This window comes from Hydractinia symbiolongicarpus, chromosome 14, assembly GCF_029227915.1.
Source record: "Hydractinia symbiolongicarpus strain clone_291-10 chromosome 14, HSymV2.1, whole genome shotgun sequence".
In the NCBI taxonomy this organism is placed as follows: Eukaryota; Metazoa; Cnidaria; class Hydrozoa; order Anthoathecata; family Hydractiniidae; genus Hydractinia; species Hydractinia symbiolongicarpus.
In genome coordinates, this window is record NC_079888.1 from 8,237,303 (window position 1) to 8,351,852 (window position 114,550).

At 33.4% G+C, this 114,550-nt stretch overlaps 6 protein-coding genes across 7 annotated transcripts; 2 read left to right on the plus strand and 4 right to left on the minus strand.

Moving 5' to 3' along the window:
* Window positions 1-12,340: 12,340 nt before the first annotated feature.
* Window positions 12,341-31,143, minus strand: LOC130625511 (glutamate receptor-interacting protein 1-like). The gene is made up of 22 exons (XM_057440615.1): window positions 31,061-31,143; window positions 30,924-30,978; window positions 30,231-30,262; window positions 29,805-29,867; window positions 29,008-29,071; window positions 26,408-26,553; window positions 25,427-25,504; window positions 24,920-24,995; window positions 24,374-24,519; window positions 23,849-23,932; window positions 23,044-23,116; window positions 21,525-22,220; window positions 20,992-21,131; window positions 20,487-20,564; window positions 19,994-20,063; window positions 19,565-19,710; window positions 18,692-18,815; window positions 17,707-17,852; window positions 17,063-17,124; window positions 15,482-16,500; window positions 14,332-14,509; window positions 12,341-13,573 (listed from the first exon to the last, which is right to left on the minus strand). Exons 1-22 carry the CDS (start codon window positions 31,092-31,094, stop codon window positions 13,451-13,453), a joined length of 3,633 nt encoding a protein of 1,210 aa, XP_057296598.1. The 5' UTR covers window positions 31,095-31,143; the 3' UTR covers window positions 12,341-13,450.
* A 10,897-nt stretch (window positions 31,144-42,040) lies between these two features.
* On the minus strand, window positions 42,041-46,542 carry LOC130625897 (coadhesin-like). Its single transcript, XM_057441023.1, has 5 exons — window positions 45,402-46,542; window positions 44,373-44,423; window positions 43,808-43,987; window positions 42,731-42,846; window positions 42,041-42,651 (listed from the first exon to the last, which is right to left on the minus strand). The coding sequence occupies exons 1-5, from the start codon at window positions 45,559-45,561 to the stop codon at window positions 42,157-42,159; spliced, it is 1,002 nt and encodes a 333-aa protein (XP_057297006.1). The 5' UTR covers window positions 45,562-46,542; the 3' UTR covers window positions 42,041-42,156.
* A 4,395-nt stretch (window positions 46,543-50,937) lies between these two features.
* LOC130625969 (pancreatic lipase-related protein 2-like) lies at window positions 50,938-57,805 on the minus strand. The gene is made up of 9 exons (XM_057441091.1): window positions 57,709-57,805; window positions 55,388-55,618; window positions 54,838-54,975; window positions 54,070-54,225; window positions 53,754-53,957; window positions 52,818-53,054; window positions 52,139-52,256; window positions 51,196-51,348; window positions 50,938-51,057 (listed from the first exon to the last, which is right to left on the minus strand). The coding sequence occupies exons 1-9, from the start codon at window positions 57,749-57,751 to the stop codon at window positions 50,973-50,975; spliced, it is 1,365 nt and encodes a 454-aa protein (XP_057297074.1). The 5' UTR covers window positions 57,752-57,805; the 3' UTR covers window positions 50,938-50,972.
* Window positions 57,806-79,598: 21,793 nt separating this feature from the next.
* LOC130625120 (uncharacterized) lies at window positions 79,599-80,784 on the plus strand. The gene has a single exon (XM_057440192.1). The coding sequence runs from the start codon at window positions 79,669-79,671 to the stop codon at window positions 80,782-80,784; it is 1,116 nt and encodes a 371-aa protein (XP_057296175.1). The 5' UTR covers window positions 79,599-79,668.
* A 4,324-nt stretch (window positions 80,785-85,108) lies between these two features.
* LOC130625927 (penicillin acylase-like) lies at window positions 85,109-89,607 on the minus strand. Its single transcript, XM_057441050.1, has 5 exons — window positions 89,465-89,607; window positions 87,640-87,928; window positions 86,958-87,068; window positions 86,243-86,704; window positions 85,109-85,694 (listed from the first exon to the last, which is right to left on the minus strand). Exons 1-5 carry the CDS (start codon window positions 89,465-89,467, stop codon window positions 85,471-85,473), a joined length of 1,089 nt encoding a protein of 362 aa, XP_057297033.1. The 5' UTR covers window positions 89,468-89,607; the 3' UTR covers window positions 85,109-85,470.
* A 5,760-nt stretch (window positions 89,608-95,367) lies between these two features.
* On the plus strand, window positions 95,368-99,141 carry LOC130625589 (uncharacterized). 2 transcript variants are annotated; one of them, XM_057440691.1, is made up of 4 exons: window positions 95,368-95,610; window positions 96,567-96,773; window positions 96,860-97,245; window positions 97,428-99,141. In XM_057440691.1, the coding sequence occupies exons 1-4, from the start codon at window positions 95,577-95,579 to the stop codon at window positions 97,692-97,694; spliced, it is 894 nt and encodes a 297-aa protein (XP_057296674.1). In that variant the 5' UTR covers window positions 95,368-95,576; the 3' UTR covers window positions 97,695-99,141. The 2 variants fall into 2 exon arrangements, with proteins under 2 accessions (XP_057296674.1, XP_057296675.1); XM_057440692.1 differs by having other exon boundaries at window positions 95,371-95,610; window positions 96,567-96,767; window positions 97,428-99,139.
* Window positions 99,142-114,550: the final 15,409 nt, after the last annotated feature.

The following is a 114,550-nucleotide window of genomic DNA, read 5'->3' on the forward strand; positions in this document are numbered from 1 at the left end:
GCATACATTGATTCTGGAAATAAATTTGAAAAATTTGACGTAAGTTGAAACTCTATTGAAGGCATCTTATTGTGATAATTATAAGAAGAGTCCTAAATATTGTGTGACGGCAAAGATAGCTAACATGCAAAAAAATTCTATTCTTGCCGCTGTAAAATTTCTGAAGTCATATATAGATTGTAGAAAAAATTGTTAATAGAGTTCTCTAAAGAACATTCAGGACACATGCATATGTTGCAAGGCTTATAAATTTGTACTGATGTTCTATGCTGTTACATGATGTTCTATGTTCTATGTTACATGTTTACTTACATTGTCAGATTGTCCAGCGTCTTGACTTCAACCAAAAAGTCATTACGCAATACATCAACACTCTCGAAAGTGTAAAACGGGAAGAAGAGAAGAAGAGTCACAAAGCTTTGTTTCTCAGCGACCTCAATCAACTATTGAACAGAATGCGTACTGACAAGCTGCATTTAATAACAAGACGAAAGGTCAGTAACAAACATTGTCTTGTTGTGATCGAGAAAGCGTAAGCTATTTTTGTTACAAAGGGAAAAACGTTTATATATTTTGTTGCAACATGTGAACTTACTATTCCTTATTCTTCATCTCTGTCATTTAAGGCTTATTTTAAAATCGCTTAAAACAGCATCTTGGATCATCACTCAGTGCTAATTAAGTAAAAACTTTGCTAGGAATATGGTAAGCAAACAATTATAAAAAGTTAGTGATCCACGGGGCACCCGTCCTTTATATATCGCATTTTGTGTTTTCGTAGCAGACAGACGGTAGCCCGTAGGAAATTGAACGGGGTCTTTAAATACCTTGCGCACAAGCAGACAGACGTATATCTAAGACGTACTTTCAGAAGTAGGTGGGTATTACTAGAATTACAGCAGTGTATTGGAGCTAGGTGGGTGGTGAAAGTGGGCTGATTTGGGGTGTTAAGTAACGTGGCTAGCTTTTTACACAGACATTAAAGAGCATAATTTGTATTATTTTTTGCAGTTCTTGACAGAAAATTGCGGTTATGCAATTTTATATATTTAAAATAGCACTTTAGGGAAACATTTTTTTACCCTTTTTTGCAGAAATTATTTCTCAGGACAAAAAATTATTAGAAAAATAGTATCATAAAGCTATGGTGTAATAAAAGAATAGTAATCGCATTTGACATAATGACCGTTAATTTTTGTTTGTTGTAATTTTTTTACAAAGGATATTTTTATAAGTTCAACAAGTTTTGAACCAACTGTCCAAAGAAAGATTTAACGATTAACTCCGAGCATTCAGCAACGGATGAGATTTGTTTTCAGCACAATCCTATAAATCAAGCTAAAGTTATTATGCACCTACAAACTTCCTTTGCTCGAAAGCAGGTTGACCTCTAAATATTAACGTGCTATCTTCCTAACAATTTTTCTAATTACCTTATCGGGAAAAAAATCGGGGAAAAGTGACTAAATTTTTTGCAAGTAACCTAATTTTTCCCCGACTAGTATTTTCTCCGGATTTTTTATACTCGGCTAAGTATGTACCCCGATTTATTTTCTTTTAATCCCAAACTTTTTTTTCCCATTGTTACCGCCTTAATAAATTGCAAGGAAGATTACAAAAAAGATTCGGGGACATAAAAAAACATAATGGAAACAAAAAAGAAATAACATTTTCTGTTTAAACACAATCATACAATTATGAAAAACATACATAGAGAAATAAAAAAATTGATTCGGATTCCCTTGTGAGGATATCTACAGGAATATCAAAAATTAGGCGGGGAAAAGTGACTTATTTTTCAAAAGTGACTTGATATTTTTCCGACTAAATTTTAACCTGACGAAATTTTCCCCGACTTTTTTTCCCCGATAAGGTATTTCCCTGATTTTCCATATATTATCGGCCTAAATTTCACCTCAAATTACCTTAAATAAAAATTTAATTACAAATAATGCAGACTATAAAAAAACTTTAAGGAAGAATGCTAAAATTCAATCCTCGCCAATATAGAAATTATAAAAAAAATTATGAAAAAATTTTTTAACAATTTAAACCTAACATTTCTAAACTTTTCCTGTTAAAGATAATGCTGACTGAATTCCTGACTTTTTCTTGATAATGTGATAACATTTTGGAAATCCCTAATAGTTCTACACTTTCTTGACTAAGTTCACACCCTTGGAAAGATTTGTTGCTTTAGTCATCATACTTAGCAGATCAGGAAACTATTTCTTCTTCTTTAGGTATTAATTACGAATCCTTGCCTTCGAAGTAACGTAACAAAGGGAAGTGTCTTTCATAAGGAACTCAAAGCTTCTTCAAAATGCGATATTTTTTATTTATCAGTATATCAAATTCTTAATGGGTTATGTACTCACTACAACTGACTATCCCGCTTAATAATGATCATTAGTTTAAGGTCATAATAAAGAGTACCACTGTTTAAGAACATACATCAATCGTTTTAATTAACGCGTTCACATGTTCAAGCAAATCAATTTCTTCGCCTTTCAACACTTAAAATCTGCAACTTCAAATTGTCAATGAATTTTAGTGCAGTGAAATTATAAAAGCGTAATTTGCAAATATAAACTTATTGATTTTATTTCAAAAAAATTTTATTTATTATATCTGCTTGCTATTTAGATGTTAATTACAAATCCTTGCCTTGGTACTGATCTCAAGATAAAGTTATGGCGACGTTTCTCACCTGTTTATCCAAATCCGAATCCAGATCCGTGCAACAGAAATAAAATTGATGAAATTCTAACAATTGTTCAAGATATAAAAACCATTTACCAAATTAACAGAGCGTGGTTATATAAGGAAGCACATTTGATTAACAAGTATAAACCAAGCGTTCTTCTAGTTTGAGATACTGTTCTCTCCTCTTGAACACCTTTAAAGGAAGAATGATCCACATTGAATAAATTCACATAATTAGTCTTTAGACGTAAATGTTAGGACCAATTGATCTTCTGCATTTTTATTCGAAAATTAACCCCAAATACATAGTGCCAATAAACAAAGAGATGAGGATGAACTCAAATTAACTAAAGCCACGAGGTATCGATCAACATTTTACACGCACAAGCAACAAGATTTTTGCAACAAAACTTATCAGTGCCGCACTGTTTTCTATTTTTGTATGTATCTTGTAGCTAAAAGTGTTATTCACAAACAAGATTTGATGATGTTAAAAAGGGTAAAATGATGCAGTAATGGTGTTGAATGGTAGGGGCCGCGAGTACATTTTGTTGCAAATTTATAACGCATGCTAAAGATGCGAATATTCTGCAGCAGAATCAAATCGATTTTGATTCTATGCTGCAAAAGTGTAGTTGGTTTTGGGCCATGACCACATGTTTTTACTGCAACGTTTTGTTGGGTCGTGCGCCTGAAAAATGTTGATCGTGGCCTTGCTCATAGAAAAGAGATGTAATATTTTGTAAATTATTATTGTAAAGTTTAAAATTTGTAGACATAATTATGGTGGTTTAATTTGCCCCTCGATAATTCGACTTCCTATTATTCAAACATCTCCTTACTTTAGGAGCACAAAGTTTCGCGTTTATTACTAAAGTTTATACTATTGAAAAAAAACGCGAAAGTTTTTTCCGCGAAATTAAAGTTTTTTTTCAAAACGCGAAAGTTTTTTCAGTTCAAAAAATTTATTTTTAACCGCAAAAAACAGATTTTAAGACAATTCAAATTAGTTGAAGCACCTTAAAGTACAATTTTTATGTATTTTCTTTAATCATTCCTCAAGTGCAATAATTTTGGTGTCTTCTCTTTCTTTCCCGAGTTGAACATTTCCCTGATGTCACAATTTTTTCTCCCTTCTGCTGTTTTTTTCTTTCTCTTTTTGATAACTGTTTCAGGCGTTTCTACTATCGGTGGTTAACTCATCATTAATTTTAAATAAGCTACCAACTGCCCTATCTTCCACAGGTTCAGTGTAATGATCTTTTTCTAAATGTAAATAACGGGTTGACAGCTTTAACTGGAGGATGGTCGATCGTGATGTGAAGGTGACTTTACGTTTAATCTCTAATAATCCTTTTACCAGAGGTGAACCTCTATAATGGTCCGAAGTTAGTTTGCAGCTCATTGTAATACCGCGATCTAAAAGGTAATTTGTTACTCTTAAACATGTTTTATTTATCCACCAGTTTGTTTATTTTTTATAAAAAGTGTTTTTAAAAAAGTTTGACGCCAAGTTTGATGAGAAGTTTGTCACAGCGAAAACGCGCGTTTTTAAATGCGCACTTACATCCATTTTTCACAATTTCTATTGAAACTTCAAGAGAAATTTAATTAGTTTTACATTTTTTTAAGGTGCAAATTTGGAAATACATAAAGAGATTTTTCGTTCGTTTGTTCTCCTCCTCCTGATACCGCATGTTTTAAAAATATTTTTAAGTTTTTTAAGAACTGAAGAATAAAATAATAATTTTATATTTTTTATTATTCACAAATAATCTATATTATAATGACCGCATACGTCTGTCTGTCTGTCTGTCTGTCACGCAAAATGGTAGCTTAGCTGCGACGGGCGAACCCGTGGATATTAATAAAAATATTTGCATGTTATTTAATCTACTCAGTGTGCTATTTTACTTTAGTGAATGAAAAATCTGGTTATGAATGTTCTAGTTCAGTTTAATTGTATGCTTTTGCAATAAAAGCTTTAATCCTTTTAAGAACATCAATTCGTAAAAGAGGCAAATATTTCGCGAATTTACCTATTCGAAAAACTTCTGTTCGCAAAAGTTTCTGCGCTCAAAGAAGTCATGAAATGCAAAATAATGAAAATAATTTTTTAAAAGTAAAAATGCATGTAACGAATACTACAATCTTTTTGTTTTGAAGTAAAACTCAGAAAAATCGGAATATTGATGAATTTTCGAACATGCGACAAAAGAACATAGTTTTTTGAGCAATTCTTTAAACTATAATTGGCAGAAATCTATTATTTCCCCAAACTGTACTTAGTCATGTGTAAAGTTTGGGGAAGAAAATAGGTGATTTTATTTTTTTTTCTTCATAACAAGAAGAGACTTTAAGTTGAAGATATTCATAAATTATATATCACATTTTTTTCGGACTTTTATTTTCACCGTTAGATATTGTATGATGAACTAGTTATCACCATTTTTTTGAAAAAGGTCAATAACTAGTTTATCATATAAACCAATACAAGAAACCATTGTATTTGGTATACAATAACTTATATATATATATATATATATATATATATATATATTGTATATAAGTTATTGTAAGACAATGTGCGAACAAAGAGAATACTTAAACTGTTAATATTAGTTATCAATAATTATATTTGTTAGTTTCATAAAATTATTTTTAACTTAAGGAAAAAATTTTTGAAACAAATTTCAACAAGTTCACGATTTTCAACAAAACAATGGCATTGCTCTTGTAGCATTCGTTTCTCGGTAGAAAATAAAAAAAGAGCCAATCAAAATTCGAGGAAATATCCAAACATATGATAATAACGATAAAAATAAAATAATAATAGAAATTAAAACTTTAAATAAAACTAGTGCAGTGTAAAACACGTGGGTAGAAAAACCGCCAGCGGGTTGTACCCGAAATTTTGAATATGTGGATTTATCATATGCGAGAATTTTCTAGCGCGAAATATTCAAACCCCGAAAATTCGCGAAAGTTATTTCCGCGAAACCGCGTAGGAATTGTCTACCTGACAAGTTTCAACTTTCGCAGTAACAAATTTTTCGCCTGATAATCTTGGACAACGAAAAGCCTCAGAGAAGAGGATGGAATAACTTTGGTTTTCTGGTGCTAAATTGGTGGATATTGACATTGGTTTCACATCATGAGCAGTACTACAAAAATTTCCAATATTTCAATCTCTTCCCCAGGGCTTATCACTTTTTGTGATTTCTGCCAGCGAAGGCGGAACCTTTAAAATCGCCCAAGGAGATGGATAGATAGATAGAGACAGCGCATCTAGGCTGGACGCTTCTAACTTTGTGCCGAGGCTAAAACCTCGGAAAATTTCTTTTTGAAATTTTTTGAAAGTCAAAGAAGATTCTTTATTTTAATCTTTGCCAATTTAATCACCAACCTGAACAGAAATTGTGTACTCGTCATGAGGGCGTGCATGGCCATGACTAAAAGTGCTAACATTTTGTTGTTTGTCCCTTGGTCTGGTTGTTCGTTGTAGTTTTATTGATGTAGCTGGGAAGCTAGGCAGCATATATTCTTTAAATTCATGTATTTTATCAGGTAAGAATTACTTTATATATAAGTAAGAAAAGTGTGCTGGCTAGCTAGCTATCTCAATTTTTGGTGCTGACTTGAGTCTCTTTTTGATTGGTGATGACATACCCCTTTTTATAGCCCTAAAGTTACTTAGCTTTCGAGCTAGTTAGCTACGTAAAATACTGCTTTGATCAGAGTGCCTTTTTCATAAAAAGCCAGCAATAAAAACCTTTGTTCATTCTTTGCGTAATCTTTCCATGGCTGGACACCCAACTCCTGTTCTTATGGAAAAGTGGGGATACTTCTATCAGATTAAAAGATATATATGTTCATGGTGAATTGATGATTAGCCTGTAAATAGAATATATAGTTAGCGATGCAGGGTTATTAGACCCTACACTAGTATATTTAGCTGTTAAAAGCTTCTTTGCGTAAGATTATTAACTTTTTTGCACAATCGTTTCTTGTTCCTTTTTTTTGGTTTTAATTGAAGCACGATTTTATGTGAATCTATAAATATAGATGGCTATGGGATAAGGAATAAAAGTGTGGAAATTTAGGTAAAAAAATATCTGTCGTATAAGTAGTTGTATGCGCGGCTAATTGTACAGTACACACTGTATATACAACTATTCTGCATGGAGAATGAGATGATCTGTATATTTTATATGGCTAGCCTCACAAAAGGGAGGGCCCATGGCTTAGATGAGGAGTCCCAGAGTATTTAATGCTCATTTTTAGGCTACGGCGCCCCCATTAGGGTCTGTGCTCTACCATAAAACTCCCTGCAACATCGATTTATCAAATCTGAAAATTTATTATTTGTGTGTTTACCCTTTTTTGTTTCATCTTGTTAAATTTAATTTGTCAATTTAAAATTTTAGAAGTTAGATATCTTTTTTGATTTGTCAAACAAAACAAAGACCAATCAGTTTTCTTAAAATGAAAAATTACAACTAATCCGACTCCGAATTTAGAATTTGAATCAAAAAAGGAAAACAAACGATCAAATTTGTTAAATTCAATAAATCCATTTTAACAAAATAAATCCTATAGTATTGTCCACAGGTTTCAAAATCATTTATCACCTGCTTAATATGTTACTTGTTTTAACAAAGATATCAAAAACCAACTTGATTAACTTATCTATATTATAATACGTTTGTCTGTCTGGGTTTTCCACGGGCTAACGACTAGTATACATATATTTATATATACATACACCTTGTGCATCATATGGAATTGGTTTGTATCCTTTTAATAAATTTCCTTTTCAAATCAAAGAAACAAAGAGAGGTTAGGGGACAATATTTAAACAACCTGGTTTTAATGCAGTTTATGGTAGAATTGCGTTCTTGTTTCTCAAAAATACTTTTTTTTTCAGATCAGCTGTTATTAAATCATGCACCATCATCATTTTCGAAAAATTTTCAACAAGAGAGTAAATTTTGAAGGCCTAAATGTAATTTAATTTGTAATTTAAAATTTTAAAAATTTTATCAGTTTTATAAATATCCAGTTAAAGTTTTAACTGTTATTTTAGAATACTTAATATAGCTATAATTCTCCATTTTCAAGGTCTACTTTAAAATTTAAAATCTTTCAGGCTAAGGGCGGTAATCTTCAATCCCCTGGCCTTCTTGTTTCTTATTTGGACTCCGTCTTATATCAAAAGAAGTCCTTGTGTGCGAGTGTCGAAAGAAGGTCGAACATGGCAACATATCCTAGCATATTTTATTTTAAAATCCACATTCAGGAGTATCGATTGGTAAGGATCCCAACTGCCACTTTTCACGAGCGCCCTTGATACGTTTCATCTCGTATGTTACACTTGAGCAAGAAACTGCATGACAATTGGGTATCATCTCATAAATTGGCGTTGGTGAAAAAGACAAATCTAAAAAATATGTGAAGTTAAACTAAGGACATTTATTTAGTAGGATTAAATTCCCCAAATATAAAAAGGAAAATCCCAGAAAAGCGGCATTAAGGGTCATCCAAAACACACTAACAAAACACCAAAATTCAATAATTTTAACACCCATCGTAACCGTCATAACAAAATGAGACTTCTGCCAAGTCACAAAAAAACGTTAGGGACATGATCCAAATAAACCATAAAAATGATTCACCGTCTCTCTTTTTTCACAAAGTAAATTAAGTTTACTACGTACCGGTAACATTTTTCTTTTCGGAAAAATTTTCATACTTTTCTTTGTGAACTGGAACTGCAGTATATTATAAGGTGGTTGAAGCTCTTCATACGAATTAACAAAAAGTTGAGATCCATCGATACCTATACCAAAAAAAAAATTACCAATCAACCTCGGTCCCAGTGTCTGTACCGTTTTTTAATATGAGGATGAAACGCGTGTGTAAGCAATAACACTCAAGTTTAAAAAAAATATAAAGAAAGTTGTCCCTGCTGTTTACTCTAAAGTGCTTTCTTTTAGGAACGAGAGGTGGGAGAATTCTTGTGCCCTACCACACCTTTTTATTCCTTTTTTGTAAATAAAATTCCTGTAAATGAAGTGGAAGTAGAAATTTAACCCTGCAAACACCTTCGTTCCAGTTGAATTTTTGATTCGAGAGGAAAAAATCTCTGGGAACGAGGGTGGTCTGCAAGAAAAACAAAACTATGATCGCATTTTCTATACATCACGAGATCTTGAGCTGTTTAGTCCTTTGCATAAATTCAATTGTTTTTTATTTTTTAAATACAACTTCGTCCCCAGGGCTCCCCCCTGCCTTTCTAAGAATCTGTACAACGCGAATACGCACTGGGTTGATAATTTTACCTGTAAATTTCATTCCTTTCATATTTTCAATGACTGCAGTTCCATTTGTTATGCTGTCATATTTTTCTATTGTTTTGTTCATAGCAAGCGCGCACACCATTATTGCGTTGTATAATCTCTCCGCTTGCACTGGTGGCTAAAAAACAATACTGGAAATATACAGAAGAATGGAGACGTTTATTTTATTAAAATGAATATTAAAATATTTGTTAGTATACTCTTCTATATAGTATTCTTTTGCTGAGCCAAAAGTAGAAGTCATTATAAAATGGTGGTTCTGACATTCTATCTATCACTTGTTGATTAAATCTGCTGTACTTCTCTTCTTGCTATTTCGTCAATCATTGAATCTAGCAAAAAGAAAAACATTTTCGCGTAAACCTTATATATATTTAAATTAAATATAGCCCTCTTTTCCCGCCCGCATTTCTCAGAGACGATTTTTTTAGGAAACAACAAGGCCTTCTTTGATGATTGAAACCATGTGCAAATGCAGGTCGCTATGTATATAAGGCCTCATAGCTATCGCGCCCGTCTCAGCATTAGTTAGAGGTGATAGATCCGGCCTGTGATGATCTACAAATAAAGGCATTTCCTTCAGATATTGAAGATATAAATATTAGAACGAGTTAAAGAAAACGTATTTGGATTCGCAAATCTAGAAAAATTGCCAAGCATTTGCCTTGCATTTACAATTTTAGGGTATTCAAATCCCCCCTCTCCTGTGGTTTTCTTGTTCGACTTAAAACAGAGCTACATCATATTTCTTTTGGCTGCCATGTTTTGTTACTTTCCCTATGACTTACCTAGGTTATAAACCAGGGCATACACATTATCTTGACTAATCTGCCTTGTTTTTACCAACTTGTACCTAGGACTTCTTATCTTTATACTGGGGACCAGGTTGTTCTTTTTTTAACCTTATTTAATTTTCAGCTTTTATAGGACACAAAATTTAAATAAGTACATGAGAAAATGCTTACTTTCGGTTGGATCACAAAAAGAGATTGATACGCCTTAACTAACAGTAACTTTTCAGGTTCATAATTTTGCAACGGTCCTCTCCATGGAAGGGACCAAACAAGATTGGAGATATTTAAATCTCTAGGACTCGAAATAAACGGATGAATCGTAATATAGACGTAATCTCCTTTGTCCAATCCTTGTTTTGCAACGCTGATCATAAACTGGCGGAAGTAACCTTTCTTATCCCAGTACAACTAAATATTAAATAAAGTGCTGGTAGAAAATGAAGGCAAAAATGACTTAAATTTCATTATTCTCGTCCCCAGAGCTCTTTGAGATAAACCTACTTTCATGATTTATCCTGAAGACCTCTCTGGACGAGAATGCAAAATTTTCCTCATTGACTATTTTTCAACGAGCAAGCATTTTTATCCACTTTATTTTTTGACCGATTAAGCTTTATAAGTTTTATAAACTCAACAAAAATTAGTCGACAGAGAAAATTTAGTTTGTAAAAAAACAAGTTTTGTGTAAGTAACATTTTTTATCAACCTTTTTTCGCCGACTTTCTTTCCCACTAATTATTAAAAATAACATGAAATATATAAAATAGGGAAAAATAAAAATAAAAGATGAAAAGTTACCTCTTGCCTTTGACGGAAGCTTATTCAGATATGGCGTTTGCCTACATAGCTTATAATTTGGTGAATTTTCACTCGTTTGTTCTGCATCTTCTATTTTTGATTCTGTTGTAGTCTCTTGTATGATATCATCCAATAAATTCACGTCATTACTCTTAATAAATATAAAGCACTGTGTTTTATTTTTTAATGTGCTCAATTCAGGTGAAACAAAAACGTACCTTCAGTGTAGGCACTATTACAATATACGTCGCTTTTGTTGTTCCTGTATGCATATATTGCTCTGTTTTTACAGGTTTTTGTTCTGCCACATTTTCAATTGTCATGACAGAACTGAGCAGCAGATTTACATAGGCATCCTTTCACTGATGACTTGTGTTTTTTTCTTTGTGATGCACTGCGACAACAATTCCAGCAAACTGTACTATTTAAGTGGGCAGAACCTGACATATCCGTATTTTCTAGCATTGCGCTATTATCAGGATCAAAAATCGCTGAGGCATAACACTTGGTAGTCATATGTCTGACTTTTTTTTACACGTGGTGAGGCTTGTGATATCAAACAGAGAAAAAAAAATGTTCGATTTCTTAGATAAGTCACTATTAATTAACCTGTTCTCCCACAGTTTTTTACTTTAATCGATACAGCGATAAACGCTATGAACTCTGGTGACTAGTTTGCAAAAAACAATAAAAAACGCTTCAATTGTTCTATTTATTGTGATTGCCATGCGTAAATGAGCACATACCATATTAGGAACATGTTGCATCAGCCTACCAAAACTTTGCGGGCATAGTAATATGGCGAACCGTTATTTTCCTTTAGTTTTTTTTAACTAGATTCCCTAGAAACATTTAGAAAAAAGCTAAATATTACCTTCTCCAGATTGCAGTGCGTACGATTTCACAGATTCCGGTCTGTAAAATTATGACTTTTACCGCTATTTCATCACAACAAACCTCATCTTTTGACGAAGGATGCATGTTGTGGAAGAACGAATAAAATCAAGAGAAAAATATTGTTTTTGTTCGCTAAAAATATTTTAAAAGAGCCAAGAAGCATTAACGAAGACTAAAAAAAAAATATATTACTGTGATACTATGTAAAAGAATTGTAATTAAATTCAGGGAACGATCTAAATATATGCATTTGTTTTTGCTAAAATTTGTTTTTTTGGACACGCGAAACTTTCTGCTCCTAAAGTAATTTGAACAATTTCTTTAAGACCGTAAAAATTTCGTAAAAAACATTTAAAGTTCATTATTATTCGAACATCGTTATAAATAGTTAATTGTGTATCGAGTAGAATGTTTTGAACACAGATTCGAATGTTGAATTTCAATAGACATTCCCTTTATTTACTTTAAAGGTTTTATTTGAAATAGATGTTTAAAGTTTAAGTACAGCAGAAGAGTGTATTTTCATTTGTTTAAAGTCTTCCCTTTTTAAATTTATATAAAACACTTCCTACTTTTTGAACTCTTAGTAATTCGAACGATTTTTAGCCCCCCCCCCCCCTGCGTGTTCGAATTAGAGAGTCTACCGTATACAAAGACTATACAGAAAATTAAATCGTAGAAGTTGCTTTTTGCTTTAATCAAAAAACAAGTTTTGCGCCAAAATTTTGCCTATTTTGTACCTTGGTTAAACTTGGTTTTTAGGGTAATTGACCAAAAATTCTAGAAAAAGTACATACATAATATATTTATATAGAATGTAACCAAAACATGTAACAAAATATTAGTAAAATTGTTGAATATATAAATATATCAAAAATAAATATTTTCCTTCCCAAATTATAAACTTTAAAAATTCCTTCTTCTAATATAAAATATACTAATCTATACAGCAACACCTTAAAAATACCTCAAGGATTTCTTGTCAGCACTTCGATGATTTATTAATTAAATTTCAATTCCAGATCCAGCTTACAACAAATATCTATACCGAGTTGATTTTTCAACACAATTTTCTTGTATATGCGAGGGTTTAAATTTCCATGAGAATAATTTAAAATAAACTCGAAAGTCTGAAAACTCTGACTCTACATCTCTGTAGATAGAGTAATTTTCAAGTCCCTAAATTTAAGTAGTTATTTTTATAAAAATATGTGGGTTATATATACTATACGTATAAACTTGTATATACGAAACCAACAAGTGTTTCACTGGATAAATATTACAAAATACGGTCAACAAACAACGTTCTGAAAATACAATTGAAGATACTTAAAAACAAAGAAGTCAGACAAAAATATTTTTATAAATACAAATTTTTAATTTTTTTAAACAAATACACAATGATACAGAAAAAGTCAATTTCATAAAAAAAAAACGCCTATAAGGGCTATAAAGCCTAAAAAAGTAAAAAAGTAAAATTAAATAAATAAAACGAAAAAAAAAGGCTAATAATTTGAACTTACTGCAGTGAGCAAAAGATTTGGTAAACAGTTATCGTGCAAAAGACATTGACCTTTGCGAGTCAATTTTTTTGCGGATACTACTTTTTCAGGTCGTACTTTATAGAAAGAGACAAAGTTTCGCGAGACAAAGTTTCACGCCATCTTTGTCCTAAATCGCAGAAGTTAGGCTCAGCAGTAATTTTGATTTCTATAAATCGCGAAACCAGCGAAAAATTTTATTCTATTTTAGCGAAATATTTGTTTTTTACTTCAGTTGCACTTGCACATATTTTCTTGAAAAATGTGAAATTATACCCATAAAATTCGCGAAAGTTAATTCTCGCGAAAATATACTTACACTCAACTAATATAATATTTACCCAAAAGATTTTAATTACAAAACAGACACATGCACCATGGTTTTCCGTTCCAGCACAAGATCCAACTTAGTACCACCTTGTTGAAGTAAGGGCACAACATGGTCGTACGACAAGTCACGTGTGCAAACACCGTTAACCTTAAAATAAACCAATCAAAAACGTTTAGTGATAAGAACGGCAAATGAAAGTTATGCAAGGGAAGGGTTGCCGCCTTTTTTAAGAGGAGTGATGAGAACATGCCTCAAAGCTACGTCGTATGTTTATCATGTTTATGAGTTTTTTATGATAGACTTACACGCCAGTGATGGGGACATCTATATTATAATACCCGTATACGTCTGTCCGTCTGTCTGTCTGTCACGCAAAATGGTAGCTTAGGTAGAGACGCACACAATGCGGCATAAAAAGGAGGGGCGAACCCGTGGATTTTTCCACGAGCTAACGCCTAGTACACAAGTAATGGCCTAAAACACAGGTGACGACCATATACAAGGATAAGGAGCTTATACAAGGGTGATTAATCAACATCTAGCTACCCATTTAAGCTCGACATATATCTGAATTTCAATATCATTTCTTGCTTTAAATAATTTTAAACAGTTCTCTGCAGGGTATCAGATTCCAGTTGTTTTATTTCAATAAGCCTATACAGGGGAAAGCTGATAATTAAAAAGTTTTCGCCAGTAAAATAATAGGCTTAACTTTCTTGCCCAATTAAATTTTTGAAAAATTGAAGGAATTCTAAAAATTATTAGAAGAGATTTGAAAGTTTTCTTAAGAGATGTTACAACACTCAACGACGTGTATAATAAATTGAGTAATACTTCAAAATGTAACAACATCAACAACATGATTAAGACACATCTTTGGTTATTCTACTATCATCAGTACATACCTTTAAGATTCTGTCGTATTTCTTAATAGCTTTGGACATGTCAGCTGGCGATCCTTTTTGTATTGTCTTTATATAAACTCCGCTTCCTAATGAGCTCTCCGAAACGCTAAAACCGAATTCATCGGATTCACGTGGCTTTTGAAGTTCCACGAGATACAGAACAACATCAGAGTCCAATCTAGATAAGAAAATAAAAATTCTGTCGTAACTTTATTTACCGCATAAGTTAGGACATTTACTGATATAAGACGCCTAAATTCACCTAGATTCTTTCCTGACATTCAAGGCAATATTCTAAAAATACTTGATAATTTCTAATTTGTTTGAAATTCCTGAGAGAGTGAATGCCCTGAGGAAATATCTCGGGTTTATTTCGGGTCTTTTTAAAAACAAACGACGAAAAAGTTATACAGAATTAGTTTCAAAATACGCTTCATGTGTAATTTTTAATATCAATTGAATCTTTTTTTAATCTTCACTTGCAACAACAGAGCAAATTAAAATTTGTTTTTCCATGCAGAAAATAAAATACTTCTTACCCTCTCACTTCGGCATATTTTATTTGCACCTGATATTTTAGAGCAAACAAAATATAACATAGCATAACATAAAAGCATAGAGTATTAAACTATTATGTTTGTCCACTCACATTTGAAATCATTACAAACACAGCAATCTAACCTATTTCAATTACATAAATGTAATTTTTTCTGTCGCGAAATCAAGTTCTATGGTTCTGTTACAAATCATATTTTTGACTCGGTTCAAATCACGGTACAAATTAATTAAACACCACTATCACAAACTCTGATGAGAGGTGGACAGAAAACATCTCTTTTTTTTTATACTAATAGATGTATTGACATTAGGGTTAACTCCAGCTAGATATGTTTTTTTTTTAAATAAATCAGAATCTTAAATCACAAATGAACCGCAAAGCTTGTATCATAGTAAATGTTTTCGCACTGTATTTTGCAAGCAATTTTAACAATATATGTTGACACGGTTATGTAAGAACATTGAGCTTGTTTTAACCTCTTCGACAGCATTTAATCCACCATATACCTTCACTCTAAGTTTCTCTTACAATAGTTTTTCTACAGACATTCACAGTGACCACAAAAACAAAAAAATGATCAGATCTACAAACCTTGTGCGATTTTTATTGCTGTTTTCCTGTTTGTCAATGCCTTGATCCTTTTCGGATTGGTTTCTTTGAACTGCGTCATCGGCAATTTTGCTTTTAAACACAAAAGGCATTTGAGCAGGGTTAAATAACACGGAATCGTCTTTTAATTGGCCAGCATTATTTTCTTGACTGTTTTTTAATTTTAAATTATTATCTAAGGGTTGTTTCTTGTACCGTATTGACCTTCTGAAGGGCGTGGTGGATGATTTCAAGGTCAAAACTTCAGTGTCAAAGGAATGAGGATTAAAAGTTCTTTGCGTATGCTTATTTTTATCTCCCTCTGTTTCTGCAGAAACAAAATAATTTTTATCAGTCATTCGCGAATAATTCTGCGCCACTACAGCAGGCCTTTCGATAATGTTACTATTCTTTACAGTGTTATCACTACGTGACGTTGACAGCGATACTCTTATATCATCACTACATAACGTTAGAGGTAATATCCTCGTATCATCACTACGTAGAGGTGATACCCTCACAACACTACTGGGTAACTTTGCAGGTGATGCCCTCGCATAATCACTACATAACGTTGGAGATGATACCCTCGTATCATTATTACGTAACATTGCAGCTGATACCCTCGTATCATTATTACGTGATATTGCAGGTGATACCTTCGTATCATCACTACACAACGTTGGAGTTGACACCCTTGTATCATCACTAAATAATACTGGAGGTGACACTGTGGTATCAACACTACGTATCGTTGTAGAAATTACCCTCGCATCATCACCAGGTAAATTTAGGGGGGATACACTCTTCGAGGATGATACAGGTACCGTTGAGTTGCTGTCAAATGACGTTGCTTTCTTTTTAGCTACATTCCCTACCGCTTCTTTCAGTAAGGAGGATGAGAGTGGTTCTGTTGAGTTTGATTCTGATTCATCCCTTATCGGAATCTGGTTCGACGTAGAGGTGACATTTTGTCTGTAACTGTCAACTTCACAACTGTAAGCAGAAACTAGATTTTTTACCTAAGAGACAAAACATGGCATTCTTAATATGTACTGGCACACCTAGAAGATGTCGGCTTTTTTTAAAAGGAATACCAAATGCAAGAATAAAAAATGCAGCAATTTTCTTGTGTTGTTGTTTTTCAGCTTACACATATATCTTCGTACGTAGTTGCAATTTTTTGCTTAGCCAACACGACCTGTTAAAATCTGTTGTTCAAATTAGTCCCAGTCAGAAAAACAGAAGAAAAATTATATTATCAAACAGAAATGTAAAATCACTGTGTAAAATGCAAGTAACAAATGACCCAATTGACTACGTTAAAACCATTTGTTAAAGAGACTTACTTAATTATTACTAAATCTAAGTAAATTCCCTCACTGAGCATGCTAAGACATATTACTAAGTCACAAAAGAGTGTCGTATCGACTCCAGGACTTAATTATGGAACCAACCTAGCTATGAGATGGTACAACAATACTAATCATCCATAATAAATTGACCTTTAAGAACTTGCACAAAATCCACTATAAAATAGCACACTTTCAGGGTTAAGAAAGACATTACAGTAATCAATATTACCTCAGATACGGACGCAGTAGAGTCAGCTACGTGCTTAGTATGTGACTCTACACCAGACTTGACTGAAAGAAAAAATAAATACCTTTACTGAAAAATTCTTGGTACAATACTTTGATTTGGTCAGAGACTGCACTTGAGTAAATTAAAAAAAAAACAAAAAAACCTTTCGAAACCCAGATATTCCCATCACATCAACAAGCATAAAATTTATTACGAAATGTACTTATTACGAATCGTTATCGTCACCATCACCATGACCGTCATTTTTAGCTTAACGTCCATTTTTAGCTTAACGTTCTAATATATACTGTGTTTGTTCTGAAATCAAATTTCTCCACATCAAGTCCCTATTACCTCCCACCAAGTCTTTCTTCATGTACCCTGAGCTTTGCCAAAGGAACTATCAAGTCTCTACCCCTATCGATTCATTGCTAGGAATTATTCTTACAACCCGTGTCCGGAGGCCTAAAGAGATGTTTTCGAGTGAAACAGGTGCAAATAATTGCTTCGTGACTTATTGGGAGCTTTGAAAAATCTGAATTAAAAAATCTCAAGACTTAACAGAAAATAGAAAATCTGTTTTCACGATACAATAAAATTAAATTATCACTTTTTGTCACTGGTATACATGCTACAATCATTACCTTTCCGTACAGGTTTTCTTTTAATTAAAAATTTCACTTTATTTCCCGAAGACTTTAAAAGTTCGTCGGCTTGTGACAAAGTCTTTCCACGCAGTGTGCATTCATTGATAGCTAGGATTTGATCACCTATGTTGATAGCGTTACTTCTAAGAAAAAACAGATAAAATTTCTGGATTTTGTATTGATATTACCCAAAGAGGTACAGCCTTGGTGGCAATACTATCCGGGTCTAAAACGCTCCTAATTATAATTTTCGGTTTTTCCAACAATTTTTCATAATACACCACCAGTTTAAACACAGACAAACAAACGGTGACAAAAAAATTTTTACTTGCGAAATTTTAGCTTTAGGCGTGCATTTCAAATACCTTCTATCTACCTTGTGTCACAAATTGAGAAAAAACTGCCACACATCAAGGAAAATATATAATAAAGGTGCACCAGCAGAAAGAGTAATTACGTTAATACTGTCAATAGGATTTGGCGTTAAAATGAAAAATGAAACCACAAATGAAACTGATCATTGACATGTTTTTTTATAAGGCTCAATTTTTTCAAAAAATGAAGCAACTGCAAAGCAAAAACTTAGCGTGTAGTGGGTTAAGAAAAAAAAATGAAAAAGGGAAAAAACAGGAAAATAACAAGAAATTTAGCAGACATATGTTATAAAAAATATGTGAGTTTCACACACAAAAAACGTGACTTTCATACAAAAAGCGTGATTACTACTGCAGTTTCATTTGATTGGCGCACTAGCCTAATCGATTTAGCAAACACATGAATTTAGACAAGTAGACAGTCAACAAGTAAGAAACAGTCGAGCCTGTAAGAGATAAAAATTAAGTAACGTCGAACCTTAGCCAAGACTCTGTGCTGCTTTTAAAAAAGCGTGTATTTTTTGTTGGGGTTATTATAATAAGTCTTAAAAAAACCGTTCAGATTTCATCCTCAAAAAGAGTGCGTTAATTAAATGAGATATTATTACCTATATGCGAGTCCGTCCTCTGATACATGACTGATGATAATCGGTTCAAATGGCTGCTCTGAACCTGATAATGACATTCCAAGCGATTCACCGTTTCTTGTAAGTTCCACAGAGAAAGTCGGACCTTAAAGTAAAAATAGGTCAAAATACTGCATTATACAAAAATATTTTCAGGGTCTCAGTTCGACAAAATCCATAGGCGTACAGGATTATTGCTTTATCATCCTTGTCAATGCTGTCACTTGTTCACTAGTACTTAAGTTTGCGATTTGACAAAAAACATTAAATCGCGACATTTAATTTTTTAGCGTTCTTCTACGATGAGTTTGATATATTACAAATGAAACATGGAATGCTTGCTTAAAACCTTGTACAGCTTTTTCTGTTAGAAAACAAACACCTTGAACATTCGAGAAATTTTAAATTTTTACTTTAGCGTAAATTAGAATTGCAAACAAAACTATATCCAAAAACTTAAAATGGTTCATTGGCAAAAAAAATAAATATCTAAAAACGACTGATTGGTAAAATGCTTTCTTTTTGGACCTCCTGGAATTAGTCCTCACGTTTTTCGAGATGTTACTGAAACCCTTACAATATTCATTCACAGGTTTAAAATCATAACAATAGATACTATCGACAATTTCTGTAGAACCAACATAACATAATATTTTACGCAGAACAATTTAAAGTCAAATTCAATTTCTGGGTGCTTATAGATTCTTTCTGATTTTTAACACGGGCGATTTCAAAGGAAAGGGAGGGAAGTCATTTGTGTAATTTCGAAGAAACTTAAATAACAAAGGGTGGTTGGTTGGAACCTTAAATGTTATCAGCACAAGTTCCGCTAATAGAAAATATAAATTCGTTTACCAGCGACTTCTTCATCTTTCTTAATGGTGACTTCGATAGGATCATTTGATTTTTCAATAAGTTGATAAACATATTCAGGAGTGTAATGATTCACACACTCGCCATTCAGTGACAACAACTGATCACCTGCAGCTAGCACGCCTAACCTGTGTTAAAAAAAACATCAAATTTAAAAAAAACCACACCCAGAAAGTAAAAGCTTCAAAGTGGAACACAAAAGCTCTCAGGGTTCTAAGATTGGCACCTGCAAAAGTGACTGTTAGCTAGCTTGCGTCATACGCACATTGAGTGCTGGCAGCCAGCTGTTTTCAACATTGTGTCTAGTCAGCTACTCGATTAGGTTATCAACAAAATGACTGATGCCTAAACTTATCAAAACAGTCATGGATCTGAAGTAAACAACAACAACAAACAACAAAAAACACAAACCTGTAAGCTGGACTACCTTTCTTTATATCATGTATACGTAACTGTTCCTCCTTGTCATTAGAAATTGTACCTAAAGATCGTGAAAAAGTATCGTTTGAAAAAAAGTTCACGCCTTCTAGAATTGCTAATGTTTTGTTTCGACAACATTCAGTGCTCCTAGAAATGCTCAAAAGTACGAGACCGCAGAAGGTTTGAGCTTTTTATATTACTGGTGCAGCTTTTACACACCAATAAAAGATTTAAAAGGATTTGAATGTAAACTTTTCCCCTTGGACATTACACATTACAAATTTCTAAAAAATTTCAGCTGCAAAGCACGAGAATAATTCCAAAAAATAGTAATATAAAAAACATGTAATTTTAACGGGAAATTAAGTTGAGAGATATTTAAAAATAATCAAATCCGCCAAATTTTCTATCGACCAAAATTTTTAACACATTCGAACTGAGCAGGAAATGCATGACATTATTTCAATCCAAACATACAACTTACTTGTGAGCAGCAATCCGGTGGAATTGTTATTTTTGCGACTTTTTATGGTAAATGTTCCTTGATTGGGAACAATGGAATCTAAGCATGAAAGTAAAAACGCGTATTACTGTGTTATTCGGAGTAAAACTCAAAAATTCATCTGCTGTAAAATCTTATTCCAGCCTTAGGAAGCAAAATAATTTGCGGGGTGGGGCGGGGCGGGGTGGGGAGGCAGTTTAAATGGCAAAACAATACAAATTATGTATTATAAAATCTCATTGTTCCATTTTACCATTAACGGATTTAAAATGGACTGTTCAACTGTCCCCCACCTCTTGGTTGCCAGGGGCCTGCATTTACATTATTTCAGATTGATTTTTTCATGCAAAGGAAATTTTTATTGCAAAATGGTCTCCAGCCAGGTGATATTTTTTAATTCAAAGATTAAAATCACTAGAACTTAAATCACTGTATCAACAAAACGATTTTTATGCCACTTGACAAACGACTGAAAAAGTTCACCCACCTGATACGTCGAATTCAACAGTTAGAGTAAGCGGAAGCTCTATATTTTCAATTGCATGATAAAAATCAATATCTATCATATTTTCTGTTGATGTTCCATTGATACTTAATATTCGATCACCAGGACTTACTACACCAGTTCTAAGATAAAAAATGTACAGGTCAGCATGGCAGAAAAAGCGTTAAGAAAGAAAAAGATGATAATTCTGTGTTGGTAAAATCTGCGCATTGTTATTTTGGTAGAGCAAGTTTTAGAGAGATTGAAATTAATTGTTGCAATTTTATTCCTATTGATACATTTAGTATTTTATATTAAACGTTTAAGAATTTAGAATAATTGTGAACATGCCAAGCTGTGTGTTGGCAAAAGCTTAGTGAGAATGAGAATATATTTTGGATATGTCGTAGACTTTGTCGTTTTATTTTTCTGATATCTTTCTATTGACTGGTAAAAAAAAATAAAGAGTTTCTGCAGATTTCTTGACAGGCATTTAACAGTTCAAAATTACAACAATAAAAATCTTTTAAACTTACTTTAACAAGGATTTTTGTGGGATTAGGTTGACAATGACTAAACCATACCCAACATCTTGCACCTCGACGCCTAAATCTTTATCAAATAGGACCACTTCGCACACCTCGTACCGACACAACACATTCACATGTGCACTGCTCACAAAACTGGGACTAAAAGACTGAACTGAACCATTACGGAGAGTTCTTGATTGACCATAACTGTTACACAAACTACTAGAATGCTGTGAAGATCTACGTGAGCGCAGTGACATTCTGTTTAACGTAGCAGATCGATTGCAACTATTCATTTGACTGGGAAAGCCTCTGATGCTACCATTTGGTACAGCATTGGAATGCCTTTGAAGATAGGGATAAGGTCGTGCAGGCAATGTATTAAAGCAGAAACTATTATTTTGATTCATAGTTCTAACAAAAGATCTTGTCGAAGTATTAGTGACGCCTTCATGGAGATTACCATAGTCATTACCATAGGTGGTATTAGGAGAATCCACGTGATGTCTATAATCTGAAGGTTTTACCATTAAATCCGCTTCAACTCCCGTATAGATATCGCATGGTGCATCACCCATCACCTCAATAAGCACAGTATCAGGTGAATTCCACAACATTTGGTTGGCTTGTGGTAAAGATATGCCATCCAATGAGATGTTGTTTATGGATAGTATTAGATGACCAACTGCAAGAAGATCAGTTCTAGAAGAAATTAATCGTGGAAAACAAAAAAAAAAGATTGCTAGAGATAAATATTGTAAAAATAAAACAAATGTATTTTAATAGAAGAATCGGGAAACATTTGATACACAAAGATAAATGATTTCTACAAATCACGCCCAATTGCACTCTTTATGGAACGTTAAATCGTCAAAATAACGTTCCCATGTGCTTACATTCACTTCCTGGTGTGTATTGACATATATAACTTTAATATGGGCGTTTAACGAGTTCATATGACATTAACGCATAATCTAATCAAATGACTCAATTTTAACTACTTTTAACTTGTCTGCTGTTCTAATTTTTGCGGTTGTTTTTACTTTCGAATAAAACTGGCAAATAGCAATCGTGAATGAAATTAACATATATAAATTGACAAAAGCAACGTATAACAATGTGAATACAGCTGTAAATTTACAGGCCCGAAACACCCGAGAAAATCAAAAACATTTTTTTAAAAAAAAACGAGGTATAAAAAATCTTTATTGATATAAATATTGCTGTTATTTGATTGGTTAAAAAAACCTAACCACAAATTTCCATTTTAAAGGGCATATCAGTTAAAATATTTTATTAGCTCTTAATGATGTAGCGTAAAGGGCAATTGACGACTCTTAATTTTTGATTCGTAGTTCACGTAAGCGGAATTTTCTTCGTTCTGCAGATTTGAATAAATTTTTTTTATAAACTTTTTAAAAATTAAATCGAAAATTAATTGCAATTCTGCACCAATTACTACTAAAGAAATTCCGTTTACAGTAAGTTAAAAATTTAAAAATATGTCCATGTTAATCACACATACCTGTCAGCGAGACTACCTTCCCGTATCTCGGAAATAACAAGGATGCTGCCATCACATTCATATTCAAATGAAACTAAAGAACATACAATATTTGTTGGTAAAATACTAACAACAATTATAAAGAGTCATGACATGTTTCCAAAAAAAACAGGCATGGTTTCACCAACTGTAGTTTCAACTTTTATAATCTACAGCCAAATTGTTTTTACTCACGAAGAGACAAGGAGAAAAAACTAAAGCACTTCTTGCACAGTAAAATATAACAACTATAAAATGCAATATTTTTATTTAAAACATAAAAGCCTGAAGTGTTATTATAATACTAGTATACTCAGATAGTATACTCAGGTATACTCAGATACCCTTCTAACATAAAAGTAGTTGTCTAAGTCCCTGCACCCTCTGCATCTTAAAATGAGGATAAAATACCCTTAAATGAGGATACGGGATCCCATTTTTTCAAACAGGTTTTATTCAAAAAAAGAGTGGAATTATTTGGTCATTTCAAGTGCAAAAAACTATAAAATACAGTTAAAATGCAAACAAATAATTAAGGGATTTAAATTTCGACAAATTGTGCTTTTAAAGTTTGACAAATATATTAAACTTATAATCTCTTTTTTGTTTCTTCAATATCTGATACAAAAACTGACACTTTATTCTGTACTAAGCAACTTGTATGAAATAAATATCGATGTTTAAAACATTAATTTTTAAAACAAACAGCATAAAGTAATTAACAAAACAGACAACATTGACATGCATATAAAAGCATTAACATGGAAATGAAAATAAATTATGTTACCACTTAATGTAATGCCAATGTCGATTCGATTATTTTCACGATTGATTTGTACAACAAAACTATTTCCAGAGGTTATTTGACATTCTAAAAGTGAGTATATTATTAAAATTAAACCAATATTAAGCTAATGGTCATAAATACATTTTTGGCATGAAAAATTCTCATAGCTAGGACACATCAGCATTTATTGCATCTTGTTTTGGCAAAATGAAATGGAGTTATAAAAAAAAGATACCAAGTCATTAGGATAAAAAATTATGTAATGTCATCTTGGTATGCAACTAGAGTGATACTTAAAAATAATTGATAACATGTGTATAACACGCGTGAACACGATCACTTGTGTATAACACGCGTGAACACGATAAACTCTATTTTAGAAGAAATGATGTTTTACTCTAATTCATTCCTCTCTAGTGCACTTTAACATGATACTAAAAGAATTCATTTACAATACATTTACAGCTTCAGCATAATTTTTTTAAGACTTTCTTCACTATCAAATAAAGCTTTTTACAATCATACCTTTTTGACCGGTTGGATATTTAACTTCCAATTCAAGCTCCTGACCTGATTGGTTGATTAGTTGCTTTATTTTTGAAGAATGTAAGTCATTGACAGATTGTCCATTAATGGAGAGGATTTCATCGCCAGCGAATATAATCCCTAAACTTAAGAAAGAGGAAACATACAAATTTGTATATGTTGATATAGTTGATGCATAGAAAGAAGGATCGCAAGAGAAAACTGATAGTTTAGTTATGCTAATAACAAAATTTATGCAACTGAGGTCATGGGCTGTAGCAATCACATAAAAAATTGCACCGAATAAGAATTCCTCACGGAAGAGAACTGAAATAACAAGTTATGCTACTGGGTTTATGGGTTCATTAGGAGTGCTTGTAGCAATGAAAATAAAAAAAGTGCATGGTATGAGATTCCCGCATGGAAAAGAACTGAAGCAACTGCACTAAGTATACTACTGGCTTCTACTACTTGAAATCATAACAAAAGAACTGCACAACTGTGGAGTTGCAATTACTATACAGTCAATGTAATGGCATTTCTTACTTTTCAAGATTACTGTCTACTGCAATATTTGAGACAATCACTGGACGGTGTAATAATTTATCTTTAGTGACTCCACCTATAAAATATGAAGATTAAATTAGGTAGTAAACAACCGATATAAACCTGTCAGAATATAATTCCACCTGCCAGTAGGCAAAGATTAAGGCAACCCGACTATAAGACTATGCAGGGTAAAATATAAGATGTATAAATTTTCTATCTTTATTTTATCTTTAGTCCTTAATAACTTCCTTTAATAACTTCTTTACTTTATGTCCAAATGAGAAATGACAACCTGGAAATTGCAATCCTCCTACAAGAACCTAAGTGTATATTATTTTTCTAGATTGCCAACAGTGCACATAATCCCATAAAAGAGAAAGTGAAACAAACAAAGATATGACTATCTGTGATTTAAAAAATATAACATAGCCAATAAATATATACCAGAAAATCACACAGCACAAATAAATTGAGAACTTGTAAACAGATTTAAAAGTTAATTACCTTTAACATCAAAACAAAAACCGTTCCTTTCTCTATGCAAAAAAAAATTGGAATTCTTCCATTTCCATCTATCTCCAACTAAAAAATACATACATTTAGTTTTTATATTCGCTTTTTGGTTTTAGATTGATTCAGAGTATTAATATTTTTATTTTTTATATTTGCTTTTTTGGTTTTAGATTGATTCAGAGTATTATTAATAAACAAAAGTTTTTGTGTGGGTAAAGGGATGACCCAACAAACCAGGGCATCACCACACGAACAGACCTTATTTCTTTTACCGCTTTTTGTTTAAGTAGCGAAAATGATCCATGAAGAAATTAAAGTACCTGACCAGGTGTTGGTGGTCCATCATTATAATGACAAATAGATTAATACTTCTTTAGTCATAATTAACAGATTCGCTTACCAGAATTAACAAAATAACATACGGTGGTGACTAGGCAGGTTAATACACAAAAATGAAAACACTTTTTCACTGCTGAAGGAGAAATATGACATGTGACAACTGTATGTATAATTATATTGGTTTAGAGAACCACTGTGCCCTGGTTAAGTGACGTAATGTACAACTTGTGAGTAGCGAATATCAAAAGACTGTGATACATATGCGGAACACGCATACCTACGGGGGATCTAGATGAATCTAAAACTAGACTGACAACAAAGCCAGCATGCGTGGAAAGTGGAAACACTGGTTAGAACATATATAAAGAAAAGGGCTGTAATGTCTAAAGTTACAGGCTGACCCTGTAACTTTAGACATTGTTAAAGGTACTTCGAAACACTGCCTTATGGTTATTAAGTTTTCGAGGTTGGCAAGATTTTAAAGGTGCACCAGACAACTTGTCGTGACATAATTAGGGACCCAAACTTTACTTGTAAACAAGGTTGTCATTAATAATGCTTTTTGGCTATCCATGTATTTTCAGTATGAGCTGATAAGCATTTAAACTCTCATTTTTTCAGTCATGTACATACCTTTCTTCGAAACCTTGTACTGGATCTCTAACTTTAAAGATAACCCTGTGTCATGAACGATTTTAATGATTTCATCATGATTTAGATTAGAAATATCATTATCACTAATTGCAATGATTTTGTCATCTACACAAAACAATTCTGATCTGTAAAAAAGAAATAAAAACGTACATAAAAAATACAAACACTTACTAAATTACCTTAAGATTCATAGCTGATAAAGTTTTTTTTTATAAGAAACCCATTTATAAAAACATTTCAAGAAGATACATCTTATTTAAGAAAAGAATTTAAAAAATTTTTAAGGGCGCTTGGCCCTTGCTTGGTTTTTACTTTAGATAAAAATTTAAAGTTCTTCAGGTGTCACCCAAGTTAGCATAAATAATTTTAAGATCTTCATTTGTGGATCAAAAAAAGGGGATAATACATTCTCCAAAACACTTAATCTTTTCATTTCAATCTACAAAGTAAATTTATAATAATATCTTCCCACTTGTTTGATTGTTTTTTACTTTTTTAAGTTTGCAACTGAAATCAATGACTGTACTTTTACTATATCATTTACTAAAAAAATAAAATTCTTAGGACAATTCGGATACACTGATTTTGTGCACCTTATTATGTTTAGCCTTTAGAAATATTATAACTTGAAATTTGAGTTTTCCAATCATCAATTTCAAATGCTGATACCTGAATTTTAAAGCATGCATATACACATTTCAACGAAAAAGGAAACATGAATAAATTTAGAACAATTCTATTCTCCTCAAATCAATTTTTAGATACTTATTCAGGATAGCCATGTGGGTCATGTGTTCATGAGATGAAGAGAGATTATGACAGCATTGCCTGCCCAATATTATACATAGCATTATATTCCAACACTACACAGATACAGGTATTAGAAGCACCAAGCACTCCAAAGTTACTATTTATGAAAAAACGCTATTTCATAGCTACTACACTTGCTCCAATTGATCCACTTCCAAAGCGTGTTTATACACATCAAGTGGTAATAAATTGGAAAATGGAAATGTAATAACGCTTGGTGTTTCAAAAGAATGTGATAAAAAAAGCTACGAGCCAGTTAAGTAATGTATTAAAAAATTCCAACTGGTGGCAGGGCCAAAAAAAACGTTGTTGTGGACATGTGCTTTTATCAAACTAAAGGGTGACTATTCTAAAGTTCCTACGGTTGTCTTAACCACATAGTAATCAAAACTCACTGTTAAACTGAACATTAACTTGCTGTCACTCATGAGAAATTTTTTTTAATTGGAATCAGCAAGACTATCTGAAATGAAAATTTCTTGAAATTTTATTGCTTGGGGGAGTTGATGGCAGTCAAATATTGACATGTGTTTGCGACATTTTTGAACCCAAGCAAACAAAGTGGGGTGTATGTGTGTCTCTTTTGTGTTAAAAAAATCACAATGTTAAAGTTATCTTAACACCCAAGAGAAAATTCAGTATTGATGTATATTCATTGTGCTGTATAAAAGTAGATCCCATTAAGCAGAAGAACACCAAGGGCAAGGTTTGGCATAGAAATATTAGTTGAAATCAAATGATCTCCTCATTAACAACAGAAACAGTTTGCGCATAATTATACGAACTAACAACTGAAATAATCTTGTCTGTTTTGATTCAGTCAATTTCGTGTGCTTTATAAAAATCATTTCTATATTAGCCCAACCCTTGTTTTTGTAGATAATAATTGTGTGGAACAGCAAGAAGTAACTGATCCAAAAGAGTTGTTAAAAAACGTTATGCTGATTTTTTTATCAATATATCCAAATCATTGATACCCTACAAGTACTGCGCTGAACTAGACAGAGCTTTTCATGATCTCTTTAGTTCACCAGCCTTGCATTATTTGGTGGCTGCTGCCACAAACAGTAAAGCAATAAATCAACCTATGGGCTCTAATGTTGCAAAAACTTTCTACCAATTCACTTTTACTTTTTTTAACTTTTGTTTTGATATATGGGATTCAGCACCTAGGCACTAGATCTTTTTATAATAGGTTTTTATCGGGAAAAAAATGTGAAGCAGTTTTCCAAATTTTAGACATTTTTAGAAAAAAGTAGCCATTTTAATTATTGTTACACCAGCAATATATTTTCTTAAATCGCATAATTGTTTATATAAGTATAAAGATAATTTGCCCATCAAATTCGGACAAAATGCAGGGAAGTAAATGGTTGAGTTTTTTTTAACTTCACAGAACTACCTGGAAAATTTTTGTGCACACATTTTTTAGGAGGATAGAGGTGGTTTTTCCACTTTAAGGAAAAAAAATTAAAAAAATTCTGCTGAAAGGAACAAGCAGGAAAATATTTAAAAGAATTATGTTGGCAATTTTCGACCTTAATTTAATGTGCACTTAAAACAGAAAATAAAGTACCGTGATACAATTGTTACAAAAGAGATTGGTTAATAATTTTTCATCTATTGTTAGAACTAGAAGAAAAAGTTTAAAAGTACTCAACTTTTTAAGTACACATGCTGAAAAACATTTCCACTCATTTCTGTACTATCTTGAAAAATTTTTAAAGTGGAAACTACAGATGGAAGAAACAGTTTCAAATTTTCCATACCTGTCTGCCAGGCCATTAGCTTTTAGATTTGAAATATATGGATGTCTGCTTTTGTCATTCCCACCTATAATTTTAAACATTTTCTGGTTAAATTGATACACACATGTATTAGGGCCACATTCTGTGTCTATGGAAATCTATTCAATTTTTCTATTATGCACAATATATATGAAACACTTGTAAAAGTCCTTTTTTAAAAATATTGACTTAAGTCTGACTTTTCCCAACCATCAGAAATCATAGTTTACTAGTGAGAAAGCTTGTGGAGCATGCCTTATTGCAACATGAAATGTGTTTATCACGTTGAAATGTCGTTTAAATACCCATTGATTTGTTATTGAAAACCAATCATTTTATGTCATTCTAATTTTCACATAATTTACTCATTAAATCGTAAATTTAAAAATTGTCTTGAATATTTAACTATTGCAGGGTTTGAATTAAAAATATAAAGTCAGATTGCAAAAATGTGCTGGTTGTAGTGAAAACCTCCTTGCAGGTGTGGTCGAGAAGGACTGTAGGCCACTTGCTATTGATCCATTGTTAATGGTTATTTTGTAGAAATAACCAATACAGAAATATAGGTCATGCAAGCAATTGATGGAGAAAATAGATTCAAAATTTTAGCATTTTTTTCATAAAATGATTCACAAAGGCAGCATTTTGATTCGCAAATTGCGAAAAGCAACCTGCTAATTCAAACCCTCCATTGTAGCACGCTTTAATACAATAGACTCAAAAGAGTTTTGTCTCCTTCCAACTTTCTTTTTTCTGAGGTTTAAATGATATTATCGCACCTGATATAGTGAGTCCAAAGGTTTTGTCTTGCTTAGTTTTGACAAGAATTACCACAAATGTACCTTAAATAAAATAATAACATGCAAGTGCAACAAATACTTATTAACAGAATTAACGAAATATTACTGTTCCCCTGGCAACCATTTCTATGATTATCCCAAATAACTTTATCAGAAGCACATTTATTCTGTAAAATATACTACTGCATCAGACAAAGTTGATATTCCTGTTTTTTTTTTCAGTTTCCAAAGAGGACGTTTATAGAGAATAAACAGATTTTCATTGTCAATATCCTAAGCCTGGACCATCAACAATAATTGTAAGGTTTACAAACACTATTTTAAATGCAATTCAATGTGTTGTGTGTAACAAAGTTATGTTGCGCACAGTACAGTTCATCTTAATTTTAATAAACCAAAACAAACCTTTATCAGGATCAACATCTATTAAATTCCAACTAGAATAAAAAAAAACAAATGCAAAGTGATATCGTAAAAAAGCTGAATAGAAGAGATTTAAAGATTCTATTCTAAGGGCTGGTTTTTCCTCTCCTGATTGTAACTATACGTCACATTCCCACCAGATATATGCATAGCATTGCTCTACCTTGCCTGCCTGGTTCAATAACAGCCATATACATTAAAAGTGGAGTAGCAGCTGATGCATAATAATTACATCAAAAGATAATTGTTTATCTGGACGTGTTCAAATTGAAGTTGAAGTTGAGAAGATGTACTAATTGCCCCAGTGTTACAGAAAATATACCATGGAAACGTCTCTTCAAATTTTGCATACATTTGTCCCTTTAAATTTTGCATACATTTTTTCCTTTAAATTGGGATAGGCCAAATGCTTATGCAGAAAGCAACATAGCAAGAGGAGGGTTTCCTGAATAGTCTTACAACTATTTATTTTCATATTGGTATCAGTAATACTGCACATTATCTTCCCAAGTGCTGCAAAGATGTATGTATATATGTATTTATTTTCCTTTTTAAACAATAGTTTTGTAATAATTTCACATATTTTCACCCGCATCAGTAGACTATTAGATAAAACAGGAAAAGACATTGGTAAAGTTACATAATTTATATTGACAATTAAAATAATTTGCATACCCATTTAAAGAAGCTTTTCTCACATCTTCTTCGCTTATTCCCTTTGGAATACAACCTAAAATAAATAAAAGTGAAACATGAAATTACATAGTACGTTGTCTCAAAATTGAGACAAAACAAAAATATAAACATAATACCTGGAGGAACCCATTTTTTAACCATTCCTCTCATAGTCAAATGTTATCGTCATTCACAAAAAATATTGTACATGTTTAGCTCTAGAAAGTAATAAAACACAACAATCTTTTTGCTATTGACAATCCTTTTTAACAATATAAAGCAACCTTTTTCATTTATATTTTGTGACGAAGAATGCAGATATTTACATATTTGATAGTTAGGTCTTTAAAAACGGTATGTGTGATAAACATTTAGAAACAATTTGAACGAAAACGAATTTAACGAAGTGTTGAAATAAATTAATTTTAATTTTTTGAAAACAATTGGGAAAAGAATGAGAAATAATTACAAAACAATTATTAATTCAATGAAGTAATTTAAAACTATACAAATAAATTATTGTAGGCATAGATGAATTCCGTTAATGTCAAACGGGGAAATTAAGGGACAAAAATTACATATCTTTCCATATCTCCAAAAACGCAAGCGTAATGAAACATCCAACCGTCATTCTAGTTTGTTTATACCATTGGCAAAAGAAGGCGAAAGTAGTTTTATGACATGGCCTATAGTTTTTGAGATATTTAAAAAATTATCTGTCCCGTAATTACCTTTTCTTTTGGGAAATTATGGGCTGCATATTGGGTAATTACGGGACATGTCCTGTATTGACCCTGAGCCTATTCCAAGTGCCTAGAGGTAATAATGGGACATATGTGCTTAACATACAACAGATGTTGCCAATTGATTTCTTTTTACTTATTTACTTCCTGATTGTAACCTCGTCTCACGGGCTCGTCCTAGCACATATCATGTGTAACGAAAATATCTAAAGAAAGGGGGGGGGGGGGAGAATAACTAAGTGTATTATAATGGATGATATCCTTTTTTGTTTTTAGATAATATATATTTACATTGGAAGTCACAACTCATACAAGTGTCTTTAGGCCTCTTCCCTTTCCAGTTTAGACACAACGGCAGTAGTTTAAACAAACTTGCGCATACCACGATTATCCCCATGTTCGCTATCAGAAGAAAAGTACTCTTCTTCTGACAAGTCTTCCTCCAACACTTCGTCACTGTCGCTTGGCTCTGTGCTTTTCTTCGCAGTTGGTGGGGCTAAGAGTTTTGGCTTTCTCGATTTTGCCTCCTTTTCTAGCGTTTTTGCTTTAATTGATATAAACATTTCATCAGATGTAACTATTTCACCGCGTTTTAAGTGCTGACACGAGTTTTAGATGATGGAGCTGTCAGGGAGTCCAATTTCTTTAAAAACACAGACTGGAAACAAGCGTTGCTTGTTGTTGACGTGTTTGGACTTGAATTTGACAAAGCGGGTGTGGTTGGCATGCGAATTAAGTTGTCTAGTTCATCATCTGGAATAAAATAAGATTCTCCCATTGCGACCATTATACACGAATGTGTTGCCATCACTGTTCTCAGCATTGGATGGTGTGACTGATTTAAGTGTAGGCGTTTTGGTCGACTTGGCTGAAGCTTCTGTGTCGATAACGTCAAGTTCTGGAGCGGAAAGTTCTGGTTTTTCATTTGCTATTCACACATCATATCTGAAAAAATTCGTTTTTACATTTTAGGCTTAATCAACTTACGTTAATATGGTCCACACCGAAAATAAGTAAGTAAAGCTTGGTTCCACTGTGGTTTAACTTCGGTTTAAATCTAAAATCTAAAAGGTTTTAAATGTGTTATAAAAATTAAAATAAAACCTGAGCATTCCCACTGTATTTTAAAAGCAAAAACATGTCTCTCTCTAGGTAGCCTTTGTGTGATTTATCAAAATACACTGGATATTGGCAAATAAGTACGCTAAGATTCTCTTCCTCTTAGTTTTTTTTCTGCTATATTTTATTCTCTTTTCTGTCGTAATGTGAAAATGCGCAAAATGTGCCCTAAAATTGTTGAAAACTCCTTCGGCATTTGTCGGCGCCTTTGAACTTTAAACGACAATATCAAAATTTTTTGATCTAAGGTTTTATTTAATCTGTGGTTTAAACAGGTTTTATGCCGAAAATTTTAAAACACAAACGCATTCACATTATGGTTTAATTTTAAAATCTTATTTAAAACATACTTAAACACACTTAAATCGCAGTGGGAACCAAGCTTAAATAAACACTATTGTTGCTTACCTTTTTTTCAGGTTGGTGTCGAACCTGTATTCAGGATACATTGTTTTATCAAGCGGATAGATACCACATCTCCTACACCCGTGACAGGCTTTGTCATTTAAGGCGTAAGATCGCACGTGCACGCCTCCGCACACACCTGGTTTACTTTAGACGTGCGAAATATCACACTACTAAAGTGTTCATTTTTATTGTAGACGAAAGAAATAAAGCATGCCTGAGTTAATGATTTTATTTCTCTTGAAATGTTCTGGGTCAAATATTATTTTTTTAAATATTATTTTTTGTAAATGATTAAATTTGATTCACCAATAAAAAAAACTGCAGTAACATGAACCACAACTTACTACACCCAGTAACACTTATACACCTCATTGGGTTTAAGGTTGCGCTGATTGTGATGCACAGGTTACGTTAATTTGTGAATTATATACAGCTAATAATAATAGATGACTTGCTGTAAGCTTTGTTTACATTTCTTTTGGCAGGCAAATAGTTTTTTTAACCAGTGAGATCTTCTAAAAAGAATTTTTACCCAATTATTATGCTTTTTTTTGCGAGGAAAGATCCTATACTACTGACAAGAACCACAAAACATTTAAAAGCCTAGCCAAATCGAATTGGCATATTATAGTACAAGCATTACATGATTGCTGTATACAAAGATGGAAAAACAAAAAACGGTGCATCACATAATCTCTGATTGGTAGTTTAAGTAGTAGACTAGTCAGGAGATCATTTGTGGCGCTGTAGATTAGTTTTGTGGCGCCGTAGATTAGTGGTTATAGCTTTCGTACTCTGTGCGGGAGACCGGGGTTCGATTCCTCTTGACGGCGATTCAACATGGGCAAGTGAATGTTACCATAGCCCCGGGTTAACCCAAGCCATGTCAGGGAAATTGGGGAGATGGCACACTGTGTGGGCCGTTGGATGTTGCCGGGAGTTGTCTAGTAGAGCGTGGGCCCTACTAATTGGGTCTGCGTAGCTCAAAATGAGCATTAAATACTCTAGGACTCTCCATCTAAGCCATGGCCCCTCCTGGAAATAATAGACAGGGTATATCCCTCGATATTTGTGAGGCTAGCCATGTAAAATATGCACATCTATCTATCTATCTATCTATCTATCTATCTATCTATCTATCTATCTATCTATCTATCTATCTATCTATCTATCTATCTATCATCTCCTATTAAGGAAATTCGTTTTCTTTCTTAAAACGGAAAATTGAAAGAGTTGTTTTAGCATCTGGGCAATTCATCTTCATTGAATTTTATGACGAAGAACGGGCAGGCTCAAATTAAAATTTTTAATACATCCCAATATAAAAAAATTGTTTAAAATCAAAAACTATATTAGCTTAAAAAATTCACATCTTACGAAAAGCACAACAGACCTTCGTCACCCCGCCATTTTGTAATGTTAACTTTCCGGTAGCCGACTGATGTAAATAAAACAAAGTCATCATGCATGGATAGGCAACATCTGCGCTCTACGTGAAGCTTTTTGGGCGCAAGCAAAAATTGTAACTGGGTCCTACGAATTTCTAATTTACATGTTGAAAACCCGCCCAAAATAAAACAAGGAGCCTTAGGGGCGCCAACAACGAAGGCGGAAAATTAAACTAAATGATTCGTTGAAATCTGAGATATTTTTGCTTAAGGCATTATGCAAAATATTGTAAGTTAATAACAACATTTATGATATATACTATAAGCACCAAAAGTTAAAAACAAAAATAACGTAAAATTATCTTGAGATCGTAAAATTATCTTAAAATAATAAAATTATCTCACTATAATAAAATTATCTTAAGATCGTAGAATTATTTTGAGATCGTAAAATTATCTTAAGATCGTAAAATTATCTTCAAATCAAATTTAAAGAGTTTTCTATATTTTTAAATGTTAGGTAATTCCAATAATTTTATTATAATTCGTGAACACGTAAATTCAGAAAATTAAAAATAAAAATACGAAGAATATCTGGATCTAATTTTTCTTAGAAATGTTCCCAGTGGTTACTCTACTAAGATCAGTGTTCACAATATCGAATTTAACCTATCATTCAGCTTATCAATACGCCTCCATGGCTTCTCTACTAAGCTACAACTTTGACTCCGGTAACAGTTAGAATTATTAAATTTCAATCAAAATAATTCTAACTGTTACCGGTTATACGACACAACAGTCTTAATGTTCGTAAACGTACAACAACTCCCACTTTTCTCACAAGTTGATTAACCATCAAAACCTGAAAACCCACCTGACTTTTTACAATTTTACAAACGGACGGGCACTGCTTGCTCGTTTGAAGTGCTTACTCAAAATTGAAGTTACAATTTGTATCTTATGTGCAAAGATCGAGCGCAATTAATTATAGAGCAACAGAATGGTAGATTGCTTGTTAACTTGTGTTATTTTATCGTTGTATTGAGGGAAGTTAAACTCGGATTCCGCCCCCCTGACGGTTTTTTTTTTAATAACTCCTGATTGCTTTGTTATATGGCTATGATACTTACTGAGTTTCAACATTTATCTATTAGACACCTGCATGCTAATTTTTTAGGTCCCATACCTTTCAGAGGCTTTGATATTGGCCATTACTCGAAACTACCCCTAAAAATCTCTATGAAATCCTTATAATGGGGAAAATATAATAACTCCTGTTAGGATTATCCTTAGAACTTGAAACTTGCAACACAACTTTGTTTCATCAAGAAGAATCATTTTGAACACGTGACTAATCCGATTTCCCGATTTTGTCGGATTTTACCCGAAAATCGAAAAAAAACGGATTTTCGGGCAATTTTTGGCAATTTTTCTTCCGATCCATGTAAAAACCGGAAAATATGTTAAATGACTTTTATTTAGCTTTCAGAAACTTCAAACAGAATGTAAAAATTCGCTCTAGAACAAAAGTAATTATATTTTAAGCAGATAGTGGCATTTTTAACAATTTTCAAGCTTTTGATGACGTCACAGAAAATGTGCTGACGCAAGCAAGTTTTTCTTGGCGCCATTTTGTTCCTTTCATGACGTACTATAAGTGTGCCAAGTTTGATTCAATTTGAACAACCCTATGAAAAGTTATTGAGGGGGGGGCGGAATCCGCCCCCCCCCCCCCCCCCCCCCCCGGTCATAGTATGTTTGAAAAACCCCAGACCGAATAGGGTTAACACGCAAATATAAACTCGCAAAACCCTTAAGGGATTTAATTATAACAAAAGACAAACGACTGCCGTCCTCCACGCAAAGATGTGATATTAGCATGTACGCGGTAGATTATATTCAGACTGTACTGTATTGTTTTATACGGAATTACTAATAAATTTTACATTGATTCACCAATAAAAAAACTGCAGTAACATGAACCACAACTTACTACACCCAGTAACACTTATACACCTCATTGGGTTAAGGTTGCGCTGATTGTGATGCACAGGTTACGTTAATTTGTGAATTATATATGGCTAATAATAATAGATGACTTGCTGTAAGCTTTATTTACATTTCTTTTGGCAGGCAAATAGTTTTTTAACCAGTGAGATCTTCTAAAAAGAATTTTTAGCCAATTATTATGCTTTATTTTGCAAGGAAAGATCCTATACTACTGACAAGAACCACAAAACAATTGAAAGCCTAGACAAATCGAATTGGTATATTATAGTACAAGCATTACATGATTGCTGTATACAAAGATGGAAAAACAAAAAACGGTGCATCACATAATCTCTGATTGGTAGTTTAAGTAGTAGACTAGGAGATCATCAGGAAATTCGTTTTCTTTCTTAAAACGGAAAACTTAGCATCTGGGCAATTCATCTTCATTGGATTTTATGACGAAGAACGGGAAGGCTCAAATTAAAATTTTTAATACATCCCAATATAATAAAATTGTTTAAAATCAAAAACTATAGCTATTAGCTTAAAAAATTCACATCTTACGAAAAGCACAACAGACCTTCGTCACCCTGCCATTATGTAATGTTAACTTTCCGGTAGCCGACTGATGTAAATAAAACAAAGTCATGCATGGATGGGCAACATCTGCGCTCCACGTGAAGCTTTCTGTGCGCCAGCGAAAATTGTAACTGGGTCCTACGAATTTCTAATTTACATGTTGACAACCCGCCCAAAATAAAACAAGGAGCCTTAGGGGCGCCAACAACGAAGGCGGAAAATTAAACTAAATGATTCGATGAAATCTGAGATATTTTTGCTTAAGGCATTATGCAAAATATTGTAAGTTGATAACAACATTTATGATATATACTATAAGCACCAAAAGTTAAAAACAAAAATAACGTAAAATTATCATGAGATCGTAAAATTATCTTAAAATAATAAAATTATCTCACTATAATAAAATTATCTTAAGATCGTAGAATTATTTTGAGATCGTAAAATTATCTTAAGATCGTAAAATTATCTTCAAATCAAATTTAAAGAGTTTTCTATATTTTTAAATGTTAGGTAATTCCAATAATTTTATTATAATTCGTGAACACGTAAATTCAGAAAATTAAAAATAAAAATACGAAGAATATCTGGATCTAATTTTTCTTAGAAATGTTCCCAGTGGTTACTCTACTAAGATCAGTGTTCACAATATCGAATTTAACCTATCATTCAGCTTATCAATACGCCTCCATGGCTTCTCTACTAAGCTACAACTTTGACTCCGGTAACAGTTAGAATTATTAAATTTCAATCAAAATAATTCTAACTGTTACCGGTTATACGACACAACAGTCTTAATGTTCGTAAACGTACAACAACTCCCACTTTTCTCACAAGTTGATTAACCATCAAAACCTGAAAACCCACCTGACTTTTTACAATTTTGCAGACTGACGGGCACTGCTTGCTCCTTTGAAGTGCTTACTCAAAATTGAAGTTACAATTTGTATCTTATGTGCAAAGATCGAGCGCAATTAATTATAGAGCAACAGAATGGTAGATTGCTTGTTAACTTGTGTTATTTTATCGTTGTATTGAAGAAAGTTAAATCAAAGTTGCAAAATTGATAATCAGAATTTTTTTATAAAAAGTTCAACATTGCTCTTATAAAGATTTTATGACCATGGTTCACACATGCCGTATTTGCAAACGTACATTTGACAGCCTCAAGGGACTTAATATTCATATGTACTCTTGTAAACAAAAACAAAGTTATTATAACAGACGTGTTAATAACCGTTTGAACGTTAATGTCGCATGTGATTATGATGAAGATGTGGAAACCATCAACTGGGCTGAAACTTTATGTGCAGAGGAAGAAATGTCAACTAGGATTAACAGACAAGAAATTTTATTAAACTTTCCAAAATTCACAGAGCGAGAGCATTTAACATCCAATTCTATTGTAAACAATCTTACAGGCGATGTGTTTACCAGCCTTGTGAACAATGCTTACAATGAAACGATATTTTGGATGAAAAATTTATTTTGAGAGCAAATCAAAAGAACACAATTCAAAGTTAGCTGAACGGTTTCAACTATGGAAAGACGGTAAGATTGAATTATTACTAAAAGAAGGACGCACAATTTAAAAACGAATGCGTGTTAGCAAAAAACGACACAAACAAGACACACCAAAAACCTTCGCAAAGCTAATGATGCAAGGAAAGGTCTCTGCTGCATTGAAAATATTATATAATGATGATAATCAGAGAGTTTTACCTCCAACAGATGAAACGATTCACGAGTTGAAGAATAAACATTCAGAGCCAGCATCTGTTCAAGAAGAAACATTGCTTCAAGGTCCAGTACCAGAAGTTCACAATTTATATTTTGATAACAAAAATGCTGACAAGATTAGGAAAGCTGCTCCAGGTCCATGAAAAGTCGACGCAGAACAATTTAGAAACATTCTATGTACCAATAAATACAAGCATGAAGGGCGGCAATTATGCGAACACATTGCTTCTGTGGCAAAAAAGTTATTCCGTTGGACAAAAATCCCGGTATTCGACCGATAGAGATCGGAGAAATATTACGTAGAATTATTGTTAAAGTGTTAAGCTGGGTATTAAAAAGTGATATCCAAACAACTGCTGGTCCGTTACAAATAGCAACTGGACTAGAAAGTGATGCCGAAGCAGCCATACACTCTATGTGTGAAATCTTTGAACATCATAAATGCGATGCCGTTATTTTAGTTAACGCAAAAAATGTCTTTAACTCTTTGAATAGACAAGTTGCACTACATAACATACAACATATTTGTCCGCAATTCGCAACTGTGCTTATCAATACATGCCGCAGTCCTTCGCGTCTTATTATCGACGATGGGAAGGAGATTTTGTCGCTAAAAGGGACAACTCAAGGTGATAACCTTGCCATGTCCTTCTATGCCTTAAGTACTGTGTTATCCCAAGAACGTCTAAAATCTGCTGCAGGTGTGAAACAGGTATGACTGGCAGATGACTGGTGCCGGTAATATTATTGGCCTGAAAAAGTGGTGGGACGGTGTGATTAAAGAGGGAAAAAACTACGGTTTTTACGTCAACGAGAGTAAATCATGGATGATTTGTAAAAGTGAAGTGATTGAACTTGAAGCCAGAAAAAATTTTAACGACTCGTCAATACAATTTACGACAACAGAAAAACGACATCTTGGAGCTTCAATTGGAAGCAAAGAGTTTTTTGATGAATATGCAAATAATAAAACTAGTTAATGGTGTGAAGAAATGAAAAAACTTTCAACAATAGCGTTGAGAGAACCGTAAGCAGCCTTTGCAGCTTTTACACATGGCGAGTTAAACAAATTTACATATTTCATGCGTACAATACCTGGTATGGAAGAATATTTAGTACCTCTAGATACGATCATATCCGATATTTTTTTACCATCTCTTTAGGGCAACACAACTTCGGAAAGTGAAAGAGCTCTTTACAAAAGATCGATAAAAACTGGCGGCCTTGGAATACCAATACTAACAAAAAGTGCCGCCGTCGATTACGAGTCTTCCATCAAAATGTGCGTGCAGAGATGATTTCAATACCACCCATGCCATGTGCTGTAAATAAGGCGGTTTTGTGACCATGTGTCATAACAACGTACGTGATTTCGAAGCGAATTTGTTGCAAAAAGGTTTGTAATGATGTGGAAATCGAGCCAAAGCTTTCACCAGTCAACAACGATGAAGTAAGGCTTGATGTAAGAGCCAGGGGTTTTTGGCGTCCAGGACAGTCTGCTTACTTCGATGTACGTTTGACCAATGTAAATGCCCCATCCCAAATTCAAACGTCAATTAATAAGATAAGTAAGAGGCATGAAGCTGAAAAGAAAGGTAAATACAATCAGCGTGTATTAGATAACAAACATGGCACATTCACCCCACTTGTCTTTTCCATAAACGTGGGAATGAGCAAAGAATGTTCTGAATTTCAGAAAAATTTGTTGCAGAAAAAATTTGGCGAACAATACGATAAAATAATGACTTGGATGAGATGCAAACTCTCCTTCGTAATAATGAAATCTGTTTGCTTTGCCTTAGAGGTTCAAGATCCTTGAGTACCAAGTTATTCTTGAATACCAAGTTGCACACATAGGTGGTTAATGATTTGATCATGCCTGTATAGATGTCAGAATATAAAGTTTTTATTTTATTTAGTCACCAATGCGCACTTCTCTTCTATTCAGTCAAACACTCGTGTGGCTCATAGCCTTAACAATAAAGTTTTACTTTAACCTTAGGCTATTTATGTTTTAATTAAATTGTAATTATTTTTAATGAATAAATATATTTAAAAAAAATAAAAAAAATAACCATCAAAACTGTATAAAGTTAAAGACAAATTTAATTATTGTTTCTTATATATCAAAGTCACAATGAAAATAAGTTACATTAGAATACCCGAAGATAACGCTTCTGCTATACAGTAAACAGGTGGTAAGTGCATTTGTTCACCTTGATTTCCCCCATTTCTTAACAAGTCACTGTGACATCTCACTTCACCCTCAAAATTCTGAGAATAATTTATGAAATAACCCTTCTCCCCAACAAGGGAGACTTACCTCACGTGGAAATTTGTTGATAATTTCATGATTAAATTATTCTCAAAAATAAATGAGAGTTAAGTTTCCGTCTGAATACGGTATTCCGTCCAGTGAGTAGGCTGCCATCGCTACGAAGCCTGTTTTGGGGTTAGCGGTCCTTTTCACTTCTCACTTAATCCACTTAATTCTAAAAAGGCATGTCGCATGGAGATGGTCAAATTATTACTTTTTCATTTATTTTGAAGCATATAAAACTAAATAAACAGTTCAGTAATCTGTAATCTATTGCAAAAACTCAAATAACAAAGTTTTAAATAACAAACATATAATTTTTCTTAGGTTCAAAACAGTTTGTAGTAATACAAGTAATATAACTATCTTAGAAGCAAATTTGAACGAACAAAGAAAAAACTGAAGTTAATTAACAACGAATATTAAATAAATATGTAAATGTATTCATTAAATAATCTAAATATAAACCTCTCTTTAAATACTATGGGGGGGTCACACTAGAATAAAGCATGCTTAGTATAAAAATGAAGCATCCTTTGACTAAAGCAAGTTGCCGGTAACATCAAAGGGAGATTTATAAACAAAATTTGAAACAAAACGTTCGTGTTGTTGTTTTTCTCACATACAAATGAACTTTCACTTTCATAATACCCGCTCAAAATCCTCACTTTTAATACTCAAATATTTGTGCATAATTTTCATTCTATTGTTTTATGCACTTATAGCAGCTAAAGCAAAAATAAAGAGTGCCTCGAAGCACTCTTTATTTTTGCTTCATTTAAAGCATGTTTAAAGCAAGTAAACATAATTTGAAAGGCGTTTTAATAAAGCAAAAATGCGTTCACATTTTTAAGCATGCTTTAAACCATGCTTTAAATTTATAGCATGCTTTTAAAATTCTAGTGTGAACCCCCCCTATAACCTATTACTAAATCTTGGTCTTGTATCTAACAACTTTGTGTGTTGCATTCATCAGCTTCGATGCTTGCTCCAAGGTGCTGTTCTTTACACGTTTTACCTTTTCCTAATGGTTTCGGGTTGTCACAATGCCTCACCCTCTCTGTTCTTCCTCCTCCGCATGTCTTCGAGCATTCTGACCATTTCCCCCATGCGCTATAACCACCATTTTTGTTACAAGCCTCTGTATGACACGGCTTTGTGTCTTCTGCATTTCCGTAGCCCATCTCCAGGCATGTTTTTCCATTTCCGCTAGGTGAAGGAAAGTCACAAGCGCGCGTTCGCGTGTGAAAACCTCCTCCACAATCAACTGTACATTTATCCCAGTGTGTCCATTCACCGTATCCTCCGTTTACTGGGCATTCGATTATACATTCTGGGTTCTCCTTATCAGGACCAAGATTACTACAATCCTTTCCTCCGAAAGATGGTGCTGGATCTGTGCAAGAGCGCAACCGAGATTTTGTACCTTGACCGCACGATACCTGAAAATAATAGAAGAAAATATTCTTTAAATCTTAATAATATTAAATCTTGTGGATCTTAACTAGAGTAACCACGTACTGAACATTCTGTCCATTCAGACCATTCGGTGTATCCGCCATCGACAGAGCATGGTTGCTCGTTACAACTTCTCTCCTCTTCGTAGTCACCAAGTTTCTGTTGCTTACAATCTAATCCTAGTGTTAAAAAAGAATAAAATTTAATCAAATCTGTTGCCAGTTCATTTTTTTGGCAGTTTGATACGCCAGCTTGACATAGGGGCAGATAAAAACACGGCGACAAGTATATATGTATAAATGATATCCTCGCCTCCAGAGCTATTCTATGCCTATATTATGCTGACCGCCTTCAGTAGGCGTAGAAAAACTCTGGGAACAATCTGGGTACAAATTACTCTGTTTTATATACTACTTTATGTATAGCTAGTTATATAAATACCGCTAAAAATCGAAAAATTACTTAGATATATGTAGATATATACAAATACTCTAACTGTTCTGCATATTTGACTCACGCGCACTTTTAGAGTGCTGAACTTGTCCGCAACGCTTCTTAGGATTTTTCTCGATATTAAAGAAAACCCTAAAAAAGAGGTTGCATAATATTATAAGTAACTAGACTCTACTACTAAGTTTTTCTTTATTTTTCTTTATTTTTGTCATCGCGATGACTCACAGATTAAGAAGTTCACGCAAAATTTTGGTCCAGCGGATTTCGCCAATCCCATTTTTTATAGAATTTCATTTAAGATAATGTATACTAAATTTTCATATTTTGTTATTAGACAACTGCTTGTCAATTTTTTATATTATAACTAAGAACCATACCTCTCTTTTATCAAGAGGAATCATTGTACCAGCTTTTGACAAGTGACCGATCTGATTTCTTGACTTTTTCTGATTAAACTTAAAATCGAAAGAAAATCGGATATTTGGGTGATTTTCGATAAATGAAATATGTAAAAGCCTCAAAACATTAAAATAACTTTCATTTAGCTATCAGTAATTTCAAAGAGAAAGTTCACCCTATAAATAAATGCCGCGCTGCACCTGAAAAGTTAATTTTACCGGTGTGAATTCGCGTTTTCTGATTTTCACCAGTTAAAAAGAATTTAAAAAGAAAAATTATAAAATTTACCTCCAAATTTAGGCACCGGATTAATACAGTACCTGACTCGTTTTTGTGTCCCTTCTCCGCAGCTTGAACTGCATTCACCGAATCTGCTCCATCGTTCGAAACCACCATTCACTGGACAGTTACGTTCGTTGCATCGCAGCACTTCTTGAGACGGTCCCAGTCTACTGCAGGTTTGACCACCTGGAAGAAATGTAAAACTTAGGTAAACTTGTTTTAAGTTTAATTTGTACCCTGCTATGTCGGTCGTTTACAAACATACTAGAAATACTCGAATGCATCTTATTTTGTCTTTGCAAGAGAATAATGTTGTGCTACGGATGCATAAAATTTTTTTACATAGGGACGAATTAGTCGTACTACGGGTAAAGAAAATATCTCAAAGATGCACCAAATATCGACGCCGGAGATTTTTGTCTAATTCCTGTCGATTTTTTTTTTCGGATAACGACAAGTCTGTTATACTAATACCCATATTTTTTGATCCGTTAAGAATAGCTATGCGCAGCTTTATTCAAATTTATCGCAAACCGGCCTTTAAGTAACGTCAAAACAAATTGTATCTTACCTAGCGAAGGTTCTGGATCAGTACAATCTCTTTTACGATGCCTAAATCCGCCTGAAAATAAAGCAAAGGGTGAGTAAATAATACATTGGACATTATTTCTTTAAAGCGTGCAGCATTTTCGGAAAATAGATCTATACCTTAAAATGTAGAAAGGTTTTAAGTTACAATAACTCTTTTATTACTGCTCCAAATAAGCTCCGTTTTCTGCAGGATAAATGGTAAACCAGCTACAGTCCCCCCCTGCACATATTCGTGTGACTTTATTTTTAGTGTCCTTCGCTGACACATTTTATGGACAGGAGATAATGTGTATTTGATGGAAAAAATATTGTTTAATCATGTACAATGGGGAATATTGTGTAGTCCTGAACAGGGAGAGAAAATGGCGTACTTCGGGCAAATATCGTGCACTTATGAACAGAGGAAGAATCGAGATAAAAGTGGTTAAAGAAGAATCGTCATATGCTTACGGGCGGGGGAGAAACATTGCGCGAGGTTAACGTGTCAAACGTAATATAATCAATTATGCGATAGATGATTCTGATAATCAAAATAGTGTATTGTTGAACTTGTTACGAATTTTGGGAATAATTATACAATTAATCAGTTTTGGCAGGATTACATACCGTAGCTACAACAATTTTTTATGTCAACGTTGTTGTTCTTCAGAACATTAGTTTAATAATGCATGTAAGATCAAAATAGGTGAAAATTAAAAGCTGCTTTATTGATGATATTATTCTCATCCATAAATATTTTTCGTTCCGTACAGCAATAAGTTTGTCAAAGTTTAGGGAATAACCAATGGGAAGAAAGAGTACAAACAAAGAAAGATATTAGGCGAAAATGAACAACTCTCTATTGCTTTTAAATTAACATATAGCTATGTCCAATGTCATTAATCTCTTTTTTTCGCCATTATCTTAATCGTGCATCTTAGAAAAATCCTAGACGTGGAAACAGACGTATGAAGAACAAAACAAACAAAGTCGTCACAAAACAAAAACACGGAACAAAAAATAGCTTTACCTCCACAACTAACGGTACACTTTGTAAATTTTGACCATTCTGTGTAACCACCATCACGAAATATAATAACCCCATAAAACTCGGTCAAGATCATAGAAATGACAAACAACAGTGTAATGTTCAAAATAACAACAAGAAGGCGACCAAACTTGAAATACATAGCATTTACCTGGAGGCGTCTGCCATCTTTCGAAATATTAATAACACCATATTTATTGTGTATGATATATCGTGGTGGTGTATTAAGACTTTGAATCCGGGCTTTCTCGAAATGCTGTCGAGTAGATACGTCGTCCTAGCCACGTCTTAATAAATACATTTCTATTTGTCACTTTCATATGTATTAGTTACCTCAATTAAATTAATAAATGTATGAACAGAAAGCACCAACGGTCTCCACCTCAGGTGATTTAAGCTAATTATGGATTATATATATCACAAATCACACATAGACTCAAGCATAAGGGTAATCAACTTTAATTTAATAGAAAACTTAAAATTAATTAAAATGTTTACCACGAGTTTCGAACGAAGTTGCGCTTCCTATATAATTAAGCTTCATTAAAAAGACAATGATTTTTTATCTGTACAAGATAGCGATTATTTCTGCAACCTCGTTAGCTAGTAAGTTTCTTAGCTTTAGGTATCGGACATGACGCGACGCTCTGGAACCAAGGTTTATCATGACACAAATAATATTGAAAACTAGACGGTGGCCCGTGAATAAATCCACGGGATTGCCTGTCCGTTATTTACCGTATTTCGCTACTTGTAGTATTATTTTGCGCAGATACAGACAAAATACGGCTATTATTATAGGGACTAGTCGTTAGCCCGTGGAAAAATCCACGGGTCCGTCCTTTAAATTTACCCGTGGCAACAAAGTGGATAAAAATATATCACATTTGATATTCGTGTTTCCGTAGCACGATTTTCTAACTCAGCAGGGGTCCGCTCAGAACCAGACAAAATACGGCTATTATTAAAGAGAAGTAAATATTGGAGGAGGGGGTGATTTAATTCGAAATCACCATATTATAATACACACTTTATTTTTATGAAGCCTTACGAATTCTAAGGCTGGTCATTTATCTTCCTATTGTTCTAGACAATAGGCCTATTATTTTAAATTTAAAATATATACCAGCCTGATATTCCCATTAAGTATATTGTTTTAAAAGAAAGTAGACGCCATTGTAAAACAAAGTCCCGTACGCTTCGTGGGCTTTAACACATGTACACATGTACTAAGTGCTCATTTTTTCACTCTGTGCTATGTCACCTACAATCATCGTCACAATATGTTGGTACAAGACAACAAATTTCGAAGTTCGCGACCACAAGTAATTGCGTAGCCTTATTCTATATTATATTGCACTTGTCAAAGTTCATCTTGCACTTGTCAAAGTTCATTTATCAATGTTCATAGTGGAGTTATGACTTGGTAAATTCGAATTTCTTAAAATAAGCTAATTGTTGCTGACGTTAGCAAGGCCATTAATCACGAATTTCGGGACCTTCGTGGTCCCCGACGTGAATTATTTCAGTGTGCAGGGCGTGTTAGAGAATGTGACTAACAACTTTTCAACCCTCTCTGCCTGGCCTACTTGTGTGCTAAAGTAGCGACTTTGCTGCCTGCCGGCTGCAGAGCATTGACTGTTTGACTGTTTTGCTCATATTTAGATAATGAGTAAAAACTGCCTTAGTCTCAATATGTTTGTCCCTGATTGTAGCTAGTCTACATATGAAGCTCGGCAAGCCTCTCTCTTGGAGAATAAATGGTAGCTGCGCGTAGACACATGAGAATGAGTTCACGTGAATTCTTTGCGAACAACGACTAGTTACGTTAGAGTATGAGGGCGAAATGTGGCAAAAAAATCCAAATGGTTTGTTTAAAGCATAGTACACAGAAGGATTTCTTTATAATCAAAAATGTCAGCTTTCACGTTTCCGCCAAAAATAGCAATAGCGATATAATACCGATATAGATTTGAGTGCAGTTGACTCTCGATAACTCGAACTCTCACGAGACTGAAAATAAATATCGACCTATTAAGAGTTCAAGATTTTTAAAATTTTGCTAAAGAGAGAAAAAAACTGAGACAGGTGAATTTTGGAAACTTCTTACTTTTCATTATTTCCTGTGGAAAAAATTCATCACAAAGCTTGGTTCAAGGTTTTTTAACCCGCTCCCGGGCTAAGAAGCTTTTCATTTTCAATACATAAAAGTGAATTTTGTTTCCATGTGTACTGAAAATGGATATATCTTGCATCGATATTGCACACGCACATAATTTTAAGTAAAATCAACATGATATCAATTGTTTGAAAAACTTGTAACTGACTTCATCGTTTGGAATTGGATAATGGGAAAGTGACTTTTATTTATTCCTAAGGTGATCCTTGGAAATAAAAGAAACGATTGTGCTTCAAATGCAGATTGTAACAATGCTCCATTGTTACGTGATTGCAGATACAGCTGCTCCGTTTGTGGACCTTGTAAGGATTCATACACTGATTGTGATGGATGGGCTCGACGTGGTGATTGCGAGAGTAACCCTAGATGGATGATTCGATATTGTTCTATTAGTTGTGGTGTATGCTGAATGTTTTTACTACAATTTGAAGCAAAAGAATAAAAAAAATTGATGTAAACTCGTCGTTTTATTTCTGCTTTGCCTTCTTTAATATATGGTGTATAGACAAAATATATTCAATCTTCAAAGTTTCGCGCCATATTCGTATTGTTATTAATCCTTTATACCGCTTATTACATAAAAAAAATCAGGGATGATATAAAAAATAATTTGACCAAAATTGGCGTTTTACAATAATGAATGTGCTAGTTAAAAAACAACTATATTTAAATATTTAGATCTATATTTCGTGTTTAAACTAGTTCCTGTCTCAATTAGCGTCTTCAGCCATACTTCAAAGCTAAGTATAAGTATTCCGTTTAGTTAGCGAAATTTCGTTGGTTACCATTTCCTACTTGTGATGAGTGGCCGAAGGTACAATATTAGAGATAAAATGTAAACTAGCATTATAATTTAAGCAGAGATGACCACGAAAAGGCAGATAACAAAGATACAAATAATACAACATGGCGGCCTGTCAGTGGTTCACCAAACGTGTTTTGTAAACATCACATATTCATCAAAACAGATGTTACACCAGGATATGTCGCAATCAACGTGATATGTCGCAATCAATGGTAAATGTCGCAACGTCGCCGGTAAATGTTGCAAGTCAACAGTAAATGTCGCAAACCCAACCGTAAATGTCGCAACAACAAATGTCGCACCAAAATAGATGATCAACGGTAAATGTCGCACAGATAGAAATCACCATATTACTCTCAAAATGTTCTACAACGTAAGTATCACTGAGGGAAGGAATAAAAATTTTGAAGAAGCTAAAAGGTTTTTCTTACATATGCAAATAATCCTAACAAACTAAACTTTAATGTTATCTCGAAATAAACAGCACTTATGAAAAGACCACTTCCTTACAATTTTGTAATGAGTGTAATGAAGGAGAAGACGTTAAAACAAAAGTTCGACAAATCATCAAAGTAAACTTAAAACATAATAAGACAATATGTAATATAAACAAGTTTTTAGATGCCTTTATTGTTTGGGTCAAGTGATGGATAGTATTGCAAACCACCCCTATCGCTGGTATTTTCTTATCGCGGACTTCTGCAGTGCCGTTCGATCAACTACTGGTGTTTCAAAACGGTTATATACTCTTCTTTGGTAAGAGCTTTTATGGTCCTCTCATTAACAGCAGACGCGCCTCCAAAATAAGCGAGAAAAGCTACAAGCATTACTACACTCTTCATCGTTTCAAGAATGCAGGTTTCACGAGTATCTAATATTGCTGGTGTCCTTTAAATCAAAGTCCTAAATTCAGGCCGGTTAAAAACGCCCAGTTAATTATATACGACTGAAAAATATTTCTATGCTGACAGTAATATGAACACTCTGTAATCTTCTACAGCACATCTAATTTCAAGGCAATCAAAACTCGTAACAGTTTCAAAGTTTAAAAGATAGTTCATTGTTTCAATACCTTTAACAATAGGGACACGCGCCGCTATTCAAAATTTATGATGCAAAACCATCACGTTGAGCATTATCATGAAAGGTGCAAGTGGTTTATTCTTTCTTTATAGTCAAGTGATATTTAAAATAATGTTATTTAATCAAAAAAAGTTTGAAACCATGAAAAAAAATTGCGACATTTACTGTTAATTGTGAATTTCTGGGCGACATTTACTCATTTGATTTTAACGTTCTAGACACAAAATTGTTTGCGACATTTACCGTTGGGTTTGCGACATTTACTGTTGATTTGCGACATTTACCGGCGACGTTGCGACATTTACCGTTGATTGCGACATTTCACGTTGATTGCGATAAATCCTGGTGTAACAACAGAACGTAGATTGACATTGACTTTATAGTAGGCTTTGCAAAAAAAATATATATATGGCACTTGGAATGTTATTTAGCTTTTGTTATCAGATTATTTGCAGTTTGGTTACATAAAAACGACCAACGATAGTTAAAAGTTTTTAAATATTTATGCTATTAATATGCAGAAAGTTTTTCAGAAAGTTCCGCTTGTATTTAGTTTCGAATTTGTAGTCAACGTTAATTTTGTGTTGATTTTAATTTACTAACCATATCCATGCATTATTTTAAATCTAATTAAAGATTCATGTCTCACACTTGTAATGAACTAGCTCACATCGTGTTGAGTATTTCTCATTCTTAAACAATCATAAAGGAAAGTTATAACAACTATTAATTTAGGACGAGTGAATCCGTGGATTTTTTTAAGAACTAACGACTGGTCGCTTTATTTATAACTACTTTTTATGTGTACAAAATGGTTGGTAGCAGCTTTATTTAAGATTCCTACAACGTCACTACTTTATGCTGACAACCGAACTCGTGGATTGTTGCCAAAGGATAAGGCTTGCCTTTAGCATGTGTGTCTGTCTATCTGTAAACCAAAAAAGCTATAAGTGGAGACGTGAAAATCCCTTAGCATTTTTTCACGGGTCAACGGCTAGTCGTGATGCAATTTACTAAATCATCTCAGCTGTATGTAGATGGCAGGCTGATTGTTCTTTGTCCCTTTTCAATTGCCTACTGCTAATTTTCCGGTATAACTTTACCACAGAGAATTTTCTCCTAGGAAAAGTTCTTCCTAAATAATCCCTTCCCTTGGACAATTTAGCCATCTTTACCCGCACCTCACTAAGGTCTCTCTCTCACGGCAAATAAACGATCGTCTGAAATAAAGCCTCAAAGCAGAAAGTGCTTTTTATGAAATCAAGAATTTTATTATAAGTATCTGCTGTTAACGCCCTTTGAAAAAGTTAGCAATTGAATACAACCCCGTGTTTTTTTTATACGTCATTCATGGTATTTAGTAGGAATGCTACATAAATTAAAAAAGCTTAGAATTTCGTTGAAGATCGAAACAGAACTAAATGAAATAAAAAGGGAAGATGAAAAAAAAGTTTTCCTGACTCATTATATCTTTCTTTGTCAAAATTTAGGGACAATATGCAGCTTGACCTGTCTTGAGTGGTACTTCATTTTTAGCTGTGTTAAGCCATCGCTTGTAACATCCAGTATACCTGAAAGAAAAGTATTTTTATTTTTATTTTTACACAAATAAAATGCAACTTGTAAAGTTACGAAATACTCAGATGACAATTTCGACTATTTTTGACGATTATTCTATAAGTAAAAACTATTTTGCTGATCATTCTTACACTTTATCATTCCACATGGGTCTAAGCACTACGGCTTGTAGCTTCCACATGTCCAACCATGCACCATGTTGGACTTTTATCTTCTCTGGTTTTCCGAGATCGAATCGTGTATGAATTAGAAAACTGTCAATGCTTCCTGATTTATAATAGTGACTAAAAAGCAGAACAGAGGTACACATAAAAAACAGAATAGTTTTAAATTATGAAAATTAGGTAGCGTGTAGCCTTGTGATTATCGGAGTTTGCTTCGCAATCACAAGGTCCGTGGTTCGGTTCACAGCGCAGATATGTTTAGCAAGTGCCTTCACCAAAGTTACAGGTCAATCCATGTCATGTGAGAGAAATTGTGTAGGCAATGCCGGTGTACACCTAATGCATATATTCAGATTACAGGATCAAGTTAATAATTATATCCTGTATAAATATTCGGAATAATAATAAAATAATAATAATAAACATAACTATCATTGCGTATAATTTTTTAAAAAATTATTTTACTTTACTGTACAAGGCTTAGTTGATTTTGGCTTACAACATCGCCGTGCTTCCTAAATGCGTTTAGGTCAAGTAGGTAGAAAAAAGGTAAAAACTTGATAAAAATACAGTTGAGTTCCTTCGTAGCGTCGAAGAAATGGACCAAGAATTTGTTTTCAATAACAAATTTAAGATAAATGTAAATTAAAATCAACCTCGTTCCCAAGGCTTTTTAGTGCTTTTATTTAGCAGTACGGACCCGATTTTTCTGTCTGCAAAAAGCAAACATTTCTGTTCTTACATATCCCAATTACATGTTACCTAAAGTTTCCTGACATTTTATACCTTCTCGTGATATAAAACATTGTATTTTTTTGTACAAGGTAAACGCAAAGATCATAATGAAAAGACGTTTCTAATTTTTGGCCAATTTTGAATCTAACCATCGCTATGAAGAAAACATGTATACCTTGGTATGGTTATCTTCTCGGACACGGCTTTTTCTCCTGTGATAATGACATCAACTTCATCGTCTAAATCACCAGCGATTTGTGATTCCGTGTAAAAGGCTATGTTGTAGTGGTGCGCTAAAAGATATAGATTAGTTGAGTGTACAAAATCAACCTTGTTTTTTGTTGAATTTTTTCTGTCATTGTCGTCATTGTTATTTTCGTCGTAGTTTTGGACTGATGTTTTTTACAAAAATCTGATGTGACGGATTTTTGAATGCAAGGGTCAACTTTAAGTATTAGCTGCGAATTGCCGTAGGTGACTGGCAAGATTAAAATTTACAGAGACGTTAAAATCAAATTTTACAAGACTTGCTATAATAATGTTGAAATTTTGTGAACATACATCTCTATAATAATAGCCGTCGTCTGTCTGTCTGTTACAGAAACGCAAAATGCGATATAGAAAAGATGGGCGACCCCGTAGATTTTTCCAAGAGTTGACGACTAGTTTATTATAGGAATTTTTAGATGCACAGTTTATCTTTACATTTTGTTGTTCTTGCAATTAGCGATGCTTAAAGAAATATTTCTTGGTAAAAGAAATGTACTGCTACAAACTCTGTTATGGGCGTTTTATAGTCATAGAAGTTGTAACACAGACAGAATGATACTAGAATGATATAGAATGATACTTACCACAGAAAGGTTTTTTTCCTGCAGTTTGGAGATAGTAAACACCTGTAGCACTGTCCTTATATTCAACCGCACTGTATCCCATCCGAGGACATGTAGTACATTTAGTGCAAAGTCCTTTCGCAAATGTCTGATAATCTTTACATGGATAACCTCTTGAAGGACAGTTTTGAATATTAATCGATTCTGTGAAATATTCAATTGCGCGGTAGTGACTGCATGTAAGATACTGTGTTACACCTGAAAGTAGCGGTTGAAACATCAAATACGTTCCATGTATAATAAATAAACAAGGCCATACTTTTCGATTATGGTTGGTTTAGGAGAGGCTTCAGAGAGGATGCTCTTATGACTAATCTAGAGGTTGTAATCTTTTAGTTCCGATTAAGGTGTTCTACAATATTAAATTAATCAATCAATCACGACTCTTTTGTTTTATTCTATGATTTACAACATCAAGGACAAACTGTCATGCTGACTAGCATTTATTTATGCACGCCAATCTAGCAAAATGTTTCTCGATAAAAATTGTACAAATAATTTTTTTGTCAAGTTCGCGCAGAAAAAAAGTTGGTATGTTGACTAATAAAAAGTTTTAATTCACAGGTAAGTTTTTAACTCACCAAATTTTTACTATCTTAGCGTGCAATCTCTAACCCAAGTTTATGTACGCCTCTAACGCCGGCAAAAGGGATCTGTAATAACCTTCCACTAAGAACCAGGATTGTTTCCCACAAACCAACTTTGCACCTTATTTCGACAGGAAATTCTCCTGGTAGCATTTTTAAACCTTTTTTCATAATAAATTTTTAATTTAACTTTCCTCAAAATTAAAAGTGTGTTACCTCGAAAAATTTCAAGGCCTAAGGGAGTAAATAAACAGAGAGGGGAGACAGTTTCAAGACGAAGCTGTTTTCAATAAAAAACTCTTTCACTCACCGTTATCTAGATTTCGACAGTTCGGTTGATCATGACCACCGTTAGGATAAAAATCTAAATGTCCAAGCTCCTGCGCAGTGCCGAAGCCTTTCACCAAAAGCGTTTTAGTGTCGGTGTGAATAACGTCGACAAAATCTGCATCGGTTTTATCAAGACGTACATCAGCATGACGAAATTCATAATATGGTGCCGATGGGTCCAAACCTACGCGGAGAAAAATTTCAAGAACATAGACATGATTCGCTGGCATTTTGAAATAAATCTCACAAAATAAATAGAAATTTAGGATGACCCCAGAAATGTCGTTAGTAAATACCTGATATACGGCCAATTGTTACGTTGCTGCGAGCGAAATTTCTTCCCACAAAACCACACACATGTGCGCCCATGCTAAATCCAATACAGTGAACGTTCATCAAATCCAATCTTGTCTGTTCTTGCAAGCCTTTAAGAAGCAGTGCAACTTGTGCGCCTGCGTAAAGAAAATGAATCATGGCATTATCTGTTAAAAAAAAATTATACACCCCTGCAGATGTTAAGATGGCACATTAAAAATCGCAACTACCAAGAAGAAATTTAATATTTTATATTATCAAAATTCTTAAATTTACAAAATATGACTTGCGAAACGAATTTCCTTCTTACATAGCTCCCGCACAACAATTTGAAAGGATAAAATATTTATAAAAACTTCGACCGTGCAATTACATAATAAAAAAGTTAATATTCACTAAGAGTGTAACAATTTTTGGTTAAAGAATCAAATATATACATGCCACGCAAAATATTTAAAACTCTTGGGTTGCGAAATTTGATCTCAATAATTCTTTCTGAAGCTTTAATACGCCCCAAATACGCCCCCTGATACGCCCCTTCTTAAGTTTAAATAATTGTTCTTAGTCTTATTTTACTTTTAAATGAATCGTTTCCAAAGTAAAACATTTTCGAAAGTTTATCTCACGTAAATATTTTAATTTGAATATTTGCGGAAGTTTATCTCGGATTTTCGCGACTTTTTACAAATATTTCTCGTAAAAAAGTAACTACAACTAGTTGAAAGACAGACGTTTGGATATGTTGTTACCTATAATCCTTGCGTTACCAACAGCTTGATGATAAGGAAAGGCGGCTCCTTTCTTCCAGTCCACTACCACGACATTCATTTGTTCACGTTTAAGTAACGCATCGACTAGAGGCTGTACCCAATACTCTCCAGAATTACCTAAGCAATATATAATATAAATCTTAAGTTAAGCACAGGAAAAATCAGTGATAAATTCTTTAGTTAGCAATGGCGTTCCAACAACCTCATTGTGTTTTAATTAGGTAACAAGGAATTCGGTTCCTAGCATTGTATTCCAGTTATTGAAAAAGACCTGATTTCCTGATTAGTTAACAACAGTTAGTGTTCCAATTGTTACAAATTTATTGCATTTTAACTAGTTAGCAAGGAAGATTGTACTAAAGGGGCTTTATTCGTTCTAAAATCCATTATTAGAAGTCCTTTCCAAAGCAAAGGATAAACTTGAATTGAATTTTTCTAGTAATTAACATCAGGGTTGATTAAGTTCAATTTCCTGCAGTTGGATCGTTAATACACTTGCTATTTTTTTCCCTATATGTAAAACACCTACCAATATATCCATGTACAATTATCACTGTCTTTTTAGTTCCATCAAAGTTGGAGTTGTTGGTTGGAGCATGGTCTAATGGGTCGAGTGGCTGTCCTTCGTCTTTGTTGAGTCTTGTAAACAAAGAGAACTTTGTGTTTAGCACCTTAGGATCTTCTGGTAACTGCACCAACGGATAGTCAAACGGAGGGGCATCCGAGAAGCAACCATATGGATGGTAACAAATTTGATGCGCTGTGATTGGAATAAAAAAAATTGTTTAAGAAATTCCGTTAACATAAACAGTGTTAAAATATTATTTACACGGTTAACATGAAATACTTTATCAGGGCAGAAACCTTAAAAAATGACTAATTTGGGTGGTCGCTGACTAAAGTTTCCCTTGGCTGAAAGTTTTTGCGACTAACTTAATCCTCTACCAATAACTTTCTTTGACGCACTTTAACGGAACCAAATATCTTCAGGTAGCTTTTGAGGAAATGGAAAACTTTATGCAAAGACCACAGAATTAAAAAACTTGGTTGAAACAGTTAACGAAGACAGAAATGGTAATTATCTTCTAAACTACCTGATTCAAATGTATTATTTATTAGGTAACCTTTTTAAGGCGATTGATTTTGATGGTCAGTGACTAAAGTTTAAATAATAAGTTACTCCCGACTAAAGATATTCAGAAAACTTTTGAGTAATTGAAAAATTACTTCAAAGACTACAACATTAAAACAACGTTTTAAGACATGGTAAAGAGGATTGAACCCCGGCTGCTCCATGGTGACAAGAATATTTTAGGCTACCAAGTTTCAGATGGCGGCGAATTTCCTAGCAACGGAGAACAAATCGTATTAATGACGATAAAAAACTGGTGGATTAGTGTGAAAAAAGTATTAAAAGAAATAATCAATATTTTTTCTCTAAACAAGACCCCACTTTAGTCACAGGGAAGCAATTATTTCTATGCATTAATGATTATATTTTTTCCAACTAATATTTTTCTCCTACTAATCAAAAATCCCTGTTTCCCCCCAATAAAGCATTGCGGTAAATACCTTATACTAGCTATGAATTTTTAAAAATTTTATTCGCTTATACCCTCATAGGAAATACCTAATGCTGTGATATGTGTTGCATGACGAGAAGGCATTTCTATTTGCGTTGACTTTTGTTTGGTTCGAAAAAAAGGATACTTGACTTGTTTTCGATTTCTTTTAACTGCAGCCGTGCATGACCTGTTGCTTATGTTTTGGCAAATAATTAGTCTTTATTTTTTTTCTTTGTTATTATGTATGGTGCTAACGCCTAGTAAAACTAGTTAGCGCAAAACACCCGTTCCCGGCCGTTCCTGAGTCTATAATCTGGAGCATATTATCATATTTTGCTATTTCTAGCACCTGCACTAAACTCAAATCCAAAAAAAAAAAAATGTAAATAATATAGGAGTTAAAAATGAGTCACGCGGCTAAAGACGTGGCATAAAAACAACAAAGATTATTGTTTTAAAACAAAAGTTGTGTCCAGAATTTAGAGGAATCCAAAAAATAGCATTACCATGTTGTGGGCCTAAAAGGTCGCGCGTCGACGTGCTGCGCCGCAGAGAACTACGTTTGCAATGTGAATTTAGATTTAATCAATTTTTTCTTAAGCTAGTTTATAAAAATGTTGAGGCTGCGATTTTGCACAAACTTAGAAATATATTAACGCACTCAGATTGAATTCTTTTATAGGTAACAAAATACAAACAAAATAATTTACTGAGAAATACGTTTTAGTAGTATGTATTTTAAAATAAGATATTTTTAACACCCTCTTTCTTTCAATCTTAAAAAAAATTGACATAATCAGTAAACCTCACCGTAAATAAGAACATTTGAGGCTAAAAGAGCATAAAAAATGAAATAATCCAGCCTCATCGGAAATTTATACGTTCCTTTAAGATAACGCGTAGTTAGCTCTTCAGTTGTCCATAGCCTTAACGAATATTAACGGTAGGAATATATATATTTATCTATATGGCTGATAACATGTTATCATGGTGGGAAAAATATTAGGAATATACGAGGCTGACATTTGTGAGAAAAAAATTAGGATTACACTAGAACAAAAAACAATATTCTTATAAAATAGCGTGTAACGTCGTTGCCATGGTATTTGCACCATGTATTTAATAAGTCGTATATTGGACTTAAATCTAGAGAAATAAAAAAAGTTATTTATTAAAAATACTAATTAAAGTAGTTTATGAAATTGATGGTTCACAACAGATACAAAAATGCGTGAAGTAATAAATTTATATCATAGATGATGTTTCAAAAAAAGTTTCCACTTACCCTGAGTTAAGGCGAAACCTAGAAGAATAAGTAGCATGCGCATCCTGACCAATACCTTCTCCTGAATGAACGGTAACGGTCTGTTGCATGCAGTACTATCATGCTAGGGTCCAATGTTTGTATCCACGCATATACGTCGAGACGGGGGGAAATTTAAAAATAAAAATAAACATATGCTAAGTTAAAATGTCGTAGTAAGTGTCCCTGATAAAAATTTGTTGACATACTAAGAATAAGTGTTTTATTGTTACAGCTGAAAGATGAATTTAAGTGTGAACACGCCCTCTTTCGTATTAGTCTATCGTTCGATGAAAAAAAGTTTATAACTTTCAAGCTAGAAATTTAAAAATGATAAGGGAGACCAAATAAGTAAGATATGTATTTACTCGTTAAAGAGTTCTTTGGGTGCAATAAAGCCCTGGTGATTAAAAGATAATTGTGTTAAAATCATATACCAGATTTTGCAGAAACTGAGTACTGGATAACGCAGTTTAAAGTTCGGGCACGGATTTTGTTTTCAGAAATAGTTGTAGTAAGTGGCAAATTTGCGGAATTACTTTTGGGATTGTTCAAATTATTCTATTTCTGCCGAACGTTTTTTCGCCATTTGCCCTTAACTGTTACATTTTTCGATTGGGTTCTAAAACAGTTAGAAACTTGCTTAAAGTTTGCTTAGGCAAAGGTGAAAAATTTTCCTAGATTGTCAAAAACCGTACTCAATGCACCTTTCCCGGATTAGTTTCTTTGATGTGCCGCTGCTGTTTCTCAATGAACAAAATAAATGTGATTTTTGATATCCTCACCTGAAACTTGATAAAATGTGAAATCTTTAGATTCTTACAGCAAACAAACAACCTATTCGAACAGTTTTTTTAATTTTGTACAAATTGAGCTCTTCTTTGAATCAGAAGCTTACCAGTACAAGTTAAAAACAAGACGTATGATATACGCAAACAACCTCGCGAATAAAGTTTACAAAAAGCTGTCTATCAAATTGGGATTTTTGTTACGAAGTTAGACACGACATATTTTACTATTCAGATACGCAATAATATTTGTTACACACTTATTTTTCAAAATTGATTTGTGAGACCTTCCTGAACGGAAAATTCCTCGAACTTTTAATTTTCGATGGGTCCGTCTTGGGTGAACCGACTGACAGGAAGAAGAAAGACCACAAACCCACAAACCCCAAAATTTGCGAAATTCATTAATTCAGTTAATTCTGCCTACATTCACTTTTAAAAAGTTTGGTGGAAACACCTTTATTTACTAGTTAGTTAAACAAGTGTTTTGAACACTTGTCTTATCTTTTTAAAAAGGGAAAAAAAAAAAAAGTAAAAATAGTTACCAAGATGAGATTCGAACACACGACGACTTCCGTGTCGGTGCTCAGAGAGGCAAAAATTTCCATTCTTGTAGGACACATTTGCGTTTTAATACAAGCTCACGAGCTTGTAATTAAGAAGACTTAAACCGTAACATTACCACCAAAACAACAATTTCACGTGCCAGAGTAAGTTGAGAGTTTTGTGTAAAAACTCTCAACTTACTCTGACACGATGCTGAGTATGATCTTTAGGTAAAAACATCAAAATTCTGAAATTTCAAAAATCATGCAATTCGAGAAACGCAAATTGTTTAATTTAATTTAATTTCAAATTTTAACATAAATTCCCAGACTAAATGTTATTGGGTTTACAATGAGTAAAAGAGTCGAGTTTTGACTCTGATTTATAATAAAATAAGATTGGTTATGGGCTTTGTATTTCTCTGACTTTAACGACTAACATGCAAATCGAACTGGGAGGCGGCAAAAGGGGGAATAAAACGGAACAAAAAACAGCATCTTAATTTGTTTTCAAATATTGTGTATTAGTCATCAAAAAGTAACTGAAAATCGTTGACAATTTCTCCTTGTATACTCAGTAACCACGTATTCATTTACATATGCACATAATCGTCCCTTAAAATCAATTTCTTGTGGCATACGTTCTTCTTCTAAATTTCGCGTCGAAAAATGAAAAGTTTTTTCACATAACTCCAGTCAACCAATTTTAGAGGGACATTGACTGTAGAGGTATTCATTACATTCTTAAAGGTAGTAGATTTAGTATTTTTTCTTCACGTTGTCTTTGTTATCTCGAAGCCAACTTTTGATTTTACTGATGTATATTTATTTTGCACTTAAAGACAGTGTGTGTTACTATTTCAAAAGGTAGCAATAAAAAATATTTAAGACTGTCTACTTGTTGTGATATATGATGACATTTTTTGTACTTTGACTTTTTCTTTCCCTGTATTTCTTCAAAGGTGCAAGATTAAGAAGAAAATAGTCATTAGTCTGTGGAAAATCCAGCCGTCAGATTCTCCGTCAGATGCCGTCATATGCCGTTTTAACGTTTATAAATAGCAAGACATTTTTATACATGTATATACGTTTGTCATTTTAATAATTCTTTTTATTCCCACTACGTATACCTATAACACCACAAACAGTTATGCAGACAGGTAAAAAAAAGAGACAGGTTATCTACGACTTTTGTAAAAAATTTTAATATGGAAATAGAGATAAGCTCTTTGCGCGCGCATGCACAGAAAACAACTTCATCCAGAATTATTTTAATGTTTTTTTTTATTTATTTTATTTATTTTACACGAGAAACGCATCCCTTGGCTATCTAATGTTATTATAACATGTCAAACTACAAAAACACAAGGATAATTCATAGTCCATTTTAGCAACTCACTCATTTTAACAAAACATTTTTTTTAATTTGTCCAATCTTTGGAAACGATGCCGTTGTAGCAAAACAAGTGGGACCATTGCTGCTTTAATGGACTCACTACTCTAAAATTGTTTTTGGATGTTGCCTATCATTTGCTTCGAGCTAGAAACACTTCCAATACCTTGGACTGGCTGAAAGTTTCGTTTTAATTCTATCCAGAAAACAAAAAAAACAAGAAAAATGTCGAGGTTCGTCCCCACAATAAGTCATATAATATAAGCTGTTCCTATATTACATTTATGCATTCGGACATCATCAAACTTCACGTGTCAGTATTAAATGGCGGAGTCCTAACTGTTAAGGACGACAGCATTATCATCTTTCACGGATTTCGGGACCTTTATGGGCGACATGGATTGTTCCGTAGTACAACCACGTCAGAAAGCTCGTTCAGCAGGTATTAAACGTTTTCTATCTGACCCACTTGTGTGCAAAAGTACATATTTCTGAACTTTGAGGGCTTTGGGTTGTCAACCATTCAATTTTTATCAAATTTGTAAAACGGCGAAAGAACTTCCTTCTACACAATTTTGTTTGAAATGGTAGCTAGCTAAAAATGAGTAATTTTTTATTTGTTTGTTTGACATGTCTAAAAATTGCGTTATAGCAATTTTAGCCAGCTATGTGTTCAACTAGACTTACGTACGTACAGATGTTGTACTTTTGAGCTTCTTGGTCGCGGCGCGTATTGATGAATTGATGGTTTTTGCCAATTTGCCCGTTTTTGCCAATTGTCCGTTTTTTGTCAATTGCCCGTTTTTGCCAATTGCCCGTATTTGCCAATTGCCCGTTTTTTGTCAATTGCCCGTTTTTGCCAATTTGCCTGTTGTGAAGAAAAGTTGTTACTGATATTTAGGTGTGAGAGCAGAAGTCAAATTGACGTCATTGCTGATGTAGTTGCATGGCTTACTAATTTTTTGGACGGTTTGGGAAAACCTTTAATTAAAAAATGACCGCTGAATAAGATTTGATTATGTTTTTTGTTCATAAGTGTGTTGATGTGTGTTTTAACAGACAGTACAAAAGAAATAACAGTCTTTTGGTGCAATAGGGTAGAAAAATTCAATTGTCAATCAAAAATTATATTTTTATTCCAGATTATAATAAGTCTTTATGTGCGGAAGGTTTCTTATTTTTAGGGGTAGCATTAAGTAATAGCCAATATCTAAGATTCTGAGAAGTATTGGACGTAAACACTATGAATGCAGGTGTCTAATATATAAATTAAAATTCCAATAAGTATCATAATCCTGTAGCACAGAAAAAACAAGTTAAAACAAATCAGGGGATAATTAGCCAGTACCTGCCTCCTAATTACTTGTATTGTCTAATAAACAGGGGGCCTGTTCATTAGACAAATATTTCCGAGCTGTGGCGATAAAACACAAATGGCAAAGCAATTAAATAAAGTAACTTGTAAGGGACTTAAAAAAGACGATAAAAAAAGTGATAAAATAGTACAAAAATATCACTATTAGCGTTGTACAGTATGTCACCTGCGCTGAAATTCCGGATGTCGTTAGTGTTGCATTCAGGGTTACATCAACGTTTTACGTTGTTCCCTGATTTGTGTTTGATCATCAAAGATGTCAGCAGTTTAAAATAATTAAACAATGCGCAACGCAGAAACGCCTTTTATTCTTCAAGATACTTCGTTCGATAAAGTAAACAAATTCAAAAGTATATAAATTCATTTTAATTCATTGATATGGGAAATGCAATATCAACAATAAACCAACAATTAATATTTTTAGTTTTGGACAATATATTTTTATTTTTGTCAATAAAATCCTATATCCCACCAATAGATTTTTTTATCCGCTTCTGTATTTTTACTTAAGTTATTTAACATAGCCTAACCCATTCGATGATTATATGAGGTAGTCAGATCCAACCCTGGATATTTGACAAAGAAAACCTAGTAAAGATACACTTAACCACGCCATATGAAGCCAATATAACGCAGGGATATAAAGATGATTGAATTTATAGCTTATTCCCACAACTCACTTATTGTAACTACGTGAAACAAGGTACATGCCATTAAAAAGTTTGAGAGGAAAATCAACCTTTTTAACTGTCGCATCCGAAAGACAAAATATGTCTAGAGAGTCAATATAATATTGTCTACGAAGATCCGTGTAAGGATTGTGATGCTGTTTATGTCGGTGAAACGAAAGGAATGTTTAAATAACGTGTGCAAGAGCACAAAAGAGCCGTACGCAACGCAAATACAGACAGAAATGAGATTGCGGACCATAGCTTGAAGAATGATCTTGTTATTGACTGGGCCAATAGAAAGATCATAGACCGAGAGTCTGGTTGGACAGCAAGAAAAATAAAAGAAACCATAAATAGTATAGACAGAAATACTCAGATCAATAGAAATATGGTTACCCGTACTTCGGAAAGCGAACATTTAGGAAAAAGTGCAAAAAATGGTTGGGACAAACGTAACAAAAAGCGAACTTTTAGAAAAAGAAACGTAACATAAAGCGAAATTATAGAAAAAGGAAAGATTTCAGTCAATCTATTGCTTCCATCTGGATTTGCAAAAAAAGTTAATTAATTTAATTGCTGTGATCTGATTGGTTAATTTCGAGCCTCTAATTATCTCTTTAAATAATAAATAGCCAAAGATAATTACGACCATTGCACGTCGGTGACAGCTGTAGCTGTCGAAACGTAGCCTAGAATAAACTCGCTTGCCCATGACATGATAATATTTATATTATTGAATGACTGAACAGATAAGTGGTAATATTTTTAAAATTACGTGAAACAACTTTATTAATATTTAATTTTCTACAAATTCCTAAAATGCTGAGAAATTTAAAGATTTTAATTTCGTAAAAAAAAAATTAATTGATTCATATGTGTCAAGCGCGAAATTAATATAAGTAGGACATTTCAAAGCAATGACGACGTCAACAAATTTCACTAATATAGTAAAAAGTTAATCCAAAAGAACATTTGGTTGGTACTTGGTATTTAACTGTGCTTCCTTATAAAACCAGGCCTTGTTTATTTGATAAATAGTTCTTATATCTTGAACGATTGTTAGAATTTCATCGATTTTATTTCTGTTGCAGGGATCTGGGTTTGGATTCGGATAAACAGGTGAAAAACGTCTCCATAACTTTATCTTGAGATTAGTACCAAGGCAGGGATATGTGATTAACATCTAAAAAGCAAACGAAATATAATGAACAAAAAAAAATTGAAATAACATTAATAAGTTTTTATTTGACAATCATGTTTTAATGATTTTACTGCACTAAAATACATTGACAATTTACAGTTGCAGATTTTAAGTTGTGAAAAGCGAAGAAATTCAATTGCTTTAACATATAAACACGTTAATAAAAACGATTGATGTATCTTATTGAGCATGTGTCACTCTTTATTACAGCCTTTAATAAATGATCATTACTGACTGGGTTAGTCAGTTGTAGTCAGTACACAACCCATCTAGAATGTTTCTTTCTGATATACATAAGAGTGAAAATAAGCATTTTGGAAAAGCTTTGAGTTCATGAAACACACTTCCTCTTGCTACGTTACTTCAAAGAACGCATATGTTTAGCCTTTACAGTAAAACATAATACAAATGTCCAACGATCTCTTTAAACTTCAAGCAAGTATGAGTAATTACGCTCATAGTCGCTACATACCTGTCTTCTCGTTCTCATGCGATATTTGTCTATACGCATTCTATTTAACACTTGGTTCAGTTCATTTAAAAACGAAGCTTTTTGACTCTTCTTCTCTTCTTCCCGTTTCACACTTTCGAGAGTGTTGATGTATTGCGTAATGACTTTTTGGTTGAAGTCAAGACGTTGAACAATCTGACAATGTAAATAAACATGTAAATCAGCATAGAACATCAGTACAAATTTATAAGCCTTGCAATATATGCATGTGTCCTGAATGTTCTTTAGAGAACTCTATTAACAATTTTTTCTACAATCTATATATGACTTCAGAAATTTTACAGCGGCAAGAATAGGCTTACGCTTTTTGGATCACAAAAAGGTCACTTAAAAACAAAGCTTTTTGACTCTTCTTCTCTTCTTCCCGTTTTACACTTTCGAGAGTGTTGATGTATTGCGTAGTGACTTTTTCATTAAAGTCAAGACGCTGAACAATCTAACGATGTAAAAAGAAGGCGTTGTGTCAATATTTTTTAATCATTTTGATTGTGTGCTTGTTATTTTCATTGAGGTATGATTTATCTGTTTGCAAAACGTCGCTAAATAAGTCATATATCCGATTTTTTAAATCGAATATATCATTTATCTAAGCAATACTTAATTTGAAACAGTAATACTTTTTTACCAACAGAAATACTTAATTCCACACAGCAATAGTCAATTCCAAACACCAATACTTAATTTTAAACAGCAATACTAAACTGAAAACAGCATTAACAAAATTTGAAACAGCGATACTTAATTTAACACGTTACTTTTATTGAGTATAAATAAAATACGTTGTTATACCGACAAGAACTTTAAATTTAAATTTCCTTGTAATTTTTCACCTCTTTATTATTTTAGACTAACCATTATTGCTACACTTTTTCGTCTTTTGCGATAAAATTTCATACTATAGAACTAAAACTGGAAATGCATTTTAAAGAGTTTGCTGAATAGGCCCTAATAATGGCGCAGCCTCTTTAGTTAGTTAAAACGGGAAAAAGGATTTATAAATTTAAAAATATCAACCCATCCCACCCCAATAAAAACAAGCACAGTGGATATAATCTCTCCGTTTTAACAGGACATTATCTATAAGGAAGCAGTGTCTAAGCTAATTGTCAATCCATATTATTTTATTGTAGGTTAAGATATTCGGTTAAAGAGCACACTGTTTTGTTCGTTGTTATAGGGTTATTGCAGCGTGCTAAATAAAATGCAGACTTACATTAAATTTTTCAAATTTATTTCCAGAATCAATGTATGCTGGAGCCAATGGACATCCATTTTTAAGTTTCTTTTGTCCAGGATAAGCACTAGCCAACTATAAAATAAAAAAAAACAATAAAAGAATTCTGTAAATTAAACAAAAATAGATTATACCTTCTACTTATTGTAAAATTCACCCTCTTGAATGTGTGTCTGTTATATCTTCTCTATTAACAACAACGTTATAAGCTCGGTCAATAGTTACATGACTATAGGGATATTAACAGCCCGTAGTAATTGATTACTAGTGTATTGACATAAGCTGATACCTTAATTTTCCAATCAGTGTTTTTATTTGATTAGACTAGAGTTTAAGAACTTGTTATCCACGTACCAGCTTGACTTGCAGATCACGTAAGACAAGTGACGTCCTCATAACATCTAAGAACGACTTGTCCATAAGTTTCTTTACATGACATGGCTCTGTCCAACTTAAGTTAGCTTTTGTGGCTTCACCATGCTGATTAAGGAAGACCAGTAAAGTTACTGAAGAAGATAAAATATAAACAACAATTTATTGTTGCTATAATTTCAAAGTTTGAAATAAAATTAGAATTGGCTGTAATATACATTAAAGAGAATTTACCAAACATGGCAAATACTTTACTGGAATTAAAATCGTTGTTTTTAAATCAACTTTGGTTGTTTAAAAGTTTATTTTATCTGTACTTACCGGTCGTTGCAAATATTTTTCCAGACATTCTTCTTTAAATAACCTATCAGTGTATTTGCTGTGCATTTATATAGTGTAAACAAATAATGATTGACGTTTGCCATTAATTGCTTTAAAATGATTGATTGAAACAATTTAAGGATGTAGGGAATTCTGAAGAAGTTTTTATTTCCTCTTTTGCTAAGAATGTGGGGCGATAAAGTATGGGGGCATATTCTAATTTTATCCAGCAATATCCGAAAAAAATCATTTCAGTTTGATGAAATATGATGAAAATGTAATATACAGATAAAAAATTTCTTGTAGATATTAGAGATGATGTTCTGTTCTTGTTCTGCATTTTATTCAGTCACTTGAATACTGTATATAACTGAATGGAGCCAACCAATTACTTCGTTTATGACATAAAAGTATAGAATAAAGATATCGCCAGCAATACAGCTCTTTTGCACATATGCAAACCTACAGAGTAGAAATGACCTGGAATGAATTACAATAGTCGTAACCAAAACATGCAAGATAAAGGAAATATAACTCAGCACAAAACACAGACTCAAAATGTTATGGATTCAACAAATTAACTTCATGCAACGCTGCTGTGACTTTAATACGCAAATACGTTTCAGAAAGCACTTGTAGATTTATGTGTGTACAAAATTTGAAAATTGATGCACTTCTGCAATGTTAGTTTCATTGATATACTTTCCTAAAACTGATCGCGCTGGCTATAACAAGTAAGTGTCAAGGGAAAAAAATGATATTTGTTATTAAAAAAATCCACCTGCCCGTTGTTTTTATTTTTATTTAAGATTGATAGCTGAAAGTGGATATGCCGAGTTATATTATGGGGGGACAAGTATGTAAATATATCTCGATTTTCTGTAATCGTTCCTGTTTCATGTTTTAATCATTTAGCATCATCTTATAACAGAAAAATAAATATGATAAATCCACCAAGACCGTGTTTACTATATTTAGTTGGTGGCATCATAATCTGAATACAGCACGCGGGCTAAAAAAAATATTGTCACGGTTGCATTGACGTTGCGGTTTCTGTTTTGAACTATTTTCGTTATTACCGCTATTTGCGATGAAATGGTTGCTATAGAAAACATTTTTATCAATTAAGGGATTCTTAGAAAAGTCTGACATGATGATGTTGTTGTGAAAAAATAAAATATGGTGTAATAAAATCACAAAAACAAATTAAATTTATGTAATGACCAATTAAAAAAATGCCCACCACATGACCCCACTGTCTCAAAATGAAGTTTTGTATGGTGCATGACTTAAGATCAGAATTTTTACTTTTATCGCTTATTGTTGACAATGTGTTGTACCTTTAATTCTAATGTTGTATCTTTAATTCATTTAGACATTGTTGATCACAAAAGTGGTGTTATATGCTTCTGAGTTTTTGAGGAAGTGAGGTAATTCGAAACAAAGATTGTTAGCGGGCGACACTAATTAATTAGTTAAAGCTTATGTAGGCAAAAATTATATGGTTATACCTGCCTCAATAACAAATTCTTGTCATACTTTAAGATAATTAATTTTACCCTTAACTACACCTTGAAAAAGAAAGGAGAAATAACATAATTTTATAATGCGATATATAAAACAAGAATTAAAATTATTCTAAAACTTTTTTGTTTACCTTTAGGGAGCCGTCGTCGGTATTATACACTCGCCTTACATTTGTCTGTTTAACTGTAAGTCAAATATAGCAGCTTAGGGCATAGTGACCTTCGTTGATTTTTTTTGATTTTTTAATAAAAAAAAAACTTAAATGGTACGCTACTCGCATTATCGGTCCACAACTAGACTTCCTAAAATATAGCGATTTAACTTCAAAACCAGCGAATGTAGCCACAACTTCCTTATGTGCATTATACATCCATTTCTTCTTTTGTTTCACTTCTTTATCTGTTATATATTGTTAAAGTTTGCTTGGGTTATTATCTCCTTTTTTGTTTATATATATTTATACATCTTTACATACATCTTTAAATATAACTAAGATTATTGTACTTTCGTTTTATGCTTTAGAATTTATCTCCATCTCTAACTAAGAAACTACATTGTTAAACATGATTTTTAACGACCTTTATTCTATATTGTATATTTTCGTTGACATTTAAACTAGATAGCTAGCGAGCAACAAAACGTTATACTGAACATAGCTAGGCTTTTAAATGCATATGCACTTGACATGTCTGTTTAAAAGTATGGCTGTATCGATGCCAAAACCTTTAGCTTGTTTTTTTTATTCCAATCAAAACAGAAACAATATGTGGATATCATTATTTATAAAAAACATTGAGTACCTGCTGAATCACGACGAGTTAGTTGTGTTACAGTGGTGCATATGCAGATCATTGGCCTTGTTTTATCCAGTACGTGTTTGACAAAACGTAATCAAAATTTGGCTTCAAGTGTATATTGGCTTGAAGTGTTCTGGACATAGCATTTTATTGATTATTAAGCTACCTTTTTTTAAATTTTTAAATTTAATTTATTAAGTTTTGACGATGCTCATGTATAAAAGTTAAATTATCTATAACTAGATCTGGTGTCACACGCCGCATCTCACACTACAGAATAACTGTTTTGGCAATCTTTTGGATTGTGATTGCCTTTGCCACAAAAATAAATAAGGCTGCGAGTAAATTGAAGTTTTACACATGGTGCATGCATTTGCCAAGGGAACTTGTTATTACAAGATTTTATGTTTTCGTTAGCCAAGACGATGAGAATGCAAACATGTTATTTTTGTAACAAAACGCCGAAATTTTCGATATGTGGGAAGGCATTATAGCGTTACAAACCAGCTTATTTTCATTTAATTTCAAAAATGGTAGCAAAACATTACTTTAGATTCTATGTAACGAGTTAACTTGGTAATGTTGCAAGAGATGAGATTACTGCTTAATATCCGAAAAGAATGCCAAAACCCAGGCAGTTTATCTTTACTTTTCTTTATTTCAATTCTACGTTACAGCAAAGAACTTCAAGAAAGTCATCTTGTTCAGGTTTTGTTTTGTTTTTTGTATCAATTGCGTAACATTACAAGGAAGTGAATTCTGACCGAAAGTATCCTAAATCATTATAAAGCAATTGTCTAATGGGGGTGTCGTGAAAGTATGTATTGAGTGGAATGATAAATAATTAATCATTAACTTTGTTACAAACTGATTGCGTTTAATTGCTACGTTTTTGTAGTTTACAGTGGGGATATCTTTTTTCATTGTCAACCAAAAAATATTGAAGAAGGTTGGACATTTTTGGATCAAAGATAAGATGTAAAAGCAAAATTCCTTAGTAAAAGTAATCTCCGTATTATTAATACTCTATTATGTTTGCCACAGATGTACAAAATAACAAATGCGAAATACCGTAAATTATATTGTAATTATGCCATAGATTAAGGTTCAGAAAAAACTATTATACCATAAATTAATTTTTAAATAAACGTCTCCTGTTATTAACGCCTCCCTCTAATAGACGCCCCCCCTCTCAAGATCGAAAAAATTAAATTAACACTCCGGGCGTTTATTAGAGCACTTACGGTATATTGATCGACTTTATTGCATTTTTTATTTACGGGTGAATTCCAGTTTTTTTAACTAAGCAACTAGTCTATATCATTATAATCACTGCACGTTTGTATGTGTGATTATAATGATATAGGCTAGTTGAGACAATGTTACTTACTAAAAATTATGTAACAGAATTATAAACTGTCCGCCAACTGTATTTGTCAACTTTCAGATTTCAACTAGGTAATCCAAACCCAACGTGCAGCTTAGTAAAAATCATATTGGTGAAGATAAAACTAAAAGAAACAATAATAATGACTAGGGTAAAAAACCATTATGGCTAACTAAATATAGCGAAACTACAGGAGAACAGCTAATTATAGCTGGTTATGTACCTGCCATACTGCGATGCACGTTTGTAGCCAAAATCGTAAAATGAATAAATGCCTGTAAATGTAATTACGTAAATACAATACATCAACTCAACTATCCTTAAAATTAAAATTACAGAGAATCAAAACCCTGACAACATCCAATTCAAAATACAAAAAAATGCCTTCGACAGCGTCATTGAAAGTCTCTGCAATCGCTCCCCTGCGATAATGAAACAATTCCCGAGAACGGTTTAAATATTTTGGCCATGTTTTGATAAACCGCAAGACGCCATTTGGCTTATAAGGTTGGGCGTGAGTTCACAGTTAAAACATGCCCTTTTTCGACTTTTTTTGATTTCACGCACTTGTAAAGTAAGCATATGAGTGATAGGAAGTATTTAATTAATTTAGACACGCTGAAGTTATTTTTATCTCAGTGGTTGCACTTAAATTCAGCCTCAATGTGTCTTCAAAGTGATCTGGACGAATTTGTATGTCACACCTTATTAAAGGACCACAAAACGATTCAAGAAGCTCAATCCCCACAATTTTCAAAGAACGAGTGTAACGGACCACTCAAAAGGCCAAAGTGCAAGAAATTATACTCACCTTAAAACCACATAGACGTCTAGACACCCTGTTTATAAATAATTATTTTTTATGATGAATTTGATACTTTGTTATTTTTATTTTCTAAAAAAAGAAAAAAAAATTCTTCAGTATTCTATTTGGCGGTAGAATAAGCTAGGGTCTGTAAAATACTGTTAATATCAGTAAATCGAAAGTTTGTTTTCACGAAAAATCAGAGACAACACGAGGGGATGTATTTGTTAAAAAATGCTGCTACTAACTTTAAGAAGGTAATTAACACCTTAACTACACCTTGAAAAAGAAAGAAAGAAAAACAAGCATTAAATTTATTCTAAACTTTTCGTCGTCTATATTATACGCTCGCCTTATATATTTCTGTTTGTTTGTCAGCGAAAAGTGGCAGCTTAAGGCAACTTGCGTTGAAAATGATTGTTTTTTTAATAGAAAAAAAACACTTTCGCTACTTGCTACTCGCATTATCAACCCACGACCAGCCTTTCCAAAATATAGTGATGTAACTTCGAAACCGGCAAGGCTAACCACAACTTCCTCATGTGCATTATACATCCATTTCTTCTTTTGTTTTGCTTCTTTATCTGTTATATAACGTTAAAGTTTAGTAGAATTTTTATCTTCTTTTTTGTTAGTATACATCTTCATATATACGTTAAAATATACATAAGATTAAGGTTTTCGCTTTACACTTTAGATTTTTTTCTAGCTGACAGACTATATTACGTATGATTTTTAGCCATCTTCGTTCCTCATTGTACATTCCGGCTGAAATTTTAACTAGCTAGCAAGTAAAAAAATATTAGGATGGTGTTATGCTTCTAATGCTTTTTTTTTAATATAGGTAGGCAGACTTTGTAATGCATATGAATTAAGCATATATATTTACAAGTATGGGTTGATCGATTGCAGAACAAACAGCTTTATCAATGGCAGCATATGGTGCCAAATATATCAAGCGTGACAGTGTCTTATTCCAATCAAAAACAGAAGCAATTTGTGGTTATCATCTTTTCGTGATATGAAAAACATGCAGTATCCGTATTTTCTTGGATTACCTTTGCAAGATTGTGGAAAACTAACTTTCACCACGACTTGTGTTATTAAGCTACCTTTAAATTTTTAAATTTCATTTATCAAGTTTTCACGATGCTAAAATATAAAAGTTAAATCATCTATTACTAGTCGAGACCAGGTCACACGCCGCATCTCACACTACAGAATAACTATTATCATAATCTTTTGGATTGTGATTGCCTTTGCCACAATATAAGACCTCTCAAAACTTAGTCAGGCAGTAAGCTACTTAATTGCGAATAACTTTAAGTGTTACAAATTCGAAGTGCATTTGCCAAGGGTAAAATTTTTTGTTATTGCATGATTTTGCGTGTTTTAGTAAGTCAAAAGATAGTGTTCTTATATTCATTTGTTACAATTTATTTTGATTTCGAAGAAAATCAAAACAAAGAGAATAAAACTAAAAAGAACAAAACGCCATGTTTTTCATGTGTGGGAAAAAATTATAGTGTTACAAGATTCCTTACTGTCATTTAATAGTTGAAATGGTAGCGAAACATGACTTTAGATTTTAATTTTTAAACATTGAAAAAAAAACGGTGGGCGGATGTAGCCCTACAGAATAACTGCATTAGGACCTCTTTTTATTGGTCACCCACTTCTCCATGAAATATGTTTTCTCAACAATACACCACCGCAACGCAAATCATCGTAAATCTTTAAAATTTTATCAGGAATTAAGGTCTCTGCAAATGTACACAAAGTAATCTGTGAAAATTAATACTTTGCTAGTCCTGCACTACACTTAACATCCATAAAAAGAAACGAAGACGTTTTAGCACATCAATTTAGCGATATTTCGGAAATGTTTTATTATATACCTGCGACATGACTAAAGAAGTTATAAATTGAAAAAGTCTAAGACTTGATCATGAAGCTGAATCCTACTAACTTTAAAAACAAAAAAGGAAAATAGAAGTAGGCGAAAGAGACCAAAAGGTTATGGCTACGTTTGTCGCTTTAGAATTACAAAAGGGACTAAATCCAAAATGCAATTCCTTGGTATTAATATTTAGACTAACCAGGGGACCTGGGTCTGAAACACCGGGTTGAGCCACAAGTAACTGTGTTACACAGGTAGAACGCGCAGTAGAGCGACTTAAGAACTGTAAACTGTGACCACATTCAGGTGGAGCGCTTTAGTATAGTAAGTCGTAAATCGAGTAAAGCGTACAACATTATGGGATTCCGGTGTAATTTTCTTCTCAAAACATAGGCGCACAACATTATGGTGTTTCCCGTGTAATATATTTTTCACAAAATACCTTTCCACGACTTTAGCTAAAATAAAAACGCAGTTTACGACTCTTTGCTACCCTGTCATAGCAAACCATTTTCATTTTTATTTTTCGGAGAATTTTCTCGCTGAAATAAAAAAATAGATGTTACTCCGGGCTGAGTGCGTTGTACAGGCAAATAATGTTGCACACCCATATAGGTATAATACCCTTTTTAGAAAAAAAATTGCAACTTCGTTTAAACAGATACACAGGAAACAGTCCATCGTTAACATTGGACTAAGCGTTTAGTACAGGTGAACTGTGTCACCCTTTTTGCAACTTCAATTTAGATAACAAAACAGAATCCAGTTTGTTAAAAATTACCTAAGCGCTGACTACATACAGGTAAACTGTGTTGCATATCCATATGGGAGCCGTAGTTCTTACTCTTTCCCGATTTCCCGAATATCAAGATACACACCCAACTGGCGTAGCGCCAGATTGTGGGGTCAGGTCAGACTTTAAAAGTCGTGACGTTACAGCAATCGGTTAAAAAATCGGTCCAAGAAGAAGAAGAAGAAGAAGAAGAAAGAGAAGAAGAAAAAGACGACCCGTTTTAATAAGAACTCGGATGCAATCCGAAATCTTAATGATGGCTTCGCAAGCGCCATTGTTAAAAGGTTTCTTTAACCGTGCCCCTGGGCCTTAAAACAACCACTGAAATAATGAAAGCATATAATAACAACAGTTTTTTACGTATTCTGGTAACAATAAACGTGCTTTCTCGTAGTATATATCTGCACTAATTTAAATGGAGATTGTTATGTGGTCTCCAACAATGTGCTGCACTATTTAGAGATAGCGTTTATAATAACAAAAACTTCTGTCCTTTAACTGATCAAAAAACATTTGCTAACACAAAATATAGTCACTCGTTGAATCTTCAAGCTACGCGATTTATTGCACAGAACTTAGAGAAGTATAATCAAAACGATTGATAAAACTCCTTAAATAATACCAACGAGAAGATTCATTCGAAAGAGGAAGAATAAGAAAATATAACAATCTAAAGTCCCACAAAACGCTGTTACATAACAGAAGGCATATCAGATATTTTATTAGGTAGACACAAGAGTACACTTTATCATCATATCAGTCCTCATGTTGTAAGTGTTTTATTTATGATTATATAAGGAAGAAATTAAGACTTAAAGTTTTCTCAATGACGTTATCAACAGATCTGTTTCAAAACGGGTGGTACCCAGCTTAGAGGAACTTACCCAGAATGATCTCTGGTTGCCCCTAGTTACCCACATGGAAGATACGTCAGTTATTTCCAGCCGTTTCCCGAATATAATGCCTTAAGAAATGCTAATTTTTGAACATGCTATTAACGTCAGGTTAAATGCATTGACGTCGTGCTGTAACGTCTGAAGAATTAACAAATAAGACATAAATTTTTCGGCAACTTTAACGGAAAATGAACACAGACCGACAAACTGTTACAGACCGACAGATAGACGGACACAGTCTTCGTATTATTATTTCACACTTACTAGTTATTTCTTGGCCGAGAGTCATCATACAAACAGGATTCGCACAACTCTGTTGTTGCTTTCTTTAAAAAGGGAAAAATTTCTTTGATGTAGAAATGTAAAATTCCTAGCAATTACGTAAAATATGTTTGTTATTGATATATGAGCTCACTAAACACATATTTAAACGACACGCCCTGGAAAAAATTGTTGTAGATAGAACAAATTTAAAGTGCAAGTCACTTCCTTGTAATTAACTTCATCACATAGAGAAATGAAAAAGGTTAATTTCTCTGTTGTAACACAATCAATCCTTCTAGCAAGGATTATTAATAGTTCAATAAAGATCTTTATTGTCTTGTTAGAAGTAGTTTTGCCATTCCAAGGGTTAGCATTACATTGCTTATAATCGTACCTGTCTTTCATATACTAAGAATTATATGTACTTTATTCACTAATAAAATGCATGAAAAAGAAACACTGTTACATATTCAAAATATGAAACAGCATTAAAGGAGATAATCGATTATATAAGCAAAGAATAATTCAGCTGTTATCACCGGAGTAATTACGAAATTTCGTACTAAATAATGCGACAATCACATAGGAATTATTTTTAGATAAAAAATAGGCACAAATGAGCTACCACACTGAAAGCTAGCTTTGTTGATAAAAGTCTACGGTTATTCACTCATAAAACTATATGCTACATAACTTTGTGTGTCAGCAGGTGACTTCCTAAAGTAAATAAAACTTGCTACAAAAAAGGTATTTCGAAACCTTATTTCTGAAAGTTAATTCATCATAAATGTATTCCCTAATGCCTGGTACAAACTATAAAGCAGAAGCAGATGCAAGCAATTTGTGAACACTCATGGAGCATGTGAAACAAACGTTAAACATGAAACATGCATTGAAGCAAGAATATAGCCTGGTTCACATCTACGAAGCAGACGAGTAAGCATGCTCCTGCTCACTTTGTCTAAAATAAAGCGTGAGTAAAACTTAAAGCGTCCTAGTTCATTGAGACTGGAAGGACAACACCGATGACCACCACGCGTGGAACCACGCGATTTAGGTTTAGGGGTTTTATGAGGCTGTAATATGGCCACCGAAATCACGTGGCTCCACGCATCCAGAAATGTAGTCATCGGTGTTTGCCATCCCGTCTCTGTGGACTACGACGTCCTAAGTTGTTTTCAATGTTGTTAGACTCATACAACTCCGCCGATGTTTACAAATCTCCAATAGCTGTAATGTGGCCTTTTTACAGCCTTATAAGACCCTAAAATCTAATTCACATGATGAGCACGCGCACAGGAAGGTGACCATCGGTTTTTGTTTTATCTTTTCAAAACACACAGACAGGAAAAAAATGACAAATAAAAGTAATAAAGGAAAAATTTAGTATATCCATACGGTAAAGTTTGTATAGTACAAAGAAATAGAATGGCTTTGTAAGCTCTCCCAATCACATCATTGTACACTAGTCCGCAAAGACTAACTACTCCATATGTTTGTGACAATAATTTAGTTTTTTTTAATTGTTTAGAAAACATTTCTTTGAAGAAGACCGTAGTTTCGTAATGATTAAAATAAGTTAACAAAAAAAGCACGCGTTTCCTTTACCAGTCTATCACGAAATGCTTTATCCTTTATGGTTACTGTGACTTTTCTCAAAACCCTGCAGATACACGGCAAGATCGGTTTGTCAAGAAATACTCTCTCTTTTCTTTTTCTTTTTCATTGTCTCTTTCAGTGCACAGAACTTAAGCATGAAAAGCGTTTTTATTTGAGACAATAGCAATCACTTTAATTTTCGCCCACATCAGTTGTAATTAATTAATTAGTGTCACCCCATCACATTTCTTGCTCTAATTTACTTCACTTCCTATAGAACTATGTGTTAGACCAACTAATAGCCTTCTGGTAGAGCGTTCGCTTCTGGTGCGGGAGGTCTTGGGTTCAAACCCCGGCCGAGTCACACTAAAGGCTATAAAAGTGTGAAAAGGTCCTTTAGGCTTAGCGTAAGTATGTTAATAGGATTGATATCTTAGGCGGTTGTCTAGTTGAGCAATTGCTGTGCTTGCACGACTTTCGTATCTCAAACAGGAGCTTTAAATGCGTTAGGACCCCTTTCGCAGGACCCTCTTGAAAAGCAGTACCAAAAGGAACTGAAGAGGCTATCCTGGGTAAGTAATTTCAGAAATAATACAAAAGTTACCTTCTTATGGAGATTTCAGTTTAAATGAACTGTTTCTAAAATATGACATATGACAGAAACAATAAATTGAATCGACAAAAATGTGCATCTGAGGAGATGTACTATAAAGTAATTTAATTAAGAACAGTGCCATGCATATTATAATTAGTTGTAAAATTAATTTAATTTGTTTTTGTAATTTGTGTCATGTCTCAACGTGTTAACAAACAAAATCCTGATATCGAAACACTCTTAACAATCTCAATCATTATCAATGTTTTTTTATAATAGCTGACACATAGAAAATACATAAATAATTTGCAGCAACAAGACAAAGAATAACAACAGAAATTGTAACACCATTGCAATCGTGACACTGCACATTATTTTTATTCGTTTTTGGTAACTTTTCCATAAGTCCCTGAAAAAATCCGCCTGTGCCAAAGAACAATGAAAAAGGTCCGTCATTTAAATTTGGTTAACGTCTTGTTCCTGCAAAACTTGGCACAAATCTTTACTATCACAATAAAAGACAATTGAGATAAAAAAAGGGTTGGAGTGACGTCATCTAATGAAATGAACCACCAGTACACAAAAATATTTTATAGAACTTAAACTGCAGATCAAGTAAATGTATAGGATCATCTCCTTTTGACGAACAGTTACACATATATTGAAGTTTTTTTATATACTGTCCCAAAACGTGTGGGTTGACCCAGGGTCAGTAAATTGATCGCATTTTGGCCCCAGGTAGTCCCTATTTACCCACGCAGGAGATGAAATCGGTTTTTTCCTCCCGCTTCCAAATTATTAGGCCTCATATACGTAAAAGTGTAATGCAAAGAGTATGCAGTATTGACAAATTAGACATTAAAACAACACATTAAACTGAAAGCACTTTCATGTTTTTCTAGCTTTACTTAAATACTTTTTTTGCTGCAAAACATAACATAATGAAGCCAAACTATTTTTTATTCCATCTGCCGAAACTTTAAGCAGGCTGTTTTAAGGTGGATTTTGTTACTGGTGAAGGCAAAAATAAAAATAAAAATTTTGAACTTAATAACCAGTACAACAAACAAACGCTCCCTTTACAAAATGGGAAACAATCATTTCCCTCAAATTATTTATCATCGTCACCTTTAAAATCGGAAACATTACCGTTACAAAGCCGTTTATAAATAAAAATTATGTTGCGTACAATGTAGTACTATAAGACTCAGAGAAGCAGCTTTTCTTAATTATTAAAATAAGTTTGAAATAAATCTAGATGCTTAAAAAATGTTTATGGGAATAGCAAAACATGGCCACTTATAGTAAGACACACGTATTTTAAGGACTTAGGAATTTGAGGCTAAAGATGCAGCCTTTTAGATGTCAATTTACAGTTAATGAAGTCCTTTTCCAAATTTTAAAATTCTTAAGAGGCAGTACTGTCAGTTTTTGTGCATCGCGCGCATGTTAGAATGCGCGACTAGTTCGTGTCAAGCCGTAGTCCCCCAGCCTACCTATCTGCCAAAGTGTCACCTTTTATAGTCAATTAATAACTAATATTTCTCCAATATTGTTGTCAAAGATTTGTGTTTGTTCCATTTAATGCAGCGTAATTCCTTCTTAAAGCAACTTAGTTATTTATTACATTTCTTGCTAGCCTGCAAATTGCAAATCAGTTCCCGGTCACGTAATTCTTGTATGTTATGACAACGTTTCCTGTCTTACCGTATTGGATGGTATGTAGCTGGCATTTATTTTCCTTTAGAAATTGTAGTTTGAAGTGTTTGCTCACATAACGTTAAGTGGTACTAAATGATGTTGTGTTGATTGAGATAACGAATGTTTACATTTAACTAGACCTTAGATAGTGGGTAAATTTCAGAATATTAATACATACGAGAAGATCCTTAGAAGGATTTTGTAAGAAAACTAGGAATCGCTGCAAGATAAGAACAAATAACCAGGCTGGAAATCTAAAATATAAGAACATCTTAATAAAGCCAAGTTTCACTGTTTTTTATAAAAAAAAGTGGGCTATAGCTAAGCAATTTATTATCTTGCGTTTTCACAGCTTAAATGGATTTTAATGTACACACGGTGTATTGAATGCAAAACTAATATTTTGTTGCACCTTATTAAGAAAAAGCATTTGATGAAACTGAATGAAAATAAACCGCCACTTGTTAGTATTAAACATCTCAAGAACATTTTCTACTTCTGCTTTCAGAGCATCATTTTAGGAAAAATATCTCTGTCAAACAAACGTCTATAAAAAGAGACCATACCAGCAGAATGTTAAAAAAGTTGCGATAGAAGAAGAAAAAGAACAAAGATGAAACTAATTGTTTTCTCCCTTTTACATTGCTGGAAGCATTGGACATGATTCCGAATTGAATTGTCTAATAAGTGTTATCACATAACAAAATTTGTTAAGTTATGCAAGAACCTAAAACTAAACAACTCTAGTGTAAAACAGGACTAATACATTGAGAAATTCAGAAAAATAAGAGAAACATTGGCTATGGCCGTGGCTTAAATTTTAAAGAACTTAAAAGAAGTTTGTTTGTTCAAGATAAATTTTGAGAAAAGCGAATAAACATTTTAATTTCATTTGGCAAATGTGCCTGAAAAGGAATCTGTCGGGTAAAATGAGCCATAAATAGAAAAAAACATTTGCCTGCTTCAAATTTAGCTCTCCTTGACAATCATAATAATACCGAATGTGCTGATGAAAAGATAAATGACTTCGTTATTTTTAACAAAATATATTATTTTAACCAATATTATGTCGCTAGATACCCGGAACAAAAAAGTACAAATTTAAATAATCTCTGCAATTTTTCTTTGTGTATAAAAGAAAACACTCAGCTCTCATTGAGCATCGCGAATATTTCTTCCGCAATTTACTTCGGTATAGCTGCCTTTCTTGATCCCGTTTCATAATTGTACAAAGTAGTGGTAATTCTGTTCCAACCAGAAAGTTGAAATGAGGAAAAAAATTGCTTTTGTTATAGCGTTGGTCTTATATTTTTCTCTTTATGTAATGCTAATTCGAAGATCACCTCGAATTTTTAAAATCGCATCAAAGATTCAAATTATCACTAGCGCAAACGTACAAATCAATGTGAGTAGTGAAAAAAATCACAAAATATTCCACGGCTATTTTCAACGGCAGATCTGCCGACAAATATACGGCAAAATAGCTATTGTTTCGACCATGACGGCTGGTAATTACGTGAAAAATGTCGTTAATAACGCAGTACAATCAATTAAATGTTATGCCAAATTGAGAGGTTATGATTTGTATCAAATACAGGAGGAGAAAGATGGAAATTATACAGGAACAAACGGATGGACTATTCCAAAACAATGTCTGAAAGGAGAAGTAGCTTTAATGAAGAAACGACATTGCTTTATTGCTCATTTACTTTATCATTATGACTATATTGTTCATTTGGATGCTGACACTGGTGTTGTTAATCCAAATCATTGTTTCGAAGAATACATCACGCCAGGAATTGATGTATTTCTTCTAGAAAGAGTTCACTCTGGTGAAATACAAGCTGGTCATTATATAGTAAGGAATTCAACTTATTCCCGCGACTTTTTAATGGCATGGTTCAGACGTATGTTTGAACAAAAACGAGTCGACAATGCAGAGTTAGTTTTTGAATTTCACTCACGCGTTGTAAGCAAAGAAGATATAGCTAATTGTAAGCAGTGGTATTTTAAATATAATAGATGCATTAAGAAGGTGATGAATGGTCAAATGATATTCAAGAACTTTAAAGTATACAGAATAGCTCATGGATTCGTTCGAGACGCTTGGACAACTGGTTTTAAGTGGTCGGATAAAGACTTCCTACTACATGCAATGAAACATCAAGATGACGTTCTGTTTACAAGAAAATTATCACCGAACGATTGTTTAAATGATAAGTGGAACCTTCCTTTGAACAAGTCTTTAATTGTTGACATGACGAGGATGAAAAACATATGGAGAAATGTTGATATGGATATGGTCAATGATGGACTTCGTATTGAGCAAGCTGATATAGCAGATTGCTGGCCTCAATGTCCAGATAATATAACAATGTCGTGAATTTAAGGCTAAATGGTGAAACAACAAATTTGAAATAAAAACAGTCATACAAACGTAATTTACTTACTGCATGGAAAGGTTAAAATATAACTTTATACAATTATTTATTATAGTATATTGCATGTTTTTATAAGAATTTTTAAGCAAAAGTTTAGGATTTTTCTTATTTTTTCTTCTGTACACTTGTTGACCCAAAACTCCCCATTGCATCGACTTCATATGAAAAATATTTTCTGCTCGGAAGCTAAACTACGAATGGCGAAAAGTCGCTACGTTTTAACCCATAAAACGGTATACTTCAGAAGTTCCCACTAAAAAATTGGAAAGATAGCTAAAAGACCATCCCTCGACACGAACAAGGTTAATCTTTTCCTCTGTTAACAATGCAAAACGAACTTGTGTGATAGTGGGAGGGGGTGAGTTATGCTTCGCCCTGCCTCATGATCATTCAAAAATATTTTTTTTATATAAACAAATTTGAATGGATTTTACAAATGAATTAAATTTCTGCTGTTTTGCCTTTAGCTAGCAGCTATGCTGGCAGGCTGCTACTACGCTAGTTTTCTGAACTGATCAGAGTAGCATGAAGTGCTACTGAGCGTTAGTAAACTGTACATTAAGTCATCGTTCTGAATTTACAAGCAAACAGTAAAACAGCGAATCATAATTTCGGTATCGTTCGAACATTTATGTCAACAAAGAAACATCGGATACATTGATAATATGAATAATAATCCGAAAAAACACCTTAATCGGAGCAAGCTGCATCTCAATGTTACTTGTACCCGTTTACTTCAAGAAAAGCTTAACCTGTCGTTTAAAAACTGACTATTTTTCCAAGAACTATCCTATGGCTGTATCGAAAATGCAAACACAGTAAATGATAGTGGAAATACAACTGACAAATTGAAATCTGCCAGAATGAAACATCCGAAAAATCCAGTTATCTCGTATTTGAATATTAACTCCATACGCAATAAACTTGGTAACCTTGATACCTTACTCAATGGTTTATCTGATATCCTTACAATTGCAGAAACGAAAATTGATTCATCTTTTCCACCAAGTCAATTTTTATTGGATGGTTACAAAGCCTCATACAGATTTGATGTCGCTGATCGAAGTGGTGGACTTTTAACATATGTGAGGGATGATATTCCGTCTAGATTACTCAGTGGTCATTCTTTCAATTGCAATCTTCAAATAATACCTCTAGAATTGAATTTAAGAAAGTGCAAATGGCTCCTTATGTAAATATACAGACCTCCTCATCAAGATTTTGTTTATTTTTTTAATAGTTTATCTGATGCACTATGTTTTTACTCTGCGTCTTATGATCATTTATTAATTATAGGAGATTTTAATTGTACGCCTGAAACCGCAATTTTTGTAGACTTTTTGGAGAATAACGAACTTAGCAATGTCATACACAAACCAACCTGTTTCAAGTCTTCCTCTGTTACGTGTATAGACCTCGTTTTAACAATCAGGAGGTCTAGTTTGATGTGCAGGGATACTCTTGAAATAGGATTAAGTGATAATCATATGCTTGTGCTTACAATGTTAAGAACGACTTTTTCCAAATTACCTCCTAAAAAGATTACTTATAGATGCTACAATATCTTTAGCGATGTATCATTTCTATATGACCTTTCAAATAGTTTGATAAATATATATTGATAGTATATATTGATACAGTATATGTAACACTAGCATTTATTGCCAGTGCTCTATTTGTCGGTAATGACGTATCTATTTGCAAATGTTTTTAACATTGTATTCAGTTTTTACTTTTTATTAGTTGATGTAGATTAGTTATTTTGACTATGCATGTAAATTAACTCTAAATAAAGAAATAATAATAATAATAATCTTGCGACAGCACTGTTGATTGATGATATCAGGATGCCAGAGAAAAAGAAAATCTTGTTAATGCTTTATATCTTGATTTAAGTAAGGCATTCGATACAATCAATCACATCGTTATATTGACAAAATTGAACATGTACGGTGTACAAACTGTGGAGTTGGATTGGTTTACTGGCTGCTTCTTTTTTAATATAAGTCAACTTGTTCATAATCAGCACTCTTTCCACTATAATATTACGAGCGGAGCTCCTCAAGGATACATTTTAGGACCCTTGTTATTTATAATATTTTTAACGATTTCGCGGAACAGCTTTCTAAATCGGAATTAATTCAATATGCAGATGACACTGTTGTTTATGCTAAACATAATGACCCAAAAGTAATCTAAAAAATGTTGGGAGAAGAAATTAAAAAGCTAAATTCATATTACTACGAGAATGAACTAGTGCTCAACCTGAAAAAAGTAAAACTGAAACGATGCCTTTTGGTACACGTAAACGTTTCTCTAACACTAGTTGTTCCATTCAACTGTCTATTTAGGAGCACGTTATACTCTTGGAAACGAACTAGATCAATCATTAACGTTGAGCAACAACTTCGATTGAACTTAGTATCCAAAATTCCACCGTATCTCAACCCTTATGGTGCATGGAATATATAGGAAATGGTAATTGTTTCCATCCTGTTGTATAGCTCATTCATAACCGTACAAATGACGAAAACACAACAACACAAGCTAAAATCGTACCAGAGAAGAGCTACACAAATTACTGAAAGCAACGTATAAAGTATAGAAAGAATAAAGAAAAAAAGAGAAAAAAAAGATGAATTGAAAGATTATTTTGCCATCAACCAACATTGGAAAAGTACTCGTAATAAAGATCTTTCACTACAATTACCAAGAGTTAAATTGGAGTTTGGTAGAACGTCATTCAAATTTAAAGGAGCAAAATGTTATAACGAGCTGTCTTTGGACATTAGAAATTGCGGAACTTACAGTTTATATAAGTTATCCTTAGGAAAATATTTTTAACCATTTACATTTTGTCTTTTATTCCATGAGCAGAGAGCTTTTCTAGTGCCTTTCTTTGACTTTTGAGCCTCATGTTCTTGACATCTTAACAGTGTCACCGGAATTTTTAACTCCCCTAAATAATGACTCCGCAGTCATAATAAACTAGTTTATAATGACCCCCAGTTAAGAAAAACTAGTTAATAATAACTCCCCAGTAATAATAAACTAGTGAATTGTTACCCCCTAGGGTCAACATTTCCTAGGAAATATAAACTCCCCCAGTTTATTTTGACTTATATTTATTTTGGATAGAACGTTAGAAAGTCGGTTCAGTTACTAAATTTTATATGACCAAAATTTTACACGATTTTTTAGTACCCGACCAAGATCTTTCCCCGAATTTTTTGCTTTAACTAATAAGTTTGTGAGCAAACCTTTTTTGCATTTTTTGACGTGAATTTGTGATTTGAACTGAAAATAAAAAATAGAAGGTTTTAGTGATTTGAAAGATCTAGTCAGAAAGAATTTACCAATTTTAATCGGCGGGAAGTGACAAAACTTGTTGTACAAAACACATGAATACAGAATATGAAGTACAGCAGATAAGAATTTTTTCCTCGAAATCCTAGCAAAGTTACCAATTAATAAAAATAGAAAAGAATAAAGACACTGTACTCGGAGGGTAACGATACTGTACAAGGTAAAGATAAGGTGTCTTTTATTTATAAATCTCAAAAAACGTTAAAATTGATAGAAATAGTAGACAACGCAACAAAGGTTTTTTAGAATGAAGCTAAGGTCAAAATGAAAAAAAAATCTCTTTAAAAAATAAAGGGAGTGTTTATTAACTGGAGGAGTCATTATTTACTAGTCTATTTTGACATTGGGAGTTATCTTTCACAGGGAGTTAGGATAATCTGCTACACCGGAAAGATTTTAGTAGTTTTTTTTAACTTTACATGTTTTTAATATTTAAAATAATTTTTAATTAGTACTTTTTAGACTTATTTTTATTGTATTTATGAAACAGGGCACCTGTTAATAGCAATAGTTGATTTTACTGAAACGTCTATCCTGTGTAAACTCTTTATTAATAGCCGTATTTTGTCTGTGTCCGCGAGAGCCGCGCCCCGTAACGGAATCACGAAATTTTTATAATGCGGACCAACACCAAATGCGATATATTTTTGTCCACTTTGTTGCGACGGGTAAATTGAAAGGACGGCCGAACCCGTGGATTTTTCCACGGGCTAACGACTAGTTAATAATAATAATAACAAAAATGTATTAACATCAGTCAAAACGTTGAGTTGGTTGCGTTTAGTTAGCTAACAAAAATGTAGAATAAGGAGCATCCCGAAACGTGCTCATAACTAATTTCGTTTTCATGTGCTTCTGCATTTTCACATACGTATTTCTCGGAATGAAAATGGACATGTCTATTATGATTTTGTTTTTTGAGTATTATTTTCTTCTAAACTTACAGTTATATTTTCTTAAGAGCAGTTCTTTACAATACAATAATTTTAACGTTAACAAGTCACAAATCATAACCACATTGACAAGGTATCTGGAAAAATTCGCAGACTGATGTAAGGATTACACAACAGAAAATATGCATGTCAGAGATAAAGTAGCAGGAATTTTTTTATGTGAATTACGTTAGTCTAGTTGGGCGTACATTAACATTTTATTTTGCTGACATCAAATAATTGACAAAAAGCAACAAACAAGAAACAAAACAAAAAAAGGCGATCAAATATCAAATTTTAACATTAATGTCATGCTTAAAACTCGTTGTTTCAGAATACTACAGCTTCGTTTCTTGTATCATCGGGAATTACACCACGTCTACCATGTGCCGTTCTTGATTCTCTTCTTTGAAACTCTTTCATGTCAAACTTTCGAAATGATAAATCGTCATAGTAACGGAGGTAGAGGATGAGATTTTTTAAATCTTTGATCACAACCCATTGAGTATAATCAAACGTACCTTCCTTAGGTGGTGTTCCGTCTTGGACAACGCCTATAGAACAAAAGAGATAAAAAAAAGTCAAGATTGCAGAGGGATGTCTTAATTTTTTACATAGGCAAATTTATTCCTAGGGCTTAATCTGAAACGGATGCCCAAGCAACTTTCAATTTAAATTCAACGTTTGTTGTAGGATCCTATTAGCCGATGTAACTTAGCTTAACTCGAAGATATCCAAATTCAGTTTCTTTTATACGAAAGCTTAGACTTAAAGGTATGTGTCAAAGCCACTCCCGGACTCAATTCAACAAATAAACGTACACAAAACTAATGTGGCTACATCTTACTTTCTTATATGGTTGCTAATTTATTTTATTTCTGTTAAGGTTAGTGAGACCATTCGCGTACAGAAAAATTGAAGAAGATAGGATTTTCCAAAAATATTACGCGACCAAAAACAATATAAGTAATTCATAAAAAAGGACGGTTAGTATTCTAACCGCAGAAAATTCGTCTGCGGCTCAGCGTAAGTTTTCTACCTTAACTATTCCGATAACCCGACTATGATCCTATAGGAACATTAACTAACGAAAAAATTCTACCTCTTGGGACATCAACACTGTGCAATAAATGACTAGCCAAAACAACGCCCTCCTCCGTTGTCTTTGGTTTGTTTGAGAAGTGTAAAAGATAAGTTGTACGGATGAACCTCGACGTAGGTGAAAAGTCACCAGGGATACCATGAATACCTCCTCCAGATCCAACCGGAGTAAATATGACGTCGCCAACGTTAAAGGAACCTGCTGAAAACTTGGAAAGGTGGACGTAATTCTTTATATTCATCATGTGGAAATCGTATGGTGGCGCGTTTGTGGTGACACCAACAATATTGTCATGTGCTTTCCTTCCATCCTTAGTAAATTCCAACACTAGAGCATCTCCGCTGGTGTCCGTTATGGTAAAGTGAAGTTTATAATGGTTGCTTAAAAGTGATGCGTCAAAGACTTTGGGAAACTTGTTGGTGTTGATATCGTTGCGAATATCCTTAACTGACTTGTAACTTCCTAAAATCGTATTAAGTAAAATTACGCTACCAAAATTCGCTCAATGTAGATCATCTAACAAGCTCTCATATAGCTGGATATTAAATTTAACTATAAAAATCGAATTCCTTGCATTGCTTCGGTTAGCTAAGATTGCAAGTTGAATAGTTTTAAAGTTGGAAAATAAATTGTAATGGTAAAGTTCAGGCTGAGAAAGTTCGATTTGTTAAAACTACCAACGTTGAATTATTATAGTTAGTAGCGTATTTCCTACCTAGAAGAAAGCTAGGAAGCTGCATATTTGATACCATGTTGGAACAATCATCTCGGGTAACGTTAGCATACACTGTGTATTGTGGTAACATCAGACTACCAACGGATAAACCTGCAAACAAACATGATTTTACGTACTCTGTTGTAAGGAACATTAAGAAGGTGGTTTGATGAGTCATGGATCAACTGCGGGATGAAATATGCTTTAAAACATAGATTAATAAAAGTGTAAACAAATATTACTAGACAAACCTACATTTTTAAAGCTCGTCCGCATACGCAGTTACGCGCTTATCTTTCCTACACAGACGCTCTTAAAATTTTCAAGGGTTTCACAGACTTTGGAGTTACATTCTAATTTTATATGGCTACATCCAATCCATGCGTTGGGTGGGTTATATAACTGTACGTTATGCCACATAACTCCGTAGATTTCTGATGCTGTTCGGCAAATTCGAAAAATCACCAAAAATTGAGGGGTATGTATGTATGAGGGGTATTGAGGGGTACGAAATAGTTGCGATAGTGGATCAACACAACACAATGGCGACTTTCATGGTTAGTTTCTAGTTTGGGTCAAGATGCAAATACATGGGTACTAATGCACAGCATCATCTCTTTCCAAATAAACTAGTGTTGTTTGGTTTTAGGAGAATAGATATATTGGTGATCAGTCATTTTACCTTTGCTATTCATTCCATCCGGACAAATTGATTGGTTGAAAGCATTTAAACAAAGCACATCGTACTTGTAAGTCCATTTTAAAGGAGGTGCTTGTCCACAAAAAGATGGCAAAGCACTTTTTCGTGCAGTTTCTTTGGGTATAAAAAGAACATTGGAACGCAATTCATCGTCGAAATCCATTGTACGTCCGATAACCACACTTTCATCTTCTGTTTTCATAAAAAATTCAGTGCACGCTTTTGTAACGTGAAGCATGAAGAAACAAGAGCAAAGTAACTTCAACCCAGTCTAAGAGAGAAAATCATTTTACATGATTTAAATTGCTTTTTGATTCCCTTTTCTCTAAAATCATTAGCAGGGTACGAGAAACACCTATGCAAAATCAGCAAAGTACGATATCCGCCACTCCTTTCTCACTTTAGAGAACGCCCTAAAAGCAACCGCCCTCTAAAAGAAAGCCTTTATCTCAACAAATATAAAAAGATAGATAATATTATGTTTTTTATTTTATAGTTGTCATGCAAATTTAATTCAGATTTGCATTTAAAAGATTGAAACGCGTATCCTACCTAAACCAGTTGATCTGATTGGACAAGCTTGATCTTTTGGTCGATATGTGACGAAACGTGAAAACGTTGGATTTAATTCAATATTTTCGTATTACGCGAATCAAAAGTTAAACAAACAAAAGAGTAATTAAAAAGAGTTATCCTTTGAACCAATCACTGAAACTAACATATACGTTACGACACGATACGATACAATAAATTTCTAAGTAGCTATCAAGCCTTGGTGAACCTTCTTCACTACTGCTATCATATTTTGCAAAAGAGACGCCTTAAATAAACAGAGAGAAAATTATACACGCCATACGCCTTTGCTTGGATTTTTGCTTTGTACGAGCGACAAGGTCTCCCCCAACGTGGCTTGTGATTAGCTACTGTTTTGTGTGTGCGCATGCGTACTGATCGAGGAAAAAACCCACGGCAGTTAAACAACATCTAAACCCAAGGTTAAACGCAACCTTTCGAAGAATATTGCTGAGTGTTCTCCCCGTTGTGTTTCTTTTGCCCTTAGTACCCAGCCCTCTTGAGGAAAGGTGCTTAGTACGTTAATTTCTTGAAGATAACAGTCATTTTTTAAGAAATATTTTTTAAAGTTGACAAAAGTAGAAATATATGTTATTAATATAAAGAAATACACATCTTATTACTCATCTAGTTCTGTCTGTGAATTTTGCAAAGTGGATAAAATTTCTTTGATAAAGTCTATAAAACATCGCCTATAAATTTGTTCTGTAAATTAGCAAACTTTGACGTTAGAGCAATATTGACGTCAAAGGAAGGTATATTAAGATTAGTGAAGCCATTGCATTGCACTTTCAAATTTAAGGCTAAATAACTTGGAAACAGTTGGAAATAACTGTCGTCACCTCCTGCGTGGGTAACTAGGGACTACCTGGGACCAATTTGGGTAAGTTTTCCAAACCTGGGTCACTAAATCCGTTTCGGAATGGACGGGTTAATGACGTCATAAAAAACCTTTAAACCCTAATATCTCTGCATCCGTTTGTCACAAGTACACGATCCTATACATTTTCTTGATCAGCGTTTCAAGATCTATACGATGAAGGCAACAGGCTTACGAATTTCTGAAAAAAAAATTTGTGTTCTGACATGTCTCTGCTGACGTCATCAAAATGACGGGTTTTTTTTCTCTGTTATCCTGCCTAAGTGGATTTTTCTACGGGCCTTATCGGCTAGTAGAACAATATTAACTTACTCACAAAGGCCGAGAGAAAATAAAAAGAGACGTGGAACTTACCATAACTTTGTATAGAGTTACATCAAAAAGAAAATGCAAGTCTTATTTCCTTGTGTAAGCAATTTTTTAAAGTTTCGTTTAAAATAAATTTGATGAAACAAGTTTAAACGCAGATAAGAATATCAACATAGATAAGCTCCTTTATTATACAAACATTAAACAAAGAATGAACAACAAAGTACAAAAGAATAAGTGCAAACACAATTGTAAACAAAATAATTTTGCGGTGAATGTCATTGAACGTAAGTAGAAGATTTGTCGGTCGTGAAGTAATCTTTCGTAGGTCTACTGGTCTATTTATGATTTTAGATTAGAACCAAGCCCTTATTTAAACCGGTCGAAGGTTCTTCTATTTTCCTCCTTTTTCGAGTTATTTGTTAAACGATTACCGTAACGTCGCAAAGTTTTGGTTGGAACTAAACCTGTTTTTCGGCCCTGTGGTTAAGTCACGAGATTGATGAAAGTTTTTTCTATAATGATCACATTTTTGCCTTAATATGTTTCATACTTCATGGAATATTTGTATCTACTTGTTGTTAGCTTATGGAGAATTCCACGGGGGTCGCCCGTCGCATAAATTTCCCGCATTGTTATTTCGTGCAGCCTGGCCGAACTTTTAGCATGAAGTAATGGAATTTACTTTGGCAGGGATTATTACTATGACTAGTCGTTAGCCCGAGGAAAAATTCACGGATTCGTCCGTCGCAGCTAAACTACCATTTTGCGTGACAGACAGACAGACAGACAGAGGGACAGACGTATACGGGCATTTTAATATAGATTATAATGGCGTTTTGGGCTACAAAATCTCTACTTTTAAAATCGGCACACAGTACCCATCAGCAAATTAACTCCTTTGCGGAAGAACCAAAATCAGCTGCGCGCAACTATTTCAAACAAAATACGGCTATCATTTAATAGGCTAGCCTAAACAAGCCTATTAAATCCACCGGTTCGCCCGTCGCTTAAACTTACCCGACGTAACAAAGTGGACAGTTATATGTCGCATTTTGTATTCGTGTTTTCGTAGCACGTCTTTCTAAGTCAGCGGGGTGTCCACGCAGAGACAGTGAAAACGGCTGTTGTAAAAGAGACTAGTTGGGGGCTATTTGTAAGACCTCTAACTTTGTCTCCTGTTCGAGAGTTAGACATTGTAAGCTGTAATCAAATACAGAGACCTGTTGAAACAAATAAATCTTGTTTCTGATCTGCTGAGTTATCATCGCCATACATACTACCGAAGTTGTTATTCGGAAAACATTTGCATTTACAAAACAAATATTGTTCCAGAGTTATATTTAGGTCTTCACTTAAAATGTTTAGAAAGTCATTATCTAACACTATTCACATGTTTTTACTCTTTGTAGAAAAAGCATCTTAGTCGACTCAAAAATAACATTTGTTTTTATTATTATAAGAGAGTGACCCTTTAAGTGTTTTGGCAGACTTTTGTAGCATCCTTTTAGGCTGATGATGTATTGCAACTTTTTAAAATTAATCTTTAGTAGTATCTTTTCACAAACGGGGACCTAGGGTGCTCGCTTTAGCATTTTTTTTCAAATGGACTGTCCAATTAAGAGAGGGGGGATATAATAGAGGACATAGATAAAATAAAATAGTTTTGGTATAGTAACTAAGTGTGCATAACAAGAGAATAGACGGAAAGGAAAGCATACGTATTGGATTTTCACATAATTATTTTAGATAAATTAGTCATTTTTATTAATTTTCAATAAACGCTCTTGTCGCTTATTAAAAATTCGAGCAAATATCACATTTAATGTATCACAATTGATTTTGAACTAAATTCTGACAAAAACAAAAACCTACATCTGTCAATGACAAGAGGTACACAAAGTTTTTTAACTTGTTATTTCACATCATCACCCTACATTTTGCACATTTTCCAACATTGCATAGCAAAATAAATTAACAAAGTTTTGCAAAACTGATATAAAGTATGAAGTCAAATGTTCTGATGAGGCGGATAATCCTAACCGGACGACTTTATAAAGGTTTTATTCCTTTTGTTTCATTTTCCCAAACGACATCTTCTTTCCTTTCCATTTCCAACACTTGCGACGGAACAAATTTATTTTAGAATTCTCATTCGTCAAGTCAACGAAGTGATTCTGTACTACTTCACAACCCAAAACACAAAATGACATGTTCATTATTCACTAACTGGTATATTTTTGTTTTTTCCATAATGTTACAATTGGTCAATCTTAGTTGTTAACAAGCTGGCTGACGAGAATTGAAACATTGACATGTGTAGTTGAAAATAGTTTATTTTTTAGATGCTAGTTTGGATAATTTTAAAGATTTGTAGCAAAAGATGGAACTCTATGCATAGACAAGATTAATCATTGGTACGTTAAGAATGCCTACAGTTTAAATCTTTGTAACTTTTAACTTAAAAAACTTGCTTAAGCTAGCTATAAATCACTAGCTCATCTCAAAACTTCCGTTTTACAGATATTTGATTATCTTTTTCACACCTTACAACCTTTTAGACACACGATCTGTTGCGTGAAACTTTTGCAAGCTAAGGATAGAGTGAAAACTCTTACCATGGATCATTTGTCTTACGGAAAAGCTTCGCATGTTTTCTCTACATCCATGATCAACAATTTTGCTAAAAGTTTTTATACAACAACAAAATGATAGTACACCAAGTAGTTTAACTACATGGTGACTAACAAACCGTGGTTATTATACTCGTCCGTTTACGGAGAAGTGTTTTGGTTGACGACGAAAGATTCTAAAGTTTTTTTTGTAAGAAAATTTTATGGACTACATTCTAAGTTCGTATTTTTTTCTGTATTTATGAATGAACCTTGTGAAATCTTTCTTCGACACTTTTTTAAATAAAAGCTAAAAAAATCCTTTTCTGGTTGTTTGTTTTTTGTTTTTCGATGTGATGATTTGAAGACATTTTATAGATTTATGTCTTGATCTGTATAGATGAATTCCGTTGTTTACATTTTCAGCGGTAAGCTCTTTCGGAAAAAAGATGGGGGCGTTAGTTACAGCAAAGTAACTATCAGTCCATTTTTTCACACGAAAGCATTTTTTAGGACTTTAAATGAATTCAAATAAATAAGATGTTTCCCTGAGAAGAAATCCAAAGGAAAAGATCTTTCTTCACCAAATCTTACATCTTTTTTTTCTGCTACGCGGATGCCAGAGCCAAAGAGCTTACCGCTGGAAAGTAAACAAATAATGTCACACTGGAATCCGTATGTAAGTTTCGGAGATTACGAAGCGAGTACTTCAAGCCACGAGTACATATTAATTACTATCGCCGGAATATGTTAATTTCTGTCACCAGTATAGCTTTTTATTGCATTTTTTTGTTACTCACAACATTTTTTTATATCGGCAACGAGATAGAAAATCAAATTGATTCTCTCATTTCAAGGGCGAGTGTTTAAATAAATATAACTTAAATAAATTATATCGTAACAGATTTTTAACTGGTGGTAGTCCCTCTTGTCTTTTCTTTACAGATAAAAATCACAAAGCGGTAAAAATTATCAAAGATAAGCAGGAGGTTCTTACCTTTATCATAGAAGCATTTCCTGACCAGAAGATGTCAAAATTACATTGCACACTGATTTTATATAACTTATGTATATTATGTATATTTTTGGTAAGCAATTTTTGTGATTAAAAATGATTACGAAAAAGCAGGTAACAATTGGCAGGCATAAGCCAACACACGTGCTTTGTGTATTAAATCCAGTAGTTTAAGCGAAAACACTTGATTTCTACTGATCAAAAGATTTGGGATCATAACCCAACTGGATTTCTTTAAATCGTATTGGCTATGAACAGAGGCGTCTTTCCCAAATTTACGCTAAATGCCTTTCACTGCTTAGAGCAATTCTGATCGTAAAATACGGATCTTCGTTAACTCCATAAAGTAGAAATTATTCTTTTTTCATCATTTTTAATAATATGGAAGTGATAATAAATAAGCCCTTAGACTCCGAGGAATATGACTTGGCGTCGCAGCAAGAGCTAAATAACAATATTAGAGCCATAACTCGGTATCACTCAACTTTGAGATATGAAAATGCAGGTGGTAAAGAAGAGAATTAAGTTTTCCATCTGGCATTGCTCATGTACGCCAGCATTGATGTAGCAGGCGCCCATAATTAAAAATGGTCGATGTAGCAGGCGCCCATAAATAGAAAATAGTCGGCGAAAAACAAAGAAAATTTTGATTTTTTTTGAAAAACGGCTGTGTAGCCTAGGGGTAAAGGTATAAATAATAATACGCAAATAAGTTACTCAAAAAGCTATCCATGAGACCAGAGTTCTTGTAAGACACAGCTGTACAATAACTTCTATAACTACTATAACATAAAGGTTAAGTAAAGTTTCTGCGTATTGTCTCTTAAGGTTAATTTGTGTATAAAACATGTCATTATTATTCCTTACCGAAAAGCACTGGACTTCCTTCGTAAAGGTCTTCCTGCTTCCTTTAATTTTTGTCGTTATAAAGCCTCGAAATGTTCTTAGTATGCCTTATGTGCAAGAAATATGATTTTGATATTGTCACAAAATATATTGTTTTAATTTCACTTGTAGTCATATACGGTTACTCTCAAATATTCAAGTGTATTTTTAGAACAAATCGATTTTTAGGCCACATGTCCTTGTTCAAACTGCGATTACAACGATTTGCGGACAATGCAGCTCAATAGTTCCTTAGTTTGATATTGCGTCTAACATTCTGAAACATGTATATGCTTACGTTTTCGCAAAAAGAGACTTTAGAAGGACAGGTCGAGGTATGCCATTGTTCTCAAATCGGCTAATTTTGCTTCATAAACACACTCTAGGGTGTTAGTATATGGTAAAGTTGACTGAAGGAAGAACCCATCTCTTTAACCTGTCAACTTTAAGAGGTCAGAGTTCTAGAGGGCAAAGTAAATTGGGAACTTGAAATGGCGTTCGCTACATTAGTGCCTGTTATTAGGAAGTTATACTGTAATCTCTATTTAACTAACCGTGATGTACTTCGTTAGTTGTCCATGCAACGAGTCTGAAAAACATACCGTTCAACACAACCTCGTCTCGGGGCTCTTTTTCTCTTTCTACCACTCCCGGACAGCCGAGATCGTCAGAAAAAGAGCCGTGGGACGAGGTTGCATTCAACGAACAGCATCTACTGGATTGGTTTCACAAAGCACGCATACACCTCGCCCTCCTACCAGGTTTAACTTTCATTAAAATTCATGCAAATGTCAACCGACTGTTTTCTACCCTCTAGTAATATTTTATTACATTTCCTATTGTCTTGATAATTTTACCGTTTGTGTTTTTACGGCTTGTGTTTTGCTTTTTAGAAACAATCACCCAACAATTTTGTCTTTGCTGCATAAGTTCCCGTAAAAGTTAAAAAATATATACATATCGCATATCTGTATGGGGAGCTTAAAGCGGCGCGGTGTTTCATACGTAATTGTTTTTTTTTTCGAAAAATTCTCAAACGGTTGAAGTAAAACACACAGGAAACACCTGTTCTTTTCCTGTCTAGCTAAAACAGTCATCCAGTAAATTTATGTTGTAAAATATGTTTCCGTGAAAAGTCGAACAATAGGCATCGGGTTTCGTAGCTAAAAACACAGGCTCCAGCCTAATAAAAAATAATTTTTTATTTCAAAAACTCCCGTATATATGCGATTAAAAGCAAGTTTTAGGATTTTGTCTACCGTCTTTGTGTTGTCTTCAGCCATCTTGTTGTTAAAAGCTGCAACTACCCAGCTAAAAAAACATTCCAAAACACTATCTTACTTAAGTCTTCATCGTACAGTATTTTTTATATGATGTTATGCCAGCCTAAACAATATAAGTCAATTATAACTCGAGAATGGAGGGTGATTCTCGTGCATAAATACTTTATACAAACAAATAGCCGCAGAGGAGATTATTCTAAGAAGGATAAAAGATACTTTCGTGGAAGATGAAATGTATTTATGACGTTATAAGAATTATAAATATTGGCAGGCAAAGTGGAATCTTTTATAACTTAAGAATTCACAGAGGAAAAGTATATGGGAAACAAGTTAAGCTTCACTAAGGGAGAACTACGAGAAAAATGATTTACTGCAAGAAGATGATAATGAAAGCAGGTAGGGTACGTTTATCATCGGTATCTTCTTCAACTATTACGTAGCACTACTATTCAATTTACCTTTATTTCTTTTCTATTCTCTTCTAGATGTTAACTTTTCAAGTTAGATTCTTTTTCTTTCTTTTTACGGGCTAATTAATTTTATCAGCGTAAGAGTTTTTACTTCATTGACCCCGTTCATTTCATTGGGCTCTATTTTGAAAGAAAGTAATCTTTTACTAGTCGGTGCCCCGTAGAAAAATGCACGAGTTAGCCCCTCTATTAGCCTCTCTATACAGCATTGCGTATGACTTCCTACTTGTGGTACCATTTTGCGTGACAGATAGACGTATACGGGCATTAACTTATAGACTAGTCGTTAGTCCGTGGGAAGTCCACGGGGTCGCCCGTCCTTTTTAAATCGTATTTCGTGTTTCCGTAACACGATTTTTTCTTGCGCACAACAGACAGACGCAATACGGCTATTATTAAAGAGACTAGTCGTTGCCCGTGGAAAAATCCACGGGTTCGCCCGTCCTTTTTATTTACCCGTCGCAACAAAGTGGATAAAAATATATCGTATTTGATATTCGTGTTTCCGTAACATCATTTTCTAACTCAGCGGTGGGTCTGCACAGAAACAGACAGACGACGGCTAATATTATAGAGATTATTAGGTATAAATTTTAAACTAAGCATTTTTTTACCTAACATTGATCATTCTTTGAGACTGTTTTTTGATTTAAAACTAATTACTTTACTGAAGATGCGTGTATATATGTTTTTAGCTTAAAAATATTTTTCACTTGATAATGTAACACTGTTACGAAAAGCTTTGTGCATTTTTATATATATTTTTTTAAATAGAGTGTTTTTTGAAAATACATTTTGATTTTTGCCTGATTTAATAATAATAAGCATTTTGTGTAATTACAACAACACTGTCCTTTTTTCGATCAAATTTCCGTATTTCAGCTTTATTATATCAACTTCTGTTCCTGGTAAAATCGCAAATACAACTGGTGCCGGTTCAATTTGTTACAAAAGAAAGCATCGTCTCACATGCCAGTGACGTCAACCAGTTTAATCTTCGCTTGTGTGGTGGTGATTTATACAATCACCAACATGCGACTGTGAATCTTATCTTACCAATGCAACCATGGAGCCCTGCGATTGGTAATGGTATATTATTACTTACTATTATTATCACTATAATTACTTAACATTTCATATATACTTGTCCATTACACATTTATTTGATCACTTAGGTGTTTATCTAAGAGCAAATGTATACGACGCAAACAATCATTTATTAGCAGACAACAAGGATGGCAAGGGTAGCTTTGTTGACAAATTCACTTTTCCTTATTATAAAACATATGGTGACCTACTTATAAACATAACGACAGCTCCAACTCCCAGTATAACCTATAGAATAGTTGTCAACTTTGAAAAAAACGTAACGATGGAACAAAACAAATCGATGTTTCCAATAAAGCGGAAAGCCTACAATATGGAACAAAGCACAGTGCACATAAAACAACCAATCACTGGTCATACTTCTGACCTTGTATCAATATTTCTAACATCTGGAACTATTAATACGGCCGAAAGTACATTGTTGGAGTTGAGTTATTGCATTAATCCAGCTGAGGTAATTTTTTGTTTGTTTGTTTGCTTGCTTATGTGTTTGTTATTTATTTGCTCGATGCTTGCTCGCAACATATTCCACAAAAAAAACAATTGTGATGCTAATCACACAAACATAGGAGGAGGGAGGGCAATCTGGATTATTTTAAAAGTATTGCTTGTAAAGAAAAATCAATTTCTCTTTAGTTACCAGGATACGTCGATATAAATATAGTTTCGGTTGACAAATTATCAGGCTTTGCAACATTTGCATGTCCGGCCAGTGTGAGACCATGCACAACTGAAACTGCAAAATTTTTTGACGTGTCTGGTTTACCAATCAACTTCGTACGTGTTTTTATGACACATTCAACGGATGCAGGACCTGTTCAGCTCATCGTTATTGGTTATGGTAAGTATGAAGGAACTAACAAATTTTTACTAGATGCATCTGAATTCAAAAGGCAAACCTGAGCGTAAAACTACTATTTTTGACAATTTTTATTAGTTGTTGAATATGGAGACTTTTACGTTTCAGGATTTCTTAGCAAACGTTTGTTCGTCTTTTTTCTCTTTCACTTTCTTGAACGAAATTTTACCCTCTGTGTTAGATTAAGTTTTTATTAGACAAGATTATATTTTTTATATATGTTATATATCTTTTAATTTGAAAAATAGAACTAGATTTTCTTTTTTTGCAGCCATGATTTTTTAAATTTCTGGATATTGTATCTCCTGTTGAGCAGAGTTTGTTTGAAATTCTAGCCTTGTTTCGATTTGTGTTCGTTAGCCGGTTCTAAAAACTTCAATATTTAAAAAATTAATTTTTATATTTTTTCTAGGTTATATTTTTACTGTGTATAATTTAACACGTCAATTATTGATAGAATTTCGAGCCATTTTCTTCATTCAGTGTCTAGTTAAAAAATTTTTTAGGAAGTGTGTCAAATCGCTTATATGAATAGAATTCAAACTGCTGTAAATGCACGGTCAAATATCAGTCACGTGCAATTTCGAGAATTACTACAAATTGCCTATATTATTTCAATTTACTTTGTATATTCTTTTTTGCTTGTTTGTTTGTTTTTGTTTGTTTTTTATTATTTTTTTTATTTTTTTGTTTGTTTTGAGTTTTTTGGGTTGTTGTTTTTTGTTTTTTTCATACATAAAATCCTTTATATGTAAGCTAAGGCTAGATGTGTTGCTTTTTCAGCCTAACGAAAAAATAAAAAAAAATATGTTCAGATTGACGAATGATAATAATTAACTTTTAGGATTGAAAGGTACATAGATACCACGTATATAAAATAGAAGAAAAAGCAATTGTTTTAATGTAATACACCAATCCGACATCTCCCGGGACCGTGCGGAAAAAAGGGTCTGGGGGAAAGTTAGTGCACACAAATTTCTAGCGCCTTCGGTAGTTTTGAAGCTCAAGCTGCGAAGAGTGGTTGTTAATTTTATTTGCAGCTTTTATTTTAAGTTATAGTTTGCCATGAATTACGAAATTGTCAATAAAATGAATGTGGATGAGTTAAAGATGTTCCTCAGGCTTCGTGGTTTAAAGTTTTTAGGTAGAAGGTACAACACAGGAGGTAGAAGGTCAACTGATGCAAGAATATCAAGCCAAACTCCTACATAGTGAGGTACTACTGCCTGATCCCAATTATTTAACGTGTTGTTGGATTTGTGAAACTGATGGTATTACTCAGTGGCAAATGCAAATGGGTGTTACAGGTTGTCAACATTGTTATTTTTTTATATGAACTCCACATGGATACATTTTGAACAAACTGGATTTTAATGAAGAGTACTGGAATGACTTAACATCTACATTCAGTAAGTTTTACGATCACTATTTAACCTCATTTCACAGCTCATAATATAGCCCAAAAGAAGTAATAAGAACGGTTATTTTTATAGCCACACATATACAAATTACATTATTTTTTGCAAGTAGCAATTGCTAACACTCCTATGGTCTAATGGTATGATTCCAATGAAAAAATTCATAGAAGATCCAGGTTCAAATCCTGGCAGAAGTGTCACATAAAATACATTGTTTTCTATATATAAACTTTTTCCTTGTTATTTTTTTTAAAAAGCAACAACATTGTTCACAAATTTTATAGAATTTGTGACAAGCTATTACAGTACTGTAATAGACTTGATAATGTTTTTTTAAGATTTGTGGCTAAAAAAATAGGCGTTTTATTAGGTGTCCAAAATTATTGGTCTTCTTTTTCTTTTTCTTACCGTTAAAAGATGGTTTAGGATTTCAAAGTGCTGCACAGGTTCGAACAATATCATCAGCATGGTGTAGCATTGTGATTGGCAATACACTCTTAAAAATCCTGTACGTTGAAAATAAATGCTGTGGCTGTATTAAAAACAAGCTTCCTTTTTAAAACTTTATTTTCCAGTGATAGCAAGTTGATTTTCTTATTTAAAGACCGGAGGAGATTATCTTTATCTTTGCAACCAAGGCATTCCTTTTTGTTTTCCGACTAATCATGGTCTGACAAAACAGGAGATAAAAAACGGTTCACTGGGAGATGACAAGCTACTGAAATCACCGGTGCTGTGGAGCTACCAGGTTCATCAAAGAAAGAATTGGCATCATCAGTTAATGACGATCTTTTCGTGTTTGTCTTGGATTCACTGGAGCTGTGTCATAGCCAAGATGCAAAGAAGGATAAGATCAGGGTGCTGAGGTGTTGGTTCCCCATCAACAAAATGAAGTGAACAGACTCTATCACTTGGCTTTGGTAACCAGGGAGTATTTTTGGCAGTTATTCTCTTCATTAATTAATTAATCTCTTCGATCTTGGTACAATTTAGGCCCAGGAAAACAATACAATCGAAAAAGTGGGGGGGGGGGGGCATGAGCAGTCTGCTTTTCTTTTCCCAGCTTGTATATAGCATTTTAAATTGAACAACTTGATTATCACCACAAAATAAACCAAAGTATATGCACCAAATTACGTTGATTGCAACAAAAATGGCTTCTTCCAGCATTCCAGCGTATAACAAAACAAATCCCTGTGTACACTAACTTTGACCTAGACCACTGACCGCGCATTAAATTCAAAATGGGCCGCGAATATCGGATTGGTGTAATAAAATCGTAGTATTTGTTCAATATTTCATAAGGAATGCAGCGAGAGTACGTTATGTTCTTAACTTTCCGTAAGTTTTTAGTCTGAACGCTCTCACAAACTATTTTCTTACATTTGATGAAGATTTCAATTCAAAAAGTTCATGCTTAATTTTAATCATGTTATGCTACCCTTTTAAACAACATAAAGTTACTTCGCATATTGTCGACAAAATGGTTGTTTTGTCGCTGTCGTTGTCGTTGTCGATCCCATTTTCGTTGTCGTTGTCGTTGCCACTGCCGTTGTCGTTGCCACTGTCGTTGTCGTTGCCACTGTCGCTATAGTTGCCGTAATCGTTGACATTGTCGTTGTCGTTTTTGTTGTCGTTTGTTGCTGTTGTGGAAATCTCCCACTTTATTTTTAAAATGCTTAACCTTCTCTAAACGTAAAAGTAGCACAAGGCAATATCTTTTAACGACTTTATTTGCATTGCAAAGCAACGTGGAGCTGATGCGTCTAGACATATCCAAGACATATTGTCTTGGATATGTTGTTCGTGAACTTGTTCTAACCAAAACATGGTATCTGTTTAACAAGAACTTCTACACTCAAACAGACGGAGCTGCCATGGGAGGCCCTGCATCATCAGTAGTCGCAGAAATATACATGCAAGCACACGAGACAACAGCATTAGTCACATCAGACAGACGTCCAAAGGTTTGGAAAAGATTTGTTGACGACGTATTCGCCATAATCAAAAGATCTCATCTAGAAGAGTTCCATGAACACATCAACGGCCTACATCGACAAATCAAATTCACTGTTGAGCTTGAACACGATGGAAGTATCGCTTTCCTGGACACTTTGGTCAAACGCAAGAATGGTTCCATTTCAGTTTCAGTGTATCGTAAACCAACACACACTGACCAGTACCTTACTTCGAATCAAACCATCAGAAATCTTGCAAAGAAAGTGTCATATCTTCATTACTGAGTCGTGCCAACAGCGTAATCAGTGACAAACAGGAGAGGAAAGAAGAAATTCGACGTGTAAGAAATGCGTTAATCGCAAGTGGACACAGTCATAAAATCATCACGCAAGTAGAAAATGCAACGAAGACAATAAGGAAACATCAGAGGATTTCATCGCATCAGCATTCCTACCCTCTGTACCGGGTCTAGTACCTGGTACAGAGGGTAGGAAGGAGATCCTTCGTCGAGATTTAAGGCAACACAAGATCAAATGCATTCTTAACTCTAAAGACACCCTAAGAAGCACTTTGTCTAAACCAAAAGACAAAATAAACCTGGAAGAACAATGCAATGTTGTTTACGAAATCCCGTGTAAAGATTGTGATAAAGTGTACATAGGCGAAACAAAAAGAAAGTTTAAGCAACGAGTACAAGAACATATGCGCGCAGTGAGAAACGGAGATGTGAAAAAAAAACGAAATTGCGGACAACAGCTGGAGCAGAAGTCATCAGTTTAATTGGGATGAAAAGAAAATCATTGACAGAGAATCCAGAACAACGGCCAGGAAGATTAAAGAAACCATCAACAGTGTAGCACGTAACAAACACATAAACAACATCTCGTATCAACTTCCTGAGATTTGGTTACCAGTCCTACAGAAAAAGTAGTTGCCTACATCTAGGTCTGAAACTGTTAATTACCGTAATTAACTGTATTTATCAGCTCGTTTCTGATTGGTTAATTTTTTATGAATTTCGATCCTCTGCAATTATATAAATACATGCTCAACATCATTTTACTTTGCCCGATGATGGGAGAAGGATGTCCTGAAACGTCGCCTACTAAACTATCATGTTCAAGAAATGATAAACTTTCCACAGTAACATGAATACTGAACAGACAAACCGAAATAATATCTTCAATTTATTTGTTGTTGTTTCGACAGTTATATCTGCGAAACTACCACAATTCTAAAAAGCCACTTTTTCAAGCAATCATTTTTTTAATAACAACATCAAATGAAAAAATAGCTGCATTTCATTTTGGAGAAAAGTGTTACCAAAACTAATTCCATGTTTTTTGGATTTCACGGATATTTTAGACGGCAACAATTTTATGAATTAACAATACCCACAATTATTGCGGTTTGGTGAATTATTTTTTTTTTAATTAGAAAAAAAATCTTCGTGGTTAAATTTAACTAAAGACAATAAAAAAATTGCGTAAAGCGTAATGAGGTATAGTTTGATTTTACCGATCTCATTATATAACAAACCGCTGAAAATTGATGGGACTGTAGTCCTACATATTAAATCAATCATACACTTCAGTAAGTAAGGTTGTTACGCTGCCTCCATTTAACTTTGTTTCTTATATGGTGGTTTTGTCGCTAAGCTGGAACCAAAGTGCAAGTGTGTCTAAATATTTGTTGCAATGACTACCTTTATCTTTTTTCGAAACAAACGAAACAAATTCTAAAGGTTTGCATCCTGACGCTACAGCCATACAATCTTTCCAGGGTTTAAAACTAGTCTTTATATAGCACTAGAACTGGTCTGAACCGTACAAAAGCTTTAGTTAAAGTTTAATTATGTTTTAAGGGTATATTAAACAAAAAAATTTAAAAATACATAATATATTATAAGTCCCTTATTTCATCAATGCGCTATTGATTAAGCAATCCATAATCATTTTATCACATCCTCCAGTTACACCATGATGTGTTGTTAATTGAGAATTCGCGCAAGTTTTTATTGTCTTGCATGTCGTTAGCGTTTGTTTTTGGCGCCTGTCTCTAACAAAATTATTTTATATGTATGGTTTTAATTTAATCTCAAGTGTCAATGTTGCACTAAAATCACATTACATGCTTAACAACCTTGTTGATAAATTGAGGCTGGGACATATTAAGGGCGTATTGAACCTTAAAAAAATTGTCAGCCTTGAATGCCCATTGCAAATCTGGAAAATTAAAGAATGCCCATTTGAACATTTAAATTTTTTTAAAACACATACATGATTTTACAATATTTACAATTTTCGCAACCACAAAACTTTACCTGCATCGTGTCTTTTAATTTTGTAACACATTTATCTTCATTCGTAACCGTAATCACCTTAAATTGTTAGTCAATAATAATTGAAAATGATGGAAACTAAATACGTGTCAGGTAAACTTAAAATGTACGATCTTTCGTCATAAGGGCTTCAAGAAGTCTATAGATTTATGCTCGCGGACATGCAGAGTACAGAAAAAGAAGAAAGGATGATTCGTTTTGTTTGCCTGGCTTTTTGCATCGCTGCAACTGCTTCACGTCGACTTAGACGTAATGTTGTGTCTTCATCTGGACAATTTTTTACCTTTTATTGTCCTCCTAGTAGGTACTCCACTTGTTTTGCTGAATTTTTATCTATCCAACAAACACACAACTTCATTTCTTCAGATAAAAGACCGAGTCCCTTCTCAAGCACTTATGATTACATGAAGAATGACCGGCTATGGAATTTAGCTTGTGAGAATACCTTAACAACTGCCCCACCAGATCAACTAGAGCAATGGTCAGATTACATTAACATGTTTCATGAAGATTTTTATTTCTATTGTGGACCAAACAAAATCATTATCGAAATTGCCTCTCATTATGAAAGTATTTTTCAGGACTTGCTTAAAAAGGCAATGTATACTTTTTTCCCGCGTAAAAAAGCAGTATTTTCTTCTGGCATTAGCATTCTGCCCCTATTGCAACCTTTTGCAATAATATTATGTCCGAAATAGTTAGCTAGAAATAATTCAAAACGGGGAATACTATTTTTAAAAACTAATGGCTTATTTAGGAGCAGAAAGCTTTGCGAGGTCAAAAATCGAAAACCTTCGTTAATTGTAAATTTGAGGCGAATTTCACTATGTAAATAGATTATTTGACAATAAAAACTTGCAAATTCGATAAGCACTAGACTTAACAGTCTTAAATATCGTTGAGTTTTCCACATAAACCACATAAATGATATAATGACGGATCATGTCTTTCAATCTTCACGGAGCCATTATGTCTGTTCTCCAAACATAAGTAATCAACTTTGATTCGTGTTAGGATTTTCAAATATCAAAATGGGAGCTGTGAGTGTGGCAATCTTAAATTCAAAAAGTAATTTTAGAGCAGTTATGATGACATCACATATTTTCAGTTGCATTCAAAGCAGCGCAATACAATTTGGATTGGATCCAAGTACATAAATTTTGTGGTGTTTCTTAAATAACCCAATAAACACGTGGTCGCTTGTAGTAAAAAAACAAAATAGTTAAAATTAATTGGAATCCGTCAGATCTAGACCTTTTTCTCTACAGCCGAATCGCTTTTTTGTCTTGTTGTAGCTAAATTCGACCGTTACTTTCAAAAATTTAACAGATGTGTAGACATTTTTATTCAGTCATTATACGAAGCAAAGTATGAGTATTTGGTTAAGGCAGCAAAATCTTGCCTTATTCTTTTTTACTTGTGATTAGTGGCCAAACGCACGATATTGAAAACAATGTAAGGTAGTTTTTTTATTAAAACGAATGTGATCACGATGAGGCAGATAATCAGGGCACAAATGTAGAAAATGGCGGCCTGTAAACACTGGATGAAACAGCTTATAAACAAAGCATTATAAAAAAAGTGAAAATTACATTTATTTTATCGTAAGCTATTCAAAGCCCACAAATATATGGCCCTTGCTAGCTTTTTAGCATTGCTTATTAAATTTATTTGTAGTTTTGTTACAGTAAAAATATATGTTTATGTTATATATATGCAGACAGTCATTCGCGTCTACAAAGTTTCTATTCGTCTTTTTTGTTGTTATGAAAGAATCTCGTTTGGCGTACTCAAAAAACTATAAACACGCTGTCTTCCTTCGGCCACTTTTTTAACCTTACCGTGGCTTAGGAGCTGAATGCGATAAATTGTCTCACTAGTATGTTAGGTAAGTTTTTAAAACAGTCTGACTGGAAAAACTTCTAAGCTTTCCTGTTGACAGTTAGTATAGGCTTAATAATTCATCAAAAAACATTGTAGTGATGTATTAGCTTTATAAAGTGCACGCGTAGAAAAGACAATTTTTATTTTAAAACGTAGGTTGTTCAATTATTGTTATTGCAGTATTTTAACCTGCCTTTACAAAGCCGAATTTATATTATTTGAAAAAAAAAATACGTATTTTATAGAAGAAATTATACATCATCTGATAAGTAATAATAAATAATATACCTATCAGCAGGATAAGAAATGATAGTAAAAATTTAAAATGGATAATCAAAAAAATAATTTAAACAAGAAGAAATATTAATACTAAAAACAGCACAAAATAATATATTTACTAGCATTAAGACGGTATAAACAGCTAAAGAAACAACGTCTAAATAAAGCTGCTCTCTTAATTTTGATATGCTTGGAAATGTACATAAGTTTCTCGTTCAAAACGCATTTGAATTATCGTCATTGAAGTAGCCATATTTCTGATTCTTCTTGTTCGAAATCCACAGAGAAGGGTATTGAAGAAAGCATTGGTCATTGTTATAACATAAACCCACGGGTTATTATAACTTCTCTGAAATGTCGAATTACCTTTAAAAACTATAAAAACATTATAAATCGCAAAGGGTATATAACATAAACAGTAGACTATAAGTATAAGCAAAGCCACTTTAGCGATCTTTTTATTTCTTCTTGCGCATCAAACGAATTACGAAGGTATATGTGCATTCTGATGTGACAGCTCACCATGAAGAAGAATATAAACACTGCAATGGAGGTGATGACGATTTTGTACATACCATAAACAGCAGGAAAAACATAGTAAATGATAAATACAGAAAGAGTGGACATAAACCAGCAAAATGTCAATAAGTAAACAAGACATTCTTTTGTGTTTTGTGAAAAATACAATAATGGCTTTACAGTAGCGGATTATGTACCTAAAGTGATTTCCCAATATTTACTTTTCATATTATGATCAAAGCTTTCCTTGTCCGCTATATAGAGGTAACTTCAGAAGAAAATAGCCGTGCGGGGCCTGAAAAAAGTCCCCCCCCCCTTTCGCAGGTGTTCTCTTTACACGTTGGAGTGGTTGTATTAAAAGGTTTATTAAGAAAACATATGAGACAAAATTTGTTGTCCGTTTTCAGGGGTGTCTGATTTTAAAGATGTCTGCTTTTGCGGATGTCTGCTTTAAGCAGATTCATACAATGCATGGTTCTGCAATTGTTCACTAATTAATAAAGCAAAGAACTGGAGCATTCTCTGCGGTATATTTTTGAGGGATCCTTGCTGTTAAATGGAGAAACGAGGTAGGGTTTATTACTATTTTACTTCGCAAACCATTGGTAGCCATTTTGAACTATTACGTCAAATAAATTTGACGTCAAATAATGTCTATCATACTTTGCGCAAATATTTAGTGACAGAAAGAAATCGCGAGAATGGAAATTCATAATAGTATTGATATTGTTGGTATGGATTCTGTAAAGCAGGTAAAGAATTTCGAAAAGCTGCTAACTCTTCCACTACGTTGCCCCGTTTTTAAATAAAATATTAAAATATACACCAATAGAGAGGCAAAATGACTCACAAAAGAATGTTTTGTGTCTGGCTACAATTTGTTAAGATATATTCACTTTTTATTTTTCAGGAAATAAAGGAAGCTTACGAAGATACGTTGACATCCATAACTGAAGCTATTGAAAATGAAGAGAAACTTCGAAATCAGAGCAAAGAGGCCAGTGAAACGCATCTTGCGAAGATAACACATCTGGAAGAAATCATTAATGGTAACATAAAGGAATGCGACAAAGAATTGGATCAGTTGAGCGCTAAAGTTAATGCCATACCGGAGATTGTTGAAGAAGCAATTAAATCTGTGGTAAAGCTGGCTGCAGAGGCTGCTGAAGAATGCGAAAAAGAAAAGCTAAAAAGAATGGAAGTTGAACAAATACTGGAGAAAGTGGAAGGTGAACGCAATGCTATGACGAAGGAAAAGGATGAATTGAATCGATGTGCATTCAATATGGAATGCAAAATCAAGGAATTAGAAGTTAACAACGCATATCAACAGGATGCAATTGAAGAACTAAAGAGAAAGGTTGCTGAGATGGATGAAAAGTACATCCAGTGTAAACAACACACAAAGAGCTTCGTCACCATCCTTCGCAACAAGTGTGCTGGCATTACAAATATTTTGCGTTGCAATTTTATTTGCAAAATATTTCCAAGAAAGGTTTCCAAAAAGAAACTGAAAGTTGTGGCTGCGATTGAGGAAATTGAAGAAATGCTTCAGTTGCATGCTGCAGAAATACAACAATTCTAATTCCCTTACCCCATCCTACCTTTATCCATTTTCAATTTTTTACCTATTTTTTCTGTTTCTTTTTTTTTCTATTTGATATTTTTTCTAGTTTTTTATGCATGGATCTTTGTTTAAAATCTTTTTCCCGGATTTTTTCTCTGGATTTTTTTTTCTCAAACCTTTTCCGATTTTTTTTTGTTTTGTGTTTCTTCACCAATCACTGTCACAAAAGCGATTGGGTACGCTATGGTCAGGCACAAATGACCAGGGCAATGAAAAACTTTAACTAGTATTTTAGATAGACACCCTTTATTTCCTTGTGTGATAACTTTAAAGTTATCTGTTAATTGGCGGCCACAGAAGCTTCAGTTATCTTGCTAAACAAAGTCGAGTCTAATAATATACTTGTCCTGAGAATACAGCCCTTCTATCCTTTTTTTTGTTGCTTTTTACTCTTCTTTTGTTTTTTGTGAGGTTTTACCGGCCACTTTTTTAAAAAAACTAGAATTCATATGAAGGCAACCATAAGATGTCGTCGTGTAAATGCGGCAAATACCCGACGACGTCTTATGTTGTTTTCAATAATTCTAGTCTTTTATTCTCATTTTATCAATTGGGTTTTTGTGAAGTCTTTTCGTGATAAAGGTAGGGTGGGGTACACGTCTACCATTTTTTTGTAATTTATGTTTTGTAAATATATTCCAATGATACATATTTCACGTAGTTTTAAAGACTTTCTTGACAAATAGGTCTGTGTCGTGCCTCATGATCGTCCCAATATGCACGTTTAGATGCCAAATAATGAAGGGCAAATGGGGGAACTTTCTAACTGAATTTGAGCGTTATTATCTAAAATTATCCGCTATATACAAGTTATGAAAATCTTTAACAAACTTTGCCAAACTTATAGAGCCAAAATGACTGTTTTATATTTTATAACAGACTTTCAGGACAAACAAGAAACCTAACAGCGTCATCGTCCGAGAACTATTTGTTCGTCCTAAAGAGGGGTCTGATGTCCTTTTTAAGAAAGTTCCACTGTAGTCTCAAGAGGTATTGGACAAGCACTTAAGTGTAGCTAACACTACACGCTAATAACTATATATATTATATAAAAAATATACAATTTAATTATTTACACTTTGTGTCAACCAAAATTAGATTTTGCCAGACACGCGCTACCAAAAACGCTCGTGAGTTTTTCAACAATTGCGGAAAAGGCAGTCAAGTGGAAATGAGCCTTAGAAATTTGTAAGAAACGCTACTACTTTTCATCTACATCCATTTCATCATCTTGATGCATTTTTTGCATAACAATTTCCACTTGTATTCTTTTAGACGCATTGTTATAGTCGCTACTTTCAAGGGCTGTCACTGGAAAGTCGTGTTCTTCAAATAAGGAGCGGCAAGACTAAAACAAGAATACATGTTTCATGGACCATCTATGCAAATACTGTCTGCTCCCATTTTTCATAGCATAACGTAAGTATCCATGATGAAATTAGTTAAATTATTTCATTATGATTACACACAAAACTGATGTCAAAAGCTTTTCAATTAACAACTTATTCGAAATGTATCACTTTATAATTATGCCTTATTTGTGGTTGCGGCATTACTTATAGTATTATCGTTATTAGGTGTATTTATCAAATATACTATCTTCAGTTTCTACTGGTACTGCTATCAACAAGAGTTTGAAAAGGAGTTCTAGTGCGTTGAAAGCTTCCATTTAAGCCACGAAAGGCAGCAATTGCTTGACTAGACAATGGTCTAAGATATTAATAAGATATTAAGAGTTAAACGAATGGATTGTATTTTATAGTCTTTGGAATGACTTAGCCAGAGTAAACCGGAGACCTTCCGCAGTGGAAGCAAACGCTCTATCACAAGGCTACCAGTCAGTTCTTTTAATGGGTGGGAGGTACTATTTAAATGTCTAATTCATTAAACCTTTCCTTTTTGCAAAACTGAACATTACAAAACTTGGATTATAGCTAGCATTCTGTTAATAATGTAATAACTGACCTGCAATATATCATGCAATACCTTTAAAGGTGTAGCATGTAAAGGTTCATCATGTCTATCATCCAACCAATCATTGATCATTGTACACAAGTTCTTCCATATTGCCTAGAATGCAAGGTGAGTTAATTTTGTGCAACTAATAGGCTGTTTCTTTTTTTAAATTTAATAAAAAATAGGTAGGGGATGAATAACACAACTAACTGTGCCGAAATACGTAAATTTATCTGCAATAAGGAAGGAACAACCACCGGTGATTATAATATCATAAAAGGTAACGTTTCTATATAAAATTAAAATAAAAGATGAAATTGTGAATTGTGAATTGCAATATGAATGCATTGAGCGTAAGTTTGGCACTCTCACAATACAATTTAATAAAGTCAGAATTTTTTTCGATGATCTTCTTAGAAAGTAAAATAAAAGGAGGAATAACGGAAGATCACAAGACAAAAAAATAGCACAACATAATATTTGAACTTGGAAGACTATAAATGCTTAGGCATCCCTGCGAGCCGCCTTATATTGACACCGTATGATATGATATTGACGTTATATATGGACACCGTATGATATCATATTGACGTCATATATTAACACCGTATGATATCATATTGACGTTCTATATGGGCACTGTATGATATCATATTGACGTCATATATTGACACCGTAAGATATCATATTGACGTCATATATTGACACTGTATGATATGGATTTTCCAGGAGCTAACGACTAGTGTTTACAATTTTCACAACCACATAACTTTACCAGCATCGTGTCTTTTAATTTTGTAACATTTTTATCTTCATTCGTAACTCTGACCTTCCATTTCCCTATTTTTAGAAAAATGCAAAAAATAACATTTGAGTCTGGAAAAATGTAGAATCACATCCAGCCTCAGTTGATTTTTAGATGTTCTTTGTATTTCAATGCAATCTGATTATATTTAGCATCTGCATATTCAGAAACGGTGCAATGTTTACATACAGTTGCGGAAACCTGTTTATATAATTTGCTTACTTAAAACTTTGGTAATATTTATTTTAAAGATCTTTAATGTTAATTATTATTTAAATAATAGTTATTTGTGTTTTAGAATATTTTTGGTGTTTTGAAACTAATTAAGTTGAGATAAGTATGAGAAAAATATGAAACTTGTGAGTAGATCTTGACTAATTGATAGTCTTGTGATCAACATGTAAAATGTACCAGTTTCATCGTCATTTTGTTAAGTGATTGTATACTATATTTCACTATATTTTTATACTATAATTTGCATTTTCCGCTCCGAATAAAAAATGTTAATTAGAATACAATGTCCATTCATTAATAATAAAATTAGTATTAAGTAAAAACTCTTGATGTCAAGTTAATTAAAGTTTGAATGTAACTTTGTTAACTTCTTATCCCCGAACCTTTTCCATATTGTTATATTTTAATCGATGTATTAAAATCTTTGTTATCTCATTTTATTTTTTCTTAAAGCATTATTTACAGGATAGCATCTCGTAAATACTTTATCGGAAAAAAAGTTATTACCGGCCTGCTTGCTTTACTGCTTTATTTCTAACCCATTTTTTAATTCAATATCTATGAGGCCATAACGAGACTGAAAGAAGATGAGGACGAAAGCAGAGAAAATATTCAAATAGGACAAAAAGAAAAAAGTTAAATTGAAATTGACTGGTTTGTATAGTTTTTATTGTCCCTCTGATGTTGTTCTTTATAGTATCAAACTTTTGTGGCGATTTTCGACTTAGATATGAGTCGCAAAAAGCGACCAAATTCCAAAATTTAGTTGGCAAAAAGTGACTAAATTATGTCAAAGTGACTAAAATTTTTGCCGATATTTTTTGCCGACATCTATACCAATCTACATTTAAATTATAATGATTTTTGTTGTTGTTGTTGTTGTTGTTGTTGTTGCTGTGGCGGTTGTTGTTGTTGTTGTTGTTGCCTCTGAATGTGAGAGCCATTCTTACGAACACAGTTGCGATGTCTTTAATATTCATAAATATATTATATATTTAATTTATATTATTATATTTAGAAAATAAGAAAACTTTACACAACCGTAAAAGTACCTGTAAATACAGAGTGAAACAGTTGTTATAGCAACAATCACTATTAAAGCAACAACCAATCCAATTAATATTTTACCAGCAAGCAATGCATTGTTGTTGGATTCGTCAGTGTTTGTTGCTGGTGTTATTATTGTTGATAATGTTGGTTTGGCGGTGATGGTTGTAAAAGCTACAAATGAAATGGCATGAGAAAAAAATACTGTGGTAAAATAACAAAGAAAAAATACATTGGTAAGAAACAACAGATTTTAAAGTTTGGTATTTGACTTGCATCCCAGATGTTTTTTTTTCGTGCACAGTTCTATTATCTGCGAAGTCTTGGCAGCTAATGTACTATTAAATATATCATCTCTCCAAAAAAAATTTAATTGAATACATTACTAATTTAATCAAATGCTTGTCTGGTTGAACGGTTGCTTTTTTGGTTGATATCCTGGAGATGTAGTTGGTGCCAGTGTAAATGCCTTCCACCTTGCTTTTACATTGATATAACTGTTATCTTATTGATGTAAATTTGCTTAAATCTTTTTTGAATTTTTGAGTAAACCATACAAAGAAGTTGGTTAAAGTAGTATCAAGAAACATGTAACTGTTGTTTGGTTCGTTGATTTTACACAATTAAATGTGCTGGAACCTCTCTTACAGAAAAAGAAAATTGTTCCAAGCATAGACAGTAAAATGTAAGATTTACTTACCACTGTGAAAAAATTATTGGAATAGTATCATAACGTATGCTACATAAAAGCCTAATGTTAATGATTTTAACCACATTCTAATGTGCTGAAGCCTCTTTTTGCAGAAACAAAGTTTGTCCCGAATATAGTTAGTAAAATGAATACTCACCATTGGAAAAGACAATAAAAATGAAGTAAAATTTGATAAAATACATCTTTAAATAATTCATGTTTTTGTTTCGTTTCGTTTTGTTTCTGATGTGATATACTGGCATGCCTTTTTAATAACAACTATTTAGCTTTTATTACCAGTTATGATGTAAAGCACATTTGGTAAATTATTTTGTCATTAAGTCTAATGGCCTTGGATTTTTCTACCAAGGTTCAGTTTTCTCTTTAAACAATATTTAGTTTTTGTTTACACCAATATCATTAGCCTTAAATTAGCCTTAATAGTTTCAGTAGTCCACTAACAGCCTGTTACTACTTTTATTATATTTCCGGCAAATAACAGGGAATATTAGGGAAAGTGGGTAATTTTTTTAGGTAAAATATGTGGAAGGAATTTTTTATGCTATTGGATGCGATAGTGACAGTGTGGTAACATTTCTGAGAGAATATTGTCAATATTTATGTCTGCTTTTCTTTTAGATTGAGCGTTCCAAGGTTACCCGATTAATAACAGAACACTTTTGGTAAATTATCTTTATTAGGAGTGGGAAAGGTAGGGGAATTGGAGAAAAGTTTTCTGCAGCAGTCCAGAAATTTCGTGCGGTTACCAGTGACTTTATAGGAATCACAAAAAAAATCTTTATTAGAATTTCAATAGTTTTGACCAATTCTATTTTGTGAAAACACAATAATCAAATGTCAGTATGCTTCTCAACAAGGTATCAAAGCCTATGAAAAAAGTTCTATTTCGTGACCAAATGGTTACAGTAGTAACTGCAGTAGCATCACCAGAAACTCTTATAATAGCCAATGACCAATGGACATGTTGGAATACATATCCAGGGTAATTATTGCTGATGTGGTTATAGAATACGAAACCAGGAGGGAATGAGAATACTAGGTCTTTGTGCTACTACAAATTTGCTTGACAAGTTGTAATTTAAGACTATAAGCACCAGTTGCAAGCTTGAAGAGCATCTCTAGAGTCAACCTCGTCCCCAGGGCATCTTGTATCTTTTCTGACCCTGGGACGGCGATACGAACATGTTCGTATCGCCGTCCCAGGGTCAGAAAAGATACAAAATGCCTTGGGGACGAGGTTGCCCTAGAGTCTCAGAGTCTAAGAAGAAATGTGGGCAAGACTAGGATACTTGGTTCATCGAGCAAAGCTTAGGAACCTACTACGAAAGGTTGTGAATGGTTGTGCAGAATGTGTTCCAATGAGTTGGTGCAAATTCAACACTATACTAGAGCTGTGACCTCTGGGTGCATGAAAGATGTTTAAAAGTTAAAGGAAAATTTAAGAAATTGCAAAGGTGACATAATAGTTTGAAATTCTTTGACGTACACATTGGTAAACACACGTTCAAAGCTATGTCGACTTTTCGATACCTTGGTGGTACAAGTAGAGAATCAGGTGGTTGTGTAGGTGCAATTAGTGCATGCATCATTGCAGGTGATTTGGACAACTATTTCCAGTAAAAACCACCAATGTTACTACGTTAAAAAGACCTTGGTGTATGGCTGTGTAACATGACATATATCAAGTAAATCGACCAGAATTTATGGTGTCCGACTCAAACAGCGTATCAAAACACAATGACTCCACTAAAAGCTTGGCATTATTAATGATGACATCAGCAAGAAAATATGCTAATTTATTCCGTTTATCTCATACTACAATTGAGGCAAGTTTTATGTTACAGCTTTAAGTCTGTCAAAAGTTATGAACAGCAGGCACTTTATTTCCCCAAATACTGCCGTGGCCTAAAAAAACCCATGCCAAATATGATTAATTACTAAGATGGCGTAGAAAGGGCGTTCTTCACAACCTTGGAGTTTGTGGTGTTTTAGTATGTCAAAAGTAACATAGTGACGAGTGTTTCCTAAAAATTCAGCTTCTTAAACTAAAAGTTCAAGATTTAGCACTGCAAAATTTATGGCAATAAAACTGGAATAATAGTTGTATTTTAAAAGCAGT

Excerpts from the sequence above, each read along its gene's own strand:
- LOC130625120 (XM_057440192.1), top strand. The coding sequence starts at position 79,669 with ATGAGGAAAAAAATTGCTTTTGTTATAGCGTTGGTCTTATATTTTTCT.
- LOC130625927 (XM_057441050.1), bottom strand. Across the intron at positions 87,069-87,639 it reads GGATGGAATGAATAGCAAAG|GTTTATCCGTTGGTAGTCTG; the intron begins GTAAAATGACTG and ends GTTTGTTTGCAG. Across the intron at positions 86,705-86,957 it reads GCTTCCTAGCTTTCTTCTAG|GAAGTTACAAGTCAGTTAAG; the intron begins GTAGGAAATACG and ends ATACGATTTTAG.
- LOC130625589 (XM_057440691.1), top strand. The coding sequence starts at position 95,577 with ATGATTTACTGCAAGAAGATGATAATGAAAGCAG. Across the intron at positions 95,611-96,566 it reads GAAGATGATAATGAAAGCAG|CTTTATTATATCAACTTCTG; the intron begins GTAGGGTACGTT and ends TCCGTATTTCAG. Across the intron at positions 96,774-96,859 it reads GAGCCCTGCGATTGGTAATG|GTGTTTATCTAAGAGCAAAT; the intron begins GTATATTATTAC and ends TTGATCACTTAG.
- LOC130625969 (XM_057441091.1), bottom strand. The coding sequence starts at position 57,751 with ATGCGCATGCTACTTATTCTTCTAGGTTTCGCCTTAACTCAGG. Across the intron at positions 54,976-55,387 it reads AATTGTACATGGATATATTG|GTAATTCTGGAGAGTATTGG; the intron begins GTAGGTGTTTTA and ends TATATTGCTTAG. Across the intron at positions 52,257-52,817 it reads AGGAAAAAAACCTTTCTGTG|CGCACCACTACAACATAGCC; the intron begins GTAAGTATCATT and ends TATATCTTTTAG.
- LOC130625511 (XM_057440615.1), bottom strand. The coding sequence starts at position 31,094 with ATGAGAGGAATGGTTAAAAAATGGGTTCCTCCAG. Across the intron at positions 29,868-30,230 it reads AGATGTTGATCCTGATAAAG|GTACATTTGTGGTAATTCTT; the intron begins GTTTGTTTTGGT and ends ATTTTATTTAAG. Across the intron at positions 26,554-29,007 it reads GCTAATGGCCTGGCAGACAG|ATCAGAATTGTTTTGTGTAG; the intron begins GTATGGAAAATT and ends TCTTTTTTACAG.
- LOC130625897 (XM_057441023.1), bottom strand. The coding sequence starts at position 45,561 with ATGTATTTCAAGTTTGGTCGCCTTCTTGTTGTTATTTTGAACATTACA. Across the intron at positions 44,424-45,401 it reads GTGTACCGTTAGTTGTGGAG|GCGGATTTAGGCATCGTAAA; the intron begins GTAAAGCTATTT and ends CTTTATTTTCAG. Across the intron at positions 42,652-42,730 it reads CTGAATGGACAGAATGTTCA|GTATCGTGCGGTCAAGGTAC; the intron begins GTACGTGGTTAC and ends TATTATTTTCAG.